The 119,287-nt window shown below is 47.2% G+C and overlaps 2 protein-coding genes and 1 long non-coding RNA gene across 17 annotated transcripts; 2 read left to right on the top strand and 1 right to left on the bottom strand.

Moving 5' to 3' along the window:
• Window positions 1-3,363: 3,363 nt before the first annotated feature.
• On the top strand, window positions 3,364-106,283 carry SLC35F4 (solute carrier family 35 member F4). 15 transcript variants are annotated; one of them, XM_013100829.5, is made up of 8 exons: window positions 3,364-3,733; window positions 84,290-84,478; window positions 88,527-88,824; window positions 96,059-96,278; window positions 101,997-102,122; window positions 103,287-103,479; window positions 104,820-104,909; window positions 105,837-106,283. In XM_013100829.5, the coding sequence occupies exons 1-8, from the start codon at window positions 3,631-3,633 to the stop codon at window positions 106,076-106,078; spliced, it is 1,461 nt and encodes a 486-aa protein (XP_012956283.4). In that variant the 5' UTR covers window positions 3,364-3,630; the 3' UTR covers window positions 106,079-106,283. The 15 variants fall into 15 exon arrangements, with proteins under 15 accessions (XP_012956283.4, XP_027314141.3, XP_038036112.2 ...); XM_072038139.1 differs by lacking the exons at window positions 3,364-3,733; window positions 84,290-84,478 and adding exons at window positions 54,862-55,096; window positions 55,666-55,954; XM_072038137.1 differs by lacking the exon at window positions 3,364-3,733 and adding an exon at window positions 72,290-73,238.
• On the bottom strand, window positions 53,715-54,822 carry LOC110352962 (uncharacterized). Its single transcript, XR_002402806.4, has 2 exons — window positions 54,539-54,822; window positions 53,715-54,415 (listed from the first exon to the last, which is right to left on the bottom strand). It is a non-coding gene; the product is annotated as an uncharacterized lncRNA (long non-coding RNA).
• A 3,973-nt stretch (window positions 106,284-110,256) lies between the features above and the next one.
• Window positions 110,257-116,566, top strand: CCDC198 (coiled-coil domain containing 198). The gene is made up of 6 exons (XM_038180661.2): window positions 110,257-110,594; window positions 112,031-112,107; window positions 114,038-114,124; window positions 114,467-114,565; window positions 115,156-115,318; window positions 115,885-116,566. The coding sequence occupies exons 1-6, from the start codon at window positions 110,384-110,386 to the stop codon at window positions 116,109-116,111; spliced, it is 864 nt and encodes a 287-aa protein (XP_038036589.2). The 5' UTR covers window positions 110,257-110,383; the 3' UTR covers window positions 116,112-116,566.
• Window positions 116,567-119,287: the final 2,721 nt, after the last annotated feature.

Here is a 119,287-nt window from a genome sequence, read left to right as displayed (position 1 = left end):
GAAAAGGAAGAGATGATGGTTCTTGTCTCGTGGAGAAAGCAGCAGACCTGATGTGGTCGAAAAGCAGGCAGATAAGGCAAGGTCTGCTTCTTCAGGCTCTGCTCATGTGAGGATACTCACTATTTCATGAGTCTTCACAGTTCCAGCACCATCTCAAGGGATTTGAAAGACAGCTGTGAAATATGCCCACAACCTTGTTCCTTTCTATTTGAGGCTGTCTGGGAAAGCTGTGAGCAGCACAAAAAAAAAAAAAAAAAAGACACTGGGACTGTCTGTCTGCAGACTCAGCAAGATGATCAGGAGACATCTACATTGTTCTCTCACTTGAGATGTTATTTTTGCAAACATATGGCCTGGAGCTAAATATGGTGGGGTTTTGTTTGTTTGAATGTTTGTTTTGTGTTTCTTTGAGAAAACACGGCCAAATTCTGTGGTCATTAATGGTGTAAGCCTTTTTCTTTCTCTAGAGAAGGATTTCTATTTGTACAGAGTGGGGGAAATTCAACCTGCACAACACCAAGCTTCAAGTTAAATTGCTGCTTTTAAGGTTCTTTCTTGGATTTTAGGCACAGAGTGGTAAAAGTACAAATCTTCCTGCAAAATCACTTTGGCATATTTCTGCATCTAGAAACTCTAGACCTGTTAACTTGAAAAGATGAAACAAATAAGTTCCATGTGTCCCTAATCATTTAAGTGCTTTTTTTTTTTTTTTTCTTTTTTTCTTTTTCTTGGTAATAAATGGTAGTTCATACATCTTACTCAGCTGGGCTTCCTCTGCACTCTTTTAACTGTAACTTGAAAAAAGCCTAATTGCAGAAAAAGCAATCTGCTTTATTTTTTCTTAAAAGAAAAATCATCAGCATAGTAGGAATTCAGAAACAATACAAAGCTGCAACTCATTATAAGCTTTCAAAGAGACAGAGGGTACCACTGTGCATCTATTGCATAGAGTGGTGTTGGAAGGCAACCACAGTCAGGAGCAATTTCAAGAATAGCTTTGCTTATATTATCATCTAGTGATGCTTAAACATGCACAGCATGTCCTTGAAAGACTCAGGATAAAAAGAAGAGAGAAGATGAAAAATTAAGCCAGAACTAAGGCATTTGGAAAGAATTTGAAGCTTAGAGTTGTTTCTGGGCATATTAGTTTAACCTTCAAATGAACCAGTCATTTTTTTTCCTTCTCAGCAAACTAACAATTTTAAGTCCCCAAATTTGACTTTGAAGCTGAAATCAATGCTGGTAATGTTCTCATAACACCAACTCCCACTGGAGGTGAAATAGGGAAGGGGGGAGTTTGTGGTTTATTCAGAGATTCCACACACCACACCATGCAAGTGATTTTTGCATGAACTGTGCTTCCTTAACTAGGACAGAGAATTCTAATTTTGCAGAAGGGGTTAGAGCCTTACCAGCTCCATCTGACCCAGCACCTCTCAGAGCCAACTAATACACACGGTCTGGCTCTCAGCCATTTCTGTCCCATGGTCTGTGAAATCCTGGAGAGGTGCAAGCTACACAAAACAATCTAGAGATCAGAACTAAAACAAAAATGTCTGTTTTCAGTAGGTGTAAATTTGCCAAGCAGGAGTCTTGTGCATCTGTTGGACAAATAAGAAAAACAAATCCATAAACTGGAAAGCACTAAAAGTCATTAATCTTCTTTCATATAACTAGCCTAAAAGGGAATGAAGAAGCTGTGAAATGAGCTATGTCTTAAAGTCCTGACTTATAGGTATTTGATTTTCACTGATTTGTAACTGCCCTTAGTATTACCTAGCAGCTCAGCAGGAGACAAGAAATCAAGATCAAAAGACTATTTAATACCTTAAGTGCCTTTATTATATCTTCATTCATACACATGAAAACGTTGATCTTCAAAGCACTGTATGAACACTAACCAGCTAATGACTCCCCATGCAAAGTCACAGCACCGGCTATTTTTAATGCATCTCTTATTTGTTTGTGCTCATGAAAGGCTGTTTCATGCTATCAGCTTATTTAGCCAAGCATGGAAGGGAGAAGAATTAATGTGAAGAGGGGAAGAAGCAATGGATGGGAAATGGCTTGACGAGGTTCCCTGTACACCAGTTAATGGAAATGGACAGAAAAGGAGCTGGTAAAGTATAAAAGCCACAAAACAATGGAAGGGATGGAAACAAAAAAAAAGTGGGCTGATTACTAGATATAAATACATCTTGGAAGAAGAAAGGCTGGCTACTAATGGTCTTTTCAGTCTAGCAGAGAGCAGCATAACAAGGACCAGTAGCAGGAAAAGTCAAGTAATTCGATGCCTGATTTTTACCAATGAAAGAATTAACCTTTGGAATGAGTCACAAAATCAAATGATGGACTTCTCATCTCTCTCTCTCTTTTTTTTTTTTTTTTTCAAATGCGGGAAAAGATTTAGGGGATATCTTATGGATAGACCTTAGTTCGAGCACAACCAGCTTCAGTGGCCTCCTGCTCTTCATGGGCAGAGGGCAGATACCCACTCTCCTCTGAACCTTCCTGGAGCATGGCATAGGACAGCTGCCTCCGAGTGACACACAAAAATAGTCACAGGCTTCTCTGGAAGGACACGGACAACACATGGCAGTGAAAACTTCCCACCCCTCACAGTCCTTTGGGGTCAAATTTGGCCTCTGTTCCCTTCCTGACATCTGCGTGCTGCCCCTGGGGAGGCCGAGCTGATATGGAGCTGTGCTAGGAACACGTGCACGATGCTTTGCGCTCCTGCCTGCCACGTGTAGCTCATGCTGTTGTGTACCACAACACCCAAACACCTGATGGAGACCGACCCATGCTGAGTGCCTGATGGCAGGAGGAAAGGTTGAGACCAGCCTGTGGACAGGGTTCATCCCCCCGCAGTTGGAGACCCACAGGTTCGTGGTCTGCAGCTACCATTTCACGTTGTCTTTCTCAAGGACATTAAGGCTGGGGCTACCACCACATGGGACCACTCTGGAAGATGGAGTAATCCCCTCAACTCTACCCACAGCAGTGTCCCTTGGGTGCCCCATGCTCCCCGAGGTCTGCAGGTGTTTTCTGTCCGAGGTCCTCACAAGCTTTGGGGTGCAGTCTGCAGTGGCTAGCTCTGCTCTGAGGGACCTGCCTCAAGCTCTCCATCCCCAACCCTGGGTCAGAAGCCGCTGTGCTGGGACCACCGCCCCCATTTCGGGAAGGATTTAGGGGCGATGAGAGGAACAAGGTGACACCAGGGAGTCACACAAACCAGACCCCCACCGTGCTGAGCCCCCCTCAGCGCGCTGTCCCCCACACCCCGAGCTGCATCTCTCGAGGATCCCCGGCACTTTTTATGCCCGTGCCCTTAAAAACCCAGCTGCGGCACAGCCTCCCCCGGCCCCAAAGCAGGGCTGAGGCGGAACAGGGCGGGCAGGGCCGGCGGGGAGAGGCCGGGCTGGGCGCTGCGGAGCCCGTCCTGCACCAGGCGGCACCGCCACAAGCTGCGGCGGCCGTGCCCGCGCCGCCTTCCTCCTCCTCCTCCTCTTCTTTCCTCCTCCTTCTCCTCCTCGTCTTTCTCTCTCCTCCTCCTCAGCGCCCTGCTCGGCTCCTCTCGCCTCCTCTCGCCGTCCCGCCCGGCCGCCCCGCCGCGGCTCCCTCCCTCTTATGGATGGGAAGGCAGCACCCAACGGCGTGGCCACCATCGAGGACAGGATCTTACGGATCACGGGCTACTATGGATATTACCCGGGCTACTCCAGCCAGAAAAGTAAGGCTGGCCCTCCCTGCCTCTCCCCTGTGCGTGTGTGTGTCTGTGTGTGTGTCAGGGGGAGCGGCAGAGCCCCCCACAAAATGTCCCCCGCAGCGGGGGCGCCTGGCGGCTCCCTCCCTCCCCCTCCCCGCTGTCCCCTCAGGGGACGCGGCCGAGCCGGGGGCTCTGCGGCCGGTTCCTCCCGGGGCTGGTGGGCAACCAGATATCGGGGTTCGCCCCCTCAGCCCGCTAAGTGCCCCCCCCCAGGAGCTGGGGGAGCCCCTCCGGGCTTTGTGTGTGTGTGTGGCCGGGGGGGGACGAGCCGGGGTTTCGCCTCACAACTTCGCTGCCCGCGGCGCCATCCTGCAGCCAGCGCTCGGGAGGGGTGCGGGGTTCTCCTGCTCTCTGTAGTTTTTCTATTTTTTCCCTTCCTCTTTTGGGTTTTTTATCCACCCCCCTCACACCCAGCAGCCCTGCAAACCCCAGCAGTGAGGTTTGGCTCGCTGAGGGCTCGGCAAAGTTTCAGTGCCTGTGGGGTCCCCCCCCTTTGGCCCTTTCAGCCTAAAAACTCCGAATATCCACCTTCCTCCCCCCAAAATCCCCAAACTAATCGGATTTTTCCAGAAAGGTGGGGACTTAGCGAGAGATTTGTCTTTATGCCATCTTAATGCGAAACGTTTACGGCTTATGCTTTTGGTGTTTTGTGGGTTTTTGTTGTTTTTTTGTCTTTTTTTTTTTTTTTTTTCTGTCTTAAAAGGAGCCGCTGAGATTAAAGCGGGCGGTCCTCGCAGAGATCCGCTATTTTCGCTTTTGAAGTTTTTAATTAGGAACAGCGGGGTACTGGCGGCGGGGAGAGAGCCTACGTGGGTTTCTGTGAGCTGGTGGATGTCCCGGAGCTCTGTGGGGCTGCTTGGCGGTGAAAGTTAGGCTAATGAAAGAAATGGCTCGTTTTTACCACCGAGGAAATGGATGCGTTAGGGTTTCATGGTCTGAGAGTTGCTGGGCAGTTTGCAGAAGCCAAACGGCTAAAAAAACTGGAAAACAGAAGGGAAATGCAGGCAAGGGAGAGAAAGGAGGAAAAAAAAAGATAGAAAATGAGCCAGGTGAGGTAAGCACCGAGGAGCAGGCTTTCCTCTGCGAATTAACCCCCCCTTGGGATCCGGGCAGGGAGCTGCTTTCCAGAACAGTGCAGCGCTCTCCGGCACGGCTACGAGGAGCCCAAACGAGGTAAAGAAGCTGCTTGGCTCAGACAAGCGTGTCCGAGGGCTGGTTGTGGAAGAGGGAAGAAAGCCGTGTGTCTGAAAAATAACCCAACGTTCCTTTGTGTAAGGGCCAGGTGGAAAAGCAAGCGGTCGAGCCCCGAGGTGTTGCTCAGCTGGTTGGTGGCGTGCTGGCAGCACGGCAGGCGTGGGGATCCTTCGGCGAGGTCAGGCGGTCTGGCTGCAGGCAGAGAAGTTGGGAAGGAGCTGAGAGCAATCCGCAGGAATGGATGCGGGGCTGTCCAGTGCCTGTTTGAAGGCTGAGCCAGGTGGGACCGGTGTCCTGCAGCGGCTCCAGGGGAGCTCTCTAGCGTGATTTACCCGTGAAAGATGAGGGAACCAGCCTCATACTTTGTCATGAGTTTGCTTCGGTGGCAGAATGCAATTTTTCAGTCTGCAGCAGCACTCCCACTCTCGATCCCAATGCAGACCTGATTTCAGCGTTGGCAGAGTAACTGGCTCTGCATGGGGGCAGCGGGGGGGACTGCCCAGGCACAGACAAGCTTTCTTGGTCCAGGAGCGGGTTCTGCAGATGCTACAAATTGCATCTGCTGGAAATTAGATAAAGCATGCCTGGAGAGGTGAAAGCTCACTGAAGTGCTGACTCCTGAGATTTTATAGCACATCTCGTAGCCTTTTGTACCATTGTGGAAGACTGGATGCAGACAGGGATGCCTGTGTGTTGGGGGGGAGATCGGTATCTCAGGTCTTGCTCTTTTGAGGGAAAAAAAAAGGCAAATTTGTGGTCATCATCCTTAAAGAGAAAAACTGGAAGTGTGAAATGTGCTAAGGTAAATGAAAATTATGTGTTCCTTCTAAACCATGAACAGTTTTTAAAGCAGTCTCATAAGTTTTGGAGCCATTATCGTATTTTTTCTGGAGTGCTTGCAGTTGGTAAATGACTAACTTATCCTCACGTTTGGTTGGGTCTAATGTCTTACTAACGTATCCTCATGGCTGTGTTTTGTTGGGTCTAAGGTCTTAAGATTTTCACAAAGATGCTCTACCCTATCTGGGGAAAAAACAGGCATCTTTCAGGCATCATGAGCCTCTTGGCACTGAAGCAGTGAGGGTCACTAGGCACTGCTGTAGGTCCTGGCTCAGAGGTTTTACTCTGATCCTGTGTCTAGGCTGAAGTAGAGCCTTCAGGGGGTGTTGCTTCAAAGTCCTTTGGAGAGTTCTTCTCTCAGCCAGCTCTGTACAGCTGCAGCTCTGTCAAAATGTAAACACTCACGTGGGAAGTCTGCACAGCTGTGCACGTACCTGAGAGCTGCTGACCTGCCACGTGCCCAGACCTTTAGCAAGTGGCATCAGTCTCTGCCACTCTCACTTGCTCCTGTCCAGGTCTGAAAGGGAAGAGGGCAGCTGAGGATGAGCTGTTGGCCCCAGGGTGGATTTACTCTGTCTACTTTGCTGCTATCCCCCAGGTCTCATCAGGGAGCTGGCCAGGCAGCAGATGGGGATGTTGGTTGGATGATGATGTCCTGCAGCTGCTCCCCACCTTTGCTGAGGCTCCTTTTTGTCCCCAGCCTGCTGTGTCCAGCTAGGGACAGGGAGAGAAGGTGAAGGCTGGGGCTGGGCAGCTGCTGGGAGTTCTGGAAAATGTCACACACACTAAAAAAAAATCAGGGCTCAATGAATTGTGCTGGTGATTTACATCCCTCCTTTAGTGGATTGGCATGTACGTCTTGGTTCAACAGGAGAATGAGCCCAGGGTTCTGTGTGAAGGTGAAGGACTGCTCACAAATGGCCCAGAAATGCAATGCCAAAGGTCTGTAGTGTCCAACAGCTGCCTTTACAAAGAACTGGAGTATTTTCTAGAGACTTTTGCTTCTGTATTTGTGTGCACTAACCTACTTCAGCCTTGGGCTTGTGCATGTGATGATGATTCTTTTGTTAATTTTGTCAGGCACTTTCATCATTTTATTTATCCTTAAAAGCTGTTAGAGAAGGAAAACGGCTTCTTATTTCTCTGTAAGCCATCTCATTAAACAGAAGCATGGATTTTGCTCTGGTATTTGCATCCACGTATATTGCAAAAAAAAACCCGTACCCTACATAGTAAGACATGAGTGTTGGAGCAAGAGGTGATGTTTTGTGGTTTTTGTTTCCCCCGCCGACTTGTTTCAGAGATGAAAAGGGCCCTTCCTGATCCCAGTTACCTTCTGTCTTTGGATGCATGGCTTGGTCCTTCAGTTCTTACGTGTATAATGTACAGAGTGTGTCTGAAGTCTCTGGCTCCTGTAGGAAAGAAGATTTTATGGAATAACTTTGAGGAAACCCCGTGACATCTTGCCTCTCTTCCAGTGAGTTTCCTGAAAATTACTCCACATTTCCCAGGGCATCAAGGTCAGCTCTGCGCTGGTGCAGAACAGAGGCTCCAGTCTCTCTGTGCCATCCCTTGGGCTAAAGCTGCCCCAGCCAAAGTTTCCCTCTAATCTCCATCAGCTTCACCAAGTCCACCTCCAAGTCCAGCTGTTGCTGCCTGCCTGATGTCTTTCCTGGTGGAGCTCTTCTCACCATCCACAAAGTTTTGTGTCCTGTCCTGGCTGCCAGCACTGCAGAGCTGTTGATTTGCAGCCCCATTTTCTCTGGCCCAAACGCAGGTGGCCTAACGGTGCTGAGGGTTCAGTGCCTGTGCTTGCTCCCCTAGCTCTTCATGTGAGCCATCACCTCATTGTGCTGTGCTTGGAGAGCCCGCATTAACACACAAAGCTTATTTCCTTCCATCTGTCTCTTCTCCTTTGGATCTGGAGGGTTTGATTCCCACCCCAGGATGCCCTCAACACCAGCCTCCAGCAGGCACTTAGGTTGAAACCAGGTTTGTACGTTCCCCCACGCTGCTCCAAGCCCACTTTCTTCTCTCCTCCCACCTGCCTCGATCCAGGGCAAGGTGCTGGCAGCAGGACTGGGGTCTTGTGCCCTAACACAAGCACAGTTGCTGTAGAGAATAAGCTTTGTGTTTTCTTACTCCGCTGGAGCAGCTCGAGCGAGGTTTTGTGGTTTAATTTGATGAGTTGAGCCTCAAGTCAGCAGTGAACTTAAGTGGCTGCTTAAGTGTGAACTTGCACTAAGCCACTGGGCTTTGACAAAGTGTTTAAAGCGAAATCCGTGCTTAATTGCTTGGCTTAATAACACTGGGATTACAGGCACAACGAGCCAGCATCAGAGGCTTGACAACTCTGCTTTCCTGCTCCCCGAACAGAGCAAAAGGCCGGGGAGGGGAAATCTACCTCCAGAACACGGGAGGGAATTTTCTTCTGGCTGTTCGAGCAGCTGTGCCAGCAGCTCTGCTGCAGTACGGATCACATGGCAAAGTGAGATCTCTCTGCACGCTGAGCACCGTGCCCTCCTGGCGGCTCGTCCCTTCCAGCGAGGGGAACCGAGGGGGAACCAAGGCAAGTGTGAGTAACAGAAGTCTCTGGGCTATTTCAGCCCGTACCAGTTGTGGCAGCTGCCCCTGGGTTTGCATCCCAAGTCCTTAAAACCCACGCCTAGCTGGAAAAAGCTTCATTTCAGAGCCGTTCCCTTTCATGCTGGGCAGGGATTTCCCATGTGAGATTTATTCCCAGCTCTTCTTTGAGGGAGGACGTGCTGCAGAGGGGGTTGGATTGCAAACTCCAGATTTAACTCTTTTCTTTTAGTTTTCTCCCCCCTGCCAGCGTTGAGGGCACAAAGCAGAGGTCACAGCAGAGGATGCTCTCCTGGTGTAGTTGCTTCCTCCTCGCAGAGTCGTCTGTCCAGGCAAAACTATGGCTGTGTATCACCACCAGTAGCAATAAGCCATAAAATAATTTATTTCAGCAGAAATCATGTTGTAAATACTCCTTTGCCCACTAACTTTGGCAGGATCAAGTACGTATCCGTTATTGGAGGAGGGCCAGGCTTTGTGTGGATTTCTGTTTGCAAAGGGCTGTGTGGCGTCTCCCCTGCCCTCAAGGGACTCGAGGATGAGGAGTTCCCTTAGCTGGAAGGAGAGGAAACTGTGAACAACTGTGGGTAAGAAGGCTGAATTTGAGCTGGGAAGGACACCGAGGTGACCAGAGCCATGGGAACACGTACCTGCAGGAGGGGACAGGCACAGCTTGGCTCGTTTGGGGGAGCCAAGATGGGGACGTGGCTGCTGCTGCAAATACATCTTGGGAAGATGACCAGGGAAAGGTAGGAGGGAAGAGTTATTGGAGCTGGAACAGCTTGCTGGCACACGTACAAACGGGTCTGGACAGCCCACGAATAAATTAAGGCTGGAAATTAGCAGAAGGCTGGGATTGATGGCCAAAAAGTCTCTCCCAGTCTTCTGCACCTAAATAAGAATTATTTCCCAAGCGTTAAAGATTTCTCATAAATAAGTTTGCCAGGATTTTGAGAAAAAAAAACAACTTGTGTTTGGCAGGGGAAGTTGAGACAGTAAAGTGGGGGAGAGGGATGTTAATTTGCTGGAGATGGCACAGAACAAGACAACGTTTGATGGAGGGATCTCTTCCTCTACTGGTGACTGCACAGCAGCTCTGGTGCTGAACCTGGCCTGGTGCTGAGGCTGGGTAGAGGTGATTTCAGTACCTGGACAGGTTTTTGTGTGCTCTCTGTCTGTTTTTCTGTCCCTCTGCCCTCCTGGGCTCGCCAAGCTTGGCCGCTTAGGCAGACAAGCACAGCTCTGGCCTTGGTGAAATGTTGTACAAATAATATTACAAATAGTTCTGGGCGAGCTTTTGTCTTAATCCTGCTGACACACCTTTGCTATTAGGTGTTTTAGGACGTTTGCAATCATTTCTTCTGCACGTTTGGAAATTGATGGGCTTTTGTTCAACTCCCTGCGTGGCCGTTCACCCGTGAAAGTGAATTCGTGGTTGAACATCGGGTGGCCGGCGTTTTTTTCACACAGACCTGCTGCTGGGTGATCGCTGGGATGAATAATGAAAATGCCTGCCAAAAAATCACCGCATCTCTGTGGCAAATGTGCAAACAGAGCGTGGGGGGCAAGAAGCGAAGTGCTTAACCGGCTGGTTAAATTATTCACCAGAGGTAAGTGGGCCAGCTCTGCTTTGTGAGAGTCAGCTGTTGTTTTTTTTCTTGTGGTGAGGTGAAGAAGGACTCCCTGGTGGCCAACGTTTTGGGCCGGCCACAGCACGAAGATGAGATCTGCAGCGTCGTGCCTTGCTGACAGCCAGGGTATGGCTTGCACGGCGACGACAGAGTCACTGCGAGCGTCCTCGGAGCTGTGAGTGACAGCGGTGAATTTATTCAGAGGCATGCAGCGTGTGTTCAGGGCTCCCAGTATGCCTGCCCTGCAAAGAAAGCCTTTCTGTTACTGCTCTAAAAACATTGATTCTTCCTAGACTTCACCTGCAAATACTGCTGATAAAACAGACTTGTCCTTTCCTGCTTTGGGCTGGCTGGCCTGGGTGAGGTGTAGTGTAGTGAGGCAGTGAGAGATGTCCCTGCTGCCCTTCTGTGGAGGCCGGGGGGAACTGCTTTGCTCCTCCTCTGGTTCATTTAGGAGCTAAGGCGAAGGAGCAAGATTAATTTTTAGGGTGGAAGGTGCTTTTTCTTGCTGCTTCTGGTGGTTCCAAAGCTCTTCCATCTTCTGGTGGTTCCAAAGCTCTTCCATCTCACAGGTGTCCAGTCTGTTCTGTCTGGTGCAGAAAGAGCTCCCAAGCCTGCTTTGAGTCTCCTTCAGTTTCCAGCTTCCCTTTTTGGACAGGAAGAGGAGCAGCAAGCACCATTTGTGGGTAAATGGGACTCCGCCAACCCACTTCTGGACCAGCCATCACCCCGGCAGTGATCTCTCCATCCAGAACAAGAAGGAAATTGTAGCTCGAGGCCAACTTGATGACAGCTCCACGTTTTCTTCTGTTCTCTCCTGTTCCAAGCACTCAGTGCTTGCGTTACAACTAAATTCACGACTGGGCAGTGGCACCGAGGCAGCACTGCTCGAGCAGTTGCCTGCTGAAGCAAGATACAGTGCGGCTCTCTCTCATCCTACAGAGACAAAGCCTTCCAGGGGACGTTTTTGCTAAGGGCTAACACACACCTTTATTATTAATGGCTTAGTCGGAGGTGCTGCACACCTCGCTGAGAAACAGTTCCCTACTGGGGGCTGATTTTTTTTTTTTTTTGGTGACTGACAGGGACACGAATCTGCAGGCCTGTTACAGCTGATGGGCTCTGTGCCCCTGGATGGCTGAGGACGGGTCTGAAAGCACGTGCTGCCGTGCCTGGGTAAGATAAGCAAAAAGCAGGGCTGGAACACATGTTCTCTGTCGGAGCGCTCGGAGACTGAGAAATTATTGCAGTGCCAGTGATTTATGTTCAACATCTCCAAATAAAACAGCATCTCCTAGTGCAGTTGTTACGACCCTTCTATGTGTCTAAAATCTTGGAGTTTTTTTTTTTTTTTTTCTTAAACCAAGCTCGCCACGTGGAATTTGCAGCCCGGGAGCTGTGTGGGTGCAGGTTGGGGTTTTCCTTTGCGGCGCCAGAAATAACCTGTTGTGCGGTGCTTTGCAGGGGCCACGCTTTGTAGCAGCTCGTGTGCAAGTGGGATGCTTCCCAGCGCCCTGCCAGAGGAAATTTGTCAGCGCTGACAGCGTGGATGGTAGGAAGGTGAACTCTTTGTGGTGTTCCCATACTGTGGCTTGCACCTGAAACTACCTGAGGAGGAGTGGGTCTGCGTATGAGAACACTCTCAGTCAGTTCTCAGCGAGGCTGATAACGCAGGGAGTAGGTGGGAAACGATTGAGCTCAGTGTGTACCAGGAAGGTGGAAGAGGAGAACACATCTGGTGAAGTTTCCTGGTTTTCTATCATTTATTACGTCTTTTCAGGGCAGAATGTGATGGGAAAAGGTAAAAGAAAAAAGTGGGGAGTTAGATAGGAAGAAAACCTTAAACATTTTGAGAATATTTCTGAGGAAAGAGTTCAGACTGGAGGAGTGCCACTGAAGAAGTGCTGTTCACAAAGGCGATGAGGGTCCCCTCCGAGGGCTGTCAGCTCTCAGGTGCAAGCAAAACCAGCTCAGGGACTGCTCACTTGGGTTTTCCCGTGCAGCCTGTTTGTTGCCACGCATTCAGTACTGGAAAGGAGGTTAATTTGATGAAATCAGGACAGCTTCATTTCTAGGTAGGGTCTGCACAGCGCCTTTGTGCACATCTGCTTTGAAGTGAGTTCAGAGCAACCCTTCTGAGTGTCCCTGTGAAGACAGCAGCCTCAGCCACGGGCCTGGAGAAGTCTGCTGGAGGAAAAGGAGTCCGTGAGTGGGCAAGAGGGCTTGCTTAACCCTGCATCTTCTCACCGTGCACGGATGCAGCAGTGGCTGTGCTGAGGGCCACAGTTTCCAAGGCAGGCACCTGGAAATATCACTGCTAGGAGCGTGTGCGTGTGCTTTAACTGCCGTGCCCTCCAGTTCTGTAGGTGCAGCTTTTAGAGTCATTTCTTTGCAAACGCGCCCCTTGCTTATTGTTGTTGTAAAATATTTATACAGTGTAGTGAAGTTTCACTGCGCTTTGTGGGACTGGGACGTTCCTTGTAGCTTAAGGATGCAAGCAGAATGGCAAGCACAGGTCGCAGATTTCTCCTGCGTAGAGGAACGGAGAGTAGAAGAAATCCATCAGCACCACGCTGCACGTCGCTACAGGTCTGGCTTTTGGTCTCTTGCTTGAGCTGGGGTCTCAGATTTGCCACGTGAATAATAGTAAGGGGCAGACACAGTTGTCTGGGTTTGGATTTACTTTAATGCCAGAGCTGTTCCAAAATAGGGGCTGTTGATGCCTGAGTTTGCTCTTGGTTTAGTTGTAGACAAAAGAGTGGTTGTGTTTTGTTTTTTAAAGTGTTTTCAGGTGAGTGCAGCTCTGGAGAACAGCATCAGGATCCTGATCGTTTCCTGTGCTTCTGTTTTTCCTGGGTTGAAGCAGTCCTAATGCTGTCACCTGGCAAGATCACATGAGAGCAGGAAAACCCTCTGGTGGTTTAATGACAGCCCTTGGTCTCTCCCCGCGGCTGGTGAGGCTGAGAAAACCAACTCATTCCGTTTTGTCCCTGTTCCCCTCTGCAGGAGGTGGACAGGCACTGCAGTTCAGAGCAGGCTGGGGTTGTCTGAATAACCAAACACCCTTCATGCAGGTGAGGAGGAGATTCACAGCCCTTCATTTGCAGGTTATGGTCATTATCTCCTGCTGCATTTGGGTGTTTGGAAGCAGGGCTTTCTGGAAGCCAGAGGGACAAACGCAGGGGAGGTTGAAGTGAGTGTGTAGATGCTGCTCTGCTGCTGCATTCACACTTTCTCCTTGTATTTCAGTGGTTTAAGCCCTTCTCCTTGGTCCTGCCATTCCCTTTTCATGCTGTCAGCCTCCTGTCTCTGCGGCAGCAGGCTGGGCTGGTCGAAGGGAAGATCTAAAAGGAAACACACTCGGTGCCTTTGATGTGCGCAGCCTTTTTTATAGGCTATGAACAAAAAATTGCCTGTGTATTCCCAAACTGGAGGATACGTGATCGCTGCTCCCAGCCTCCCTCTGAGAGCAGGCTTTGACATCACTCATACTCTATAATTTATGGTATTTTCGTGGCAGGCTGTTAAGGTCTGGAAGAGAGCAAAAGGGATGATTTTAAAGCGGAGAGAATAGCCCCGTGCCTTGTGGTCGGTCCGTGAGAGAGCAGGGCCCTGCTCTTCGAGGTTGCTGCTGGTTCTCTTTTGATCACAGAAGCACTTTTTCGAAATGCTGGTGTTTTGCCTAATGTAAGCACTTGCTCCTTGTCAAACACATCCGCGTGTGCCCTGTTAGGACTTTGCACCTCGCTCCTGGGGTGTTTTAAAAGCAGATTACAGAACGTCTTGTAACTCGTCATCTGTGGAGCTCTTTAACCGGGTTTCTTAAGGAAACAAGGCTTATGTGAGCATGATGTCTTTGTCCCTGCCCCCTCTCTCTTGATAACTTCTAAATCTATTGAGCAAACTTAACGGGAGCTGGGGAGCATGAAAGGCAAAGGTGCCCTGATGGCCCTTGTGAAAATGGGTGGTGAGCTAGAAGAAGGGAGGCCTCGTGGTTCTCCCACAGTGGGAAAGCTGTAGAATCACCTCACTCCTGAAGAAGTGTACAGCTTAAAATTTTGTGGGTCTCATCGGTGGTGCGTTCAATTCACATTCAGCTTCAGGCAGAGGTCAGCAGGAGATGTGCAAAGAAGCATGTGATGCAGTTTCCTGGTACGTTTCCATCCTTCATTGATCTGTGCCTTCGGAGTTTTTCAGTGCCTGTGTATTTTAGTACCCTCTGATGGGTATTTCTTCCACGAATTCATCTAATTACTTTTTAGACACCAAAGAATCCAGCCAGAAGACACAAAGCTGTAGGGAAGCGACTTTGTTTTGCTTCTGCTCTCTGCTGCTGCTCGTTCTTTGGATGAGGTTCTTCAGCTGGTGGGTGAGGGTGGCTCTGATGAAGTCTTAGAGCCAGGTCTTTCCCTTCCCCTAAATATCTCTGAAGACAGATAAAAGGAAAAACGAAGCATGGGGCTGTTAGGGGTGATAAGCATCCTATGAAGCTAACACATTGTGTATTCTGTAATTCCACCCAACACACGGATAAGGTGCTGACCTGGGAGGAGAAACCTGCAGTCTTCTGTTTGCCTGCTTCTCCGGGCTGTACAGGGATGCCAGGAGTCTCGTAGGATAGACCTCCCTGTGTTTGGGTCTTGGAGATGATGCAGTAAAAACAACAAAATGTTTCTACAGGACAGTTTCATATTTTTTCCCCCCTGAAATTCAGTGAATAAAACTGATTTCCAGTGCCACGCTATTGGTAAGACCCGTAGAGCATCCCAGATGATGATTGTGAACCCTTTGCAGTTTTAAAAAATGGAAAGAATGTAGTTATTTTATTAAGGCTACAGAAAATGTTATAAAATATTCATAATGATCATCTCTTCTTATTTGAAATAATAAATCCAAGGTTAATTTCGTACTTGCAGAGAACCAGTGGCTGACTATTAGCCCTCTATTTCTCTCCTGGTGTAATGTAGAAATAATGCTTAATATTTTATCTACTTTGCAGGGCTGTTATTAGGCTCACAAATATGTCATGCTGCCTTGGGAACGAAAAGTAGGCTTCCACCCTCTCCTGCAGGTTAGGGAAGAAGAGGGCTCCGCAGTCATTTTCAGATGTTTTGGCTCCTTAGGAGCAAAGAAAACATTTCTGCACAAAAGGAGTCCCCAAAAGCATGAAGTTTCTCTGTTCTTGGAGTGAATCTAGTACTGCTTGTCACCCTTAGCTTTAAGGAAGTGCTGAAGAAATGCCACCAGTGCTGTTTAGTTAAAGGCCAAGTTCCTAGAAATTATTTTTGTTGCCCATGCTGTGCAAGGGGTCAAGTTGCCAGTTAACGCCCTGCCTGACCTGTGCTGGAAATTAGAATTTGACATCGTGGTGACTGCACCGAACAAGGAGAAATGCCTTGGGGGTTTATAAATAGGATGTAAATCAACTTTCCTTTGGTTGCATGTTATTATTCTGCTGGATGTTTATTTCCCAGAGAAATGAACACTGGTTTTAATATCGCCGTGTAGCGACAACATGAAGCCTTTTTAGTTGCTGCTGCACAAAGTATTGTAAAGTCTGACATCCCTTTGAAGAGCTGCTCTTAGCCAATGCTGCTATTTTTATTTTTGAGTTGTTCTCTGCTAGAATATATATTTTTTTTTTGTCCTCACATGCCCCAAATTTTCGAACCACTTTCAGATCAGCTTACAACAAATCAATTGAGCTCTTGCTCCTCATGTTTTTTCCCCACTCTTATTAACTTTTGCTGGGCTCTGCCTTCGAAAATCTAGTTGAAGGATAGCTTTTGTTTTTTTTGGCTTCCCCTTGAACTCTCAACGTAGCCTTTAGAGAAATATCTGCCAGAAGCACTGACCTACAAAATCTATTAGGCTCTCCCCACTGGAGTGAAGCTCATTTATGTAATGCTGCTGGATTAGATGACTCGGCTCTGCTTCATAGGTAAAATACGGAGGTCCTGCTTTCATAAGCATAAGCACAAAGAAGTGTCTGATAATGAGATCATGTTTGCAAATCAATGGCAGGTGACTTACGGAGTTATCTCCTGTTTTTTACCTTGCAGGTTTGGAGAGATTCCTTGAGGGCAGGGACCTTTGGAGCAGGTTTACCACCCAGGTGCTGTGAGCTGGGTTCTCTGGGTTGGCTCTTGACCTCCAGGAGCACGTAGAGAACTCCAGGCTGAGAGCCCTGATAGGAGGGCACTGAGGGAAAGAGGTGCTGGAAGTCACTGCTGACGCAAACTTGGTTATCCCATTTCTGTGCTGCTAAAGCTCTCCCAGCGTAACAAGAGCAAGGGAGGGCTGTGAGTGCTGAGGGAGAGGGTTGGACTGGAGCTCTATCAGCTCTATCAGGTAGTGATCCTGTGCTGGTGGGTACTAAAAGTCACTCTTAACAGCTGGGCAGCAAATTAGAGCTGACTCTCTCGGCTTTGGCAGAGGCTGCAGGGAAGTCTGGATGGCCTGGGATCTACACTAGTCTCAAGACACGTCTGAATCGCTTTGCTGCTGTTATTTTCCTGCGCCAAGATCAGAAGCAGATACTGGAGCAGTTTGTAGGGGAAGTCCTAAGGGTCTGGTGATTGATGCAGAAGGGCAGCGCTGGCAGTTAATGAGTTTGCTTTGTTGGCAGAGCCAAAGGCTCTAAAGGGGCTGGCTTTAACTTCTTGCCCTGGATGTTTAGTCTTTGGGTAGAGGAGAATTCGCTCTGCTTGTGCTCTAAGCCGTGTGGATGTGAGGCAACTCCCAGTTAGAAAACACAGTGCTGGGGCAGCTCTGCCCAGTGCAAGCTCTAATAAGCCTTGCAGCTTCCCAGTTTCAGACATAAACTGGGTTTGTGTTGTACGTGGTGAGCTGTGAACGGGCCTGCAGCTTGCTGATGTCTTCCTGCAGCTGGCTTGGGGGAAGTACCTGGAATTTCTGTAATGCTCTGAAAGGACAGGGTAAGGAGCTGGGGTGTCAGCATTTACCAGCTTCTTCATTCAATGTTGCAAGCAAGACTTGTCACTAGAAGAAAGGAAAAGTTGTAAGTTAACTGAGATTGTTTTCAGCTTGTTGGTTGTAGTGTGGCAGAGAGGGATGCTAAGAACAGGGAAGTCATTTTCAGGGCATGCCCTGAGGGAAATATTTCTTCCCTCAGTTTCTAAACAGACTAAGGATTTAATGTAAGGGCAATCACGATGATTAGGCTTATTATAAAGTCAGACGCATAAACAGGTGAGTGGAAGCACAGCAGCAGGTGACTTCATGGGTTTTATTTGGTGATCTCCTGATTTTGATTGTTAAGGAGATAATTAGTGACTTATTAACTTATTCACACTCTATTTTTCTTAAGTATGCCCTTAATGTGAAGCGTGGCTTGGTACCAAATGCTCTAACTCCTTGTCCTCTGCTAGATCTTCTGGTGGGGGAGATGCAAAGGCATCTGTATCTTCCATCAGAGCATAAAAACAGGGGAAAAGAAATGTTAGGTGTTGTGTGGATGAGGTGAGAAGGGAAGCAGCCCATAAACTTGAACCAGCCCTTGCCTGGAATGGGTGCATGGGATGAGCAGAGGAGGTTTGGGGTTTCCTTCCTCAGCTACTCCTGGGGATTTTGGCCCTTGCCGAATGAAGTTAAAAGCACCGCAGTGCTTACAGTCTTCAGGAGTTTACGAAGAGGCCAATATTGTGTCCAGCTGCTTTTCAACACTTGATGTAAGTGAGAAAGCTGATCAGAGCTGGATTAATTGGGGATGCAATCTTTGGTGCAAAACTTTGCCTCTCAGGATGGGGGAAAGGGTGCCTTAAGCCTTCTCCCACAGCACTTATTCTAACAGCTCTGTGTGCCTGGATTGCATTGCAGGGAGAAAGTTTCTGATTGCCTTTGGCTTCTTTGCAAGCCCTCATCTTTCTTTGTCTTTGCGAAGAGAGACCTGCAAACTGCGAATCCTTTCAGTGCCCTCCCCTAAGGAGCATTGGCATTTCTCAAGTGGGCTGGGGGACGTGTCCCAGACACATTAATAAAGCTCCACATCATGAACTATGAGAAGGAGCTAACGGAATATATTATGCCTGCTCTTTCTCTGACCTTCCATAATTGCCTCTGATTATCCTATTACAGCAGAACATTTTAAAGTAATTGTGGAGATCGGATGCAAGTGTGGAACCGCAAAGGTAGACCTGAAACTTTGCAAAATCATGGACAGGCATCTAAATAGTGAATCAGTCTGCTATGATCTTCCTTCTCAAGTGGGATGCTGCCCAGTCTGGGGGATGTTTTGTTCCTCAGCAGAAGGTACCTGCCATGGTCTTTGACGTTTTTACCATTGATCTAGATTTTGAGGCCAGGAGAAGATTTTTTTGGCTAAACTGTTTGGGATTTGGTCATTTTTTATAAAATTTCATGGGCTGAGCCACGATCATCTCAGAGGATGGCAGAACTGGAAGAGGTATGGAGAAATAGCTGCTCTATCTGTCCTAATGAGCATTCTTGTGGATCCTTACCTAACCCCTTGTAAAAACATTCTTCCTTCCAGCCTGTTCCAGTGCTTTGTTTAAATGTTATTTCCTTATGGCTAAATGTTTTTTTTCCATGGTTCAGACCTAGTATTTGTCCTAGTTACTTTTTGCATGAAAACCAGACTGGTCTCTTCCTCTCCAGCAAAGTGCTACAAATCTGATGGCCTTTGTCTCATTTTCCTTTATCTTCACAAACCGAAGTCTTCCACTTACTCTGGGTAAAGTCATACTTTCTAGAAATTTGTTCATCTTCTTTTTTTCTGGACTCACTCCAGTGAGCACACACCGCTCTTAAAATCTGATTCCTCGAACTGGACACAGGTTTTCAGCTAAGGTCTCAGCAGCACAGCCTTGCAGAAGAGAACCCTTCATTTCCATAGCATGCTGTGAGTTATCTGCCTCATTTCCACATCTGAATCGTTGGCCAGTATAGCACAGGTGAGACAGCTTCACCTTGAGGTTTCCTCTCACCTGCCAGTCCTCTTCTAGCTATGGCTATTCCCCAAGCTGTGCCTGTACAACTGCTTCCCTGCTCTAGGTGGGAACAACCTTTCACTTTTTGTTGGTAGGAATCCATAGTTAACGCTGTTCTTTTTAACAGAGCCACTGGTAGCAGCTCCAGGTCTGGCTCAGGAGCACTTTTCCACCCAGTGAAAGTTTCCCTGTCTTGCCACGCCGGGCAGCATCAGCAGCCTTACTGCCATCAAGGCCTGTAATGTCTCCTGTCCTCTATTCCCAAACGTGTTACTCTGTCACAGAAACAACATCAGACTGATGTGATTTAGTCCTGACGAAGCCCTGATGCTCATTCTCCTTGTTTTCTTACGTGTAGTCTGTTTTGATTATTTGGTCTGCTGTTTTTATGGGAACTGAGCTCAGGCTGCCTGCTATCTCCAGCTGCTCACATATATTCTTTCCATTTAAGTTTTCTTTTCCACTCTTTCAGAATTTCTTTTACCTTCCAAGGGTTATCAAAGATTCCTGTAGCAGTAACTAAGGTCCCTGAACTGACAGTGTTTTTTTGCAGGGTACACCAGACCAAATTGTTGTTGATATGAGACGAATCCCTCTAGATACAGAAGCTCCAGACAAACCTTGGGTCATTGCCATCTCGTTATTCTTTAGAATATACTGTTCCACAGAGCACTGACTGCTGAGACACTTATAAAATACAGTATTTCATTACTCTATTAACGACTTTAAATGTATATGTTATGATGAGTTCCTCATTTTTGCCTGCATTTTAGATGATCGAGGGCAGAACGGAGCAGATAACGAGGAACACAATGTTGGCCAACTTGTCAGTGACTTTGAAATTATCTTTGTAACTGATTTTGTGATATTTCTCTCCGGTATTTTGCCAGCATTTTGCGAGTGAAGTCATCTCGACATATTGCTCACAGATGGTGACATTCTCAGATGTGGTGTGTGACAAGCCAAGGTTCAGGTACCATTTGGAGTCAGGCTCGAGCTCTCTGTAGACACGGCCCTGCCCTTTGCACAGGTTGAAAAAATTATCTAACAACTTACAGGAGGCCAAATGAGTAGTGAAGCAGAACTGGTTAAATACTAGGAGTATTTTATGGTTCCATTAAACTAATAAATTTAGGAGATTTCTTGTGATTGTCCAATCCAGGCCATCTGGACTGCTACCTTCTGTGCTGTGGTGCTGAGAAGGCAGGAATATCCTTTCAACCAAGAGTTGGGTCCGCCAGCCAAACATCTCCTACTTCAGCTCACCCCAGGAAAAGGCTCTTGGGTTGGACCGAGAGCTGCAGCTGTATCCCTGGGAGAGGCCTGAGGGCTGAAGGGGCTGGGATCCAAACCCAACATCTAGCCCGTGGCTGAAACATCGGAATGATCTTTGAGTGGACTGTAAGGGCATCTTCAGAACAAGGAGCTGACTGGGGTAAGGATGGAGCAGGGAGCTGGTTCCTGCCTTGTGTAGGAGAATCTCCTTTCCAGCCCACTAGAAATGGTAGCAAGAGTTTTTTTTTTTTTTTTTTTTTTTCTGTTTATTTTTTTTTTTCTTCCCTTTTTTTTTTTTCTCTTTCCTGTCTCTCGCATCTTTCCTGTCTTGGCTGAATTTTTTCCATTTAGCTATCTAGGGAGGAGGGCCACAGAAGCTGAACTCTTCATTGCTTGCTGCACACCACGTCCCATCTTTGTAAGTTGTGATCATACCAATTTCTCACAATTGCTGAAAATCACTTTTTGAGCTCCTAAACATCAGCATGTCTCTTACCTTAAAGCTTTTTCTTCTAGTGCTCTGTACCCATCCTGTGAAGGGCTGTAATCCTGCTGGCCTGGCTTGGTTTAAGCACCAAACTCCTTGTAGAAGTCCATGTGGTGTGACAACTCACCCGTCTTTAAACCCCTCTTCCTATCTCTTCGGAGACCATGGCAGCGTGTTTTATTTATTTATTATTTTAATCATTTTAAAAGCTAGAAGTCAAGTTTTTGGATGTAGTTGTGGGGCTTTGGGCACTGGTGTCTGAGAAAGGCTTCTGATTAACTGGAGTCTTAGCACAGCATCTTCCAAAAGCCTGTTGAGCACAGGGTCCTCGTTTAGCAGAGCTGGTAGGGGATGCTGTAGGAAACGAAGCAGGACGTGAACAAAGTGACCCCTTTCTGTCACCCCTCCCAGCTCTAGGCTATCAATCACTTCTGAATATTTGAACTTTTTACTATATTTTTAGCATCTTTGACAACCACTGGCAAGGAGTGCCACAATCTCATCTTGTGTTACATGGAGAAGCTGCCCTAAGTCAACTGTCCGCTGCCAGTCTTCTTGAGAACCGTCTGGTTTGGGTGTTAGCACGAGCCCTGGAGGTTGAGGTTTTGATGCTGGCGACAAACCCTTTGTGACTGCCCCAACAGCTGGAGCTGGTGGGCACGAAGTGCTCGCAGCATCACAGGGAATGGAGAAGCAGCTAATGAAAGGAAAAAGCTTGCTCATGTTGCGTGGATGCAGAGGTACCGATGTGCTGACAGACTTGGTGCGGGGTTGGTTGTTCAGCTCTAATAAAGGTTCCAGAGTTGGAGTCCTGACTCGGGCAACGCTACTGAAATTAATGGGGATTTTGCCTTGAGTCAGGTTGATGGAATTGAGCCCTCGGTTGTTTTTTTTTCCCCTTGCTTCATTTTGTCTCATGTGAATCTGCTTGCAAATGTGCTGTACTTGCTGGTGCATAAAGTGAGCTAACTTGGATCTTGCACTGCTTTGCAGGAACTTTACGGGTGCTGTCTCTGAAATTGTTTCCCTTGCCTTGTTGAGTGGCGATTTCTGCAGATCTCAGCTTGCAGACCACGAGGAATCAGTTCTGCTCTTGGGACGTGTTCAGGTTTTGTTTGCCCTGTTGTAGAGTGTTTGCCTGTGGAAGGTTTCTTTGTTTTTATAGAAAAGTAAACAGCTGACTAATAACCTCGAAGTTTATATAGCATTTCACAGTGATAGCAGCACTGTTAATTTAGCAATCACAGAAGACAGCACTGTTGTGTGAAATTAGAAAAGATTGTTTCTTTGTTAGCTTCTTTTATCTGGAAAAGGAGGAAAGCCTGCTCTATTTGTTTTTTCTGGAGCAGCAATATGTTCTCATCATAAACATGCCGTGTAACATTAATTATTAATCACAAGGATTAAATATAGAAATAAATATAGGGTAGTAATCTTGTGCCTAGATAAATCTGGACTCTCTCCATCAAAAAAATGAAAAAAAAAAAAAATGGCTTTACACCAGGGTATATATACTTTGTGTAAGGGAGATCAAAATGAGATCACTGAATATTTAGGTGCTCTGTCTGTGTTTGACAATTCTTCTGTCTCGATGCTTTTCAGAAGACTGCTGGCATCTATTTATAGCACAGCTTTTCAGCATCTGACCCATGAGCTCCTGTGGACAGCCAGGGGGTTCTTATTTATTTATTTGGATAAAGGCAGGATACAGAGCGTGTGCTCGAGTTCAAAATGCCAGAGGTGTAAAGGCTCAACCCCTACCACTTCTGGTGCTTACCTGCTCACAGGTGCCTGTGTACCATCACAGAGAAGCAATCCTGGATGCCAGGAAGCATCCCAGGAAGGAATCCGTTCAGCCAGGAGCATGGGAAGGACTTCTGAAGGTGCTGAGCATCACCCAGCAGTATCACCGGTCACCACACTTGTATAATACTTCCCTTGGTGTCAATCTGGAAGCTGTGAATCGTGATCTCTGCTTTCTGCTGCTGCTCGTGGCATCCTTAGAGTGTGGAGATGCTCTAACTAGTGAGCTGTGTAGCTGGTGGACCTTGACCAAGCTTGCCTGGCAGCAGGATCAGCTGCTTCTGCGTACGTGTTGTTAATGCCTCCTGATTTGCAGGCGTCTGGAAGGCCAGCAGGGGCACTTAAATTACCTAATCTGACCTCCTTTTGATTTTTCTATTACATTACATACAAATATACCCACTTCTATATTACGTTTAATACATAAAGACATGTCAGATGCATTACATGCTGTTAATGCCTGCGTTAAAGCCATGGTATAGCAGGCTGTTGCTTATTCTTTAAGCCACGACAAATCCTGGGAGAGTCAGGGTAATCTCTAGCTGCAGCTGGACTCGGGGTCCCTGGCTTTTAGGGAGGGGAGAACTTGCCACTCTCCCTCTGTCTGCGGGGACGTGGAGTCCCGTGTCTGAACACAGAACGGTCAGTCCCTGCTCAGGGGAAAGGCATTTCGGGCTCAAAGTGGTTATCCATGGATATTGATTGATTAAAAAGGGAGTACAGTTGTTATTAATCATGTGAGCAAACACAAGCCTTTTTTTATCATGTACAGACTCATTCTGCCACCTTGTCCTTGGTGTATGTCCTAACTCTGGCTCGTGTCAGTGGAGCTTGCCTGCAAGTCATCTTTTAGCAATTAGATTTGACCATAATTAGGTGCTGTAGTTGACAGGCTGTATCTCTGAATGAAGCTTTTATTGCCATATTCAAAAAGTAAAGAAGTGCCAGCCTTTATCAGCAATTCTTCTTCTCCCTTTACCAGCACAATTCAAGAATGACAATGGAAATGCTTTACCTCAGTGGAAACCCACAGGGTTTACTGGAATTGTTGAAGATGTCCTGGTGCAGCCAAGAAGAATCTGGCCAATTTTTTTTTATTTTTATTTTTTTCCTATGCGTTGCAGTCAGTGCATCATAACCCAGAAATGACTGAAACAAGGAGAAAAATGTAACATTCTAGAATACCATGCAGGTTGGCTGACTTTCATTTGCTGTTTCACTGACCTTGACCAATACACGTTCTTCTGCCACCCCCAGTTATTTGAGCTTTTCCTGCCCTTAATGCACTCGTGTTTTTGTAGGAGGGATATGTGTGTGCTTCCCAGATGCTCGGCAGGAGCAAACCTGCCCCACTAGAGTTGAAACGCTGAGGGTATGGAAAACCTCCATCCATCGAGATTTTCACCCCATGTCTGATCACAATGAAAAAAAAAACACCCAAGGAGATTCCTGAAGCTTTTCTGTGGCTGTTCTGTCTTTGATCAGTATAAATCCAGCCTTGTCAGAGTGTCACATTCTGCCAATTTAGCTTACTACATCCCACATCCAAGAATAATACAAAAATAATGCAAGAATAACCCCAAGAATCCTGCTGTTTGTTTGTCGTAGAAATTATTGTGCGGTAACGAATTAATTAGTTTTTAATGCAGAAGAGACTGATTTAAGTAAGCAGCTGGAAAAGAAGAACAGGGCTGTGACAAAGAGGTTAACTGCTGTGTTGATAAATTAAAATTAAAAAAGTAAGACTTTACCATGTTGCAAAACATTTTAAAGCTTTTTTTTTCAGCAATATGAATAAGAATTTTTATAGAGAAGTGCACTTAAAACTTCATGCTGTCTGATGAGAAGTTCTGGACTTCCATACATTTCAACTGGGTATGTTTGCCAAGTGCTCTTATTACTTCAATCAATTTAAATTTGCAAGACCGATGATCCTGACAGAAGCTATTGGCACATCATGTGATCCCGGGAGCTAAAAATACCATTCTCTATGGGGCTTACTTATTTCATGCTTCAAAGCCTCAGAAATATTTATTTAAAGAAAAAAAAAAAAGGAAAAGAAGTTTGCAGTTTGTGTGATACCAGTGACTTACTGAAGGAAAAATACCTGGTGCTTTTCAGCTAGCCTTCAGGATGTTTTGGTGTCCCAGAAATGAATTATTTGTTTTATAGAGGTGCTGAAAGGCTCTGGATGGAATCAGGGCTTCATCCTGTCACCACCATGAGGGAGCAGGTCCGTGCACGAAGAAATCTGTCTGCTTACACAAGAGAGGGTGAGACTAGAATGGAGAGTGGGGCACAGCCACAACCTTATTATCAGGCACAGGACCAGCTCTGACATCTGATTTTTGATCCACGCTGCCCAGGTTCAAATTGTAGCTGACTGAATGCTGTCCCCCTGTCCCAGATACGGTGCCATCAGCTCTGCCCTGATGTAGATCCTGGAATGCAGTGGCTCTGTGCTTGCCTTTCTGTGTTTGCTCATGACCCAAAATGCTACTGAGAACTTGAAAATCTGTCCTCTGTTGCTCAGAGCCAAGGAACCTGAAGAAATCCTCAGCGCTCGGTCCATCTGACCAGCGCTGCCTTGGTGTTCCCTTTGCAGTACCTGACAAGCTGCCATCTCATCTTCTGGGAGCCTTCAGAGTTGTTCTCGTGTCCTGCTGCCCCTGCTGATGTTAACATAACCCCAGGTGAACTCCAGCAGCCTGCTTGAAAGGGTGTTTCAAGGGTGGTAGAGGCAAACTATGATTCCGTGGCAAGCTTTACAGCATAATAGCAAATGGTACAATAAGGGATAACAGCCACAACCTTCAGCTTGTGAGGTTCATCGTGGGGATTTCCACTAGAGGATAGTGCTGGAGCCCAGGAGGAGTGCAGACAGGGGGACTCCATCCATGTTTTTTCAAGATTCAGCTGGATAAAATGGGCTGATGTGGTCTAGTACCAGCCATGGTACCACTTGGAGCAGGGAATTGGTGGGAAGGGGCCTTTGAAGGTCTCTGGTACGTTTCTGCATATATGATGCAGAACAGCTGCTTTTATTAATAACTGATTAATGAGCAGCATTTAATTAGTGCCCAGCACTGTGGGTTTCTCGCAATATCACTGCTGTTGTCGGGAGATCTTGTGTTTGTGTGGTGGTATGAGTGGTTTGCTTTGTTTTATTGCTTATCCTTATATGCCTGTTTTTGCACAGGGAATTGGGCAGCAAGGCAACGAGATACCACTGTGTCAAGGATTTATTCTGCAGGCCAGGCTTCTGCACCTCAGTTTATTTGAGCACGTCCTTACAGCCTGTGTGTTAGGAGTCAGAAGGAAGCACTTTGTCCTCTGTTGGTCCTTCAGGTTTGGAGAGATGAGTCTGACTTCTTTGCTTCTTCAGAAGCAGTAGTAAAACTTCTTGTAGGTTCCGTGGCCTGCTGGGTGTTTCAGTTTTGTCTTTCTAGGCCATGGTGTTAGCACCCAAGTGCTAACACAGTTCTGATAGAGCCAGGACAGCTTAAGGCTGATGTGATGAAGGTGAGAAACTTGGAGGTAAAGTCTGATGCAAGGGGCTGAAGGCTTAATTAGAGATGAGGGTCACCTTGGGTAGTGAAACATTTGACTCAACACTATTGTCCTGGCAGGGACATGATAATGTAATTCACAGAAGGTAAGAGTTCTCTAATGAGAGAAAACAAAAACCAAACGAAAACTTGCATTTTGGGTGTGAGCAGGTGTTCTCGGTTCTGCCTTTTCTCATAAAGGATTTTCTGTGCAGACAGCATCTCAGGGTTGCTGGCAAACCTGGAGATAGCTTGCTCTTTGTATGTAAATGTCTTCCCTTCCTACAAACAGCATGGCAATGAAAAAGGAAAAAGGAATTTTTTTTAGCTGGCCTAAGGAAAATCTTCCTTGCAGAGTCCAATAAGGATCAAATTAGAGCAAATGAGATTTGATTAGCTCCAGAAAGGCCAGCTTCATAGAACTAATCCTTGGCTTTTTTTTATTTATTTTTTTCCTTCTTGAACTCCTTAGTCATCAGCCTAGGGTAGGATTGCTTTCATCTGCTGGAGGCAGGAAACAAATGAACCGATGCACTGAGCAAAATATTGTAATCCTTCCTTCCAAATTCATCCTGGTGTGGAGCCAAAGAAGTTAAAACCTGGTAACGTTTAGGTACAGTCCTTGGTGATGAAGAGTCCCACAGCAGAAGGCGCAGGTTGTGCTTAATTAATTAATTAATTCACACTTCCATCCTCCAGTGAAGTTTATTCACTCTCCATCTAACCCCTGGTTGTCTGGGCTTGCAGCTAAATACAAGCTGTCCCTCACGGTAGGAAGGGCTGTTGTGGGATCTCCGGTGGGGGCAGAGGAGCGTGCCCTGTCTGGGAGCATCACCCAGGGCTGGCGTTCCTAAGCTGACCAGCAGCTGTCCGAGGACATCTAGGATATCTCCTGGAAAGGGTTTTCAACCAGCTGAATAAAGGGCTGGCTGCTTGGAAACTTTCACAGATCTTTGGCAGAGTTTATCAGTAAAAGAACCTTCTCCTGTCCTTCGGGATTGTTATTCTGTCTGTAAGAAGCCTTTGGTGAAAGGAGGTATCAAGTGTAAGCAATCTGTTGTTGCTCCAGCAGCAGAGCGTGCTCTGTCCTTTATAGCCAAGGCACAGCAACTTCATAAAGGAGCCTGATATAAATATATGGGCTCATTTAACTTTCTGGCAATTTGAAGCAGACAAAGTTGGTATTAAATTTGTTTTGTCCCCTAGAAGATCATCTTGGTGAGACATGCCCTTCAGGGGTAAGTTCCTCTAAGCATAAATAAAAGATGTGCTTTCCAAGGAAGGGAAAGGAAGGAAACAGAATTGAAAGATTCAGCAGTAAATTAAGACTATTGCTTTGGTTTCCTGTGGTGCTTTTCTCCTTAACAGTATTACTGTCAATTTTGGTTGATGCAGACAAAGGTTCTGGTTTTGATCTCCTCCCAGTTAACTTCCCTGGATTTTGCAGATTTCGCTTTATACTGTTGTGAAATGATTTGGAGGGTACTAAGTATGTTCTTCCTTCACCTCCTAATATTTAATTATGGTTTTATCAGGTTGCAAGAAAGAAAAAACTCAAATTTGGGATGCGATTGACAGCTAGTTATTGTAATTTCTGCATCATATTACTGCAGCTGCTGAATTTCTGGCTCTCAAACATCTTTGTTATAGAGTGAAAAATATGGAAGGCAGAAATTGATCCTGCTTTGAGGTCCTTCCTCATGGAGATTCTTATGCTTTTGTATTCTTCACGCATTAATTAAATTCTCGGTCTCCATCAAAGCTGAATTCTTCCTTTCTTGACAAAGATTCTGTAACTGGATGCAGATAATCTCCTGTAGACTGCAAAACAGATCTCAGGACCAGCACAAATGTTGGTGCTTTGCCCAGCTAATCCTGTAAAAACCAAGCACATTAGCTAGAAAAATACCTGAATTTGGGGTGGTTATTCTTGTCTTGCAATTAAATATAAGAAAACAGTATAAAAGCATTGCTGGGATTTGCCCTGCTGGTGTCAGTGGGAATTTTATGGTTATCTTCAGAAGAAGCTGACTCTTGGACCTACAGTAATGAACAATGATCCAAAAAGAACATGTCTGGATTCGGTACAGAGCACATGGAAAGAAGAGACTGGCTGAAGATCTGCACGCTGTTTGGGAGAGGGGGAGCATTTGGGCTGGTCGTGCTCTGGAGTGAAGGCAAAGAGAAAATATCTTCTGGTTCGGGCTTCATTGTCACGTTGATGATACAAATCTGAGCGGCTTATTGCTGTGCCATGTGGTGCAACAGCTGGATTTCACACCTGGATGATAGGAACATGCTTCCAAGCATTTGGCAACTTTGATGGTAAAAAGCAAATTCCCCTCACTGAGTTCCACCAAGTTTGGCAAATTTTCCTGTTAAATTGTTCCCAAGGCCTTAGTACTCAGGCTGTGTGGGCATTCAGGTCAGCAGGAACTTCCCACTCTGTGCTTCCCATTTTGGGGTCTCTCGTTTCCAAAGCAATACGCAGTAGCCTCAACCCTTTTGCAGAATTGCGTGTCTAAATCGTGGAGGCCTTGTGAAATGGATCGCGTAATGGAACGAGCGCTGCTATAATCCTAAGTAATCACCAATATGTTGGCATCTCAGGGGAGAAAAAAAAAGAATCCATGAAATCATTTTTTATTAAAACAGTAATGAAGTAGATTGCCTGGTGTGTGCATCGCTGGATTAGTCACAGTGGGTTAGAGAAGGAGCCATTATTTTTTGACTGAACTGTTTCATTTCAGCAAACAGCAAAATTATATCCATGTTTGATGTCTCGGAGGTGTAGCAATGGGGCAGGTGAGAGCACAATCCTCATTTTACTTGCAAGCAGGGTATTTTATATCTCCGCCTTGTTGACACAACACAACAGCACAATAATCCGAGGTCTTTGTGGCAGGCTTGGTAATTTTGATCCTTAGATAATTCTGCTACCTGTTTCGCTGAAGCGTGGGTAAATGTGTACAAGGTGACAGTGCTTTTCGGTGATCTGCTCAGCAGTCTGCTCCGGTCCTGATGCTGTTAGTGTGCCTTGCAGTTTCCTGCCTTTGACTGATGGTAAAACAGATTCGTGTCCCATTTTGGTTGCTCACAGAGTCCTGTTTATTGCATGATGAAGGGCACGGTGCTGCTGCCTGTGGGTGGGCTAGTTTTGGTGGACTGAGGGATGTGGGTGCCCTCAGGAATGTCTCAAGTGCCTTGAGGACCCTTCCCGTGCTCGTGGGGATAGCCAAGTCGTGCGTACCTCTTCTCTGGACCTGGCCCTTCCCTGTGTCAGCTCTGATACACTTCCCTGCAGTGCTCACTCCTGGCTCAATTTTCCCCCTGGGGCTTTCCTGGAGCAAACTGGAGCATCTCTGCTTGACACCAGCTGAGAATAAGGGATGCTGGGGCTGCTTCCTGACCCTTACCTGCTTCTGCAGCGGGGAGCAGACAGCAGCTTGCATAACTCAGCAGAGAAGTCTCAGACTGAGGCAGTCCAGCCACACAGAGCCCTGCACTCAGAAGTGGATAAGCCTCCTGATCTCTGTGCAGCTTTTTTCCCTGGGGTGGTTTTTTGTTTTTTTTTTTTTTTGGTACCCGGCACTGCTCAGGACATCCCTCCATCACTCGTTCCCTTGCAGTGTGCAGTCTGTGTGACAGCTCTGCAGAGGAAATGGGCTCGGTAAAGCCAAATCCACCATGTAAATAATCTTACCTCTCCTGTTTGGACTTCTCGGGCTATTTAGTGGCAGATTTCATACTCCTGAGTGAGTGTTGAAGAGGCAGACAGCAGGCAGAGGACGGGGCAGCACACCTGTGCCCAGCTCTGCTCTTCTTGGCTCCCGTTTGCCCTTGGTGAACACACCAGTGCGGTGTCTGGCTCCCTGGAACAAAGTGGAGCTTGCTGCTTCTCTCCATCCGTTCCACGACAGCAGAGCTGTTGCATCCTCCAGCTAAAGCAACCAGAACATTGGTGTTTTCCCCAAATTCCAGCGTTCTGCTTGTGGAAGGGATTTGACCACTTTTAGTTGGCAAAAATGTTAAAACTTCCCTGTCTTCTACTTCAGCCTTAATTTACCGAGGCTCAACGTGCTCAGCTTATTTAAAACATGTAAAACAAATTCACTGAAGCTCACGTACTCAGCTTATCTCCATGTCTTTTTTTTTCGCCTGAGCATTGACATAAGGGCTGCACAGCCTGAGCCAAGCTCGAGTTATTACTTCGTGTTTGTTTCGTTATCAGTTCTCTTTCCCCTGTCAGCGCATCAACAACCAGAAGCTGGCCCTGCCTGGTTCTCATCCATCACCTTCTGGAGGCATCGGAGCACGTTTTTACCAGCACACAGCAGCGACGAGCGGCCGCTTGAGGCAGGACAGGTCTCAGATGCAAGCAGCAGCTTCAGGACACAAAACCCTGCCAGGAATTTTTATCTGACCGATGGCAGAAGATGGCAGTTGGCTGGAGAGATGGCCTTCTTGTGGGAATGGTTCGCCTGAACTGACAACTGAGGAATATTTCCAGGTCAAATTAGGAATTCTGATCCAAAGGAGGTAAATGTTAGCCCAGTGCTGGAGGTCACACCTAGGGTGCCGTGCTTTCACCCTCTGCCCCTGCTTTGGGAGAGGATGGCACACAGAAAACGTGCAGGGGAGGCCACCGAGATGGTCGGGTGGCTGGGACACAGCAAGTTGAGGTGTCGTATAGAAGATGGAGCTAGGCTCCTCTCAGAGTTGTGCAGCACAAGGATGTGAGGCAGCAGATGTGTGTTGCACCAAGGAAAATGTTTTTGGATATCAGGAAAAATAATTTTAACATGAGAGCAGGTAAACAATCTTAATCCTGCTGTGAGAAGTATAGAAATCTGGAGGACGTGCAGTGAACCTCCCAGCTTGGCAACCTTTATTAAGGCAAAAGCTGTGAACTTTGCCTATTTTCAGCAAATGAAAATCACATCCCAGCTACTGGAGAGCAAAACTTAAACTGGTGGGGCCAGTCACCTGGGTCCACTATTGCAAATTTTGTGTCCTGTCAAATTTATTCCTGTGTTTTTCTGAAATAGATGGACGGTGTCCTCTGTGGCTGAGTCAGGTGTGTGATACGTCCTGGAAAACTGAGAGCCTGGGCTTGTTCAGTGTGGGACTGAAGGCTGAAGTCATAAATGGTGTCTGTCCTCGAAGCATTAAAAGGAAGGAAATGAGCTCTGTTCGTGATCTTGAGGGCAAGAAAAAGAAGTATTTGGGTGGAAACTGCAACAAGGGAGGTTTGGCTTAGGCTTTATGAGATACCTTTCAAGGATGTGTTGAAGGGTGGGTGATCAGTGAGGGGTGGTTTTCCAGCCCAGTCCAGACAAAGCTGTGTTAGCAGCGATTGTGCTGGGTTGGTTGTGTCTTGTACCAAGAGAAGGTGAGACCCAGCCACATTTCTGTGCATTTTTGGATTATTTTACATGCCTTGGAGCAGAAACTAGTGACTCCAGAGCTTTGGAAGGCTTCCTTAAAGTCCATGGAAGTGGTTCTTCTGCTTGAAGGGCTCCTTGATTTGGGGCAGAAAGAAGTTAGGGATGTGTCCGAGTGGCTCCTGCCTTTCTGGCATGAAGGGCAAGAAGAGAAACACTCCTGGCCGTGGCTCTTTGCTCTTTCCGTGGATCTGTTGGTATCTGTACAAAAAGGAGGCGAACTTGCCCATGGGTCCGTTCTTCCTGCTCTTGCTGGTTGCCCAACAGCACTGCCTGGTGCAAACTGGAGTTATTTATCCTGCTGCTAGCTCGGGGGCCACGACTGCACCTTCTGTGCCTCCCATCTCCAGGTTCGCAGCCGTCCAGATGGAAGCGACGCGGCTCCTGCAGGAGGCTGGCGGTGGGCATGAGGCCATCCGTCACCAGCAGGCAGCTCGACAGCTCCCGGGGCTGTGGAAACGTGGACGGGAGAACAGGCTGTTCTGCTGCAGGTCACTGAAGCAAAGTTGCCAGGCTGGCACAAAAGGCAGCTCTGGCCTGAAATGAGACAAGAAAACAAGGGTGGTGGGGCTGTGCTGTGCCATATGCTGCTCAAAGTAGGCACGTTCATCATCTGTCCTGGCAGCGGTTTGTCCAAGTGGCTTCTGCAGCGAGGAGCTCCTCTCCCCTCTCCTGCTGATGTATTCCAGTTGCAGAGTTGCTTGAATTTTTCTTTGAATTTTCTTTGAATTTTTCTTTTTTTTTTTTTTTTTTTTGAAAGGGGTTTCCTTTCTGATATTCCCCCCCTAAAGTATTATTTGCCTTTGCATCACCTCCTCTCCCCATTGTATTTTGGGGTAAAAGCCAAGAGAAGCTTTTTTCCTCTCCCTGTTTCCACTGGTGCTGGTGCTTTTTAAGGAGCCCGAGGGATGCTGAGGCTATTAAAAAGCACCTTTATGTAACGTATCTTGCTTCTCATCCTGGGTGGAGATCCCTAGAGCTCCTGATCCGACGGGAGAAGTTCCTGTGGTCTGCTCAGCGATGCTCCCTTCCCCTTTCCTTCACCTTGCCGTGTGTCACTCAGCACCGTTTTACTGCAGGAATTATGTGAATCTGCTAGCAGAAAGCAAAATCAGCCGATACTTTGTTTTGATAATTATGTGATTTTCTTCTTTTGACGCCCAAGACTTTAAATTCTCAGCTTCTGGCCTTCTCCTAAGAGATATAAGTAAGGCAACATTGGGTTTTCCAGGCTGACCTCTTTGAGGAACGGCTCTCAGAGGGTAGAGCGTTTGTGCCAAAGGGAACCTCATCTCTCTTTTGCTGTGCCTGATTTACGGTAGACTTCGCAAGCCAAAGCTCTACTTGGGTTAGAAAGACACGCAGAGAAATTTCACGAAGAAAGCAGCCTTCTGGGGCAAGTTAGAAATAAATATTTCTTACGAATGTTAATGTTTGTTCCTGCCTTCACTGCGAAATCGGCGTGGCTGCTCCGTAATTTAAAGGAAATAAAATTCAATAGGTTTACAAGGATGCATCTGGGTACTCGGGGCTTTGCTGCAGCAGGCAGTAGAGAACCGCAGCAGAGCCTCAGTCACTCCTTCGGGCCCAGCCTCGTCTGGCTGGAAGCGACTGGGGTTGGATTCATCAAAGCAGCCTGAGAGAAACCAACCCCAATAATTCCTGCCTCGAAGGAGCGAACTTTCTCCCTGCCTCCCCTGCTGTTTAGGAGGTTGGTTTGCATCATGGTGCATCAGCACAGCGCGAGGAACTCCACGTGTTTCAGTTGTCTTTGGTGTCTCACGGTGATCCTGGTTTAATAATAAATAAACATTCATGCTCTTTGCGGTCCTCACCAAACAACCCACGAAGTCATAGACTATCAGGCCAAAAAAAATAGCACTAGTAGACCTGACAAATCAGTTTGTTGGTGTCTGGAGTGGCGTTATGGCTCTGCGTAGCAAAAGGCAAATCCCTGAATCACTGTCGGGTTGCCGGAATAACTCCTTGCTCGGGCAGAAGAGGCCGTCGTGGTGCTTGAGCAGACTTATTTAAAGGCCTGAGAGTCTCATCTGATCTACAGAAACATTTCAGGGGGTAAAAAGACTCTGTTTGTGTTGCTGTTTTAGTAAAATTTATGCTGGCGTTGCAATCCTGGAGCTCCAGTGGAAGCTGAGTTAGCTCTTTCATTCCAAGTCGTGGCTCAGGCTGCTCCTACCTTAGTAAAAAAAAAAAAATTACCTGTGAAGGGGTTTCTGGTTTTTCACCTCAGCCCCTCGGGGTGTGTGCTCTTCTAAATGCTTTGTAAAGGCTCTGTACTGTTGGGGGCTTTTAGGAGATGGGGCTGGAAGGTGTTTTTCCTTGGTAAGTTTTCCCTGCATTTAGGGTTTGACCCTGTTTTGTTGTACTGTTGGGGTTGGGGATGTGGCTCCTCTCTCCCTGCAAATCGTCCCAAGCTCCACGGTGGCTGTGCAGGGCAGGGTGGCAGGAGGACGAGCGGCACTTTGCAGGGTCTGAGGATGGCTGAGGACCCGCACCATGCTCCGTTAAATTAATTAGCTCCCTCCCAGACCTAGGGGGGAAGGCAGAAGTCCCCTCCTGTGCCTCTCAGCCCAGTGGCAGTCGCTCGGCCTCACCCCTTTGCACTTGCGATGCGCGAGGTTCGGAGCAAAACGGGAGTTTGTTTCCCTTTTGTCCCATGCTGCTAATAAAGAGCAAAACTAATAATAAAAAAACACTTAGAGCTGGAAATAAAGATGACCTCCTTTTACTTAGATGCCACGCAGCCTGAATTGAGTTGCAGCCGACGCGTGTTTGCTTTGCCACTAATGATCGGTGCTTTTACAGCCTCGCTGCCCAGGGGATCGCGTGCTCTGGATTTATTGCTCAAGTGCCTCATCGAGGAGCTGCTGCTACAGGACTGGGGCATGCCGATGTGCTAACTGGGAAGAAGTTTGTTTCTTTTTTCTTTTTTCTCCTATTTTTTTTCCGTGTCAGCTCTGAAATCCTTGTCGTGTAGTGTTCCTCGCTGGGCAGTTGGAGCCTTCCTGCTTGGAAGCCCTCCTGTAGTTTCATCCCCATATATCACCCTCTTTGCATTTTAAAATCTCCTTTAGTTAGCTGGCCCCAGACGTTTGGCTCACTCCACAAGCTTGAGGCATGGGGGAGCAGTCCCAAACTCCGAAGAGCCCCAGGAATCTCTAGGATCATCGGATGCTTTTCCTGGCATTTGCTGACCTTGCCTGTCGAGAGGAACATCTCTGCTGCTCTCAGCCTGGGACAGCACCATCAGCATCTCCTCCTCTCTGTGGCTTAAATTTTAGGGCAAAAAGGGGAAAGAAACCTTGCGTAAAAACAAAAGTAAAACAAACAAAAAGCTTGAGTATCTGGTAAAGGGGCTGGGGGAGGGCTGAGCTTCTTTGTCTATGCAAATGTGCACAGTATTTGCATGTCTATGCAAATGGCCTGTATTTGAATCAAGGTAGATACTGATCTTGTTATTAGATTGTTAGGTTATTAATTAGATCCAAATTATCCTTATAGGAATAATGATTAATGGTTCGTATTAAGGTCCTACAAATTCCGTGAGTCATTAATTGGTAAGCAGAGAGGGGAAGCCTCGTTGCACCAGGCTTTTTCTTCCACCTTCCTCTAAGTGAGGCCATATCCTCCTATTTCCTAGGTCCTGCCACAACTAAAAGAAAAATATTTATGATCATAATTCCACCTTGCATCTGTGACAAGTTGCGTGTTCCTTCACATGAGACTTCTGATCAGGTGTTGATGGTGAAGCCGAGCTGATTAAACTAAGTTCCCAGTTTGTTTCCAGCCCAATTTCCCAAATGTGGCTTAGCCAGCAGAGGCTTTACCCGAGTCCTTTTGAATGTTTCTGTTGATTTCCATTGCCTTTCCCTTGCAGAGGGCTGGTCTGGGCTTAGAGACAGCGGCAGATTGCAGATGGGAAACTTCATCTCAGCTGCCCCAGTGATGGGGAGGAGGCATCACTCCAGTGGGCACACACAGATGTTACCAGCTGGTGCCTAGCAAAACGGAGGTGGGAAATGGGGATTCACAGGGAGACCCTACACAAGGCTGTGGTTAGTTGTATGGGAATTGCTGACCAGCTTGGAGCCCTTTACAGGAAGCAGAGAGCTGTGGAGCACTGACCCCACTGCAAGACTATTTTTTGAGCAGCTGCAGCTCGTCCTCAGGTAGAAGAACCCCACAAACTGAGTGGCACTGCTTGCACTATCTCCAGGTAATAGAAACTTAGGTTATTGTCTCAGCTATGTGTCCACTGTGCTTCTCTCATCTGCTTCTCCTTCCTGTGATCCTTGCCTAAGAGGGGCTCGTGACCGCGACGACAATTATTTCAGTCTCTATAAATGTCTTCGCGTGCTCCTCCTTGAAGTGTCTGAAAGCTTCCACTTTGATGTGGTTCTGCGCGCCCGAATACATTATACTTCCCCAAAGCAAGTACTTGTGCTTGTTATAATCATTGCACAAGTGCCGAGGATTTTCAAGTGCTTTTCATCATCCCTAAATGTGGAAGTAGATGACTTGGCACTTTCTTTTTACTGCCAGCTGCTAAACAGGCCAGTGCTGGATTAGTGGAGCACAGGCGGCTCCCTTACAAAGGCAGCATCTAGGGTGTGCTCCTGCAGGTTGTAGGACCACAGCCGTGTAATGCTGGAGATCTTCCTTCTCTCCCATGTGTGCAGGTTGTGAACCAAATATTTGGCTCTTCTTAGCAGCCACGGGTGCTTCCAAAAGGACTCCTTGCCTGCTCGGACTCTGCCAGACTTTCTGCTCACCCAGCCGGGGCCACGCTACCCATCGTGGTTAGAAGGGCTGCTGAGAGGTTTCTGCACTTCCAGAAACCTGACCTTTGCTGAGCTGTTGAGATGGGACTTGGGTTTCGTTGTATTTATGCTGTTGCTCAGTTACGAGTGCAGAAGGACTCATAAAAGCACGGTGACAACTCGTGTCCCAGCAGGGATACTGCGATTCCTTTCTCTGGGGCGAGCAAGTGCTCAGTCTGGGGGAGATATGCTGGGGGTGCTGGGTTTGAGGCTGTGCAGGGTTTTTTTTTCTGTGACTTGGTGTCTGATTGGAATTAATTTTCGAGAGCAAGCTGGCTCAGGGCCCTGGTGGCTGGTAGAAGTGCTCCTGCACGCTTGGCCAGCTTCAGGTGGCTGAGGAAGCTTGGGTGGCTGCCAGGGGTCCTCATCTCTCCTCCAGTGGGAGGAGAATTTAAAGAGAATTAAAGAAATTAATTTAAAGGCAATTTAAAGAATTTAAGTACTTGTCACAGTGCTCTGCTTGTCGTTTTAATAGTGGAGGATCTCCCAGGTTCTTATGGCAGATATTTGCTTGTTAATAACTTTCCTACCGATGGAAGCCAACAGCAGTAATGAGATGTCCTGGAGATTGTACACTGCAGTAGACATCATCTAAGCTACCTGACATAGCCAAAGTCTAAAGGGACTTTGCTACCAAGTGTTTGAAGCAGACTTTTCTTCATTTAAAAAAAAAAAAAACTCTTGTTTTTCAGAATTAAATCAGCCTGTGACTATCTACTGATGATTTTTCTCCAGAATGTAGCTTCTCTCCTCGAGTTCATACAAAAGCACAGAGCTGCTTGCAAAAGATGGGTTTTTCAAATTCAATCCCCAGTGAGAATTCTCGGGAGAATACAGCTCCCCAGACATCTTAATTCAATTTGTTGTCCTCCGAAAGAAAGCATGCAACCTATTAATTTAGGGAACGGGGCATATGCTCTGCTGGCCTGCACAAACATCTTACGAACACGATAAAGCCAGAAAAGTCTTTGCATGCAATTTAAAAAAAGAACAAAATCACTAAGCCTTTAACAAACTAATTAGTCACTAAGGAAGACCAACAGTCTGAAAGGCAGAAACGTCAGCCAGATTTGTTCTTTGCTGTGAGCCGCTTTACCTAGAGATATTTGTGGTTTGCTGGAGAAACTCCTCCTGGTTACTGGGACTTTTACAAAATGTACTTGGACATTAGTAGCTGGTAGTTCCCGAGTGTCAGATTTACAGAATGTACATCAGTTTAGGTAGCGCAAGACCCTGCCTCTCCTGGTGTGGTTTAACCCACCAGCAGGCAGCTGAGCACTGCCCAACCACTCACTTGCTTTCCCCAAGTGTGATGGGGAGAAAGTTGGAGAAGGAAAAGTGCGAGAACTGGTGGGGTGAGATCAGGACAGTTCCCACATTCCCCCTTTTATCCCCCAGTTGTTATTGCTGAGCACGGTGCCACTTGGCACGGGGCATCCCTTTGGGCAGCCTGGGCCAGCTCCTGGCTGTATCTTCTCCCAGCTCCTGGGAGAAGCTCATTTTGTTGTCAGCAGATGCTGTTGTTTGGGCCTTTAGGAAACCCTTTCCTACTGAATGTCTTTGGGATCCTGTTCTCCGTGTCGCTGGCTGTAGGATTTCCAACTAATTGCAATACTTCTTTCAACCTCATTTTCTTAAAATATGATTTTGCTGCCATTGTGTGTGCGTATTGCTTGTCTCATCCCCTGAATCTTCAATGTCTTGGATTGGTCCAGTTGAATTCGGATGGAAATTCAACCAAACTGTCTTTTTGCTAGTTCTGTGCATGCAGCAGACCTGATAAAGACAGAAATCCTTGGCACTTGGCTGTTGTAAAACCTAGAGCGTGAGCTCAGCCCTTGTTAGACATCAGAGGAACAACAACCAGGTTGTCCTTGCCCACTTTGTAAGACAAAGAACTGCTTCAGTCAATGCTTCATCTTCCTGGATAACCAAGCCAAGAGACCGAAGGAGGCAAAACCATAGAAAACGAGGTTTTCTGTTAGGAAAACATTTGTGGTTTTTGTCTGTTTGCATTGTTTTTTGTTTGTTTGTTTTTCCTCACAAATTTTGCTTTATTCTGTCAACTGTTTCTTTATTTCCTTATTAGTTTTGTGTGCTTCACTGGCTTTTTTTTATTACTATTATTATTTTGTGGGTTGTATGCACGTGTAGTGAAGAGATGATGATCCTATGGAAATACAGGCACATAATGTTTCTCTCACAGGGTTTGTCACTCGCTTTAACACTTGTGATTAGCCTGACCCCGTCAGCTTTGGCAGTGGCATCCCTCCTTCCGAACGATGGCATCTTCCTTCCAAGGATTTCTGTGCCATCCTAACAGCCTTGAGAATTATCTGCCCTGAAGAAGGGCCGGTTGCTGGCTTTTAATTCCTTATACACAGAGTAAGAGGCCACTCAGCAGATCCCCTGGCTTCATAGTGACTGACCCTTTGCTTTCTTTTTTGTTTGTTTCTTGGGGACCGGTCTTCTCTTCGTCCTGGTGCAGACCAGGAAAACTTCCAGCAGGCAGGAAAACTGCTGCGTGGTATTGCAATGAGTGACATGCTCAAGGTTGCCTGTGGCCAAGGGTTTGCTGGCAGCTTTGGGCCCCGCAGTACCAGAAGGACATGGAGGCCATGGAGCATGTCTAAAGAAGGGCTGCGGAGCTGGGGAAGGGCCTGGGGCACAAGTCCTGTGAGGAGAGGGTGGAGGAGCTGGGGGAGTTTGGGCTGGGGAAGAGGAGGCTCAGGGCAGAGCTCGGTGCTCTCTGCAGGTACCTGGAAGGGGTGGGGAGCTGGGGGTCGGCCTCTGCTCACAGGTAACCGGTGATGGGACCAGGGAATGGCCTCAAGTTGTGCCAGGGGAGGTTGAGGTGGGAAATGAGGAGACATTTCTGCTCAGAGAGCAGGCAGGCGTTGGGACGGGTTGCCCAGGGAGGTGGGGGAGTCCCCGTCCCTGGGGGTGTTCAAGGGAAGGTTGGGCCTGGTGCTTGGGGACATGGGTTAGGGGTGATGTTGGTGGTAGGGGGTGGTTGGACCAGATGATCCTGGGGGGCTTTTCCAAACTAATGATTCTAGGACTCTATGAAACGCTTTAAAGTAGCTTTTCTGCCCAAACCAGCACCTTGTCAGACTGTGCCCAGCGTGTGAGGCAGACCCCTGCAGCCTGGCTGGGCTCGCTGTGGAAAACAGACCCCTGGGGGGCCACGGCTCGTCCCGACTGTCCCTTGACTGTGTCCCAGTGCGGTCACCACTGCGGCAAGCCGAGATCTCAGTGAGCTAAGCAATCCAAAACGACTGTAGTAGAGCAAGTCGCAACAGCACTCGGATGCTCACAGCAGGTAGCGTGGTTCATGTATAATTTATCGTTTGTAGACTGGGAGCTTGCTGCACTGTCAGCCGCAGCCGGGAACAAATCAGTTTCAGTCTGGGCTTCAGATGTGGGTTTTGGATGTCCTGAGGGGGCTGCTGCCCTGAGGACTGGTTGTCTGAGCCTTTGGGTCGGACTGTGGCCTGTGGCTCGCAAAACTCACGTCCACGGGGTGAAAGTGCTCAGGAGGAGCTGATCTGAGGAAAGTTAAACACTAGTTTGTGGGAGTGTGGGCATACACAAAGCACTGGGGAATCAAACCTCCTGCCTTAGAGGATGAACTCGCAAGTGTGACAGCCAGGAGGGAGTTCAGTGCATGTGCTCAGAGCTGTCTCCTGCTCTAGGGGTTTCGCAGTGTCTGTGGGTTGCACAGGGATATTGGACCAGGTGAGAGCAGCACGTGTTTCGAGTAGTTGGACCTCTTATTGCTGCCTGCCTGCCTTCGAGGTGGTCTGGCTGAAAATGCTCAGTGCGTCCCTGCTGGCGCTTGCCAGCCAAGGATTTCTGGCCATACTCTTGAATTATTTCTTACAGAGGTTTTCCACTTAGTGGAAATACACAGGCATTTTGTAAAAATTCCCGAATTGTAAAAATGCCCAAAGTTTGCTCCTGCCTTCAGCTGTACAGCTGCGAGGCTTGGAGGAGCACCCTACGTCCTCGCTGCCTGCGGTACCCAGGGCTTCTTGCTTAATGCAAAACTGGCAAAAACATTGGCAGTTGATAAATTCCGGGCTTCATTTGTCATCTTGGTCAAGACAGCTCTTCTCATACCAGCTACGGACAACCGGTGATACTGCAGGCAAGTGCCCGAGTGCTCGTTGCATCTGAATTAAGAAGGGAAAGAACAACCTAAAGAGATGGAATAAATGCTATATAGACTAATTGTTTCCCACTGCTTCCTTTTTTTCAGTCACAGGTGGAAAAGCTTGTGACCTCTTGAGCTCCTGCAGCTGGAAATGATTGGAAAAGAGATTGTAAGGTGATTCGTGGAAGTTAAGTTCTTTCCAAAATTTCGTGGAGAGATGGAATTGTGGCAAAAGCAGAAGCAGGGTTTCTATGCTCCTGTTGAAGAGGGATAAATCTGTAGGAAAACAAGGCATCATCTGTTCTGTTGCTCTGAGAACAGCTTGTTTTTTCAGAGATCTGTCCCTTCACATAGGGGAGCTTTATCAACAACAGCAAAAAAAAATTAGAATTTGCTGCCTATCCTGCGATTCCCATTGGTCCCAAGCAAAATGAGATGTAAGCACCTCTCCGACTTTAAATAGCACATGGGTAATCAGTCCTCAGAGCCTGGTGATAGCATCAGTAATGCTGATTGGACTCAGGGAATTAAACAAAAGAACCAAATCTGCGCTGCTTTCATCTGCATTCAAGTGGCTGAGGAAAAAAATCGATACTTGTTAGCTAAATAGGGACAATATTGTCAGTGTTGAAAGTTATTTTCCATTCTTCATACTCTTTCTATTTAGAGCTTGCAAATGATCTTGGGGCTGGTCAGATGGGCCTTCGCAGAGGAGACGAAGGGTGATTTTGGGGTCGAGGCTGGAAATGGAGCCGTGAGGCTTGGTTTCAGCTCCCTGCTGTTTCACAAGCACCGTATGTGCCCTTGGGGATATTCCTAAGCTTTCTGTTAATCTTAGGCAAATTGTCTCCTTGCCATTTGCTGCACCCATTTTAGATGGGGAGTGACTGTGGGTTGGTAGTCTTGTTCATAACCAAGTTCTCCGAAGTCTGTCTCCTTTTATTCCCTGTAAAGGACCGAGATCTTTCTCAGTCCTGGTTTGATGATGGGGTTTCAGCCTCAATGACTAGAGCTGCTGCATGAATTTGCCACCACCTGCGCCCACTGGTTAAGCTGGGAAATCAGAGGGGCTTTTAAAGCTCGTAGTGACTCTGGCTGGTCATGGCCATGAGCCCCTGGCTTGCTGCTTTCTGTAAATTTTCAAAGTAAAACTCAGATTCCCATGGCCACCAGGGGAAAAGGCGCTCTGCTGTCCCTTTGCACCAGCCACAGTCTGTAGCACCTAAACTGTCTGAACGCTTTTCAATGATTTATAATTAATGGAGGTATTTCCAAGGGTTTGTGGCTTTTTATTCACTTGTTTCCTGCCTGTGCTGACAGCGACCTCACCTGCGTTTAACTTTGCCTGCTGGATTTGTGAAGAGAAGCGTGGATTTGAGCAGCCCAAAAGAAAGATTAAGCCATCCTTCTTGCTAATCTTCATGCAAAGGAGGCTGCCTGCTTTTCCTATCTTAGGTTTGAGAAATTCCATTATACGACAGCGTGTCTGCAAGGAAGGCTTTGAGCGATGTTGTTAGCAGCCTACCTTACACCAGTTTTTACCGTGAGTCGCGGGAGATAAGTCTGCTTTCAGCCCAGCAGCATTTTTTTTCTTGAAAAAGGAGTCCTGCCGTTTGTTGTGCTGCAGCACGGAGGGGTTTTGCAGCTTTGGCTCGGGGTTTCAGCTACCAGCATCTGTGTTTGGTGATTATTTCTACATGGCTCCTCACATACACCTGAGCCACAGCTGTTGCTAGGAGGTTCACCAGATCTCTGCAGTCCCAGGAGTCCCCAAGAACTTGGTGCAGCGCATCTGACAAAGCCATGAGGTACCTAAGCCACCACTCTGTTCTTTGGGCCATACCTTTAGTTCTGCAGTTTACCCTTTCTTATGAAGGCTCCTGCCAAAATGAGTCTCTTCGAAGACTCCAAGCAATTTATTCTGAAGGTATTTCAGGTCTTGGAGCTCTCAAAAGCTTTCAAACTGTGGCGTTTTGGCTGGTCTGCTACCTACCTGCAAACTCATCTCTTGTGTTTCCCAAAAGACAGTCGCAGCTCATCTCCTCTGAGACCTCATTAGGAAAAGCAAAGCTCCCGTGCCCGTATCCTGGCAGAAGAGGGCCACTGCTCAGTGCCACGCAGCTTCCTGCCCTGCCAGGGGATTTCCCCTCTGTGCTGGCAGATCCGCAGAGATCTCTGGGGACACCTGAACCAGGGGAGCCTCGGAGTACAGGTACAGAGCAACCTCCTTTGCACGAGCTCTTGGAGCTTGGGTATATCACTGAGCCATGCACAGGATGGGCAGGCTGCCTTTGAAGTTCTCATAGGTGAAGCGGCAGCTAGACTTCACCCCAAGAGCCCAAGGAGAGTGTTAGCTTGGCCCTGCTGCTGTGAGGAGAGTCCCTTCACCAGGAGTTGTGTCCTGGGTGGTGAAAGTCTGCTGTGCTGGTGGTGCTGGCAGTGTAGGAGGGCTCCTCGCCGTGCTTTTTGGTAGGGCTTCTGTCCAAGAATACAGGCTTTCAGAAAATGCTGAGCTCCCCTTCTCCAAATGCTGCTGGCTTGACACTGGGTTTCCAAAATGACTTTTCCCATTGAAGCCTGGGCCACGGCCTGTAGCCATCGGTGCCAGTCCCTTAATGCAAGGGTGCTTTTGGTAGCGTGACCAAGAAACACTGAACTAACAAAAACTGGTGCTTTAGCCTTTTCTGACTACAGCTAAAGAAGTCTAGTGCTAGATCTTAAGTAGGAAATATTTCAATTCCATCACCCTGAACACTTTTTATGGGAAGCTGCTGGACAACATGAGAGAATGGGGTGTGATATGGATATCTTACGTGGTGCTTTTGAGAGACAATGAGGTGACTGTAAGGAGGATGTTTCAGAAGGCTGGGCTCTTCAAAGAGGCTGGATCACCAAATTGCTGGCACTTTCTAGAGGGCACTTTTCAATTTAGCTTTCTTTACATTTTTGTAGGAATGGAGGTTTCAGGACTGCTGTGAAGTCCGTATAGGGCAGTGTGTGGCTGTAGGAACTCCTCTTCCTGAAAGACCTCTCTGGCAGTGTCACCTTTGGGGTGTACAAAAACTGCCTGCGGGGTTAACCTGGACTGGTTTTATTACACCAAATGGAGGGCAGAGTAGGTTGGTTTCACAGAATTATAGAATATCCCGAGTTGGAAAGGGCCCTTAAGGGTTATCGAGTGTCTTGAGGCTTCACAAGATTTTTTGATTGCTGTTTGCTGTGCTTGAGAGCTTGGAAGAGCACACAGGGTCTGTAACTGGTCCTGGATAACTCTTACCTTGCTGGCTTTCAGGGAGCTGAAATCAAGATGTTCTGCCTCGGGTCTGTACAGGCAAAATCACTGCAGGTTTTTTTGTTCAAATACACTAACTCTAGAGCTCCTGCTCTTATCTTCTCAGAGTTTCTCCTCCTTTCCCATTTCCTTCTTTCTGTGCACACTTTTCATGCCAAGTTCCACAGTTTCTCACTTGCCCTTTAGTGAATTTTTGTGGCATCTCTGCTTGTGTCTCCTTGCATCCTCCTGGATCTCCTTCCTTCCTAAGTAAAACATGTCCTTTGTATTTAACATTTTCAGTCACATCCTGACGACATTTGCAGCCATTTTGGTGGGGTTTGCAAAGTGTCTTTTGTGGTGTTTTGCTGTTGTTTTCCGTATCTGTTTCTGGACCTCATATCTGTCATATTACACATTTAAAACCTCTGCTTTTCAAAGTCATTACAAGAAAGCCGAGGAGCATCTGCTCTGCTTTTACAAACAGAGTGTCAGCAAACTGCTGGGTTGGCCAAAATCATGGGGTCATTAAATCACTGTGATGTTTCCCGTTGTCAGTTTGAAATTCTACCACTTGAGCCTAAAAATAAAGTGCTTTCAATTCTGCATGTGCAGGCAAACTGTCACTTTATGTTAAATGGATTGATTAAATGTTCTGCTTAAGTGTGCTCAATGAGGCAAGTGCTACCAAAACTGGATCATCCCTGCTGAAACATCCTTTTTGTTCCCGAGACTTCCTCTAAGGAAGCAGAGGGCCTAGTAAAGCTCAGGGTTGATCGTTCAAAAGGCTGCATTTTACCAAACTTGTTCCTTTTCTTGAAAGCGCTACTTGCTGTCTGGTGTGTAGAAATTCACTACTAGCTAAATTGAAGTGGCATCAGGTACGTGGAGGAGTCTGTGCAGCGAGTTTGTGCTCTGCCCTTGAACGTTTGTGACTCCTGCTGATGCCAATGTAGTCGTTTTTGGAAGCGAAGCAAGAACTGAGCAGTTGTTCCCACGTTGGCTAGACAGCCTGGCAGCCAGAGAGCTCACTCGTACTTGTGTGTCATGAGGGCTGACAACTTCCCTGGTAGCTCGAGCTGCTGCAAAGCTTCCATTTTAATTGTTTTCTTAGAAATTATGCTCTTGCACTTAAAACTTTCATCAGGCAAAGGGGGAAGCAGGTGCATGAACTGCTAGCTGCAGCCTCGCTGATGGGAACGGGACCGCACCATGGAGTCAAGATGAGCAGTGACACCAGTGTCAGTGGAAAAAAGTGATTTAACCAGGTACCAAAGCAGCTAGACTGACCTGGTCAGCAAAACAGGGTTTAAAGTCACCGCTCAAGCCTTCCCTTCTTTTAGCTTTGGCTTGAAGGCTTGCCTGGTATCTTAACACTCCAACAGACGCAGTTCCTCGGAAGTGTGTTGCTGCCTTCCTCGTTTCTTGCTGCTTTTAGTAAAGCAGATGGGCTTCAATATCTCCATGCTGTAGCATTTGCTCTAGATTCCTTTCCCCACCCTGTGTGTGCACACACTTTTCCAGGTCCTTTTTCACAGAGAAGATCAATGAAAGGTGAACAGAAGACCCAGGACGTGTGGCACAGCCCTACAAAGAACCCCTTGACTCTTCCTCAGAGCAGGTTCTGAGGTGTACAACTTCCAATGAAGCAGCTCTGTCAACTGCACATACACAGTTATTTGGCAGCCAGGTGAGATGAGATGATTTTTGTAAGCAGCTCCTTTTTGAAGAGAGGCACTTCTGTTGTCCAAGGGCAGATTTTAAAATGGGCTTGATGTTTCTGTTGGCTTCTGAGCGAAAGGTGCCCAGAACTGCAGGGCTTTGTTGGAGTTCCTGCTCTGATATTCTGCCTATATCCAAACAATTTAGACTGCACTGATATTGTTGTGCTGTTTTTATCAATTTTTATCAATTTAAGTGAACCTTGGGCCATTGTTGGCTTTATTTGCATTGTTTAGCAAAAGAATAGAAACAGCCAGGTGAATTTTTGCTGTGCAAGTTGAGAGCTTTCTAGTCCCACTGAAATTTCATAGAATCACAGAATCATTTAGGTTGAATCATTTAGGAAAAGACCTCTAAGATCACCTGGCCCAACCTTTAACGTAGCGCTGCCAAGTCCACCACTAAACCATGTCCATAAGTTCTACATCCACACTTTTCTTGAAGACCTCCAGGGATGGTGGTGACTCAGCCACTTCCCTGGGCAGCCTGTTCCAAAACCTCACAACCCTTTCAGTTTGATATCAGCCCTATCTGAGTGCTGGAGTGTTGGGATCTACCTGAATCTTCTGTCCTGGCATTTAGTAGTGCTCGGGGAGGTCAGTGGCTTTCTGTCCTTCACCTCTCACAGTTAGTTATTTCATGGCATGTGTAGAGAATTAGATTCCAGGTTGTGTTTTCAGGTGGCTTCATCCAAGCGTGCTATTTGTTTCCCTCTTTCCCGATTGAATTACTCTTTGTTTTTGAAAACTGAGTTTTCCACGCTGCTACAAGCTGTTTGGGTGAAAGCTGGAAGAGATGAAACTCTGTGCAGTGTGCTGCTTGGGCTGGGCGTGCAGGGAATGGACATGGACCCATGCAAGACCAGTGGGCACTCAGCAGAGCCACGGCAGCATCACATAAACTAAAGTGGCCATTTAATAGCTAAAAATTGCTCTGGCTTAGGTCAGGCTGGGGTAAACTCTAATTAGCGAACTGCAGAGCTGATAACAGCTCTCTGGTTTATGCCAAGAGGATTGTTCTGCAAGCAGAATTTGACTTGGTATTTGTAACAGGTTCTGGAGGCAAAAATGTCCAGGTGGGGGCTTGTTTTCTGAAAAGTTTACTCTAAATCTCTTGCTGATGTTCTATAGCCTAAATATGTCCATAGTTTCTTTAACTGAAAGAAAGGTTTTAAGATATTTTACTGGTATGTCAAATATTAACTATGGTATCACAGCCATAAACACATCAAAGCGTGGGCTCCTGGAATCATTTATATCTGGGTATGCAGAGGCTTTGTACCTCGCTGGGCGTTGTGCCTGACAACTGCAAGGATGTTAATTATTATGCCATAATTCATCACTTCAAGTATCTTGCAGCACTGTTATTAAGCCAAATTCGGAGGCCTTTGGTAGGTCATTAAGCAAAAAGTAAGTAAAGACTAATTTACTCTCTAATTAATCAATGAAACAAATACATTCTGAAGCCCCATTTTAAGAAGCCATGAACTGTTTGGGTGAAAAGTGAATAAATTATGTAAAGATGTATAAAAAGAAGCATAAATAACTTTTCCCTTCAGTTCAAATCATTCTGGAAAATAATAATTTCTGCAGAGCCATATGAGCCCAGACCAGTTCATCATTCGAGGAGCCGCTGGGCTGACGAGAAGCAATGAAGAATGTGCTGGAATTGTCCCCAGCAAAGTCCTGTCCTTGAACCTCTTTTGCAGTATGTGACTGAGCGGGGCCGGGCTGCTTTTTCTTGATTTCTCTGCCTGCTGCTGGGGCTGCAGCACGGCGTGACCCCTTGGCAGGAGCTGGGTGCCTTCCCCAGCCGTCAGCCTCCTGGTTTGCTCCCTGACCTCATCCCCACCTCCTGAACCCATCCTAAAGCCCAGCTCGGGGCCATCACTGCCAGCAGCGACGTTTTCAGTTGCCATCCCTCGGTCTGAATGCATTTTGGGAGCGCTGACTCAGTGGCTTCCCACGGGGACAGCAGATCAGCTATCAGCTCAGTGGCCTGTGGGGTTTCCAGTTTTTTTGACCTGCTTTTGCGCCAGCATCTGACGAGCTTAAATCCCATGGTACCGAAGGATTACAGCAAATATTTGCTTTTCCTTCTATTGTAGTAGCATCTGAGAGGTTGTTTCTGAGCTGTGAAGTGTGTTGTGCTGTAACGCTGTTCATACGCTTGAATTTTAGGTACAGGTCCTTCCCCAGAGCATCCAGCTTGAGCGGACAAGGAAGTTGCAGAGAGGTGAATGTGTTAAGACAAGGTCACGAGGGCTTCTGTAGCAGAGGTAGATACTTAAACAAAATCCTCGCAAGCTCCAGACCATAGTACCTTTTGTAAGCATGCTGCTTTCTCACCTGACTGGAACAAGGAGACATTTTGTAGGCACAGCACATCTGCCATCATCCCGCTAAATGAAGGACAGTTGGAGGGTGCTTTTGGTGCCTTGTTTTTCGCATTGCATAAGCGTTTAAGCTGCTAGGATCATTAGAAGGATCTTCTCCCCATATTTCAAAGCCAATCGCTTGTTTTGACATTTGCAATCTGGCTCTTCGCTGGCGTTTTTCTGGTTGCTGTGTCAAAACGAGCAGCCTGTATCCTCTCATTCTGTTTATGTGACTTGAAATGGGAAGTTCAGGCATCTATTAAATCCCCATTGAGAGACAAGTGCTGAAACGTGGGCTAGGTAACACATCCTGCAGCTCTCCTAATGTTTAGAGTCGAGTGATTTAAGGAATATAAACTAACAAAGTGTGTTTGGTCAGATGCACATCCTAGCGTGTTTTTATCGCTTTGGGACAGCTGAGCAGGGAAGTCCAAACGGAGAGCTACAGGAGAGCTGGAGCAATGGACTGAAGGCAGCTGGCTGTTTCCAGAGGCAGTTTCTCTTCTCCTGAAGTGTCTATTTCTGGCTCATGCATATTATGGCACGGATATTTCCCAGAAGATAATGTGGCTTTTATTTGAAGGCAGCTCTTTGCGCTGACTCCAGGTGAAGAGCCAGGCTATTCGGGTTATGGGCTTAGATGTCTAATTCCCCTTCGGTGTGATAGGGAAAAGAGGCCCAGTTCTGCTCAGGGCTTTATTTAAGGCTGGATCCTGCAATTAGCACGGCCAGCCTGTGGCTTTTGGGCCAGACATGTGGCTTTAGCAACACAAACAGGGTGGCAGCGTGCAGCTGGCAGTGGATTTGTGTGGAGTTGCAGGATGGAGGCGGGCGGTGGGACATAGGGGGACTGCTGGCCAGGGTGACAGCAGCAAGGGCAGCCAGAAATCATCCCCCAGTACCGTGGGGAGCAGTGAGCCTTCAGAGAATTGCTGATGGCTGCTTGTGAGCCTTCCTTGGAGATCATTTTTGTCTTTTGCTCTCTGGAGGACACAGCTGGTGCATCTCAGCTAGCTGGGGGTTCGCGGGATGCTGCCCTCAACACTTGTCTCCCTGTGGGAACTCATCCCTGTTTCATTACAGTGGAGGTGTTTCTTGTTGGCTTCACAAAGTTATGCACCGGATGCCTGGCTGGCCAGTGTTTTTGCAATATTTTGTTGTCCCAGGGCTGCCAACGATCCCTTTTAGCACAAGAAGCTGGGACGCTGCTGTCTCCTCTCCCAGGCTGCGGGCAGGGAGATGTGTGCCACAGCCACGTTGCTGTGAGGCTGTCCGCTGCCTGGGGTTGTTGTGATGTGCTCTCGGGATACCTCGTCTGCCACTCCGTGGCTGTTCTGTGACAGCAGAGATGCACGGTGCAGCCGGAGCCGGGGTCGGACTGTGTGGGGACTCTGCAGTGCAGGTGAGGACTTGTCGCTATTTTTCGCTTCCGAGTTGCAGATGGAGACCAGGAGCTCTAACTGCGGGGTGGACAGCACGGCACGCCGGGTCAGACCTGTGATTTTGTCTTCAGCTGGATTCAACTTCAGATTAGTCAGAGAAAAATATGCAGAAAGCAGTCACGAGATGCCGGATACGTCGGTGTTTTGTCCCCCAGGAACAAATAAGCTGCAGGAAGCTGGGAAGCACGTGAAGGTACAGAAATGTCCTGTGCTGCCAAGGCAAGCAGCAATGGGAGAGAAACACAAACAGTACAGAACGTGACTAACCTTGGACACAAATTAAATGTCTGGAGGTGAAATCCATCACCGTTACGGCTCTGCAAGTGGAAAGATAGCTGGAGAAATCTGTGTGAATAGGAAAATCCAGCTGCAGCAGCTGCTGCAGTGCCACTCTTGTCTTCTCTGGCTCAAATGTGAGCTAAGTCCTTGGACAGTCCTGACGCATCCCTGTGTATGCCCATTCCCCTCTGCCCCCTCTGTGCCCTTCCAAACGCTGCTGTAAGGTGCACCGTCCTGGAGCGGTGCAGCCATGGTATCTGTGTCCTTTTTACCTCCTTTTTTCCCCCCTGCCTCAGACATAAATCATGTGCCTGCCTTTGTAAGGGCTCTGCTGACCTAGCCGTGTCCTGCCTGCGATCTCCTTTCTCTCTTTGCTCTGCAGGGCTGCTCTTCGTTGCCCTGTTAAAGCAGCCTCACAAAGCACCCTCACACTGCCACCTCTGCTGCCTGTTGCCCATAGGGAGGCAATTTCCAAGCAGCCACGTCCTTTCTGCTGGTTTCCCAGATCTCTGCTTAAAAATCTCATCTCTGAGCTCCCACAGCAAGTCCTGTAACCTGTCACCCAATACTCAGAGGCAAGCTCATCGCTCAGCTCTGAGAAAGAGCCCGGCTGCTCTGCAGGTAAATGGGACACACGATCATGCATCTGGTTAGGTGTAGGTCCCACAGCAGCTGGTGCTCCCTCAAAGCATCAAAATCTCAGTTCCTCATTGCGCTCCTCATTGCTGGGTTGTTTTGCTGGGTGGTTTTGGGGTGTTATGCTTTAAGGACCGCTTCTTTTTTCAGAGTGGAGGTCCCGTTTTCTTCTGAAAGCCGGGCCTGCTTTGGCTTTCAAAATGCACAGGCCCCAGATCAGCTGCTTATAACAAACCCTGCCTTGGGAAATACATCTTGAAACGTTTGTGAAAAAATCCTTGCTTGGAAAGCTACCTGCTGGTGTGTTCCTAATGAGGGCGGTCACGTTATCTCGGTGATGCCTCCAGCTTAGAGGGTTTTATTGTGTCTAATACAAGCTACTTATATTTGGTTGTTTTTTTGGAAAAGGATGTTGTAATTAGAGTTTCTGGAGTCTTCTAGGGCGTGTGTATTCCCTCTCAATACTGAACAGCAGCATCAGTGATTCCCTCTTCCCTGCCATGAGGCACACGGGGTGGCAGTGCGGAGGGCCAGGGTGGTTTGCCTCCAGGCCTTTAGGGGGTTCACAAGTGTGTGGTTATCACTGGGGGTGCACAAAGCTTAATTTCTGGCCGTGTTGCCTCCCTCCTCTGTGAAACAAAGCTAGTTATCCCTCCTGTTAGGTACTTCTCTTCTATCCCAGCCTCCCCAGGCTGGGAACCAGCTGCTCCCAGTACAGCTGCAGTGCCAGGCATGGTCGTGGTTGCATCCTGTAATACAAACAGGTAAAAGGAGCTTCGTGGATCTTTTTCACAGAAGAAGGCTTGGCTTTGACGTGTCTTGCCCTAAAGCATTTCACCCCTTGTGTTTTCTAGGAAGATCAGAAAAGAGACAGAGAGATCCAGCCCCGATGGTGCTGCGGGGCTCTACTGCCCACATCGCCCTGGGAGGCTGCTTCAAAGCAGGCACAGAGCCCTCGTGATGGGGCTTTTGAGTGCCCCAGGACAGCCTGGCTGTCCTTCTGACCACTGGGTGGGTTGTAGCCAAGCCCTTTTGCCTTTCCTCCTACTCCCAAAGCTTACTGAAAAGCAGAATCAAAAAACAGGCTGGGGTTTGGGAGCATGTTGCTTGCTGCGATACGCTGGTTGGCAGGAGAGGATATGTGGGGTCGAAGTCCTAAAAGCAGCAAGATGAACGATGGAAATGTAGAAATTCCATCACCTTCAGTGGTGCAGAGGCGCCTTTTTTCTTTTATTTATTTATTTATTTTTAGCACAGGTACAAAACCTAAATGACTAAAACTAATCGAGTCTGGAGTCTCATTCTCTGGTAGCTGATATTTGGGACACCTGTTCCAAAACCACGCAGAGCGTTGCACTTTTCTATCCTGGCACCATTTCATGCACCCCTGATGCACACTTTGCCTAGAGGTGAGTGAAGCCAATGAACCCAGACACTGAAAAGCTTTTGAACCAGGCCCCTGGGGCCAAGAAAGCCACCACCACCAGAGGAGGTGGCTTTTAGACAGGCTGTAAGCACCAGTGCTTCTTTCTCTGGAAAGCTGGAAGGAAAACAACACAGACTTTGGTTCCCAAAATGCCAGCAAAGCCAGCAGGAGGTCTCACGTAGGCTGCTTACCACAGATGCCTAATTTAGGTCCTGTGGCCATCAGGGCATCTGTGCTCACAAAGCTAAGGAGCAGCTCCAGCCCCTGTGTGCCCATGGGTTGCCTCTGGGGATTTATTTGTGTGTATTATCATGGGGCCGGGGAGGGGGACGGTGGAGAGAGTTAGGATAAGCCACCTGCTTTGTGAGAAGCACGAACATGGTGTCTCTGGATGTCGTCCATAAATGAAGAGGGATCTTTCTGCTTCTAATCAGGTGCACAAAGCAAAGATGGGATTCCCTGGACTCCCTTCCAGCCTTGATCCAGAAGGGGTAGCGTAGAGGTAGCATCTCCTGTTGCTGCCAGTGAGGAGAGGGATGGGGTGGTGCCACCCCCAGGCCTTGTGCAAGCAGCCTGCAACCAGATAGCAAAGAGAACTGATGGGAAGTGTAGCAACCCTTCTTCCTTCAAGCACTAATGATGTTTCCTATGTAAAACCAGCGCAGGCTCCTCGCTGTCTGTAGGGCTGGCTTCTGTGCAGGGAGATCCACCTCTCAGCTGGGTAAGTTCTGCTTGGCGTGTGTCCCTCTCCCATCAATTAATTCACAGGGAAAGCCCTTTTAGGATGAGCTGTGCTACATAAATCTCAATGCCATATCTGCTTGTGTAAAGCAGTAGTTTCCCTCCGGGATTTTACCCACAAAACCCAACGTGTGACCGTGACACCCATCTTTTTCAAGCCCAAAGGCAACGTGCTCACAGTCGGCCACTCGCTGCTGCCAGGGGAAGAGCAGTAATGTGCCCGCGGCCATTCCTGGGAGAATTACCAAATTACCACGGCTCTGAGCTGCTGCCAACTCCGCAGCACAGAGCATGGAGAGGCTTTAGGGCAGACAGCAAGGCTGGAAAAGCTCGCAGGCTCTCCCAGCCCACGTTAGTTTTGGTGGCCCCTCGAACAGGACAGGAACTAATGGCCTTCGACTGCTTCAGGCAGGGCTGTGCTCTGCTAAGGGCAGAGAATTTCTGGAGCACATCGTGGAGTCATTAGGGGAGATTTTAACTAACAGGCCAGGCACGCATCCTCCTGGATCCTTCACTGTGATAGAGAAATGGATGAGGTGACCTCTGGAGGTGTCCTGCTTGCCCTGTTTCATGTGATTCTTTCCTGGGGCTGTAGCTTTGAAGAATTACCTCTCCCACTGACTTTTTAAAAATTTTTTTTTAAGTACTCGCAGCTCTTCACTCACTATATGGGGGACGTGTATGGCTGATGCAGGCAGGGTTTTTAGAAGAGCTGCTTGCAGTATGCGTTGCAGTTGCTGCTTAGAGGCTCGGTCTGGCTCTGGCTTGGATTGCAGCAGGGATCCGTCACAGGAGAGAGGAGCTGTGAGCGTGGTGCAGCTGCTGAGCCCTCTCGTGCTCCCCTCTCAGCCGTGGTCACCACCATGAGCTGTCCTACAAAGCTAGGAGGAGCTGGTGGCAAGGTAAAACAAAGTCTGTAAGCGCTGAGTTTGCCTCAGGAGCACGAAGTGTGGCATCTGTGAAACTAATCGTGTCACTGTCCCCTTAGTGAGACTTGTGCACTCAGGAGTTTGTCCCAAACGTCCAAACTCAGCTGTCCAAATTGCATTGCCCTATAGATTTGCTCAAAACCATCCCACTAATTATCTCCCAAGGACCCTCAGCCTTCAAAGAAGCCTGTGCAGAGCTGGCTCTGCCCTAGGTGAGTTGCAGGGTTTGTGCTCAGCCCTTGTGCAAAGCTAGACTTGGCTCTGGGTCCCTCTGTGTCTGCACAGCTTCAGTGCCAGGCAGTTGCCATGGGGTATTCTTGGTGGTAAATGTCCAGTAAGAAGTCCTAAATCTGAAAGTAACCAAACTTATAATTTAATTTTCAATTTCTGCTGAGTACTCGAGAGGGTTTTAACACGGCGTATGAATAATTAACACTAGCTATCAATTTACAGCAGTTCCCTTGCTCAGACTCTAAGCCCTATGCAAAGAGAGTAAAAAATCACCCTTTGAAATTTCCTAAAGGGAAGAGGGAAGGTAAATAATTACCCAACCTCCTGAGATTCTGGGGAAGTTAGAATCTTCCATTAAAATGATTGAGGGAAAGAAACCCAACAGCCTCCTTTGCAGCAATTAAAAATCTTAAATTGACTCAGAAGTTGGGGAATTCGGTTAGGATTCCCAGAGCAAACTGTAGCTGCGTCCCCCTGGCTGCACTTACCTCCTGCATGAGTATACGTTTGAAAGACCCCAACCCCCTGTGTGTGTACACAGGTCGTTCCCAGGAAAATAGGGATAAAATTTGGCATAAAAACTAGAAGCTTTCCTGGAGGAGAAGCCGTCTCTTCCCACTCTGTAGCGTTTTTCTGAGCATGCGTCAGTTTGCTTCTGGTGTGCTGCTGCATAGGGATGAAATTAATCTACCGAAGGGAGAGAGCCAGAGGTGGTGCTGCAGCCGCACGTCCCCGGCTCCTGATGTGGCACAGCTCAAGGTCTCGATCCTGCTTTCACCAAAAATCCCATCCAGGCGTTCGGTCTTCTGTGACAGGCATCCCTTAAAGCAAAACAAAGAGCGCAGTTTTGCATTAAGTGTGTCATTAGGAGATCATACTCCTGTGTATGCTGATTGCCATAAAATACTGAATGGGTTCTACTTCAACTCTCTAAAGAAACTCACCTCCAGGCTGAACGCCAGGGTGAGAAATAATGGCTTGGGAGGGAGCAGTTTTGGAAGGTGATAAACCCCTGGAAATAAGATGAAATTTCCGAGTGCTCCAAAAGCGTAACAAACAGCTTATGGGAATAGAGAGTTGGCAAAAATAATTCCTGTTTGTGAAGAGCTTCTAGAGGATGGAGCAAAATGTTGTGGTGTACATCAGGGGAAAGCTCAGCCTCACAGTGAGGTCGCTTTGTCAGCTGGAGCCAGGCTCATCTCTGCACGAGGGGGAGACTCGGGGTGAAGGCAGGAGGTGTGTGTAGGGTGATGTTTGTGTGGACCCAAATCTCCTCCAGGTGTTCCCCATCCCTGCTCAGGTGGGCAGGAGCCTGTGCCCTGCGTGCGTGCCTGCAGACAGCCTTAAAGTCCTCAGGGTGCAGAGACAAAAGGCAGGAACCTCGCCAGCTACTGAGTCTCACGTATATTTGGCACCGTGATCCCTCTGGATCCTGGTGGCTGTGATGGGGTCACCTTGAGAAGGAGTTTCCTACGGCAGGGTTCATTACCTGCGTGGTTCAGGTAGGTTCGTTTGATGGTGACCAATGCCTGCTAACATCCATCAGAGCCAAGCTGCTGAGCAGAAAGCAGCCCAGCGCATAAATCTCTGCTCCTCCTGTCGCTGCCTTTCGACAACAAGCTAATTCCATTTAATACATAACGGTAACACTTAATTGGTGATAGAAACCAGGAGGAAATGGGCAAGAATGGATACAAATGCATCTTGGCTCTGATTCAGCTGGTCCTTCGCTTGCCCTGAATCTGAAGAGGAATATTAGAGAGGGACAATATGTGAAAAGCATCTGTGGGAGAGTGCCAGTGAAAACGCAGTCTCGCTGTAGCTGTGGTCAGGTAACGTGACAGCTCTCCTCTGCAAGATGTAGGATGCTTAACCTGCTTCCCTTCAGATAAATGTGTTTTGGGGCATCATTCTCTATTTGATTTCTTCCTTCCTGACTTTGTTCCTAACTCATAAAAAAGAAAAAAAAAGCTCCATTCTTTGGAGCACTGAATAATTTAAGCTCCTAAACTGTAAAACCCACTATTCTCTGATTGACTTAAAATGTACTTTGAAACCTCCAACCCAGCAGCTCCATCAGGTGCAGAATTTCAGCAGCGTGCCACTGCAGGCTCCTCTCATCCCCCTGCAAACACACCCGGGTACAGTGTCTGCCCTGGAGAGCACTGCGGGAAGCTGACTTCATCTGCTCACCCGGCTCCCTTCGATGCCGCCCTGAGATTTTGTTCTGTGACCTTGCAGCCTGGGAAGCGCCGTGTGCAAGCAGAAGGCATGAAAAATAGGAGGCTGCAGCTCGAGCCAGAGGCACTGCAGGTTTCAAGTGAATTTATGGTGCAAGCAGGATGAGCTTGGGCTCGGAGGTGAGGTGTCCAGGAACAGGGGGTGGCTGGGGTGTTGATGGGTGCAAGTACCTGCAGTGCCTTGGTGACACAAGAGGGAGCTCCGGGCTCTCCTGAGATACACCAGGGTTCACCCAGGCAGAAATGCAGATGTCAGTGGGTAGGGGAATAAATTTTGGAGCACAGGAGGCTCTGGAAAGACAGATCAGGGGCTGTTATGCTTAGAGTTCCTGGGGTACTTGGCTACTAAATGTCAAAGAAAAGAAAAACCTCCAAGAAAATAAAATAAGAAAGAAAAAGAAAAAGAAAAACTAGGAAATTTGGAAAAACTAGAAGATTTAGAAAAACTAAATGTCAAAGAAGATAGAAAATGAGAGAGATGGTTGTTCCTGAATTTGATACTGCTGTGGGGCTGTGAGTGAGCTGCAGAGAATTGCAGTTAGCCAAATGTTAAGCTTAGTTGCTTATAGATATCTGTTTATTTTAAATTACACCTGATCGTAATTCCACATGATAAATGGTCGATGCTTTTTAAATGTGGTTTACATGAAATATTTCTTCCAGCTTCGTCTTGCAAGGGAAAGGAAGGCCTGAGGGCAAAATGCTGGTTTTGGGCACAGGGTCCAAAGTTCATCTCACGTGGGCTGTGTAAGATGTTCCCTCAGGCCTGGACCTAGAAATGAGACTTATGGGGAATGCAGGATGTGTAAGACCCATGCAGGGATTCCTCCAAAGCCTCACCCAGGTTTGTAAGGAGCGGTTTCACCAGCAGAGCTTCCTAGAGGCTTCAGATCTGCTGCTGGGTGACTCCAGGGCTAGTACACCAAATAACGCTCTGCAGGCTCTTCCCTTGGGCCAGCCAGCACCTATGTGGTGGGCAGGGCCACTCCTGCTCGTCTCACAGCAGGGTGCTTTACGCACAGCACAATATTTTGCTTCAAAATCGTGTTGGGAGGAGAGTCAGGGTGCGTACCTGCATCGTAGCACAGCAGTTAGCGCGCTTCCCAAGAAGCAAGACCCAGCTCAACCTCCTCCTGCAAGCTGGCTGCTCAAGATCCGAGACTTTGGTGGGCATCATAAAGGTGTCTGCTCACCCATATTTATTTCTCCTTCCCTTAAGGCAGACTTTTATAAAATAAAATAAAGAAATTTATTTTATTTTTAGCTCTGGTGAGGCCGCACCTCGAGTACTGTGTTCAGTTCTGGGCCCCTCGCTACAAGAAGGACATCGAGGTGCTTGAGCGGGTCCAGAGAAGGGCGACGAAGCTGGTGAGGGGCCTGGAGAGCAAGTCCTATGAGGAGCGGCTGAAGGAGCTGGGCTTGTTCAGCCTAGAGAAAAGGAGGCTCAGGGGTGACCTTATCACTCTGTATAAGTATATTAAAGGAGGCTCTAGCGAGATGGGGGTTGGCCTGTTCTCCCATGTGCCTGGTGACAGGACGAGGGGGAATGGGCTAAAGTTGCGCCAGGGGAGTTTTAGGTTAGATGTTAGGAAGAATTTCTTTACTGAAAGGGTTGTTAGACATTGGAACAGGCTGCCCAGGGAGGTGGTTGAGTCACCATCCCTGGAAGTCTTCAAAAGACGTTTAGATGTAGAACTTAGGGATATGGTTTAGTGGGGACTGTTAGTGTTAGGTCAGAGGTTGGACTCGATGATCTTGAGGTCTCTTCCAACCTAGAGATTCTGTGATTCTGTGATTCTGTGATTCTGTGAAATAACAAAAGTTACGTAGTTATTTTGGACTTTGTAGGCTTTTTGGTATCAGGTTGTAGATGGGCAAAAGAGGACCGCAGGTCTCCAGTTCCTGCATTCCTAGATTAAAATCACCTTTTGGATAACATTTGGTGAGTTACCAGGTGATGTGTGGCTCCGAGTTCTGCCAGCAGCCCCTCGCTGCTGGTCCGTTACCCTGCCTTTGTGTTACGCTGTCCCTCTTCCCAAATATCCAGGGTAAGTTTGCTTGGAGAAAATCACCGCTCGCCCTCCCCCTCTCTCTTTTGAAGCCTCTTCAATTCCTCTTGCATTTTTTGTCCTCGTTCTTGCCTTTCACCCCAGTTCCTGGGTGGATACTACGTGCTATACTTGATACAGTCTGAGCTATAAATAAGAAGCAGTTTGTTGGAAAGTAAAATTAGCAGGCCAGATTTTCAAACTCGCTTCTAAATCTGTGCCTAGCCACCTCGGAGTGTGCATGTCCTCGTTTTCAGAGGTGCTGAATCTTGTTGCTATCCTTGATTTCAATGGGGATTTGTGGTGCTCAGGACTCCTGGAAATCAGGTCACTTTTGTATTTGGGACTTGGGCATGGATGGAAGAGCCTGATGTCCACTGCTGTGTTGTAAGGGGAGAGACTGGGACGTGGAAAGGTCGGGAGCTTGCTCTGGGTCGGTCACTTGCGTGGTAGCAGAGTGAAATAGGGATTTTGGGCAGGTCTCCTCTGCATATAAGGGATAGGAGATTCTCAGTGAGCAACAGCAGACTCCCTTCCATCCCCGTGGTGAAACATCACAAGCCCTTGAATTCACATCCTTCGTTTACTTTGGCTTGCGTTAAATGTGGTTCTAGGATTTTGCCAAAAGCTGGAAGCGTTCTCCCGATCCGAATGCTGCTGAAAGGCTTTGTGTGCACTGTGGCCATGCTGGGGGTGAGTCGTGTTGAGTTATGGTTGGAGGTTAACCACAGAACTTCCCTTCTGTAATCATCATCACGTGGCGCCAGCTCTGATCTGGTAAAGTCATCGGAAGTGTTGCTGTCCGTGAGAGTGCAGCAGGGATTCAGTCAGGAGAACGAGTGAGAATTTCTTAAAGAAAATAAAATCTGGACTTCAGGCATGTGGGAAAATACAGATGTGGGCTGAGGGTGTCACGGCAGCTCTTGGGTTGGTGTTTGGATGGAATTAGATTGCCCAGCTGAGGCTGTGGCACTGAGCCAGCACAAGAAGAAATGCCCACAGAAAGATTTCCCCATCTTTGGCTTGGATGCTCCAAGAACTGATGAAAATCAGAGCAGGGACAGCTCGGTTGTGCTGATGAAAATGCACCCTGCTTCTGTGCCGCTCGCTGAGTGATGCAGTTTGTGTTTTGAAGCGTGTGTAACACACTGGCATTACCCAGTGATTTCGTTATTTGAGGTCACCGTTTCTGGCCCGTTTTCCACTAATGCAAAGCAAAACACTTCTGAAGAGTAGATTATCATACGGATTGCTTCCTGCATCGGGGAGCTGGTGCCCTGCTGTAAAAGAACCAAAATGCAGCTGTTACTGCTGGGAAAATAGCAGCTCTGACAACTTTCTTTCCCAGGGCGGAGGCGTTGGCTGGTGCCATCCGAAGAGCTGCTGTCGCCCACGCTCATGCCCATGCCGTGCTCTCCGGCTGCTGGGGCAGTCCTGGGGCAGTGCAGCTGATCGCTGGTAAGGCTGGGACAGGCTGAGGTGCTGCTGGGACCCCTGCAGGTCCCTCGCAGGCTGTTGTGACCCCTATGGGGGCTCAGTGACATCCCTGAGAACCAGAAGATGCCTGCCTGAGCCTGCCGATGTGGGCATGTGTTGGAAAACGGCCAGAGAAGTGATTAATCTGGAATGGTTTCTGGAGATCTGTAAGCTCTGTAGGGATGACCCTGAAGGAAATGAAGAATGTGGATGCTTTCCAGGTGCCACAGGAGCTCGTGCATGAGAGCATCAGCAGGTGAGGTGGGTTCCTTCTGCTCGAGGCTCCAGGGGGCAGCTACCAGAGGTGTTGGTGCCAGGTCCTCGAGCTCTGAGCAGTCACCGTGCCACGTCTCCTGGCTCCTGGGCGAGCTGTGAGTCCCCCTGGAAAACGGGGAGGAATGAACAAATCTCACCAGAGTGCAGGCAGCTTCCAATTTGCTTTGTGCTTTAGGAAACTACTCCACAGGGTTGATTGCCTTCAAGCAGGTAGGAGAGAGCTTCAGCTGGAGCACAAAGGGAAGGAACATTGGGAGAGGGGCTGGTTTGATAGATGCTTGTTGACACCGCAAAGAGAGAGAGCTGCTTCACCTGCCACCAGGAAAATGGTCTGGGGCTTCTGACTGCGTTTTTGGCAGCTGAGCGTAGCACAGCTTTTGTAATTAAATTGAGCCTCTGGTTAGGAGGGCACAGGTTGATGATGAGAAAAGCTGCGGAGGATGTGGATGCCAGATTTCTCATTTCTACAGCTATTTAACTGGGGGCTCTGCTCTACTAAACCAAAACACAGATAGAGCATCCAGCAGAAAGGTGTTTGCGTGCAGGGCATCCAAGAGAATTTCTCTTTGTTAGCTCAGTGGTCTCCAACTTCTCTCTCCAAAGCATCCCTGTGTGCTTGCACGCCAGGACAGGTTTTTGGCATCCTGTTTTCCCCATCAGAGCTGTGCTGAGGAAAGAGCAGCTGCTTCGGCCTGCATTTTCCATGTGCTCTCCCAAGGCAGCTTTTTCCCTCTTCGGTAAGAGTGTTTAAATAGCTATCTTAAATGAGCAGGGATTACAGGAGGAGGAGGTCAAAGCTGAGTTTGACTTAGTTGACTTCCCGGAGCTTTATCTTGGAGAGCTGCTCTCTGATCAGTGCCGTGTTCCCTGCCGTTGCGCACACCCTGCTGGTGCTTAGCATGCAGTGAGCTAGGAGAGGGCCTGGCTCCTGAGAGCAGGGCTGAAGTGTGGGCAGCTTTGGGCCCCTCGGTACCAGGAGGACATCGAGGCCCCAGAGCACAAGTCCTGTGAGGGGCGGCTGAGGGAGCTGGGGGGGTTTAGGCTGGGGAAGAGGAGGATCAGGGCAGAGCTCGGTGCTCTCTGCACGTACCTGGAAGGGGTGGGGAGCTGGGGGTCGGCCTCTGCTCACAGGTAACCGGTGATGGGACCAGGGAATGGCCTCAAGTTGTGCCAGGGGAGGTTGAGGTGGGAAATGAGGAGACATTTCTGCTCAGAGAGCAGGCAGGCGTTGGGACGGGTTGCCCAGGGAGGTGGTGGAGTCGCCGTCCCTGGGGGTGTTCAAGGGAAGGTTGGGCCTGGTGCTTGGGGATAGGGTTTAGGGGTGACATTGGTGGTAGGGGGATGGACCAGATGATCCTGGGGGGCTTTTCCAAAGGTCAAAACTTCATTAGCTAGATGGCTGCTCTAAAGACCAACTTGCTGACTGGTGGAAAATCCCCGTCTCCGATGGGCTGTCCTGTGCCTCTGTTCTCCTACGCTTCTCTCATTGCTTTTGGCATTCGGGAGGCAGCCTCATCAAACAGAGTCCCGCGATGGAAAGAGCAGGGGGCAGGGGAATATATGGAAAAGAGAAGGGAGAGATGAAAGAAAAGAGTCCTTTTGAAGTAATTACTTAGGTTAATGCTGAGTTTTCCATCCATTACAAACCTCGGGAGGCAATAGCTGGAGAAGCTTTTCTGAAGTAGGGTTCATCAGGCAGGGGGAGATGTTTTGGGCAAGGTGATGCCCATCACGAGGGCACTTGGTGTGGGCAGAACCTGCAGATCTCAAGTGCTGGGTAAGCTGCAGGAGTGCAAGCCTGCAAACTGGAGAGGCTTGGGTGGGCACGACACACGGGAGTCTTCTATTTTTTATTTTTTTGCCTCTTCAGACCTTTGAAGTTCAGACCGAGAGAGGAAAAAAGGCTCCTAGGCAGAGCGAGCTCAGAGTGAGGTGCATTTGTGCTAACCTCCTGCGGTGTGAAGCCTGCAGGCATTTTGAGTGCACGAAAAACTAATGCAAAGATTTTTGCTGCCAAAACACGGCTGTAAGAGGCAGAGGAGTCTGTGCACTTGCCAGCGCCTCTGCACCGTGCTGTTGCACTCCTGTTATCCGTGGAGGACTGCTCAAAAGGACATTTATTTTTTTTTGCTGGATCCCAGCAGCCCACTGCAGAAAGGCACCTGTTGGAAGCAGCAGCGTTGGGACTGCTCTGCCTCCTGGGGGGCTCCTTGCCCAAGAACCCACCACCCCAGAGGAAATACAGCACACCTAGCAGAGGCTTTTTGTTCTTTCCCTGCCACTGTGTGCATCCATTCAGCCCTAGGACACAGTAGGAAGATCACCATGAAACACTTCGTGGTGTGCCCCAATTCGGTGCCCTTTTTAATCTCCTCCTGAGGAGGATGGTTTCATTTCAAGGTTGTGTTTCCTCACCGATGTACTGCTGCCTGGTTTTGGTCTTTTTTGTGTTTTTTTAGCATTTCTAGTCCCCAGTGTTATCAGTTTGGTCACAGGCATGCTGGGCCAGCAGCTTTCAGGGATCCGAGTCGCTGTCTTTGCTGGAGGCAAAGCTGAGGGATGCTGGTGAGAGCCTGCAGCACCTGTGAGTGCTTGCTGGGAAGCTGAACTGCAAGAGAGCTGTCTGCAAGACAGTCATTAGAAAAAATAGTGTCTGAAAGAGCTCCCCTTCTTTTCATTGATGCGGACTCCAAGTGCTGAAAGCTTTTGGAAGAGTGGGACAACCCCTCTGAGGGTTTTTAGGCCAATTCCCTTAAATATTAAGGGGCTCGGAAGAAATCGCTGGGTGGGTGAGTGTCCCAGGGGCTGTGCAGATCTCTGCTGATCCCCTCGAGCACCGGACTCTGGCCAGCAGAGGATGTAAGTGAAAGCTCGGGTGCCACATCACCTGTTTTGGGGACGGATTGCTGATGGCACAGTGTGTTGCCTAACGAGGAGATGGGCCCTCCGGTAACTTAATAGAATCCTTCTGTGGGCTGTGATTTACCTCTGACAAGTTAAACCAGTGCCGGATCAATACTGTGCTCTGTTGCAGTAAATAGGCTTGATTTTAAGTATTGAGTAAGAATTTATTTCCAATTAAGGGCCAATTTTTAAAGGAGAGAGTGCACTGGTCCTTCAAGTAGAGAACAGATGAAGTCTGTGGAGGGTGTACATCCCCCAGGAGACCTCCCCAGATCTCAGCCCCCATGAAATTGTGTTTGGGGAGCCTGTAGAGGCAGGGGTACAGCTCTTTGGAGCTGGATGATGGCAGAAGTTGATTGGAGCAACTCCACTTCAAGCCACTATGTTTTGAACGGCCAGTGAATGCTGTAAGCAGGGTGAGGTCCTGAGGATAATTCTCATAAATGTTCTTGTATGTGTGCACACATCTAAACACGTATGTTAAGAACAGAGCCCTCGTCCCTCTTCTGACATTGGAAAACTGGCCCCAGTCGTGAGATGTTGGCTGGGTGCTGCCACCACTCCTCATGCAGAGCACGGTCCCTTGGGACAACCCCAAGAGTTGAGAGACCCAGCGAGAGTATCAGAAACCAGAGTACTTATGGTGAATACACAGCTTCGACGTTTTCATTGTGTCACTTCTGTTTAATCCTTCCTTAATCCCCTTATGCTGCTCAGTAGACTTTTCTTGTGTTATTTCCATTGTCTTGCTAATAAGATGCTGCACGTAATAGAGATTTATGCTGAAAGGTATTAGGCAGGATTATATGAAGATTAGACAAGGAGCACTCACAAAAGGTTGGAGACTATAGTACCAAATTTTAAAATTTCTATCGCAAATTTTTTTTACTATTTTCAAAGAATTTGTAGAGAATGTCTGCTACAAAACTCAAAAAGTTGCTGCTGCTCACAAGCCTTATCTTGAATTTCACCAGGAGTTATTCCTCAGACTTGTACTAATGGAATTTGAGCCATCTGATTTATTTGTGGTTTTTCAGTGGACCCAAATTCTTGGGGACAAAAAAGAAGGGGAATTATACTCATGTGAGATCCCTCTTCTGCTGTGTGAGCATCATCTTTGGTACTTCCACTGAAGGGTATGGGCAGCCTTCAGCACCCAGCAGAGACCACTGATTTCAGAGGGGCTCTGTGGGTGCTGGAAGACTTTTTTGTGTTGAGCCTTTACAATCACAATTACCTAATTGCTAACTCCGAGGACTAGCTGCAGCGGAGTAAGATTGATGTATTGCAGCTGAGATTTTGGCCTGTTATTTCATCCTCCGTAAATAAATGTAGCAGGAATTTTGCAGAGGCAGAGCCACGCTGGCAGCAGATCAGCGATTAAAATGGGAAATAAAAATGCTTTTAAATAAAATAGCAGCAACCAGGAGGTAGCAGATTTTATGAGTAACCATCAAAGCTGCTGGAAATGAATCTTAACCGTGGGGCCTAAACCAGAACCTTGCATTTGAATTTATCACCCGTTGAATCAGGACTGGCTTTGTTCTCCTTCAAAAGCTGCAGTACGGTGTTCAACATCAACTCCTGAAGCCACGCTGTGGTAAGGAGTCTTGTTTGGGTCCCTTCTGTGTGAATCCCTCATACTCTGCTGTAGGAATCTTTCACAAGGCTTCACATCTGCCTGGGGAATCTCCTAAAATCCCATGCCTGATGCTAGGGGGTGTCAAGCTTTTTGATTTTTAGAGATCTAAGTTCCTTCCAAAGAAGCCAGAGAAGCCCAAATAGTAAGTGTCTTTTAATAGTAAGTAGTCTTTTCTTTCTAACACATCATGTCTGTCCTTAAAAGTGGTCCCGAATTACCCGTGATGCACAGGTAGGAGAACATCACTTGTAATGATTTGCATGCAGTAAGGGAACGCTTACTTGGGAATTGTGCAGAGCATCCTACTCCTGACACCCGTTCTGAGCTCGCAGCCAGTTTCCTTCTGCCTAGTTTTTATTAGCTCAGCTAATAATAGCTGGGTTTTATTGTTAGCGCCTTTGTATTGTTAGCACGGTGTTGTTTGATGAATATGAATTGAGCGAGTGAATGGGACGAGGTAAATTAAATGCAAGGCCTGCATTTTCCTGAGGGCACAAGTACCCAAATGCAGTCACATTGAAGGACCTCCGTTTCTAAATCCGTGTTTAGCACCTTCTAGAAATACAGTCTTCACCGGGAGGTAAAAAATCGTTTCTCACAAAGATTTTATGATAGGAAGTGGATCTGTCCTGCCCTTGTGCTTTGGGGCAGAGTCAGCTCCATGCCATCCATCCATGCTTTGCTGGCTCCCTGTCTTCTTGAAGTTGCTTGACCCCAGCTCTTTCCATCTCCACTGACACACACTGTGATTTGCGATCTCTGATGGCTCTGTCCCTTTCCAGATCTTTTCTGAAGCTGCAGATCTTGCACCAAAATCTTGCTTTAAAATTAGAGGGGCTGTGAAACGTAGTGCAACACCACTAACATGAAACTAAACTCTTTATGCCCTAATTTGTCCTTAAAATTGGCTCCATTTCCTCCATCCATGGCAGTTGTTGCTGCCATCTGGGGCGGTGGGGATTGCAGCTTTGCATGGTGCAAGCTCCTGCTCCCATTGCAGCACCTACCTGGAGAGAAAAAGCCTGAAGCCATCTCCTGAACTGCTACACAGAGGATTGCAAGTGTGCAAGGTGTTTTTCTGTCACTGACGTGCACTACAGGCACGGTGACAAACACAAAATGGAAGCTGGCTCAACTCAAATGCTCCCCTGTGGCAGGTGCTTCAGGAGAGGCACTTCATAATTGCCGAATTAGAAAATGGAGGCAGCTTATTTCATTTGGGGCAGTTTTGTTAAGAAAACACGGGGAAGGCAAATATTAATCTGACATGTGCTTACATCTGAGCTGTTTTCCCTGGAGGTAGTAGGGAGAGCAACCAACATCCACCAGCAACAAAAAATGTAAGTGTTGGGCTTCCTTTATTTTTATTTTTTTTTATTCCTTATTATTTTCCTAACTTTATTAGGACGCTCCATGTTGACTATTTGAAATTGATACCAGAGTTGGTCTTTGTTGTTGCCACAGACTGTGAGCAAGGTGTCTGCTCGTGCTGTTTTCCTGCCGGTGATGTTAGAGTGGCCAGGCTGGAGCAGGAGCCTTTCTCCTGATCAATTAAATTTGAAGAGGGTTTGAAATTCAGCTGCCTTTTGATGAGGAACGCCCAGGCTCTGAGGAGCTGAAGGCTCCCCAGATTGTGTGTCAGAAGCTCACAGCGTGAGCTCCTAGGCTTGCAATTTTAGCAGTGCTGCTGAGCAGATCCGTCCACCTTTACAGGTGGGCTGCACTGCAGGGAGGCCGCTGAGATCTGTTTTTTTTTTTCAAATGAGGTCTGCGCATGCTGCAAATGAAATTTGTGTGCGTGCTGCTCATGAGATTCCTGCTCTTTGCTGCGCCTGGCTGTCAGTACAGCCCGTAAGCTGAAATTTATGATGCAGTGCTAAACAAACGTTGTTTTATTGATTCAGGATTAGGACAGCAGGATCAATTCAACCTGACTGAGGCTCTGAGGCCAGCAGCAAGTGCACACAGCACAGCTGAAGTGAGGTTCCTTTTGAAGTCTTTTTCGTTTTTCATTGAGCACCTCCTTGTTCTTCTGCAAATACAAACATGAAAGAGTTCCTGATATTGTAGATACCTTTTAATACTTTTGTCAACCTGAAATTCAGGTCTCGTTTCCTGTAACACCAAAATATTGAAGGTGCATCTAAGTTGATGCATTTGCTGTTCCCGTGAAACACTGAGTGGCCCTTTTTGAAATTGGAGGAAGGTTTTTTCCATGCCCATGATTGACATTTCTTCTTTATTCCTTTAATTGCATTAGAAGCTTATTATTTCTAACTGTATGATCTTGTCATATCACAACAGAACAAAAAAAAAAAAAAAGAAAAAAAAAAAGCTGCTTTGCTTTGCCAGCTCTGGAGAGGGTTTTTATGTTCTAAAAGTCGCATTGTTAAGGAAAATCTGAAGTTTATTTAAACTGAAATTTTCAGTCTCTGTTCCTCCCAGGGAAAGCATGAAAACGCTTGTTATCAGGTCTGTAAAATCCTGCAGCAAATAAAAAGCTTTCCAGAAGCACTGCAACAGAAGATGTTGGAGCTGTCGAGTCAGTTGTGTACCTCAGGTGGGAGCTCTCACATCCTCGGGGTTTGCTCGTAAGCAGCACAGCGCTGGGTGATGTGTAATGTTGTACCCACCTGGTAGCACCATCAAAACTCTTAGGTGCTTTCCAGGTGGCCTGTGGCAGCCAGGGCACAACGGTCTGTCCGTGATCTGAGCATTTGTAACTCTTGGTGACAGTGGTGTGAGAGCCAGCAGCACTGAGTCAAGCTGCAGCTGCTTGCCTACAGCGCTCTGAGTTCTGGGGGGGCACAATGCACTGAAAAAGCACTCACTTGTGGCAGCAGGGAGCTCTCCTGTCCTGTCTGATAGCTGAGCACCACCAAATCTTCCTCTCATCACCCTTGAGTTGATGTTTAGCCAGTGCTGTTAATCTTATTTCTGTTAACTGCCTGCTTGGGAAACCTAAAAATAGATCATGTTGCATTTTTCTGCTAGAAAAACAGTGGGTATTAAGGAGTGAATTCCTGGGCTGATTTATTGAAAATAGCAACCGATGTTAACATGAGCCTCTGGGGATCGGTACATAAACACCCAGCCCCTAAGGGAATTAAAATCTTTTCAAATGTAGTAGTGTTGCTTGTAGTTATTAGGTGAGATTTTAGCAGGAAATGAGTACTCTGCTTTTAGGTATTTGCAGAATACCATAAAAGCTGCATAAAGTTCTGTCTCTGTCTCAATGAACGTAACGCATGAGACTTCAGTGTGCCTTCAGTACAAATGTTCTCAAATATAACATACCTGATTATTAGAGAAGTCGAGATTAAGACAGGCTTCCTACCACAAACCAAGTGATGGCCCAAAGCAACAGCTCCCAGGCTGAAATCCCATTCCGTAAGTGCTCACCTGGCTCTGGCTCTTTGGCCAGAAGATTTGGGGAAGACAAGCAGGAGCTCAGTGCTGCTGACACGTTGGGTTTTATTCCACTTATCAGGAAGGCTCTTGAGAACAGAATTGCTTTAAACAAGTGAGTAGGACCCTCCGAGCACTTCAGTATCTCTCCCAGCTGGGGCTGTGCTGAATCTCCTGAGTAAGTATGAGTCTGGTGTTCACCACCTGAGTATGGCTTGGGAATGCTGGCTGGATTTACACTTGGGGATTGATTAATCGCCATACTCTGTGCTGGAGGAGTCAGGCGTTTGACCAAGTAGCCAGTGGATGTGTGGATGTGTGAAAGTACAGAGGGAAAAATAATTTTGCACTGTCTTGCCCTCATATGATCTGTGAACACATGCTGGTGGGGCTGAAGGACCATGCCCTAGATGTTTGTGGGATGCTCATCAGAACAGAGTTGATATGCTGGTATCCAGCAGTATGTAAGCCAGTGAGGATTTTGCCTGAGTTAAGACAAATCAAGGAATTCAGGATTTGATTCTTAAAAATCCCTGTGGCATCACTTGACACAGCAGAAAAATTTACATTTCTTTTTTTTTTCTGGAAGCCTTAGAAGTTGTTTTGGATTGAGATTACTGTTCGAATCAAGTAACATTTGCTGCTTGCTTCTGGTAAATGTTCAGACTAAAGCCTTGACTCCTCTTTTACATAAAAATGCCTTTTGTAGGATACATCTGTTTTGATCTCAGTTTGACTGTTTGTTTCCTCAGTGCCTTGCATCTAATTTATATTCCAAGGAGATAAAATGAACTTGATAACAGCCCTTTAGCTTGTCATCTTAAAACACATGCTCAGCCTGGGAGAGCCAATAAAGTCGTGTTTACGAGAGTTGTATAGTCTAGTGATTGGGAACAGACTGACCTGGTGGCTGGGGGGCGTTATGCAAAGTGGCTTGCATACAGATCTTGTAACTAGTGGCGTTTAAAACAAACAAGGACTACAGCGTTGGATCTGAACCCTGTTCTAAAACCAATTAGAGTCAAAGAAAGTCTTTTCATGTCTTTGGCCTGCGTTAAGAATGTTGCCCATTGGAAGAATCTGCCCTAATTTGGTGTCTAAAAGCTGGATGACCAGGGGTGAGCAAATCACCTCACAGCCTTTACAGCCATTGGAAAGAAATGTGTTCAATATTCTGTCACTTCCCACTACAATTATATTAGTACTGTGATTTTGGTTGTTAATTGTTTCCCATATGGATTAAAAAAACCCTCCAAGCTAAAACTGGTGTAGCTTATGTAGTTTATTGGTTAGGCCTATAGACACCGTAACCAACTATCAATGCGAGGTGGCATAGCATCCTTCGTGGGGACTTTTCATTTATATCTTACCACAAGATACACCTCCAAATGTTTTATTATCTCTTGCCAGTACTGTCAGCAGAAACTGCATCCATCTGGGGCCAGAGCACAGCTTGTTGTAAGCAAGCATCCCTCTGTGTGGGCCCAACATTTGAGAGAAGCCCGTGGTTACCCAGAGCTCAACTGCAGCTTCTGACTTAGGTTGCAATTTTAGTGAAGAAGAGTAAATAGTCTTTAGTTTTACAGCAGGTCCCTTAAATATGCATGACTAGCTACTGTGAGCAGCGGAATTGTGAGCCAAGAGGGCAGTATATGTTGTGACAGCACCAGCCCCTTCTGCTGTGAGCATGGAGCACTTGCTAGCAAACGTGAGTCAGCTCTCTGGGGTTTTGCCTGCTCCCAGCCTTGGTTTGCTGTCTGGTTAGTGAGGCAGCAACCCTGCAGCTTCTCCATGGGCTCATTTATGTTAATATTTAGGGATTCAGGGGACAGAGATGGCTGCAGGCATTGTGCCTGCGCAGGGAGCGGCCTAGTGGGTAGTTCAGGGCCTCGAAGCGCCAGGACTGCTTGGTATTAGATACCCAGCAGGAGCTGGGTATCTAATTCACTGGTATCTTCACATGAAAACCAGCACCAGGGATGTTTAATCCATCTTGAGAGCTTTGGTTAGGGTCTTACCAGTGTTTGCCTTAAGTAGGAACAAAGAGGTAGCTTGCTAGCCTGCAGGCTGGGTTGTAATTTACGCTGTTTAATGACACTCTGTATAGTTTGCACTGCTGTAATTCATCCTCTGTGTTTCCTTGACAAATAGGGACGCCCTGAGTGAAAATAATTGCATGTGGAGATCGGTTAAGTGGCACAATGGATTTCATTAATTCAGGCCAGCCTGGCTGGTGCTATGGGCCACATTTCCAGGTATCACAAAGCTGCCACTCCGGCAAATAACAAAACCTGTAACATGCTCTAGGCTGAAAGCACAGAGCATGGAGCAAGCAGCACCTTATGAAGATCTATCTTAGAGGTACCTGGAAATGAGTTCACCCTTGATTTTTAGAAAAACAACCCATATTTTCCCACTGTGGTACATTGCATAAGCATGAGATGACCACAGGACCACATAGTCCATGTTGGCTTGCAGTCTGTGGAGTAACTATCATGCCATCCTGGTAAATTTGGACATAAAATGCCACATTGGATGGATTTGTGTCTGAGGTACTGTAGGTAGCAAGGACAGAGCTTGCTTCTCTCTCTTCTGCTTCATATTATTTTATTCCTTTCTTTGGCATGCTTAGAGAGGAGATGCTGAGTACATAGGAAGGATCGGAGCACCTATATGAGTAGCCTCTTGTACATAAATGCAATCAGCATCAGTTCATAGCAGGAGCAGAAATAGGTGGCCAAAGCTCAGTTGTGTAGCCAGAGAAGCTGATGTTTTTCAATCTGCAGTCTTCAATGGGAGGTACAGGTACCCATCACACATTTTTAAAGCGGTTTGGTATCTGCTTCTTTCCTCTTATAACTGTTGAATGAAAAAGAGATTGCTGGGATAGATATTTTGAAAGGGTTCTTCCTGGGTTTGAATATGGTTTCTGAGTTACTGTGTTAAAATGATGGGTGATTTTCCTTTGGGGGGGGGGAAAAAAAAAGCAGCAGCTTTTAGATGCAACCATGTTCTGCTGGTAACATTGAAATTGTCTGAAAGAAATGTCTCGAATTGCTTGACATTGTCTCATGCATTTCACGCTCACCGTTGTTAAGGCTCGTTAATGATTCCATTATAAACTCCTATTTGCAGAAATGGTTTTCTAAAAACCATCTCTGTGTTATATTATTATGTTGTTTATATTATATAAACACTCAAGGACTAGACATGTATTAATAGATAGCCTTGTGATTGTGGAGCCAGCAATTACTTGACTTGTGATTACTCTATCACAGAGTCTGCTGACTCTCAGCACTTCGGCGGGGAGAATAAAATTCCTTCTGCGAATTGGGAAGATAATTTTCTTTGGAAAAGTGCTTGTTACACAGTGCGAGAAATCCTCCGAATGCAGATAAGCAGTAAAAGCTGGTTAGCTTTACGTGCTGCAGTGTGATGCTTTGGAAAAGGCTGTCGTGGTGGGGAGCCTTATCAGTCGCAGGGGATACAATGAAGATCCTAGAGAGGAGCTCCAAGTGCTCCAGGAGAGGACGTGCTGGGTGGCAAACCAGGCAGCTGTAGCCATTTCTCTCCCTTGTGCTTCTTCCCTAGCCTGTCCCAAGGCTGCTGTACTTTGCAGTGGGATGACCATGAGAGAAGGGGTGATGAGGTACTTCTTCCATTCTCATTCTCATTGTCTTCCATAGCATTAATCACTGCCTGTTCCTTACTGTGCCACCTCTCCCCAGTAATCAAGAGTACAGACCACACAAACCACAGCAAAAGATGTGCAGAACAAGACTGTGCATTTAAGATAATCCTGTGCTACTGGGTTGTTTGCCCTGAAGAGTCTGGAGCCCCTTCATGTCTGTTCTGGGTGCTGCAGAGTCATGGGTGCTGTGCCCGTTAGGATGCTGTAGCTCAGGTCTCCGTGTGTGCCAGGTCTCCTGTGGCTGCATCTGGAGAGGATTTGGCCAGGACTCGTCTTTCTCTGCCCTCCTTGTGTCCTGGCTCCTTACGGGCAACTGAAGGGAGCAGTCCTTGCACACATACCCCATCATGGGAAGTGCTCTTTGTAAGGAAGCCCAGGAGCAGGCTTTGGGTTAAAAACACATGAATTTTCCTTCACTTGGGCAATCCAGCCCTGAGAGAGCACGAGGATGTCTGTGAGCATTTCAGAGGTCTAGCCCTACTGCAGCTCTTCCTCTACAGCACTCAGGAGAGAAATCTGTATAGCTGATGTCCTCTTCTATTGCCACTTTGTGCCCAGAAAGAGGCTCTTGTTACTGCTGGAAAACATTTCAGGTTCCTGCAAGCCGCCTTTAGGAAGCTAAGCACGTGGTATTCTGGGTCAGTGATTCTTGATCCTTTTCAAACCACTTTATTGCCTTCCTTATAGCCAATAACTTCTCCCTGTTTGGCTGTGTAATAGGGGATAGAGGACTAACACCCAGGCCAGGAATCCCTGCTCCCACTTGCTAGCAGTGGCACAAAGACTGTTGATGAAAGTTTTATAGGTGAGACCCTTAAAAATCCAGCAGCTTTGCTAGCATGTGTTGGTATAGCTTGCTGCCATTCTTTCTGTCCTCTTTCTTTGTATTTCCCATAGTTGCTATAATAAATACATTGAATGTAAATGGTAAGACTTTCTACCTACAAATTCTTGGCCAAAACCTGGTACAGTTTTGGTGAAGAGCTCTGAAGGCAGGACCCTTATGAGAAGCTGATAAATATCTGGGGTCAAAGCAAGCTCCCAGCACGGTGCTGGGATACCCGAGTCAGTTTGGTATTCTAAGATGTGCCAAAACTTTAGGGGTTGGCACTGGTTTGCTCGATGAAACTTCCCTGTTCCTCCAAGTGAGCAATGTCCAGTAGTAGAAATAATGATAAGAAGAAGGGTGTGGAAGAGAGTAGAGGTAGAAGAAAGAGTGTAAAAATGTCCCGGGTGCCTTATGGGAAGGGAGGAAGAATCTAGACCAGCTGTGGCCTATATATGTCCTGGTCATGACAGTTCTTGTAGGGCATTGGAAGAGGAGAGGCTCCTGCAGTATCATCGCTTCTTGTCTGGCACAGAGTGGGACGTTGCCGGCTCTTTTGCCCAAGGCATTCCCGGTTTCACAGCTCTGTCGGAGCTACATTACTCAAAGTTGATTTGAAATAATGACCGTAATCGTACATACATTGTCATGGCGTACGGAATCAGCAAATTGCATTGCATAATTCCCTTGCAGTTGCCTGAGAAATCTCCCGTCTGCTCTGCTAGCACAGAGCAGAGCTGATGTGAAATCCTTTTCATGCAAAGCGCCCGCTGCGCGTGCAAGTTACAGAAGAGCAATAGCGAATGCATTTGTATTTTATCTGCTGTGCTTAACAATTGGATGAAAGATAAGTGTTAGCAGAGGTCAAGCATTGTTTGAATGTGTTGCAAGTGGTTTCCCAGGGAAACAGCAAATCAGTACTCCTAGCCTGCTGCAGCATCTCCAGAACAACATCCAGCCACCAGCCACAGCTGAGTGTTTACTTTACTACTCGGGACCAAAAGCGATGCAGACCAAAGACGAGGCGAGTGTGTGAGTGAGAGAGCGATTTCAGAGGATGAAGAAACACTCGGCAAGAGTGGCACCGTTACCGTCCTACAATGTTTCTGAATTAAATTCGCCAGTGCCAGACGGTAAATGCTTTTTTTTTTTTTTCCTCCTTTATATCTGAGCCTAGGCAGGGATTTACTTTGCATGCTACTCCTGCTCTGTTCCATTCAAAGCACCGCGAGTGTCTGTGTGTGTGTAGTTGTGTATTTTTAAAGTAGCTCATGTTTTGATAGCATTTTTAGCACTTTAATGTTGTCTAGGATAAGTGCAGTTAAATTTCTCTTTTTAGGGTAAGTGCAGTTAAATTTCTCCTTCTTGTGTTCCGCTGCTGTGCGAGTGCTTTCTGATGAAGAAACTAATGTTGAAATAAGAACAACTGGAAAAAGTTATTGTGCTTTGATTCTATTTTTTAAAAAAAGCTGGGATATTAGGTTTATTCTTCATTATTCAGTTTTCTGTAGTAATTTAACAATGTGCTCTAGAGCTATATTTTTGTTTTAAAGGCAGAGGCACCAACTTTTCTGTGCTTGCTGTCCCTCATCCTGAGGTGGCAGCTGCTCCCTTGCACTGCTTTCCCCCTCCCCTTATTTCCACGAGCGTCATCTGCGAAGCAATTCCTTAATACAGGAGCCACGAGAGAGAAATGGTGAAATCTGTGATGTACTCTCCCCATGACATGACAGCCTAACGCCAAGTGCAGGAGCAAGGCTCGTTCCCCGCAGAGCTCTTGCCAACTTTGCAGCACGCTTCGGTGTCAGCTGGAAACGCGGTGATGCCCAGCGAGGGACAGCACTGCTTGCAGCGGGGATACTGAAAGCGGACAGCAGACACGTGTGGTGTAAATCAAAGATTGAAAGGGAAGCTTGTGTATAATATTCCTAATGCTCAGGTTTGTGGTTTTGTTGTTTCTTTATTGCCTGTAGCAATCTCAGCCTTCAGCCGTGCTGTCGCAAGCTTATTGCACTCGGCAGCAGACGGCTGGAGGAGCTGAGCGCTGCTTTCAGCAGGTGTGGGACGGTGTTAGCAGTGCTCGGGCTGTAAACTTGCAGGGTGTGTGCTGTCTCCTTTCTGGTGGTTGTTATTCCAAGCAGCAGCGAAATTGTGATTCCTTTTTTTCCGGGTTGAATTCAGCATGACGTCCAGGATGAAAGCAAAGCAAGAGACGCCGCACGGTGCTTGTCAGCGGAGCGTGACTCTCGGTTCTTCAGTCTACCCAGGTCGGAGGGGCTTAAATTACAAACGGAGCTGGCTTTTGATACAGCAGGCTATAGCCTGTCATGTTTCTTTGGGGTTTGTGCACAATATTGAGTATTTTGCAGGCTGAGCACTCACCTGGTGTTTCTTCCTTGAGGGAAAAATGCCCTAAAGAAAGTTGAAGGAGCTGGCAGAGCTGGCTGCTTATGCTGGGCCATTGCTGGTGCGCAGCACCGAATTTTAGGAAGTGTGAAATCGTGAAGTGTGCTCTCACCTTGTTGGAAAGGAGCAGCATTGCAGTGGGATGAGCTGGCTGGCGTGCCCATGGGCTGCCTAACGTGGTGATGTGCCGCTGTTTATTTCCAGCTGCCAGCACGGACGGGGCTCGTGCCATGCAAGGCGGTGAGCACACAGGATTAAAGACCCCCCCCCTACCCCGAATAGACGGCACACGGCCAGTGCTTGCCTACAGCTTAACCCCATCCGGCTGCTGTCAGCCAGATCTGTTCAGGAGTCCGTCTGAACCTGCTCCCAGCACTCAAAAATTGCACTGCCAGGTTCCTTAGGGAGGGAAAATCCAGTCGTCGTAGGAAGAAAGGGCAACAGACTGGAAGTGACTACATGACAGCGCTTGTCATAGCCAACGGGCTGGAAATGGAAAGGTCCTTGCTAGGGATGAAGCTGGCCAGGCAGAACTAATACCGGGGCCTCTGCTAACCCGTACGTTAAATGCGTGTGCAGCCAGTTTTACCGAGCAGCAAAGATTTTAGCAGGGATTTCCGGTGAATCCTAATGGGGTAGGGCGGCCAACTTCCCAAGAGCGCTGCAGCTGTCCCTGCTTTCCTGCCCAGGCACGGGAAGAACACGTGGCAGAGATGCCACAGGGACTTGGGCTCTGGGCCTACGTGCAGGGAGGAGAGCAGGGGAGCTTTGCACTCTACCATGGCAATTTTCAAGCTGTTTAGGTTTGTGGCTTTTTAGGCTTTCTGCCTTTCTGGAAGAACCATGGAAAGAAAATGGAGAAGAGACAGCTGCCAAGAAGGGTTGGCACTGGGAGCTGAGCGGTTCTGGGAGGTGTAGGGTGGGTTTTGAGCCAGGACCCCCAACCACGTGAATGCTTTTGAGGACGTCTTCATCCCAGTGTGGCGAGCCCTCACTCCCCAGTGCAACATCAGCTACAACAAGAAGACTGACTGCATGTACGTGAGTGCTTGAAGGACACTTACCCAGATGTGCCATCAAAGAAAGGGCACTGCAGGGAAAAAAAAAAAAACAGTATGAAGGCATCTTATACATCTCCAGGGGTTACAAAATGCAACACAACCATGATAAATGCTCACTTTTGCCCCACCTGCTTACCTCTGAAATATTCTTTTGCCCCACTCTTCCTCAAAAGTGCTTAAATGGGCTCAAAGGCAGGCAAGGAGATTAAAGCAACAGTTTAATGCCTAGCTGGTAAGCAAGTACCAAAGTGCTGCCAGGAGCCTGAGGCAGATTTGGACTCATCCAGATGCATCTAAAGCCTCTCTAAGCACTGAGAAAGTTGTCTGAGCTTCCTGGAGTCAGCAGGAGAGGTGGATGCCTCTGAAAGGTGATTCATCTCCTAAGATTGGTATCTTAGGGAGCTGGAATGAATCACCCTCTGGAGGCACCCATCAGCCAGGAGAGGCAACAGTTTGTGTAGGAGATAAATATAAGCAATTTGATATCGAGTTGTATGTCAGCGCGCTGCTTTCACCCTCTTATCTTAGGAGACCCATGAACCAGCCTGGATTTATTGCAGCATTTCTTGAAAGTAGAAGCTAGCTCATAATTATTTAATAACAAGGTGCAAATGTGTGATTTCGGGTGTGTCCTGGGTCTAAGCTCCTTTCACAACAACTTTATGTCAAAGCAGCCTTGTGGCTTTCGTTGGTGCTACTCTTGATTTATTGCTGTGAAAGCAGAATGAGAGTTTAACTCATAACGTCTGATACTTGCTGGAATTGTCACTAAATTTTAGCAATGACAAGATTCATTGTCTTTTCAAAGGATTTTTTTTTTTTTTTTGTAATAATCATAACTTCTTATTTCAGGGTAAAGTGTATACATCTGGGAACCTATTAGAGGGGCATCTGGTGTAACTTATTGCACAGTTTGCAAGAGAGGTTTACCTGAAGGGGATGATGTGTGGCTTTGAGTCAAATGATTTGTGTTTATTTGTGTTTATCAGAGGAAATCACCCTTTCAGAAGTTCCAGGTGTGGAAGGAGTCTGCTGATCTCTCGTGAGACGTCTCTGTGAGGTGGGGTGTTTGTGTGCCTGGTCCTACCCTTCCCAGGCTTCCTTCTGGATGCTCTGTCCAGATGGGTGAGGAAGGAGCAATAATCAGAGGCTCCTTGCATGGGAAGTGCTCCGTGCTGGAGGAGAAGTTAGCACCCTTCCTGACAGTCAGTATTTTCAAACTCCAAAGATGTCACAGCTAGGTATAAATTTTGCCAAAGAATTTGATTTTGAGGCAAATGGGGATGCCGGCAAGCCTTTCTGACAGCAGAATTCAGTCCAAAATGTGCCACTCCAAATGGATGTTTTAAATTATTTTTGTAGACATATACAGGCAATTTTCTATTGAAGTTGTAGAAGTTTAAATTTTGACATATAAAAGTCATTCATAATTTGCATCACTTTTTCTGCATTCCAAAGCTTTTGTCTTTCTTTGAGTAAAATATGAATAATCCTTTTGACTCTAAATATACCATGTTCTGACCGGTAATCTTAAAATCTATGTAGCCAGTGTGTTTCAAAATGCATCATGCTCTCTCTTGCTGCCATTCGCAATACAGATAATATCAAATAAACTTATTTTCAAGACTATTCTTACACCCACACTCTGGTGCTGGCATATTACTTCTGATGTCAAATCAGTGGGATTCCTTGTCTGTGCTTAAACAGAGGCAGTGATATTTGAGTTACGCTGAAATGAAAATGGGTTTAAAAAAAAAAAAAAAAGGAAGAAAAAGTTGTAGAATCATAGAATGGGTTGGAAGGGACCTTAAAGATCATCTAGTTCCAGCCCCCCCCCCCCCCCCCCCACCCAAGTTGTCTTGGTTAAAGTGGGTAAGGAGGAAAAGGGACTGGGAAAACTGGAACAATGCTTATGCATCAGAGTCCCCCAAAAGGCAGCCTGCAGGTTGTTTACAGACAGCAAAGCCTGACTTACATGCTTCCTGCTAAAGGGCTCTTTTCTTTCTTTCCTTCCTTCCTTCCTTCTTTCTTTCTTTCTTTTTCTTTCTTTCTTTCTTTCATATTCTTTCTTTCTTTCGTAATCTTTCTTTCTTTCGTTTTCTTTCTCTCCTCCCTTGCTTCCTTCGTGGCACACCTTCGTGTGCCAGGACCAAGTGCAATCCCAGGTTGTTTTCACGACTGCCTTGTGCTATGTGAAGATGCTCCTGCCCTATTCTGTTTGCCTTCCTTTAATTCTGAACTCTTCAGATCTCGTGGTGTTGGATGCAGATGCACTCAACTCCTCATTAGCTCATTGCATTTCTTTTGCTCAAAGCTACTGACAGCCTCGTAGTTGGCAGAGTTGCACAGATCTCTTTCAATTTAATGATACATCCTCAGTCTGTAGTTATTGTCAGCTTTTCTCCCTGTTTATATATTGTTTTAGATTATGTTTTGTTTATTTTTTTCCAGATCTTGTGTAAAGTGATATCAAGACCCATGGCTGTAATGTGCTGCAGCCTGTGTCTGTATCTTAAATCAGGAGAATTTAGCACACACAGACCAGGTCCCAGGGCTGTTATCATCATAAAGCCAAGGAGATGCAGGGCTGGTGACCTGGGGAAGTTATCTGTGTCATCCATCCTCTAAGGCAGAGCCAGATACACCTTCATCACCCCTGGCAGGTATCTCTGTCATTTGTCCCTGCTCTGAGACTGTTTTTTTAGGAACTTACTGATCACTGCAGTGAGAGCTTTCCTTCTCCCAGTGCAGGATGTGGGACGTGGCAGGGGTCTTGCCCCTGGTGTTGGCTGGTGGGAGGTGGGAAGCCACGTGGGTGAGGTTTAGTTCCTAAGCATGAGACATATCAGTTGTGTATGGAGTGGGGGAGAAGGGGTGGTCTTCAGACCATTTAACTTGGATTTCCTCCCCTGACAATTAGGCTGGTGACACATGCAGCATGACACATCCCTGGTCGGGCACTGCATTAGTTATGGGATGGCAAAATGTAAGTTATTTGCTGCCTCTTTGCTCCCTTTACAGCAAGGATGGGAGGACGTGCTGAAATCATTGAGATTTCTAATTGTGAGCGAAGTTTCCATCTGCTGATTTGAAATGAACTGTTGTGTGCAGACACCGAGAGGATAATTGGCAGAGATTGCAGATGGATGTCACAGTTAAACTACAACAAAAATGTCTGCTTTTTTGCTTTCTGCTCTTGACAATAGTTAATCATAGTACAAGGAAAATGATGTACACCAGCACTGAGTCATTTGTTTTTCATTAAAATCTGAAAATCTTGTTTTCCCCTCAGGCAAAAAAAAAAAAAATAATAATGCTGTAACCTTCTCATCCCCTTCAAATATAAAAACTTCCAAAACAAACAATAGTAAACTAACAGAGCATTGCTCTGAGCAGGAGTCCTTGCTTAGCTCAGACACACAGGGGCCAGTTGCAGAGTCTCAGAAGGATGTCTTCAAATGTCTGAGATACGGTGAAGTCATTTTTCTTCACAGAATAAAATAAGAGATGCTGATTCCTCAAACCTGTGTAGCACACTGTCTGTAACAGCACTCCATCTATGGTCTGTTTGCTTGGTAGTAATGTAATTATGGCTTCATATCCTGAGTCAAACTGCTGGTTCCCGACTCATTAAAAGCTGGGGAGAGTTTGTCCTTGAATTTTATCTTCACAGGTCAGCTGTTGTCCTCAGGTACAGCAAGGTATGTCCAGAACAGCTTTGCTTGCTGGTTGTACGGAGCTGCTGTGGTTTTGTTCCTGCATAAGGAAGGACAGGATTTGATTTTACAAGGAATCCCTTTGGCTGAAATAAAATAAACCATGGAGCTAGCTCCCCACTGGACTGGTAACATTAGATAGCCCAGCCTGCAGCTGTGTGACAGCAGTAGCAAACAACCTAATTAAAGCCATACCTACTGCTATCTAATGATGATTTCTTATAAAATGGACAGAACAAGCTTTCCTCTACCAATACCACCACAGTTCCCATTCCTGTTGGGCCATGTGCATCAGATATTTCCCTGGCCATAAAATTGACATCAGCTTCCCCTTACTGCACCACATTAAGACCAAATTCCGTTGCAAAATCTCCATTCCTCGTGGCTGTGAACTGACTTACCCGTGTGCACGCAGGCTGCTGGAAACAGGCTTGTCATGTGTGAGCGAGGCATCGCACACATCTTCATCGCAGCGGATGCTCACTCCATCAGGTAATGTGGCAGTGTAAAGGAAATGTTGTCAATTCTTTCCCCGGTGCCCGATTTAGCAGGAACACTTCGATTGACGTACTTCCCACATCACACCAGAGTGGCTCCTTCCTCCATCCATCTGTCAAAACTCAGCAATTGTCTCCGCAGCCGTGGTATGAAGACATCATTTTGTCAATGCAACAATGAAGTATTAGGAGGTGAGATTTTGAGCGCACAGTAGAATAAACATATTGTAATGCTGTTTGAATAACAGGGAGGTTGGAGATGCCTTGACTGACTTCTTGCAGCGGGTTGTCTCCTGTGGTAGCTGTGGGTGAGCACTCCTCTGCAGGGCATTGAGAACATAATACAAAAACTGATCAGCTCATAAACATGTCAGTAATATAACCATCAATTTAGTTGTGTAATAATTAAAAAAAAACAAACTCACACACACACAAAAAAAAACAAAACCAAAAACCACATGCCAGCAAGCCAGATGTTACTGTCTCAAAAAGGGAAACACTTCGTGTCGTGGACACACAGGTAGGTTCTGGAAGAGGATTCAGTTATCTGTTTGAGACGTTCTAAATTTCCATTGGGGTAGTGTTAAGAAAGAAAAGAAAAAAAAAATCAATTCTATGACGACCAGGCCAAAAAAGTTACTCCCAGGGCTACATTTTTATATGGCATCGATTGTTTTACTTGAAGTCCATTCAATCCATTTCTAGTAGCAACTTTGAGACCAGAAAAGGTGTCTCCAACAGAATGGCATATTTTTTAGTATTCAGAGCGCTGTTGTCACATGACAAATATGTCCTATATATACAAAAATAATCTGAAAGTTATTTTGAATCTCAAAATAATCTTTTCTCTCCAAGCCTCCTGTATAATAAGAGTGTTTTGTGTAGCCTGAAGCCAAGGATTGGGCAAATATTCTCACCGTGTGAGCTGCATGTGGAAGTCTCCGTATGAATGGAAAGCCACAAGTCATCATCTGTTAGAGGGACAAGGGATTTTTACAGGTGGATGGTGAAAATGGTTCTCAGGACACGTGTGCTGCAGGCTCCTGGTTTAACTCAGCCCAGCAGCAGCAGCTCACGGTGGCTCACCTCCTCCCGCAGCCTGGGCTTGGAACAGTGCTCAAGTAGGTGGAAAGGAGAGGATTTGGGTGATATTAATCATGTGGTTTGGGGTAGTCACAAGCATAATTACCTTGCTAAATGGAAGTGCACTGGAGTAAGTATGTACTAATTGATGCCAGACAAGGACAGACTGCTAGAAGCATGCAGAAAGCCCCAGGTTTTCCTTGCTGCTTTTCCTTTGGTCTCCACGTGTATAGAAATGGCTTTGCTTCCTGAGCTGTAAGGTGTTTGCCTTTGCAGGGCAAGGAAGAAGCTTTATTGAAATAGAATAATAAAAAGGATCTTTAAAAATGGGACAGAGCAGAGGGTTGTTTATACCTGCTAACGAAAAGTCATCCTGTTGAATTTGATCCATTAAGTGCTTGATACAATCCTGTGGGGTCCTTTCCTGTTTTCCATTCCCTCCTTTGTCAAGTCCGTGGGCTGAGTGTTACTTTGACACTCAATTACAAGCTCCAGGTAATCTAGGAATAATTCTGGCAGTCAGATCCATCAGACTGGCAAGATTTTTCCTCTTTGCTAGGTTTTTCCCAATCTTTTTCAGTAGCATCCTCTCTGGAGGGGGCACAGGCTCACCACCTAAGACGGTGGGGTCTCCGCAGGCAAGTGGGATTCACATATGCAAAATTTCAGTGGCAAATGCTGCTCTTGATGCCTCCCTAAGTTTGAAGGGTCTCAGTGGATGCCTGGTTGATAGCTGGTAAATGCTTTGTGAGGCAAAGAACAGCAGTCCCGTATCGTTCTGCCTTCCCTTCCTCTAACGGGGGTAGCGGCGCGCACGTGCAGGGTTTTGCTGGTGTGTGTTGTAAAAGCTGATTTGTTGCCCTTGCTGCTGATACCAGGTTTGGACAAATTATCCCAGCACATATCTATTCACCTTCCCTGTCAAAGGATCTCCTTAAAATATGTTCAGCTTCAGTAGCATTAGATGGCCTAGGCTTTCTAACGGTAACAATGAAATATTGATAAATTGCCGTGCTATCTGATTGCTTTCACATATAGAAGAGGATTTCACTAAATCAAGCAGTGACTTTCAATTAAATGCAATCTCTTAAATTGCAGTTTTGGTCTCAACTGCTGAGTTTCTCAATGTACAGGAAAAGATTGATGCTCCTTTATTGTACCAGATATAAATAACTCGGAGCTCTTTTTGCGTATGAGGAAAAATAGGTTTCCTTGAAATTTCGGTTGCAGATCATCTGCTAGACTTCTGCTGAGCGTAATGTGAATCCGGAGCTTGCTCTAAATTACCTGAATTGAGATGTAGCATGTGTCTTTCAACTTAATGAAATCTCTTTAAATGAAGCATATCAAAGTGAGCAGTGATTTGGGTCGATGCACCTTGGCGGCAGATTCTCAGAGGACAGGCAGTCAGCAAACGCTTTCGGAAAAAATCCCCTTCAAGCTGTGGACTGGAAAATTTGTAAGTTCCTTACTGAATATTTAGGCCAGAAAGTACTGATTGTTTTAACCTTGTGGAGATTGGAACTAATTTTTGGCTGTCAAATAAAGGTGTTGTGGTGGACTTTGGAGGCTTGGACTTGGGAAATGAGTAGAACAAAGTCCTGGAGGGAATTGCACGTCTCTTAGATTAAGATTTTCTCCATTAAAAAGTAAATATATGAAGATGAAAAGCTGTTTTAGAAGTTTGAAAATACCCAGTAGACTCTAAAAAGTTCTGTAGAGAGTGATGCTCACCAAAAAAAGAGACGATATAGTGCTTAGACACCGTATAGGTGTTAATCCTTCAAAATCAGCTGTCCTGTTACAGACCTTGTGTTGTATCCCTCAGTGCTTGAATTTGTAGGGCTGTGTGGCAAGGTGGGAGCAAGCAGAAAGCATCTTGGAGGATCATCCCTAGGGGTTTATTGGGTAAAAACTGAAGTTGGAGGCTCTAAATAGGTTGAGAGGGCTTCTGTGAGCAGTACAGTATATTCGTCTCTTTCTTCGTGGTCTTTGTAGTTAGAGCTGGTGAATCTAACATAGCTTTAAGCTAATATTTGAAGATTATATGAGAGGCTATGAGCCTCTTCTGGCAAAAGAGTGTTGACTTCATTCCTACAGACTCCTAAATACTGAAATCATGGCCTTAGAATATACTTTTATGTGGTTTGATGTGGAGATGTTTGCACAACGGGTACTGCAATGGCTCGAGTTGCAATGCAGAATGTTGCCTTCTGAGCTGCTCGACGTATTTATTGCATTCTTGGTACCTTACATCTGGGTTTTGTGTCTATTTATCTGTTGTTTTTTTCAATGTGAGGCCTATGTTTGTCGTATTGAATCCTTCCAAGTCATGGCAAAGTCAGTGGCTGCTCTGGGTGTATGTGACTCAGGTTGGGTTAAGTGGTCACCAGCTGAAATTGCACCTGCAAAAAAAGTGCTGGGTGATCTCAACTGACCATCAACACACCTGCTTACCAAAATGACCTCTCATCTCGACTTACTGGCTTCAAAGAAGACTCCGATCTGCTGCTGATGCGTTGACTTCTTAAACAAGCACCTTCAATCAGTTTGGGAGCACACGGATGATCAGGCTCACTCTGCCAGATCCCAGCACCTCACTCCTTTTTGTTCTTTGCTGATTCTCAGTCCAGTCCTTCAAGCTCTTATGTGTAAAATGCTGCGTCCTTCTCTCTGATGAACTTTTCATCTGGTGCTGCTGCTATTTCTGGGACCTGGGTCTTGTCTGCTGCCTTGTGCCTCTGCAAAGCCTCCCTGTGAAGTGCAGCATCGTGGTGTTGGCTGCACCTAGCAGCAGAAGAAAAAGCAACTTCTCTGAAGATGTGGAGATCCTGACGTGGGGCATGAAAAGACTTAAATCTGGCCTCCTCAGCGAGTTAGAAGAAGTCTTATCCTACAGATCTGTCAGTGGCTGAGGCGTCTTTCCATGCAAGACCCTCAAGGATCATTCTGGAGGGTGGAAAGGGGCAGCCGTCCTCTTGGGAGCCTCCCAGCACTGACCCCAGGAGGCAGTCGTTCCTCAGCCCTTCTTTCTACCCTAGGGAAGGATGGCGACCTCTCCTTTTGCCTGATTCAGTGTCAGTGCTCAGGAAGGGGCCCACGTGAGTACAAATTCCTTTGACTGTTCAGATCCTGTGGATGGAGCCATGTGGCTAAGGATTTGCTGCACTACAGGGCTCTCATTTCTCCAGGGGAAAGACCGGTTTTCATACGGCACCTTTTATCTATAAGGGGGGAGAGAGTGGAGTATTTATTTACTTATTTATTTCCTTGATTCTGACCAAAGCTGAAAGCTTGATTTTTGCACTGTGCTTCCTTTCTCCCGCTGAATCGTTTGTGTGCATTTCACTGGCAGTGTTTGAAAGCCCCGCTTTCCTCCAGGGAGTTTACAGCCAAACTGATGCAAACTCTTTCTTCTCAGGTGCCTCACGATCATCTGTCATCCAATGCAAGCCAGGAGGCAACTGCCCCAGCAGACACAGAGGCATGACTAGGCAGCTCTCCCCTCTATCTGTTGCTGAAGATTCTGCTGCTCCCATTCTTGAGCTGCAGAATCGAAGTCCCTCGGGAATCTGTCGGCACAGCAGAGTCGAGAGGCAGAGCAGATCAGGTAGGCATAAACAGCCGCATTTTCGGCGTCACAGTATGCCTGCACAAGGCCTCTTCCGTCTGTTTTCTGAAAGATGGTGCAGGGTCCGGACGTGCTGACGTTTCTTTTCAGTGCTGCGAACCGCACAGCCACGTGAAGGCCCCTCCTGTACCTGTGTGCAAGCTGGGGGTAGGCAAGAAGGAAGCAAGGATGGGCCTCAGTAGGAACTTAGGATGTATTATCTGAGAAATCGTAAGGCCAGTAGGCACAGAAGATGTCAAAAGGATGATTAATGATAGTACACAAATTATTTATACAAGGTTACTTCTGGCCAGAGACCAGGACCCTTAAAAGCCAGCCATCTACCTCCTCGAAGACAATGACAACCTCAGCTCATACCACGGATGGTCTGATGAAGAGGAAGAGGAGGAACAACAGGTGGAAGGATACCTAGGAAAGACCATCACAGTTCAGATCATCGATCAGCCGTGCATCAGGGCTTCCAGCAGGAACGTGTCACACTCTTTACTGCAGAAGTTTAGCTCAAATACACCCGTAGGTATTGTGAACACTGACTTCTTCACCATGACGTCCATCCGTCATCAACAGGGGTGGTAAGGGAGCAGTTACAAAATGCAACCAGAGACCTTTGAGTGTGCTGAATTGTGCTGAGGAGAGAGCAGTTAAATGACTGAAATAATTTAACTGTCCCAAGTGCTTTGCAAAACTGTCTGAGTAGATGCGATGAGGAAAAAAGGGGAGGAAGAACAGGCTGGATCTCCCTTGCACACTGGAACTGTGGCAGCTGAGCCTTTGTCTTGTCACTGCACCACCGATGGCAGCAAGAGTCAGACATTTCCTGTCTTGTGCTGGGAAATGGAGGGATGTTGTACTCCAGGAGTACTCTCTTGATGGAAACCCTCTGAAAACGATTGAAGGTGACGACTGCAGCAAGGAGTGGGTGATACAGCATCTGCAGGATCATACCTAGGATACCAGAAGACCACTCTGCTCTCATTTTTTCGCAGATATCAGGCTGAAATAACACTCTACGTGCTGGCACTAGGGTACATCCAAAATCAGAATCCATCTTTTTTAAAAACTGACTTTAGTTCCCTTGAGAAAAGGGTAGTGCCTTGACATCATACTCTTCCAAATGTTTATTTTGCAATTTTTTTAAGTTCCCTTTTTATTCATTCTTCCATTCTTCCACTCTTCCATTCCTCATCAGTGAGGTTTTAATAGGATTGACCTGATAGGTAGGTTAACAAAGATGTTATTTTCTAGGATGTAGTTACAACATAGTTACGAGTTCGGAAGAAAAGCTGTAGGATTTGATTTTCCTCATCTCATTCTTTTGAAAACAAAAGCAGAAGCTTTTTCTGTTTCCATCTTGTCACAGAGACATCACATGCAAAAATCACATTACTTAGATGGAAAGGGACCATGAAGGGATGTTTCTGCTAGCTGCCTTTCAACATAATTTGCCACTGACATGTGTCTTCTTCATGTGTCATCTGCAGTGTCATCTACATTCTTCTCTGCCTTTCCATCCTTGTTGAGCTCTCAGATTGTTTCCATGCTCTCGACAGGTCTGTTGGTCTGTTTCAGGCTGAGCTGTCACCAAGGATTTCTACCACCTTGCTAACGGTAAAATGCTATTTACCAACCACTTTGGCTAATGAATGTTTTTCTCTCCCCGTTAACATATCATTCAGTAGCTGAACAGAAGCACTACTTCCTAGCTCAGTCCAGCCTCAGCTTCATGACTTGGAAATCCTCCAACCCGTGTGTCTGCTTTCTGTACGTCCCCACCCTCTTTAAGCTCAATCCTCGTGATTCTTTTAAAGATATTTCTTATCTCGTCCTTGTGGATCTTTGGCCAAGATTTAGGTGTGCACATCTCATGGATTTTTAAGTGACCGTCAAGTTACTGTGCCAATTTGACTGGGATTTTCACTTTAAATACAGATATTTGGTCTAAGGGGAGAGAAGAGCCTCCAGTGGGACATACATCCCACCTGCCTTAGATACATGAGGACGAGAGCCACCTTCTCAACATGCTTTTCCATTATCATTATGTAAAGAGGGGGCCTAGACAACGTTTTGAGTCTGGATATGCAATTATTTGCTAACTGCATTACATGGGGTGAACCCTACCCATTAAGCACTTACAAAAACTCCCCGCTGCCCATTTAATTAGGCTTAAACTTACATAGGTCTTCTAAACCAAGCTGAGACTTGCAAAAAGTGTATGTTTCTGTGCCTTTCCCCAACATTCAGACCTGTAACATCCAAGTCAAATGCTAATGATGGTGTCATGCATAGTAACAGCAATTACAGGGTTATTTGGTAATTGGAAAACCTAATGTGAAGATAAAGGTGCTTTAGTCTTCCATCATTGTGTGATTACTTTAACTGTTAGCTGAAGGACTAATTGCATGATAGCTTTGCTTAGCAGGAAAACCTGCAAGGGGATAGTGCGAGATATATTCTTTCTAAACCATTCTAACTTGCAAATAAACTGTAATTTACTTCTTAATAGAAGATGCCAGTCATTATTAGTACTATAAAAATACCTATTTTCTCTCAGTAGCCAAAGCGAATGCTAAAATGATGCTTTTCTATTCAGAGCTCTGTCTGATTATCCTCTCCATGTTTTAATAAACCTGTAATTTTATTTAAATTCTTGATTCACCACTAAACAGTGGAGTAACTAAATGCTCATTATTTGGGGGAAAAATGCAGCATACAGTCGCAATCACAAAAAGCTTTGTGTCCAAGTTAAGAAAATTTTTGGTTACAAATGTACTCCCTGTTATGAGGAGTAAGTTTTAGGTGTAAAGTAGGTCTGATTTAATAACTCGGAGCCTCACTTTTATGTTTTATGGCTGTAGCAGAAACAGTAGTATAAAAGGAAAGTCAGATCTGATTTTGAATTGTACCTCTCTCACATTTAAGAGTGTGTGCTCTCGCTGCAGTAGGTCTGTGGCTCCCCTTAACATCAAGAATTAGATTGCTTCTTACACTACATCACATCAGGTGGCGATGTGACTAGTAATAGCTGAAGGTGGCTGCCAGTCATGATTTTTAGAAGGAACTCCAGTTTCTTGTATCAAACTGACGTGATGTGTTCTAGTGTGGCAAATGGTTGGAGCTCATCGCTGCTGCATGAGCACGTGGACCTAAATCAATCAGATTTTACTGCTGCTCAGCATCCAGTGTTGTTGGCTTGGTTGTTTTTAGCTGGAATTTGAAATCAGAATAGGATTCATGGGCTGCCTCTCTGGAAGGTATGTCTGGAGAGCAAGTCATTAGCCAGGGAGATTAATTCTCTACGCAGTCCGCAGTTCTGTTTCCAGTGATCTGCAGATTAGGTCTGAAAAGTACTGTATTAAAATGAAAAGTGACAACTTTCCATTTCCTCCTGGGTTATCTTTAGAGGTTTATTTCCAGGCATGTCAAGCTTCGGTTTTGTCCGGTTTCCTTTTTTAACTTCAAAAGTGTAAATACACAGCCTTGACTGAAAAAAAAACCCTGTCTCTGATTTGGAATACAGAGCCCCCAGACTGTTTCTTTTCCACCTCTCAGCCTGCAAATAAAAAAAGTGCTTTTTGAGTTAAAATCTTGAATAATAAGAACTTGTTTCTGGCTTCAGATGCACCGGCTCAGATAGCTTTTATGTTGCAAACATGCACAGTAATTGACTTTATAATGTAGCTGGCTCCAAGAGATGGAGCTCTATTCTAGGGGTTTGGCTGACAGAACGAAAGAAGGGCTGATAAGGCAAACAGTGGAAACAGCTTAGCTGTAATGCTGGTACCTCGGGCCTCTGTGTTGTGTTTATATTTTGTTCTATCACCTTGAAGATAGTATTACTGAAGTATTTCTGAGCAGGATTTAAGCTTTTGTGAGGCGCGCAGGAATTACAGAGAGAAGGCAGGGGATGGTTTGTGTCTGGATCAGAAGGGGAGATTTTGCTAAGAATTGTTTTGAATGCATTAATTACGTGTGCAACTCTTCTCTTTTTCTGTGCTTTTTTTTTTTTTTTTTTAATTTTATAATCCAGGAGAAGAAGGAACACAAACGCACACAGAGAGCAGCAGCCAAGAAGCTGAGGGACAGACACGATGCCAATCTTGCACATCCACGTTTCTTAAGCTTATCTGGAGATTTCTGATCATTTTGTCCGTCTCTTCCTCCTGGGTCGGGACCACGCAGTTTGTCAAAATCACGTATGAGACCTTTGACTGTCCTTTTTTCATGACTTGGTTCTCAACAAACTGGAACATTATGGTGTTTCCCATTTATTATTCTGGGCACCTTGCAACTGCACAGGAGAAGCAGTCTCCAATCAAAAAAATCAGGTAGGCTTTATCGTGGCAATATCGCTTTAAGCAGCCTGATTTCTGCGGACTGAAATCGCTGCTCTTCTCGGTTTGACCCGTGGTGTCAGAAGACAGCTTGAAGGTCACGCTGCTGAAAATCTCATTCATAAATATCTTAACAAAAGGCTAACAGATGAGTGATATATTCTTGAATAAATGGGTAATTGATTTTAGAGGGTTTTTCATTGAGTTGGAAAGGTCAGTAATTTGCCTATAATCTTGCCGTTATCTAAGATCTCTATATTTTGTGTTCCTGTCTGGATCAGGCTTTCACTCACCATTAATTAATCTCTCCTGGCCCGTTTATGACAGAGTGGCAGTACAAAGTGCAACCAAAACAACTCATGGTGAGGAAAGGATGTGAAGGCTTTGTTCTTCTGTAAAGCTCCACATGGAAATAGCTTTTCCTCTCTGTTTCAAGAGGAATGGCTCTCTGACCCCAGGCTTTCTGTGGCTGCAAGTTGCAATTGAACTCAGCTTCAAGTGCAAAGACTGTAGGAGTCTACAGAACTGACTGTAATATTAGTCTGCAGGGGTGGTGATGTATAAATGCCCGTTGCTTTTTAGAAGCCAGCCTTCTTTTGGGGGACCCAAAGAAGGCATCCAGTTCCACCACCAGCACTGCAGCAGGACCAAGCTCACCTCCACCCTGGCCAATACTTAACAAAACCATTTCTAACCTGTTCTCAGGACACTTCCATGCCACCACCCTCTGGGGCAGTTAATTTTACAATTCCTCTTCTACTTCCATTACTCTACTGATCTGACACTGAAGTAGAAGCTGCTTTAAAGGATGGAGCTAAATTCAACGTGCCAAGGTATCACATGCCTCAGCCATGGAAGGAGGGTATTTACAGGACAGTTTGGAGCTGGGACCCAGCTTTGTTACTCCAGTGTAGACTTGCTTTGAAAACAATCTCACTGCCTCCAGCAGAGTTGTCTGTTCTGCAGGATACTGCAGGTCTGTCACTGAGCACTCAGGGAATTCAATTTGTGACTGTCAGAGCTGGAGTGTAGCAGGGCCAAAGTCTTCCCTTGGCTGCTTTTGCCAGGATCTGAGATGTAATTTGGCCCTAAATTAACATTTCTGTCAAATCAGCGTGGCTAAAATTGAACAGTTGCACTTAATTAACTGCTTCTCTGAAAACCCTGGTGCTTTGTACGTTAATGATGCCTTCATTGAGATTCTTTCTGGAGTATTTGTGAGAACATTAACAGTGTCAGCTTGGCTGCTGGGTATGGGGTAAAGTAATAACAAATGCAGAGCAAATAAGGAACAAGGTGAGAATAAACATCCCTGCAGATAGATCCTCAGCAGTTGGTTGGTTGATTACATATCCATCAGAACAAAGTTTTGGTCCAGACATTCGTGGCAGTGCATAATAAAGGCATGCTTAAATAATGGATACATTTCCCAAGCTGCTAAGAGTTCAGCTGTTAAATTTGAGGACACATGCTTACATGCCCAGAGGAATTTCTGCACACAGATGTGGAGCTGGTTTGTGAATGTGTGCAAAGTGCTAGAGCTGATGGGCTGGTGGCGAGGCGTGTTCCCAGAGTATTTCCCATTCCAGATGCATTGGGAATGCAAATCCCAGGGAGGATCTGGCAAATAACTGCTGGTAAATGTTGACTTTATCATGGGGACCAGTCGACTTGGTCTGTGCTGTGCTATGGCTTCACAAGCCAAACTCTATCTGCTTAGATATGGGAATGGAAATCTCTTCAGGATGACTGCTCGGTTTTCTGATCACTTAAAGAATTGAAAAGCATCATTTGTAGTTTTTAAATTCAGAGTTATAGAAAGATTTAGCTTGGAAAGGATCTGTGGAGGTCACGTAACCCAGCCTCCTGCCCACAGCAGGGTTATTTTCCAACTAGACCAATTTGCGTAACTACTTGTGTTGTGGTTTTGATACTGTTCCTGCTACTGTTTATTATTATTATTATTATTATTATTATTATTATTATTATTATTATTATTATTATTATACAAAGATGTCTTGTTGCTTCATTTGGTGGTTTTATTTCTGGGGAACAAGTAGCCAATTCCTGCCAGTGAAGCCTGTCCTGTAACGATTCCAGGCCTGCCTCAGAGTCCGGAGGAAATTTGTGTTCGTGTTTCTGGAGGATGTAGTTACTCACTGTGAGCTTTAAAGACATATGACATCTTGTCCAGCAGATATTCCCAGTGGATCTGAACAAACAATGTCGAGGTTTCTTGGCAGAGTCCAGTGATCGTGCTAGCGACTTGCAGAGTGCTGCCCCAGGCTGGTAAAGCTGTATAGGGCCGTTGTTCCTTTTTATGTCTCAACAAATAAATCCCGCTTGGAAGGATGGAAGTCTCAGTCTTCAGCTTTACACTGGCTCCCTGAAAGGGCTATAATCTTCAGACTGTAAGTTGTGTGCTTCTTCCCTCTCATACGTTACCTTAGAGATTAAATTGTGTGGTCTCAAAAACTAACTCACAGTTATTACCTCCCTGCTGCATTTCTGTGAAGTATCTTAGTTGTCTTCAGGTGGAAGACACAGCTCTTTGTCTCTCCCCAGTGTTGTAGATAACAGGTTATGTCCCGCATAATGCAGACCTTGAAATGTGGGAGTCCTTGCAATAGCCATGAACAAAAAGTCCTGAAGCTCAGCAGTGGGAATTTTCACCCTGCCGGCATTTCCCACAGCAGAAAGCACTTCATGGGCTTGGCGTAGGGCCCTGACAGAGTTATGGCTTGGGTTAGGTGGAAGATATTTTCAATGTCAAGAAATTTTGCCTCCCTGCACCCTGTCTTGGTTTCTCAAGGACAAGCTCTGTAATGTACCATGGCTTCCTGCCAGAGGATAGCCTGCTGTAACACCAGGGGCTGTGCAGCCTTAAAGGAAGAGCGTTCTTGGTATGGGTTTGAGGAAAGATGAACATGTTGGGAAGAGCTGGTTTTGTCGGAGAAAGGAAAACAAAATGTGAGCTTCACTTAAACTGAAGAGAGCCCACCCAAAGTGGCTGATTTTTGCTGTCTTCTGCCATCTGCAAGTTTGTCACCTCCAAATGTCTCCATCGATGTTGCAGCAGTGCTCGTCCCAGCTTCCTCTTCTTCTTCTGAAACAGCACTCAGATCTAGATCTTCACTGCAAAGGTCTTTCCAGAGGAGACGTGAGGATCTGTGTTTCCTGAAGCTACCCCGAAATGGGTCAATGGTAGGGAGGAAGACCAGCAGCACAAAACCAGGGCTTCCCTTGGGCTATTCCTGTTGGGAGACAGCGTTCCTGTGCTTCTGGAGCCAGACACTGCTTATGTGAGAGGGTCACACAAAGCTGGGCTCTTCCTTTATGTTTAGACAAGACACGAAATGAGAACTCGGTCATTCCTGGAAAAACATCAACGTTTGTTAAACCACCACTGCTGCGGTGTCCATCCCCTGAGATGGAGCTGGACGACATTTTAGTGCACAGATGCCAGCACTGGGACAGAAGCACTGAATGACATGGGAACAACTCGTGCTGACAAAAGGTCTTGCAGTGCTTCTCGCTGCCCTAATGTCACTGGTGGCCCTGCCAAGTATTACTCTGGATGCTGTAATTACATTTCCCATATTCATGTTACCCCAGGTAGCGTCTGTTAGCTCTGTTTTTTTTTTTTTTTTCTGTAAGCTGTTTTAAAACCAGCTGCTGCATTACACTCCGGAGGCTGCCGTGCGTCAGGGGTGAATAAATCTATTCTTCTGCAGGCTCTGGCATCAGAATAAGGACGAGGTGGTGCAGGCTGTTCGGTGGGTGCCAGAGGCAACGCTACACGTCTGCCTGAGGTGCTGTAATTCCTGAGAGCATGGCACGCTGCCCAGAGCTGATGGCTGAGGGCTACCTGCAAATAAAAGGAGCTATTTGTGTTAGAGGGCAGGTTTTAAATAGACTTCTTGTGCATTTGGAAATAGTTTGTGTCATAGTTTCAGGGTCAGCCGCCCTTGGATCTGTCTCTGCCTTTAAGTCAACAGCCTGCAGATATCTGTATCGAGGAGGGATCCGCGGAGCCCTCTCCCCTGAGCGCAGGGTTTTAATCACTGTCATGTCCTGATGACTTCTGCAAGTTTAATTTTAGTTGCATGCCAAAGAGGCTGAGTTAACCACTGAGCAGCCAGCCTTCACAAAGCCCAAGGCAATCTCCTGTAGACGTGGATGGGGAAATAAAGTATTCGTCCCATCTCCTCACTCGCTGAGCATTATTCATCAGGCACTCGGAGCTCTCCTGGGCACTGAGGTGAGTTCGTCTGGTCTCTGTCTTGCTCAGCATGACCCTGCCACAAATTTTTGCTGCTTTTTTTTTTTTTTCTTTTTCTTTGAACTGACAGATGAGGAACCACTGGCCTCTGTTTTGTCTGGTCATTGCATTCTCCTGTGTGTGATGAAGGCTCCTCGATGTGCTTGAACAGTTCATTGCCTGGGGCGTGTGAAGCTTTTCCAGATTTCTTTTCCTAGTTGTGAATCTGTGCTCATCCCTCCCACGGCTTCTGAGAACTCAGAGATAAGCGACGTGTTTGGCAGTGCCACAGCTGTCTCTGCCAGATAGCTGACCAGCGAAGAGAGCCCGACCCAGAATAACACAAAATTTGCTATTGTACTGAAGGCTTCCTCCTTCCAAGGATTCACAGTCAGGGAGCTTTGGACCCCATCCTCCTGGCTCTGCTTGGAGTTTGTCTGGGTACAGAAATCCTGGAGATCTACAGGACAAGAAAACCCAACCCGTTCCGGCATCTCCCCCCTCCACCACCCCTTTTTGACTTTTTGATGCCTCCTGCCCCCAGACGAGCAGGAGTGCTGGGCATATTCCCAACATCTCGTGCATAACTCTGGCCCAGCTGGCCTCCAGCTACAGCTGCCGGTCCCTTTTATCTGCCCGCTGTCAGTGCCTCACCTTGCCAGGCACGGGGATTACAGGGATATAATTTCCCGTGGCACATTTTTAGAAGAGCTTTTCCTGCTGCCTTGCAGATTGTGCCACGGTGACGTGCTCGGATGATTTTGCTGTTGCCTTTGGGATGGTGAATTGTGCCCTGCGTTATTGCAAGCAGCCCAAGCACCTTTCTCTCTTTTAATACAGCACAAGCTTGTTCCCTCTAAGACAAATCCTGACAGCGTCTGAGACAGGTTGCATTTACAACCATGTAACAATCCGATCGTGCTTCTAAATCGATGCAGAATTCCCACTGGTTTGGACATCAGGCTCCATACAGGTCTACAGCTCACAATTCAGATCTGTTCTTGACAAGGCAGTGAACACCAGCCCTGGTGTCATGTAATGCAGCGATGGTGCAGCCAGGTCAGAGGCCGTCTGTCTGAGCCCAGAATCATCTCTGCATTTCCCTAAGTCTCATGGGGAGAAAAACATCTTTTAAACATCGACTGCTACATCTGCAAGCCAACAAACACTCCAGTCTCTGCTACCAGTGAGTCCTTTCTCAGACAAGGAGTTTCATCCCATTTAACTCCTTGTGGAAATCGGTGGTTCAACAGCCTACGTTCAAACTTAGGCATTAATCATCTAATCATAATCAATTAATCTTTGCTGCACTTAATTTGCTTTGCGTGTCAGGTAGATGATACACGCCACTGGCTGTTCTTTTTCCGTGTAAAACATTTCTGTTCAGACCTATAGGAAAAGGGCTGACTTCAGAGAACAGATAGGTCAGATGGAATGAAGGAGATAATTAGCAGATCTACCTGCCTGAGCATTAGCTTGTTGCCCACACCAGCACAGAGTTTGAGAAAGGAACTTATTATTACCAAAAATGAACGCTTTGTACCCCAGGTCATTTTAATGGCAGCAGGGAATGAGTAGTTATTAAGTAAGACATAGCTCATCTTATGTATTATGTAGATGTTATTGTTCAGCTTTCCTGAAAATGAGATGGTTTCTATTCGTAATAGAAAAAAAAAAAAAAAAAGAAAAGAAAGAAATATTTTTAACAGTTCAACTCCCCAAATTTAGGAAAAGTGGTTTAGGACACCTGAAAACAACTCTGCCTGTAAAAGCAAGATCAAAACTGGATAATGGTTATCCTCCCATCTCAAAACCAAACAAAAACAAACCACCACCAAAACCCTCAGGTGCTTTTGGCTCTATTTTGCAATGCATTCTTTGAAGTTGCTCGTTAGTTCCACGTAGTTGATGTTTTAGGAATTTTCCAACCACAGCTGTTTTTGGCTGCGAACGCTTTGGGGCCCCGAGGCCACGTGGGATTTTGACGAGTCCCTTAATGTCACCCCATAATTATGTGGTTTGATGGTACCTTGGTTTGCTCCCCTGGCATTTTGGTTTTGTGATGCGTTCCCGTGTGGGACAACTCCTGTTTTATGCAGACAAGCCACCAAGCCTGCACTGAAGTCAGGAACTGAATTGTACTATGGTATCCTGAGGAGTCCCTTTAACCAAGTACACAGGTGGTGGATTTGCTAAAAATTGGCTTTTGCAGTTGGGAAAGGTAGAGGTGGGCAGCCTTCTGAGCTGACTTCTATTTCTTGAAATCCTAAGAAGCAAACAACTTGCTCAGGTCATGTGTGACACACAGCTCTAATGGAGCTAGAGGGTGTTTTGCAATCTAATCCACAAAGAGAAGTCTTTAAGTGCACACAACTTTCCCCTCTACAATAAAATACATCTGTAAAACACCCTTCCCTTCCCCTTTCCTTTCTTTTCCTGGACTCAGCCCCACTTCTGGTGGATGCCTGTCCCCCTGCGGCGATGTGGCCGGCAGGGTTTCCGAGTATCCCAGGTGATTCTCCAAGCTTATTTGGCCATACACTAGAACATATTTCAATAAAAATAAAAGCAGGTTTCAGAGTAAAGCAAGAGAAAAATTGTCAAGCTGAAAGAAAAGAAAAAAAAAAGCAGTTATAATCATCGTGTTCACGGCCTTGGAGGCAGAAGCTGAGAACTGTCAGTGTTTTATAGATAACCTTCATTTATGTGAGCGAGGCCCTGGGATCGTGGTTGCACACGGTGTGATTATTCCAGGTAAGTTACTTCTTTGCTATTTGGGAAACTGCTGTTTGAGAAAAATGCAGGTTATTTGCTCCATGTGAATTAACCGATACTTTCGTAGGGGTGCGCAGAGTAGTTAAGAAAAGCACTTAATCGAGTGTGATAAAAGTCTAATGAATGTCTGCTGTGCCGGAGTGAATGCTAAGCACAATTCTAGCTGAGCTTTAAACTCTTCTCTTTCCTCAGGGAATGCAGTCGGATTTTTGGTGAAGACGGTTTGACGCTGAAACTCTTTCTTAAAAGGACTGCTCCCTTTTCTATTCTGTGGACTTTGACTAACTACTTGTATTTACTGGCTTTAAAGAAGCTGACAGCCACAGACGTCTCTGCCCTGTTCTGTTGTAACAAAGCTTTTGTCTTCTTGCTTTCTTGGATCGTGCTGAAAGACAGGTTCATGGGAGCAAGGGTAATGACATGCCTGATTTTCACCTCTCTCATTTTCATACCTACCCTTAAATCCATGAGCAATTGTGCTACCATAGTGCTGCTGCGTTATGGTATGCATATACCATGAAACCATTTCTCATTTCGATTAATGATGCGAACCTCAGCCTTAAAATCGGCTAGAGATGTCAGACTCCAGAGGTAATACAAATTTAGCTATTACAACCAAGTGTAATTAGATAAATTAAAATAGGAGGACTTCCAAATTCCTATAAACTTGTTCTGCTTGGGTTACAGTGCTGAAGAGCACTCAATTAGTTTCATTTTAAACTTAGTGATAAATACTTAGGTTCTAACCAAAGCAATGTTATTAGTTCTTTGAGTAGTTTTTTTTTTTTCAATAAGTAGCATATTTTCTTATTGCATCCTATTACATTTCACGCATGCATTCATTTGTCAATTAGGGTTTAAAAGTGACAGCAGCTGCTTTGCATGAGGGTGTGTTTTTCATTAAAGGACACACGGACAGTAATATGGGAATGTTTCACTCTTGAAAAACAAACAAACAAAAAGAACTCAAGCAAAATTATGTGTGCATGGACCTGGGGAAGAGCAAGCATGTTTCCTGTGATTTTATGTACCCAAATCTCCTAGTGGGCAGCAATTTAGCTTGTTGCCCTTGTTATCTTGGCTAAGGACTGGGTATGCCTTCTGCTGTTTCTGCCCATACAGATTGTCCCACTGAAATGGTCCAAGGCCTCGTGATCTGGTTGGGTACAATCCTTACTGAGTTGCCAAGGGCCTTGAACTTAATTAGGGACTCTTTGGGACAGGTTTGATGCCTGGGACCAGAGGGGCAGCTGGATGTAAGTTCTGTGGAAAGCATGGTGGATCGGGATCTCATCCAAATGGGCTTTTATAAAAAATGACAAAGACACCAACTTTTTTGGTTAATAGTGAGGTAGAGGGGCTCAGAAAGGAAAGGACAAGGCATCCTGACTCGCAGGCAGCTGATGTAGCCTTCAGAGCAGACAGCAGCACACTGAGCAGAGCCCTGTGCTTGGCCTTTGGGAGCAGGAGAGGGAACTGTTGAATGTAAAACAGTCCCTTGGGTCTCCCAGCAGGACTGGCTGGGTGGTTGGACATAGCATGGAGGCTGAACATCGAGCATCTGCATGTTGTCACGAGCATGGGTAGGGATCTGCCAGCAGGGGGTTGTTGGATGGGCTCAGTGGAGGGTCCATGGCTCACCAGGGTCAATTCAACCAGACCAGACAAAGTGAAGGAGGTTGCCTGGTGTTTCATAGACCCCAGCCATGGTTCCCTTGAAGGTAAGGACACGGACGTTTCACCTTGTTAGCTAAAGCCAGGCATCTGTACGTCTATTTCATAAAACGTAAAAACATCAGATGAGTGTAACCTACCCTCACTGATGCCTAACTCAAAGAATAAGCAGGGTTTGAAATGCTCGGGTCCTCTCTACAGCAGTTATCAGGAGCAGTAACTTCTGAGGCTGTACTTCCCTCCCTGTGCCTTGATCATCTCAGCCTCTTGCTGTTATTACTCACTTGTGCAAGGTGCTACTGAGCCCTGCAGAAAAAAAAATAGTAATTTTTATACCTTTTAAGCTACAGTTTTTGTCTAAATCAGCCTCTTTCTGGAAGAGCAAACACAACTATTGTATTTCCCTAGCCCATTCTCTTTTTTTTTTTTTTAAAAAAAAAAAAAAAAAAAGGTAAAAAATACTAAGGCTATCCTCAATTCTTAGCCATTTTTCACTGACTGGGAGAAAAAAAAATGTTGTTATAAATATGCATTGGTATTAATGCTGTAAACACCATGAGGTTTGTACAAAAATCCTGGCAGAAGAAGTGAAGAGCAAATCCTGCACGTAAAAGAAACTGTTTTTGCTGCTAACTGGCAGATTCTGTATGCAGCGTGCTTGGAAGGGCAATTAGCAGCGTTTTCCAGCAGCCCTCCTGCCAGAATAGCACTTAATGATGTTAATAACCACGCAGGAAAGTGTTTGAGAACTGAAATACGACAAAGCAGCATGGCCCCAGCCTCGTGTGTTTTGAATGCATCCACTCCTTTCGCTCCCGAGGCTCTCAGACAGCAGGTGTAATTAGGTTATTTGGACAGCGAGGGGACGAGAAGAAATAAGGGTAATGATATACCCTGAGCCAGTGTTTGTACAGAAGCACTCAGCAGCCAGGAGCACAGCCAGGTTTTTTTTTTCAAAGGAGCTCAGCTCCCAGCAGCTCTTTGAGAGCCGTGGAGCCGCAGGGCATGTCTGCAGCGTGTCGTGGTGGGGAAGCAGCCGGTGCGTGTACCTGAGACAGATTTCGGCTGCCTGGGCTTGAGAACCAGCGGCTGTGACAGCTCAGAAGCTCTGCAGCAGATCGTCAGCATTGCCAGCTCCCTGCTGGTTCCTGGGTCCTGAGAGAGCAGCCGCTGGGAGCTGGGTTTTCAGGTGGGCTGTCTGAAGAGCAACCCATCGTGGTAGTCACCTCGTGGTGCAGCAGAGACTTGCTTGTGGAAGCATCAGCTGCAGGAGGGCTGCAGGGGCTCCATGCAGCTGCCCTGGCTGCGTTTTGCTACCTGGAGTCACTCTGCAGTGCTCTCAGCAGGGATGCTGGAGCGTGGGAAGGAGCCTGCACCCAGCCTCAGAGAGAAAAACTCACTCCGGAGGAAGAATATTCATATGAGAGTGATGTATACAGCAATGAACGTGTGGCTATTTAGCTATAAAAGTGCAAAGAGTCAGAGCTTCAGTGCAGGTAGACCCTTGGCCACCCTGAGCACCTACTGCACTGCCCAGGGAAACGGCACAGCCTGCACCATAGCCTGGTTTGCTTGGCCACTTGTGAATGTCTCATGAATTAATAAGGCAGCCTGTATCCACGTTAACGCTGGGACTTGGGGAAGTCCAGACAGCTGTAGCTCAGAGCGAGCACAAATATTTAAAATACTTGATGTATTTGAATAGCTCTGTTGGTTTATGATGCTTAAGCTGTAGCCATGTACTTAGAAGTTTCCATATTTGAGCCTTTGGTTGTGTTTCATCTGTGAAGCTGAATTAATGCTTGTTAGGTGTGTGCAGAATGGTCTGGGGACAGTTTTCCCCCCCAAAAATGGTTGTCTGTAGGACGAAGGCAGATCTCTTTACTGCAGCACCCCATTTTCTGCTATGCTCCACGTGGAAAAACAACTGTTCCTGACTAAAATGTTAGTTGGCCCAGCTCTCTTCCAGGAAAAAAAAAAAAAAAGAAAAAGAAAAAAAGAAGCAGGCTGGTTTCATTCCTTCTCTAAGAGGCTCCACAAGAAAGTTACTACACTCCTCTGTTAATTAAAAGCTTCGTTTAACGAGCTGTCAGCTACAACAGCCGGCTTTGCTGTGTGACCTTGCTGCTGCTCGTCAGCTCACAGCAGCCTGCAGGACGTGCTCGCAGGTTCCTAAAGCAAACACGCCACAAACGCTAGGCAGAGGTCAACTGTGCTAATGCAGCGATGTGTGATTTGCAGGAAGAGCTTCCAACACGGGGTTTAAATAGTGTTCTCCCATATCAGGATATATTTATCTGAAATCTCACGAGGTGATGCTCCGTAGTGCCCATCATTTTGGTTGCTTCAGGGGAAAAGGCGGCTGGATTTCTAAACTGTTGATTAAATTAGGAAGCTGTCTCTCTGAGTTTGGTGTGGTCGGAGCGGGGAGGTGTTTTTCCCACCAGGAAGGATCTCCCCGCGGGGATTATGGATTTACTCCTCGGCCCTAGCACAAGGCAAGGTTTCGCCTGCTGGGCCCCGGGTGTTAAATCTTCATCCTTTCCATTTGGAGAAGGGCACAGCTATCGGGCTTTTCTATTTTGTCTGGTGGGAGATACTGCTTGAGATATTGCTGCTGAAGTATCGCAGCCGACAGCTGAAACGCTACCTCTGAATTTATGTGCGAGGCAAGATGGATAACGCTGCCGCAGATTAAAACAGACGTGCAGAGCAGCAGGGCAACGGGGAAGCTTCTGAGGATGAACAGGAGGTGTCGTGCTGGCTTCTGAAGGGTCCTGGGTCTAATTCTGCATTGCTGCCAGGCTGGGCCTTTGTGGTGTTCGTATGCTGGGGTAAACCATAAGGAGGAACAGCAGAATTACAGAATTATTACACAGCCTACCAGGGAGTGTAATGATAGGACAAGGGGAACAGTTTTAAGTTAAAGAATGGAGGATTAGGTTAGATATGAGGAAGAAATTCTTCACTCTGAGGGCAGCAAGGCCCTGGCGCAGGCTGCCCCGAGGAGCTGTGGCTGCCCCGTCCCTGGCAGTGCCCAAGGCCAGGCTGGATGGGGCTGGGGGCAGCCTGAAATGCGGCAGAAACTCATTCTTCTAAGAGAATTTCACTGTAATTTACTCTGAAGTCCTTGGATAGAAATAGGTGGCAGTCTTGGGGACACAAGGGGACTCAGCCCTTCTCCAGAGCGGCCTGACCACCAGGCTGTTATTCAGGAAAGGGGAGGGAACACACCTTGTCCCCTCTTCCTAAAGTTTTTCCAAACCTCATTGAACCTTTGCATTATACCTGAGAGATATGAGCATAGATGGGACCCCAGCCCTCGCCATTAGGCCGAGGGGACCTGAATTTCAAACGCCAGCCTTGAAGTTGACCCAGAGCCACGTCTGCTGCATCTGGCCTGTGGGAGGCACACAGTTACACTGTCAAGGATAATCACATTCGTTTCTTAGCTTGTATGAATGGGGAGGGCCCTTCTCCTCTTTCTCACTGGGGAGTTGTGTGATTTAATGGCTATCTGATGACAGAAAAGTGTCTGATCCTTACATACTGCTGGTGATTCTGTAACAGCCAACCCTGGGTATCTGCAGTTGTGCATCCTCTGCTCTACACTGAGCTCTAGTAAATGAGAGACCTTTTTTATAACAACAAACTGTTTAATGTCACTGTAATTCTTTTTAAATCTATACAAAAATCTTTCAGAAACGGGGCTGTAATTTTCCACAGGTCTGAGGAAATGCGTTTTCCTTTAAGTCTGCAGAACTTAATTATTCAGCACCTTCGAAATTTAGACTCTGTATTTACCTTCTTAGAGCAATTAGGCAGAGAGAAGGAGTTTTTCATGGAGGGATCCCTGACACTGCTTGGAGTTCCTTGGAGTCAAGACCAAGGATTTCAGACGTGGTGCAGATACTTAGTCCTGTTCTTTGTCCTTGAAGTTTCTTAGAAGCTCTGTCTGGGCTCTTCACATGAGGGACACAAACATAAACAACAACAACCACCATACCCCCACAAACCAAACCAGGCCAAAAGGAAAAAAATAAAAAAAATGATTAACAAATAAAAACTAACACCAACTAAGCACAATGGTAAAGGCTTCTTAAAGACACAGCTCAGGGAGCAGTCTCCTGAACTGCTGTCCAGAAGGATTGTCCCTCAAAATTCTTGCATTTCAATTCAAATTGGTCGAATTGGTGGCTTTGATGAATATTTGTCCCCTTGTATAGTTGAGCACAACGTCTTACAATTTTTTAGAGTCGTATCTCCCAAGTGGATGCCTTTCATTATGTTTTCCGCTTCTCCCAGCAGTTCATAACCACCTATTTAAGGGAAATGGGTAAGGCTTGAAGTCAGAGCAAGCAGCTAGTGGCACTCATTGAAACCCCACACAGCGATAATCTCTTCCCGTGTAATGAAACTGCCGTGAGCTTTACGTCGCTTTGCTTTGTCTGTGCAGATAGTGGCAGCAATAATGGCAATCACAGGAATCGTAATGATGGCATATGCAGATGGTTTCCAGGGCGATTCAATTATCGGGGTAGCATATGCTGTTGGATCAGCCTCTACGTCTGCATTATATAAGGTAGGTCACAACCGTTTATTAATATTCTTGTTTCTGTAACGCTGGATGTTAAAAACGCACAAGTAGGAAGCGAATCCCTGTGAAATAAGCGCTTGATTTTCCTCACCCCTCCTGCATCATGCGCGTTGTGCCCGGGCAATGTCACAACGTCAGAAAATTTACTAGGAGGGCAATTAGCTTGGAGCTGCCGAATGCTCCGCGTGCCTTCGCTTTATGAGCCTTTAATGAAATCCCCATTATTATGCCGCCGGGAGCTCGGTATCATGTTTTAATCATTTCCTGCCGCCGCGGTTTCTTGACACCGTTTCGGACGGGCTTGCCATATGCAGCGGGAGGAGAGGGAGAATGCGGCGAGCGCCGCTCTCCTCCAGCGAGGACAGATGACTCGTCCCCGGTCCGCAGTGCAGCTCTCTTGCATATTCTGCTCTCGTGCCAGGCTGCGCGCCCCTGGTGCAGCCTGTGCCTTGCAGACGGGCGGCGCTTTGCCCCCGCTGTGTGACAGCAGTGGCTGCCCTTGAAGGTGAGGGGTGGGGAAGGGAGGGATGTCTGACCTGGAGGCAGGTCGGGCTAAAGGTGGCTGTGGGTATGGTCAGATCAGGGAGGGCAGAGTGTGTGTGAAGACAAGGAAGTGTGGAAGGATGAGGAGTTGCCTCCTGGTTTTAGATTTTGCTGTCTCTGATAAATTTATTGTGAGCATTTGTGAGTCCCTCAAAGTGTGTGAACTTAGGGCTGTCTAGGGCAAATCCTCCACAAGGCTCATGCTGCCTTGAAGAGAGTCTGAAGTGAGTTTCTCCAGGCTAGACATTCCTCCCACAGCCCCCCTCCAGTAACTTTCACTGCAAAGACCACATTGTCTCTTTAGGTTCATACTTACACCCACTCCTCTTTGCACTTTGTGCTAAGCTTTGTTGTACAGACTCAACCTTCCCCCTGTTAGTAACAACAGATTATCTCTCGTTGAGCTAAAACAAGGCAGAAATCTTCCCCAAATCTCCCTTGCAAAACTCTTCTTTAGTGAAAGCCTGGGCTGTGGCACCCTGTCCTGGTCAGGTCTGCCCCTGTGCCCAGCTCTCCCCCCAAAGGAGAGGAGAACCCTGTGCAGGAGGACTTCGATCTCCAGGGCAGACATGAGCCTAAACCCCGCCTCTTTCCTCTCCTTTACAGGTTTTGTTCAAGATGTTCCTTGGCAGTGCAAACTTCGGGGAGGCCGCTCATTTTGTCTCCACCTTGGGCTTCTTCAATTTAATTTTCATCTCAGTTACCCCCATCATACTGTACTTTACCAAAGTGGAGTACTGGTCGCCGTTCTCTGCCGTGCCCTGGGGTTACCTGTGCGGAGTGGCTGGCCTCTGGTTAGGTATGTGATAACACAAGTACTCGTTTCTCTGTTTCCTCCTCCTGCCCCCAGTACCGAGTGAGCCTCAGACACAAATATTTCCCCCCTGATTAGCAGCAAAGCTCTCACAAGTGAAATCTGGTCCCAGTGCAAATGGGTACTCCTTGGTGAGTGACTAACAATTTTCATAGGAAGCCTTAACACGAATATTAGTAGCAGAGAATAAACACAAAGCAGCCTTACTCATTGTCCGCATCTCATCTTTGCATTCCTACAGTGGTTTTATTGATATTTCCCTGTCTCTGGCACAGTCTGATCGCTGTAAATCGAATTTCAAAGGGCTGCATGTACTCAAGCAGCTCCTGGCATGCGCTGATGTGGACTGGTGTGCACACACCGATATGGAGACCCGCTGGGGTGGGACACTTCGTCTGTGTCATTTCCTGAAGCCTCCACCTCCCCTCCTCTCTTCCACAATGCTTCTTTCAGAGCCCCAAAGGCTATCCTGTAGCCAGGCAGAATAGCTGTTGGATTCAGCCCAGGGTGTTTTAATTTAGAGGTATACGAACACACTTTCCTTTACTAACGTCTCAATTATTTCATAATTGTAGAGGTTTGTCTCCACTGCAAGTATATTAAATGGAAACAAAGAGGATGCCATTGCCAGTACGTAGCCCATAGTGCAGCCATCCTACAGAGTGGCAGGACTGGGGGCTGAGGTGTCAAGAGCAAGCCTTTGCCACTCCTTGAAGCAACTCCAACCTGAGCTGCAGCTTCTCTGTCAGCACCCAAGGGGAAAAATACAGGGATGACTTACCACCCAGAGCACTGCCTGAAAATATAACCCCAAGCAGGAGGAAACAGCACTGTGGAGCAGACAGACCTGCTCCTTCCACACAGGGGACTGCCACCAGCAGAGGAGGAATGTTTAGGGAGTGCCACATTGCTCAGCACCAGCCTTGGCTCTGAGAGCTTGCTGCCTCCCTTATGGCAGCACCCTGAAGGATGGTATGAAAGGGAAGTTTTACAATTTGCTCATGATACCTCAAGAAAATTGAAGCTGGCTGGGAAGACTGTTATTAAAAACAAAACAAAACGCCCCATAAATCCATAAATTAAAGGTGCTGAGCATTTGTACTTCTCTCAGCTTTCAGCTTGCCTTCAACATAGCAGCAAAACCGTGGTCTCACTACAGCGTGCTTGGTCAGCTTCACAGGGTAATTGTGTTGAGTGCCCATTAGAGTCTGGGTTCCCTGCTGCTATCACCCCATCACACCTGGAGGGTCAGGGTGGAGGAGAAATGCCTCGCTCTAGTGCTTTTCTGCATAATCACATATTATTTTATCTGTTTTTTTCCCCAGCATTCAACATTCTGGTTAATGTTGGCGTCGTGCTTACGTACCCCATCCTGATCTCTATCGGCACGGTGCTCAGCGTCCCTGGCAATGCAGGTACAAGTAATGAGCTCCTTGGTTGAAAGAGAAACAAACGCAGTGGCACACACACAGCAGAAGCACTTTATTGTCTAAATGCTCACAATCTGCTGCCACATATTTCACAAATGATCCCGTCTCATTCACCTTCACAGCTGCTCCCGGTGATGGGGGGTGTTTCAGTTAGTAAAAGCCTTTTTTAATAATCTTTATTCTTTGCCCTGGAAGTGATGGGGTATGTCCATCCTGTGCACAGGAGAGGGCAGGCTGGTTGCCACCACGTTTGCTGAGACGTGGCAGGGGGCAGCATCCTGCTGCCGTGGCTCAGCACCATGCTGGTGACCTGCCGTGCAGCACCAGGGCAGGGAGTGTACGTGGGATTTTTGGCCAAAGCTCGTTCTTCTTGAACAGCTGCTGTCTCTGCTCTTCTGATCTCCTCTTCCACCTCCCTGGCCTTGCAACTCGAGGTGTCTGAGCATGTTTTCAAACAGACAGCTATTTATAGGGGTGTTCAGGTCAGAGATGTGAAATGTGGTTGTCGGTACCTGGACGAGGCTGCTGAAGGGCTCAGATGTGCTGTTACTGCAGCTCGTGGAGCTGGGAGGCTGGGCCTGGAGACATCATCTCCAGCTCCCTGACCTCCCTACCGCTGACCTCTGCAGCACAAGGAAGTGCTGTGCTGATTCAGCCTGCTACAGATAAAAGAGTTACCATAAAACACCTTCCCTCTCAGAGCAGAAAGGGAAGCTTTGAGGCTAAGCTGGCTTTTTGAGGCTTCCTTTTTTGAGGCCGTGCTCTGAACCCTAGGAGCTGGTCACCAGAGCACTGGGGGCGATGTGGCTTGTGTCACAGCCAGAGCATGACACACGGGTTTTTGCCAGGCTGCTCTGATGCTGTGGTTCATCCTGCTGCCGTTTTGACAGCCTTGTTGTTTCTCCTTCACAGCCGTGGATCTCCTGAAGCACAAAATGATCTTCAGCGTGGTGAGGCTGGGAGCCACCATCATCATTTGCATCGGGTTTCTGCTGATGCTGCTCCCCGAGGAGTGGGATGAGATCACCCTGAGGTTCATCAACAGCTTAAAGGAGAAGAAGAGCGAGGATCACGCCGACGACGTCACAGACTCCAGCGTACACACGAGAAGCAGAAGTAGAGCTAACGGGACAGTGTCTATACCACTAGCTTAGGGCTGGCGGACTTGAACTGCACGCGGATGTATATTCTGTGAATATAGCTTAAATTTCCTCACTCCTTGTATGCTTAACGATGACATTTACTCTGATCTGGGGATGTAAGATAAGAGAAATACATCTATAATAAATGTTTACATTTATACACTTACCAAGGAAAGGGTGTAAATAACCACAATAAAACGTTTTCTAATAAAAACCATTTAAGCTCCTGTCTTACTGAGCTGGTAGGTTTAAAATATGGATGAAGTCTACATCACTGGTCTTCTGGTCTTTCTGCAAAAGTAGAACTGTTCTCAAAGATACAAATTTTGGACATTTCCAGCTAAATCTCAAACGTGGACGTGTGAATTTAGCTTCAAAATATACCAATCTTTTGGTAAGGCAGTGGGTTCGGAAAGCAGCTCTAAACCTCTCACAGAAGTCTCAAGAAGCCATTTGTGAGGGAAGCTGATGTTCACATTGTTATTAGGGATCTTTATCAGACTAATTATCCCGTGTCATGCAACGAATTAATCTTTCATTAGGTTACGCTGTTGTGAAATATGTGATGAAAGCTACTCCACACATAATAACAGACATGCTGCAGTGCTGCTTGCCCTCTGGTGCTGCACGCTTGTCTCCTCTCCATTACGTGCTGTGCCTGCAGGCAGTGGAAATCAAAGGCTCAGTCCTGATGCCCAAATTGACGTGACAGCCAGGACATCAGCAGGGACAGTGACACAGCCATGCGCTGCCAGGACACCTTCCCTCCCGGTTTATTGGAAGCAAGAAATCCCTTCCTGAACGCAGCAGAAGAACCGACCTCACTCAGGGCTTATTTATTTATTCATTCATTTTTTTTCCTTGCAGAAAAACTGCATTCCTAGCTGAACAACAAGCTTCTCACATAGAGATTGAGCACCCCGAATCACCGGCATCCCTGCATCCCTGGAAAATGCCAGTTCCCATTTTCTAGAGCTTTTCCCTTGGGCCAAACAAATATTTTTCTTAAGAAGTTCTGCAGTGCAAAACCTTTCAAAAGCCAAAACAAACAAACCAGCCAAGCCAGCTCCTTCCCTAAGTCACTGTGTAATTTAGGATGGCTGTTTTCTGTTGCAGCATTCCTAGGATCAATCATGCAAGATGACTTTTATATTTGAGAGCACCTGATATGCAAACAAAAACAATTTATTGTTTTTTTTTTTTTTTTTTTTTTTTAAGAAGAGTAGAAACAAATGGAAAGAAGTGCAGATTGCTGAACTCTACCAGCCTGCCCAGCACTGGAGCTTTTGATTTCCAGTTAGGAGGGCTTTTTTTGACAGTATTTCTGCCAGAGGGGGAAAAAAAAAAAAAAAAAAAAAAAAAAAAAAAAGATTAAGGCGGGGTTCATAATGAATACTATTGGTTATATAAATAGCAAAAACCATGTTTATTTGTTATTAAATAAGAGCAAGAGCACAATGTACAAGGGTGCTGATCACAAGCTCACCTCTCAATGGGCGCATATGGGCTTGCGAGTTGCGGGGTCCCACATGAACCCCACAATTTGGGGGGGATGCTGGCGGCATCGTGAGCCCAGGAGCAGCTGTGGCAGGCCTGGGGCCAGAGCGTGGTGCAGAAATCACCCTGTCCCCATGGGCGTTAGGGCTTAATGCCACTGCAACTGCAGCCATTCGTGGCGATAATTACAAATGCAGCTTTTAATTTGACTCTCTTCTACCTGATGGTTTTTATCTGTAATATTTGTCCTTAAAAAGTATTTGCTGCAACCGGCAGAGCTAACAAAATACACATTTATATTGAAAACTAACAAAACACCGTAGCTCAGGCTCTTTTATCACATGGCTACACAACAGGAGCTGGAAGAACCACCCGAACAACCATCCCCCTAAACCCAGAGGTGTAAGGTCTGTGTGCACACGTAGTCTTTTAAATGTCTTTTTAGCATTTGAAGAGATGGGCTCAGAGCTTCATCCGCTGCTTTTGAAGCAGTCAGTCATTAAAAATATCTTGAAAAGTTGACCTGTGTGGGACAGGCGATACAGATGGGATGATGCGGCTGAGAGCAAAGGGCACATGGCTGCTTGAGCACCACCCCGAGCCGATTTTGGAGCCAATATATTCATTTACGCTAAAAGAGAGCTTTAGAGATGTGTTTTACTGAAATTTTAGTTCCTGCCAAGCTGAACACATGGGGAAAACAAACATTTCCTTTTCGTACGCATTGATGAGGACCTTTTGGCAGCATCTTCAGGCACAGGACTGGATCCTTCAAGGAACCTCTTTGAGTATTCAGCAGGGAAAATAACATGAAATCCCAGCGTTCGAGTCAGTTTCTCTCTGCCTGAGACATTTCAGGGCAGAACAGGTTGCTGTGCCAGCCCAAAAAGGCAGGCTCGACGTGAGGCCTAGCACAGGCAGCAGCCCTGGTGCGTGCTCCCAGCCTGTCCTTGGGGGCCAGCGATGGCCCCAGTGGCCCAGCAGGCAAAAGCTGCAGCCGTGGGGCTGGCAGGCATGGGGTGCAGGCTCCTAGCCCTCCCCTGGGGCCAGCTGTGCTGCCTGGGCACTATCCAGGACCAAGGGTGGAAGCAGGGCAACAGGAGGCTTTCACCGCTCCTCTCACAAAGCAAGGAGGGTCATTGTTTTCAGAGTGCAGCTCTGCCTTTCAACGAGAGAAATCTCATTAAAAACAATAAATGAGACAATAAATTGAGGCTGTTTTGTTGTTATTGTGGCCCCCTTCACCAGCGTGGATCCCAGCCAGTGAAACGATGCTGGGTTATTGTCCTCTTGTTGTTGCTTGATTTGTTCGCCACCGCCCCTAAACAAATGCTAAAGCAAATGTCATAAATGACAACAACCCTATTCTCATGGTTCCTCTCCCTCCCTCAGGGATTTCCATGAAATGCAGGTAGGATTTTGGCAAGAAAAGCACAAAGCACACTTATCCCACTGCGCGCACTCACACCAACATCTGCTCCTCCGGGGATTTTTTTCCTGGTGTTTTCCTTTCGGACCTTAAGCTTCCCCCACCCCAGTCGTGGTGACAAGGCGTGATGCTCTGGAGCAGCTGCCTTCCCTGGGCTTTGGAGCAAGATGTGCATTTTGGAAACAAAAACACAGGACATGAGGCTGTGACATTAACTCAAAAGACCTTTTCAAGGAGAAAACACCTTTTCAAGGCAGATGGGGGAGACGCAGCCCATGGTTGTGGCTGTGCATGGGACAGGTGCTCCGTGCCGAATCCTCCCTTGGTTCTCCTTTGCTGCTCAGTAGTTAGGGATTTTCCATGCATCTTCCTTAAAATGAGAGCATCAGAACACTTGCAGGCCAATGATTTCTTTCTGAATTTAATAAATTTGCTGGAAAACCCACTTTAGGCAAGGCCAGCATGTACAAGTCCTAGCTGAATTTAGTGGAGGATTTTGGGCAATAAACGAAATGAGAGGAAGGTACAAAGAGGTCCCAGGGCTCCTGGGAGGAGCTGCGTGGGGTCCCTCACAGCTGAGCACCTCCCAGCTTAAAGCAATCCTTGGCAGCACGCACAGCTCATGCTGAGGTACAGCCCTACAGCCCTGATGTACAGGGGTGTGGGGGCTTTACGGTTTCACTGTGAGGTTCTGGTCTCGATGGATGCAGCCTCAAGGTGCTGAGCAGTGCTTTCAGGCCAGCACTGTGGGGTTTTGCAGCTGATCCTTAGGCTTTTAGGCACCCCTGGCAGGGGATGTTGGTCCCAGCACTCGTGAATCTTGTTTCAGGAATAATCTCCCCTGCAGATTTGCCAACCTTGGACACAAAAAACTTGAAGCAAACCGTGCACCAGGCGGGTGGGTGACGAATTTTTCCAGCAGTGCCACCACTCTGTGCGAGGCCTGGAGCAGGGAGAGAGGATACTTCTCCCACGCCGGGGCAGGCTCTGGAGGTGCTGTAACCCTTTTAATCCTTGCTGTAACCCTTTTAATCCTCTGAGCATTGAATTTCCCTCCAAAGACTGAAGATTTAGCCAAAGAAACAGTTGTAGAAATACCTCCAGGGCCACCAGCTGTGGTGGTGCTGCTTGCTGAAAGTGACTTGCAGGTGAAAAGCAAAGCTTGGCGCCGTCTTTCTGGCCTGTTTGGGCCTCCTCCTGTCCCTGCTGGGACATTCCCAGGGCCGAGTCAATGTTTAACCCCCCTGGGAAGGACACACAGGTGCATTCATCCGTGGGAGCCAGCCCCCAGCTGGGCAGCCAGCAGGGAGCCCTGTGCTCGAGGATCCCTCTGCCTTTTTGGGGGCACAGCACGAGGTTTCTTCCTTCTCCCAAAGCCCCCGCTCTGTGCCATGGGCCTGAGCTCTTCCAAGGCGCACCCCAAGGTGACCAGGGTGGCACCGATGCTCTCCAGCGAGGACCTGCCCGCTCACCCCATCCCGCACCCTGGGGTGCTGGGGGGGCCCATCCTACACCCACCGGCTGTGGGGGAATGGGGAGCCCCCAAATTTCATGGGCGGCTCCCTCCTCTCCGCAACACCTCCTACGGGAGGGCCTCTGCAGGTAAGGGGCAAGGGGGGGTGGTCCTTGGGCTCTCACAGAGCAACCCCATAACATGCACCGCTGTACTTGTCGATATTACTTTAATTAGAGCTAGATTCTGGGTAAGGTGTTCAGCAGGCAAAATTAAGTGTTAAAATAAATCAGAGCCATGCCTCGCAGTGGGGTAACCCCACAAGGCACCGGTCCCGTAGCAGTGTATGTCCATGTGCGTGGTGCTCCAAACCTCCTGTACCCAAAACCTCCCCACAAGCAAGGGAAAAAAAATCAGTAAATGCCATTTTCTTTCACCTGTTTCATTTTTAGAAGTGTGTTCTCAAAACTAAGTGAGCGATGCATTAGCTCGGCCTGCTGTCTAACTAAGCACAGCCTCCTAGAGGATAGGTTTTGTTTATTTTACAAGGTTTCATTTTGGTTAAATTCCTTTTCCTCCAGTGGGGGGGCATCTGTTGTTCCTGGAGTGCAAATTAAAAAAAAAAAAAAAGGCAAAATGGGCAATTTTTGGAAGGTTTTTCATTATCCCTAATGAAACACGCATTCCCTGTCTCTCCAAGCCATTCCCCAGCTTCCACTCCAAATTCCTGCGTTTTATCCCCAATTCCCCTCCCTGGAGGCTGCACACCGTGGTGGCCACCTTGGGGCTCTGCCACATGGGAGCTCAATCACTGCTTAAAAAAAGGCACCCAAACACAAGGAGGCTGGTTTTGGGGAGGCAAGAAGGATAGAGAAACTGTAAAAGAAATAGCTACTGCCAGTGTGTTTGTTTGTGCAAGCAAAAAAATAGGCAGCAGCGTCCATCCGAGACCAATGGCGCAGAACGGATCCGGACCCACTGCTCAGCCTCGTTAAAGCAGGGCTTTAATGACTAACAGGGGATCGCTGGAGTGCAGCACGTTCCCCTCCACGTGTGTATTTTGGGCTGGTTTCCAAAAAAGATGAAGGGCTGAATGTCATCCACTTCTTCTGCGGCCAGCAAAAACACCAGGGATGGTTCTCAGTTCCACCGAATAATAATAATAATAATAATAATAATAATAATAATAATAATAATAATAATAATAATAATAATAATAATGTTACTATTAGTAGTAATAATAATAATGTCTCAGGGACTCAGCAGCAAGAAGGGACCTGAATGGCTGCCTGGACAAGGCTGCTGGAGGGTGGTTGTGGTCACGTATAGGGTATTTAAGGGGTTGTAGAAGGAAGGAGAGAGGTACATGGCAGGCAGAGCTGTTAGCAGCTGCAGGCATGGATACATCCACATGTTATTTCTGCAGCTAACAATGATTTATGCCTGGTGTTATCAGAGTACAATGAGAGAGATGGGCGTGGGATGCACCAAACACAAAACAGGGCAGAAAACTCTCGCTGGGTACAGCCTAGGAGCTGATGGCCCCAAAGTAACTTCACCCCTGTCTTCTTTTCCAACCTTTAAGGGCCCCTTTCCTTTGACACCGTGCCGGCAGATGGAGGCAGCAGCATCATCAAACTGTACCCGCCTCGGCGACCACAAGTAAGGGGTTTGAGGGGCTCCCCTGGCAGAGCCATGTTGTCCCCAGCTGGTCAACCCACTGCAGATCCAGTCCCTTGGGCGAGCTTCTCACCTCCCTGCCCTGCTCTGAGAGCCCTGCCACACCGACGATCCCAGTTGTCCCCAAGAGCTTCTGTGCTCCCCCAAAATTCATCAAAATGTCCACTGCATGTGTAGCACAAAGGTGACCCCCCTGGGGCAGGGGTGCTGTGCTCCAGCCTTCCTTGCTGGAATTAAAATACGCAGCACTGAGTGAGGAACGTGTCCCGAATTGGTGGGAGGATGAGGCAGTAATGAGCCCAGCTACGCCCTGTAAATTGCCACGTGTAATCACAGCCTTGCTTAAAAATCTCTTAGCCACATGTATTATTTATAGTCGTTGATCTTATTTCTGTCCTGGCTGTGTTTGTGTATTGTTAGGGCACTGGCAACACCCACTGCAGGACAAAGCTGCTGCTAATCCCACCCTGTGCTTTGGCCATTGCTGCTACAGACTAGAAGGAATGGCCTCAAACTGTGCCAGGGGAGGTAGAGGTGGGAAATGAGGAGACATTTCTGCTCAGAGAGCAGGCAGGCGTTGGGACGGGTTGCCCAGGGAGGTGGGGGAGTCCCCGTCCCTGGGGGTGTTCAAGGGAAGGTTGGGCCTGGTGCTTGGGGACAGGGTTTAGGGGTGACATTGGTGGTAGGGGGATGGACCAGGTGATCCTGGAGGGCTTTTCCAACCTTAATGATTCTGTGATTCGATTCTAAGTGCCAGCAGAAGCCCCTTTCCCTGCAGGAAGGCTTCCAGAGGCAGTGCAGAGCAGGACGGCCCGGCCCTTGCAAGGCCCATGCTCCAGCCCCTGACACAACTTTAGCCGAGAGCCCCAAACTTCCCCGTCTGCCTTCAGCCTCAGCAGCGTCTGGGAGTGATGCAGCTTGTGGTGTCACATGCTGCCATCTAGTGCCATTATTCTTCAGCTTCACAGTCGGTTTTGTGGGCACAAAACCCAACCACAAGCCATGAGCACGGGTGGGGAGCAGGACGGGAGGAGCACGTGTGCTGCAGAGCTGCGGGGGCGCGAAGGTTTGCTCCAAATGCAGGTGAACAAGGGAGCAGCAGGCAGCATCCCTTCCACTTCGGCTGGAGACACCAGCGTGGAGGTTACCTGCTGGTATGACCCAAAATAGGGCAGAGCAGAAGCCTATATATATATATAGGAAGCCAAGTGGAAGCTTCCCATTGACTCTAGGGAGTTGGTTTGCTCTTGGTGTGTTGGGCTGAGCTGGGACTGTCTCCAGCACTCCTTTACTGCTGCTGCCTTTTATCTCCTGCATTGATGCCTTCATTTACAGGATGCTTGAAAATGACAGCCCAGGCTCTGGCAGCAGTTTAGGGCAGCCAGCCAGAGGCATGGCACCGTTTGGAGGGTGCCTGCTCATCCCCATGGGGCTAATGACGTCCTGTGTAAAGTGCAAAGCAGGGCTTAGGGATGGAGCCCTTGGTGGAAATGGCCTCAAGTTGTGCCAGGGGAGGTTTAGGTTGGACGTTAGGAAGAATTTATTCATGGAAAGGGTATTTGGGTGCTGGAACGGGCTGCCCAGGGCGGTGGTGAAGTCCCCATCCTTGTGGTGTTTAGGAGACATGGGGACGTGGTGCTTAGGGGCATGTTAGCAGTGGGCTTGGCAGTGTTAGGCTGATGGTTGGGGTCTCAGGTAACTGGGATCTGGCCTTGGGTGACCTGCCAGGAGACATTTTATTAAATTGTGATACCTGGGTGTGCTAAGCACTTGCTAAAGGTGCCGATCTCCTTCCTGTACCCAAGCAGCCAGGCCAGAAGCAGAGCTGGAAAAACCTCAAGGTAGTTTCGCATCAGGTTTCATGCTGGCAATGGAAAGGGGATGCTGAACACTGTAAATATTGCACTTGCAGAGGCTTGAACCCGCCGGCCTGCCATGGGGGATTGCTCCTGCAAAGCCCTGGAGCCAGCACGAAGCAGATGATGCCCCAAAAGCCAAGGCGAGTACCAGGCAGGGCCACACCGACCACGCGCAGCCTCCCTTCCCTGCAGGTCACGATCTCGACTTGGACAGCCCACAGCAGAAGCACCGCAGGGGGCAGAAGCACATGCATTCATGGTTTTAATGAGGATTTTCCACCGTGCCCCAGAGCTGTGGGATGAACTGCAAGCACTGCGAAAACCTTCTCTGAATTGCTGCACATTGGCCAGGCAGGAAAACACTCGCTGCCTCCATCCGGGGAGCACCCCAGGGACCAGGCTTGGGTTTGGGAGCCCGTAGCTGTTTCTTTTCATTTCAGCACAGGCAGATGTCTTTATTTATGTTTTCAAATCCCTTCTAGGCTCTGGAGAAGAGCGGGCAGAGCCTGAGAGCCCTCCCTGGCAGGCGGCAGCACTTGCACAAGCTGCAGATGCTGGAGCTGACCCGCCGGCGCCGAGAGGTAACTTGGGGAGGGCTCTGGGGAGATGCTGAGGCTCCGCGGGGTTTTCCCATCCCGGGGTCTCCCCCATGGGACAGGAGGTCTCAGTCCTGTGCCTGGGAAGTGTGGATGAAGCTGGGGAGCAGCCCAGGCTGGTGGATGCACCCACACCTCCCTGCTGGGCTGGGGAATGTCCCACACATGTAGGAGACGCTGGCACCGAGAGGCAGCCCCAGCTCCAAATGGTGCTCCCTGTCCCCATGCTCCAGGGATGAGGAAAACCCTCCTGCAGGCTCCTTCTCATTCCTTTTTTTATCCAGTGGAGTTCTTGAACCCACGAGGTTTTTTTCCCCTTTGGAAAGTTCAGTAATTACTTCTGATTTTTTTCAGCGCTCTGCCCTCATTTGGCCATAGCCCATGGAGAAACCGCAAACCTCCATCCGGGTCATGTTCTGTCACGTACCCACGTTGGCAAATATGATTTTCCCTGCTTAAGCTACCTGGCAGTGTAATTATTTTCCGTGCCAGCCCCCTAACGATATGCCGCGCCGAGCTGTTAAAACGTGTTTGCTCCTCTGCTGCTTGTGCTGACGACTCATTTGCAAACCCAGGCAGAGCTGAGGCGAAATCTCCACAGGGAGGCAAAAATCAATAAACAAAAAATCAAGGAATTCAGCCCGAAGAAAGTCCTTGACACTCGACAGAGAGGTGACAGCACCGGCAGCCGAGACCTTGTCCCCGCTGAGCACAATCAGCATTTTAATGGAGACCCTGGTAAGCAGAATAGTTTCCCAAGGAGATGTAAAGCTCCCCAGCATCTTAAATACCATCAGATCAGTTTCCCCGTGGAAGCTGTGGGATAGCTGTAGGGGCATAAAACCAGAATGTCACAGAATATCATTGAATCATTAGGGGAAGATGCAGGAGCAAGCAGGGGCCCGTTGGATATTGGTGGCAAAGCCCTTAGCTGTCACCTTGTCCCCAGGACAGGGTTTCCCCTGGCTGGAGGGTTTTGGGGTGATCGCTCATCATGCCAGGGGGTGAATGTCTGTGCTAGGTGCTGAACCTTCCAGTAAATCCTCTTCAGACGTGCAGTACCATGTCCCCCGCACCCGTGGGTCTGTGCTAAACCACACTGCATTGTGCCAAACTTTCTAATTTTACCAAATATAATCCCAAATTTATGTCTGGCCTGCCTGGATGTGTGGTCTGGTCTTGCTGGGATTTCTCAGGATCTTCTTTCCACACCCCCAGCTGCCCGTGGTGTTTGCCACATGAATCCCACAGGCCCGGGCATGGCTCTCAGCAGAATTCCATTTTTTTTATATTTTCTCCACCAGGAGACAGCGGGGATGGAGGACTCGCAGGGCAGCATGACAGCAGCAGCAAGGTCGGGCTGTGGCTCTGCAGGGAGCCGCGCACCAGGGACCTGCCCTGGGACACCTCCAGCACCGACTCGGGGGGCTGCGAGAGGGAAGAGAGGAAAATTCCCCGCAAACCTGCGCTGGTGAGGACCCGGACGGAGAGGGTTTCTCTCTTCGATGAGTTCTTCGATCGGGATTTCTAGCGGTGTGCCTCGGGACGTGCTGAAGGACCACGCCACAGTGCCAGGGTGCGGGCACGGTGTCTGCAGTCAGCAGCGGTGCTGTGAGCTGGGCAGGTGGACAGGGCCACGGGAAGCACGGAGGTGGCTGATGTGATCGGTAGTGACAGGTCTGGGTACGTGGCTGCATCCGAGCAGCTGGGGAAAAAAAAAGTTTGGACTGAGCAACAATAACGTGGGGGTGGAGGGAGGAGGAGGAGGAGGCTGGCAAAATAAACAGAAGCTGGAAAATGTTCCGGCAGAAGTTCCAGCTGGGATGAAATATTTCGCTTGCCTTTGAGTTACTCGACCTTTCCGCCTAGCTTGTTTTCAACCTTACATCCTTTGCTAAGCCACAAAAAAGCAGCTCAAAATGAAAGGTAGAATGATTGCTTTAGGAAGTCTTTCAAATAAATATTCTGGCATTTCTGAAATTCCTTTTTGATATATTTTTTTTCTTTTTTGAGTTTCCTCTCCTCCCCTGGCCCAGGCAGAGAAATGTACGTATTTTATTCAGTATTAACCTCCAGTTTTATGGATAATCTTCCCAAAAACACTGTCTTTATTTCTCTTGCCCACTGCATTCAGTTCTCAGCACTGTGCAGAGTGGTGGGAACAGAGGAGTCTCCAGCAGCCCCTGGTGCTGCAGGGTGCTGGCCATCTCCAAATGCATTCAAAGCAATGGTGCTGTGAAGGACATCAGTTCTGTGATTCTGGGATAAAATGAATCCCTGGGAATGTCTCCCTGGGTTGCTTTCCCCTTGGTCTGCCTAAACCCGACCAGAGGGTAAAACATCCTCAGCTGAGCTTGTTGGCTGGCCTGGCCACCAGCTGGGACAGACTGGAAGACTCACAGGCGGACAGACAGACAGACACACGTGCCATCCGCTCATTTAGGCACCACCTGATTAACCCAAGCCCTGCGCTGCTGTTTGATTGGGTTTCCCTCGTGTGCCTCGGCTGACTTTGTCTTAGCTGAGTGATGTTGAATTTCCAAATGCATGAGAAGGGAGTTGGGGCTGCTCTCCCTCCCTGCTCACCAGGAATTAGGGACAGGGCAGGGACCCTACAAACAGCAGGTAGTGTCACCACCACAGCTGCTTCCATGTCCTTCTGCTGGAAATCTGCCCCCCTTATTCTTTAACTCAATTTGGAGTCATTTCTCATGTGCCCAGGGCAGGGCAGGGTCTGGGAGACTCAGGGCAGGTGAAGCGCGTCCTTCCACGCGGCTGTTTTGGATATGTCAGCTCTATATCCTCAGCCTCCTGGCTTACATAGCCAGAAAAAGAGCAGAAGACACATTTTCATGTGTATTTAGGGGAATCAGACACCTGTGGCTGACTCAGTTTCAACAATTTTCAGCTATTTGTCTCTCTTGAACTTTATTGAATATCAAAAAGCAGGAGATGCAAGTCCCAGCCGAAGCCCCAAATCAAAGGTGGAGCCTCTAGCACAGCTGCCCAACACTGAGCTTCTCTGTCCTGGCTTCCCCCCTCTCTGTCTTTTTGCTGTCTCTGGATGTGCAGCCCATTACGGCACGTCTGCACGCTTTGTGGAGAAAGCTGCTCTTTGGAGCAAGCCCACACGCCGTGTGCGAGTTCACGAAAAAGCCAAGAAAACAAACCCTGGCACAGAGAAGGAGAAGTAAGGGAAGTGATTTTTAATGAGAAAGGAGAACTGTTAGTGGCTAATGAGTCCTTGTCTGGAGTCTGCGTTTCAAAAATGCCCTTGCAAACTTTGCTCATAAACACGGGCGTTGTGGAAGTATCGTGAGAGCTTTGGATTCGGTGCTGAGGGTAGGCTGAAAATGTCAATGATTTAATGGGCTGGAACAATTAATCTGGCACTTGTCTGTACACCTGTCCTCTTAATGATTCGACATATCTCCCTTCTGTGTTCCCATCTGTCAACAATTAAGCGATAATTGGTGGAAATGCAATTTATCTCAGATAGAGCTGATTAGTCTTCCAATAATCACGTTGCCAGCGCTTGGGAAGAGTGCTGCCCACGGAGAAGAGCGTGTGGACCAGTCGATCCATATCGCAGGCTGTGCAGAGAAGGGGCTCTGAGCATTAATTTATCAATTTACAGTGTGCAAAATTTGCTCTTATGGAGGCAATAAAGCCGGCAAACCTGCTTTCTACTTCTGGTGCTCAAAATTGTTTGATTTTCAGCTGCTTTCACTTGTGTTAACTCATCATAACCTGTAGAGAGGCAGACGGCAACTCATTCTGTTCTCATGTTTTCTAACATCCTTCCAGAGGCTGGAAATGAAAATGTTTTCTCTATTACTAAAGATAAAACTTAGGCTTTTCTACAAATTACAGAAGATGGGAGAAAAAAAAAAAAAAAAAGCAATAACAAGAACCCCACGATGCGTGTGCTGCGACTCAGCAAGGAGAGCCTTGCAGAGATGTTTTTCTCTGAATAGCTCCCAATTCCAAATGCTTGATATCATCCCGTCATTTGAGGGATGAGTCACTGCAGACAGCTATGTAGGGGAGGAAATTTGCTGCTCGACAGAAGCGAGCACCCGCCGCGCTGGTGCAAGTCGTGCACAAGAGCAGCAAGTTCCTCTGTCTGAGCTTGCTGCTGCGGCCAGGGGAGGCTGAAGCACTCCCAACTGAACGCACAGGATGAGTTTTGGTGGATAATGATGACAAAACCCAAGTTGGGCTGGATTTGGGTGGTGCAGAGCGATGGGCAGAGGGGGAAGAGATGTCCCCTGTCCGTCCCGCGGTAGGATGAGTTACCCTCTGGAGAGGACACACTCTCTCCTGCAGGCTAACGAGGTGTTGCTGCGATTTCCTCCCAGCTTTGAGATGAGGCTGGAGCCATCCTGAGCTAACCCCGTCCCCATCAGGACCTGCCCAGCCCAGGTGCAGTACCTTCAAAGAACTGAAGCTGTCAGGTTTCACCAAAATGCCCAAGAATTGAGATTTTATGCAGGTAATGACGTGGCCACAAGTAGCACAGGGCAGAGCCCTGAAGTAGGGGAGACGTAGGTCAGACAGACCCCTGCCCCAACACACGAGGGCGTTTATCTTCCCAATGAAATGGGCACAGGCTGCTTTTGGCAGCGATGGTAATACTGACAGAGAAATGCAAGTTTCTCTCACTCAGAATTAACCAAACTGACTTTGCTGAAATGTTAAAGCAAA

The sequence above is a fragment of the Anas platyrhynchos genome, chromosome 5 (assembly GCF_047663525.1).
Source record: "Anas platyrhynchos isolate ZD024472 breed Pekin duck chromosome 5, IASCAAS_PekinDuck_T2T, whole genome shotgun sequence".
Lineage (NCBI taxonomy): Eukaryota > Metazoa > Chordata > Aves > Anseriformes > Anatidae > Anas > Anas platyrhynchos.
Note: the sequence above shows the minus strand (reverse complement) of the source record. Positions and strands in the feature narration are given on the sequence as shown.

What these genes read in the sequence shown, in the direction of transcription:
- SLC35F4 (XM_013100827.5), top strand. Translation starts at nt 83,795, where the DNA reads ATGCAAGACCCTCAAGGATCATTCTGGAGGGTGGAAAGGGGCAGCCGT. An exon ending in AGTGGCTGGCCTCTGGTTAG is followed by an intron (nt 103,480 to 104,819) that starts GTATGTGATAAC and finishes TTTTTTCCCCAG; the next exon opens with CATTCAACATTCTGGTTAAT. An exon ending in CAGCGTCCCTGGCAATGCAG is followed by an intron (nt 104,910 to 105,836) that starts GTACAAGTAATG and finishes TCTCCTTCACAG; the next exon opens with CCGTGGATCTCCTGAAGCAC.
- CCDC198 (XM_038180661.2), top strand. Translation starts at nt 110,384, where the DNA reads ATGGGCCTGAGCTCTTCCAAGGCGCACCCCAAGGTGACCAGGGTGGCA. An exon ending in ACCCGCCTCGGCGACCACAA is followed by an intron (nt 112,108 to 114,037) that starts GTAAGGGGTTTG and finishes TTGCACTTGCAG; the next exon opens with AGGCTTGAACCCGCCGGCCT. An exon ending in ATGATGCCCCAAAAGCCAAG is followed by an intron (nt 114,125 to 114,466) that starts GCGAGTACCAGG and finishes AATCCCTTCTAG; the next exon opens with GCTCTGGAGAAGAGCGGGCA.